The 144,179-nt window shown below is 38.6% G+C and overlaps 1 protein-coding gene and 1 long non-coding RNA gene across 3 annotated transcripts; one reads left to right on the top strand and one right to left on the bottom strand.

Annotated features, from left to right (window-relative positions):
* The first annotated feature begins 36,357 nt into the window (after window positions 1–36,357).
* On the top strand, window positions 36,358–60,654 carry LOC125325002. The gene is made up of 4 exons (XR_007203167.1): window positions 36,358–36,369; window positions 47,301–47,306; window positions 57,041–57,047; window positions 60,578–60,654. It is a non-coding gene; the product is annotated as an uncharacterized LOC125325002 (long non-coding RNA).
* LRIG3 (leucine rich repeats and immunoglobulin like domains 3) lies at window positions 57,298–100,424 on the bottom strand. 2 transcript variants are annotated; one of them, XM_048301625.1, is made up of 19 exons: window positions 99,998–100,424; window positions 92,726–92,797; window positions 92,379–92,453; window positions 79,568–79,702; window positions 78,790–78,933; window positions 76,735–76,878; window positions 76,272–76,415; window positions 75,702–75,845; window positions 74,354–74,434; window positions 73,622–73,693; window positions 73,185–73,256; window positions 70,750–70,913; window positions 67,720–68,040; window positions 66,910–67,191; window positions 66,018–66,470; window positions 65,646–65,804; window positions 64,042–64,182; window positions 63,682–63,957; window positions 57,298–61,203 (listed from the first exon to the last, which is right to left on the bottom strand). In XM_048301625.1, exons 1-19 carry the CDS (start codon window positions 100,180–100,182, stop codon window positions 60,959–60,961), a joined length of 3,309 nt encoding a protein of 1,102 aa, XP_048157582.1. In that variant the 5' UTR covers window positions 100,183–100,424; the 3' UTR covers window positions 57,298–60,958. The 2 variants fall into 2 exon arrangements, with proteins under 2 accessions (XP_048157582.1, XP_048157583.1); XM_048301626.1 differs by having other exon boundaries at window positions 65,712–65,804.
* Between the last annotated feature and the right edge of the window lie 43,755 nt (window positions 100,425–144,179).

Raw genomic sequence — 144,179 nt, 5'->3', positions numbered from 1 at the left:
ATTTGGGACCATTACTCACCCTTAGACCTAGCCTTATTTAGATTAGACCAGATATGACTTTGAGGCCACTTGGGAAAACACTGAGACAAATTTTAAAAACAAGGTGTCACAGCCTTAAAGTGAAAATAAACAGATAAAAGATGAGGCTATTTGTGAGGGAAGAAAAGATTTGTACACATCACTTAGTCTGGCTGTTAGCACCACCAGTTTAGATCAATAAAATCTATTCTCTCATTGCATCTGTGGCTAGCCTTACATCTTCCCTTTCCAGAGGGAAAAAAATGTGCCATCCTTTATACTACATGTCAGCACTCTATCAGTCCCTAGTCTGGCTTCCTTGGCTTGTAGATGTCTGAAGAGAGATGGTTGCAGTCTTTGGTCACTCATACATCATAGCCAGCACTTTCCTGTGATGTTGTCTGGGTCTGTGGTTCTTCCACAGCCGTCTCTTCCTGTCTGCTTCTGGAGGAAGCTCAGGATGTCTATTAATTTTCTTCAGGCATTTTTTTGATCTAAATCAATTTGTAACTTGTTATTTTTCTTTGTTAGTTTAGTTTTCCAATTGGATGAAGGCCAGGTCAAGCACTACAACAGTGGAAGGAGTGCAGATCAGTGAAGAACAGGGGAGGGAAGAAAGATTAGGAAGGATGGGAGCTGGGAAATACAAACAGGACATCCCCATTTTGGTAGTATTATGTCTATGCTGTGTTTTGAAATCACATTTTTAGGTTCAAATGAGGACTGCTAGTCCTTGCCTATGAGGTTATTCTGCATTTCTAAGGATCCTTTTGAAAATTCCAACACCTTTTTTACATAATACCAAAAGACTTTCAGTGTCTTACGCTAATATAATATGAATAAATCACACACTCTTTTGCAACAGTTAAACCAGTGTAAATCTAATTGTAATCCTTTACCTGTCATTATGATATCATGGATGTCATATCTAATAAATACAAATCTTGTGAGATTACCTGTCATTTTCTGTGATAATGTTCCTTGATGTCAGAAGGCAAAAACGGTATGCAGTTTTTTCACCAGGGTATGAAAATAAATGTGCCTAGTCCTGGACAGGAGAATAAGTATTATTAAACTTACCTACTCACATTATACTGGACCAGTAATTTTTTTGCAATTCCATTCACATTCTTTGACAACACTTTATGCTTTTAGCTTGTAATTATTTGCAGGGCATATTTTGTTTTCATGGGAATTTTTCTTTTCCTTGCTATTTCTTAATTTCTTTTGTTTTAAATTCTACTTTTCTTTTTGTTTTCATGGACTCCTACATACCATCTGTTTTAGGGACTCCTTACCTCATTATATCTCTAATTTAGACATTTTCACCCAAACTGGCCCTCTAGAACCCATTTATAGTTAATGGAGAGAAGCAGACATATCTTTTAATATAAGACCAGGTATTCTTATAACTGAAGTGCCACTAGCCATAGCACAAGTAATCAAAATTTCAGTTATTTTCCAGTTTGTATCCCAGCTAATAATATATCTGTCGGCTATTCTTCCAAGTAGTTTTACTTCTTTTGCAAGTTTGTTTCTTTCTTTCTTTCTTTCTTCAGCTCTGTCCAAAGGCTGGAGATGCTTAGTTTGTGTTTTTTTTCACAACTTCTGCTTTCTTACATGTTGCCTCACTTTGTAGTCTTCTCCTTTGTTTTGTTCATGGTTGCTGTGATTTTGGTCTTTGGCAACACAGCTGTATCACATGATCTGTCCTGATTCTGCTCTATAGTCTGGCAAACTCTCACAGGTTTTTATACTTTAATTTCATGAGTTTCTAACAGAATTTTTTCAGTTGCTGACCCTCATTATACCTGATGTCAGATTCCACAAGACTCTACAGACTGTACACTTGGCTTTACAGACTGATGTAGGTTATAAATGGACTCAGAGTTGCTTCATCAATTCATTTTTTTCACACAAAACAAAAAGCTTTCAAAAGTTCACTGTGTAAGTGTACTTTGGATATTATGCCATTTAGTGCCACCCTAGATAGCTATTTAGTATGCTTTAATATTAAAGATGTCTGAAGTCTCTACATCGTCAGTATTGAAATAAAAATCCCCTGGCAGCATTCACTTCCATAAAGAGACAGAACTCTACTCCAAGCATGTTCCAGTTTTGTAGAAGAAGGAGTTTTGTTCTTGATACCAGGTGTTCTTGTAACTGGTTAAAGAAAGCTCTGGATTGGCATTAAAACTCTGAGGTATTTTTCTTACAATTGAGGAGAGCAGAGCAGCAATGAAGGGGACAGAAGCAGGGAGAGTGACCTCTGTGCCGTTTAACAACTACCAACCCAAACTGCAGCTGCTTCAAACCAATATGTTTCATTTCCCTAAGAGATTCTAGCCAGGATATCTTTATCATAGTGCCACTTCCTGCATCAGTTTGGCTACTGTGTGCAATGAGGAATAAACAGATACAAGCTCTATCATATCTCCAGACCAATCTTCAAATTGCAGTAGTTTTGAAATATTTGCCTGAGCCAGAATTCAGCCAGTCACTTTCCTGGAGACACTGCCTTCTTGCCTGAGCATTGTGACTTCATCATGGTCCTAAATCCCAGTATTGTGAACAGAGTGTATGCACATCACCAAAAACTCACTGTTTTGGGAATGAATAAAAAATTTTAGAGCCCTGGCCAGGATCCACCTGAGCAGGTCACCACCTCCTTTATTTGCAACAAAAAGCAATTGCAACTTGAATGGACTGGTTGACTTAGCTGAAGGTTAGATATTTGAGGGGAGCTACAAGTAGTGAGGGTCTTGTCACCTAACACCACATATTAAGTCTCTCCTACCTGCTCCTGATTACTTGAATAATTCAGCTGTTTTCAGTTTTGAAATGCCATCAGAAGTGTAGCCCCTCAAAGGGCCCAGTTGCACACAGTGTATCATAGTATGCAGTAAATTAAATATATTCACTCAATTTGTGTCCTTTCTGTGCTACAGTGTCCCTGTCTGCTGTGCTGTCCTTGGAATGCAATGTGAAATTAGCTCTTGATAGTGCAGCGTGGCAGAAATCAATAACAGAATTATGTCAGCACATAGGATGGGCTGCTAAACCCTGGCATTCCCAGCAACATCTTAATGCATGCCATGATGAACACTGAAAAAGAGTAGGTGTCTCTCATTAACTACTGTGGTTCTGGCTGATATGTTCCAGAATGGCTGAGATGTTGGAAAAGTACTGAAATGCATCACCTAGTGATTTTTAGCTTTTACAAGCACATTTCCTGATTATGCAGTCAAATTTTAGCTCACCGAGAATACAAGCCTCTGCTTTCTTACTACACTGAAAATTATCAGATAAAAGCTTCTAGAAATAAATATTTTGGAGTATGTTTTAGTGTACCTTCTGTCACAGGAGATGAAACTTCAATTATATTTGATGGCTTTTACATCAATTTACTAAGTAATCTGATTAAAGCCTCAAAGTCTTCTCACTACAATACTTAATGACTTGCCCTGAGAAGAATATAATACTGTCTAAAAAAATGTGATTAGGACTTCTGGTTCTTGCTGGCTTTAAAATCCTCGAGGTGCAAGAATAAAGATGAATTTTAGTGATATAGTTAATAGAAAATGAAATTATTTGATATTTATGTTTTACTGTAGCTACAGAGATACACAAAACTCAGACCAGGGTGTTTTCAGGGGAACTCTGTAAGAAGATCTAAATGTGTTAATCGTAATGTAGTGGGCCAAATTCTCTCCTGGCAAGAATCCTTTGAGACAGATCTCAGACCCTTTTCCAGAAATTTTGTGCCATAAAAACTCCACAAACCATTTTAACAGGTCTAGGAGTATTTTAAGCTACCACAGAGATTACAAAAGTAGATTGCAATTTTTAAACAAAATGTTTATTCACTGGAAAACATGAAGGAGCTAAATCCTAAATTGTGTAAAGGAAGGAATTGCTTTGGAAAAATTACTTCAATATATTTTCTGATGAGTATATGTTGCACAACTTGGATAACACATTTTTTTGGGCTACTCTTGTCTTCAGGAAAAGCAAGGCAGGTGCTTGCATTTTCTCTGTTGCTGGTTTCATTTGGGATTCCAGTTTGTTATTCAATACATTTATTTATTTATTTACTTGAGAACCACCTTGAGGGTATAGTAAAACATGAGAGTGCCTGCAGGAGCCTCATTTCTTGATGTGTTAAACAGCTGTGGTAGGAAGACAAAAAGGAGAGGCTTCCTTCTCCCATTGCCCCATCCCTTCTCTACCTTCTGTTCCGACACCCAGCTGCATCTCACTCCTTTAGCTGATTCAGCGTTCATCGTAATTCAGCTTCTAGGGGTAAAACACAAGAAAACAAGCAGAAACAGCAGGGAATGTCCCCAGGCAGGCAAGAGGCCACCTTGTCACCCTGATTTCAACAGCTGCCAGGTGCTGAGGACTTCCTCAAGTGACACGTCCTGTAAAAGTAAAAGATAAGAGCTACTTTGTTGTAGTCAGGCAATGGTGAGAAAGTGTGAGACTACCCTTACTTTATATTACCATATCAATTTTTTATTGCCTTCTCTACATACTGTCATGCTGAACTGAGCCCTCCAGAGCTACAGTCACCCTTTTAAATTTTCTCTCCCATTTTCCTTCTTCTTCCTGACCTGATTACCATGAGGCACCCTGAAAAAACTTCTGTTGGGTCTGTCTTCCCTGCTGACTCTTTGCTGCCGAGTTAGTCAGTGGGGAAGAAGTAGGAGATGAAAGGAGTCAACATTCCCATGCCTATGGCCCCACAGCACTGGGGCCAACCATGGCAGGAGCTCTGCTGGCCTCTGAGACCTGCATTTGCACACACACCTTCCCACAGAGTTCCAAAATGCTGCAATGCAGACCCGACGTCCCAGAGAGAAGGCAGGGATGCATCTCAGTTATCTCCTTCAGAAAATATCCGAGATGTTTAACTGCAGCAAATCAATTCTGATTACTGCCAGGTGGAGTTCAGATGGAAATTTGCTCAGCTTTCTGTCAGCCTATCCACCCAAGGCAACCCTGCCAGAAATTTCCATCTTCTGGGAAGCCTTCCAGGCACACAGCCAAAGTCCCTTTGACTCTGGCTTCCAGATTCTCCTGCTCTCCAATTCCCCAGACATTAAGGCTCCTGCACCGCCCACCAGGAAAGCTTCTAAATGGCACAAGGGATTCAGAGCCCTGTTGGTGGCCTGCCAGGGAGATGAAATTACTAAATATGGTTGGAATTGGTAATCTTAGAGGTCTTTTCCAACCTTAATGATTCTATGATCCTATGATTGCAATTTGCACATTTGAATTTTTTTTCCTTCTCCCCTCGATCTTTTTGATTGAATTTCAATTAAAATATAGTTGGAAAGGCAAATTTCCCAGGACTTGGAGACTGTAGATTTTTGCAAAGATTAACTTAAAAACTTAGTTTTAGGATGACACTTCAGGGTGCATATTAGGTTAGCTGAGGATTATTTTGGCAGATGGAACGATGTGAAATCCCCAACATTTTCCAGGGGAAGGTAATGCTGTAGAAAGACTAGAAAAACAGCCAAGAAAAACAGAGAGAACTAGAGACAGGAGTATGAGGTGTAGAAGACAGAGGAAAAGTTCAAGGTGGAATTTTTTTTTGAACCGTATTATGAACTACAAGTCTTTGGGTTTGTTTTTTTTCTTTTTCTACTATAAAAGTTGTTATTTTTTTCTGGTAGATAAAAGCAAATTTAAAAAGAAACTAGATATCTTTAAGACAGGTTTGCAAAAATTCTACTATATTGAATCAGTTCTAATTAATGTCCCAGAGTGAGTCTGCTTGAGCCAATAAAGTTTAAATTTAAAAAATTTAAAATTTAAAAGTAGAGCTGCTATTCAAAGACAATGGACTTGGTTGCTGTACTTTGTCTGCTGCTGGGAGAGATACAACAGTAGATTCACTTTGATCTAGCATGTTGAGTTTATATCCTGCCTCCTGGATTGGAACTGAGGAGAGAATCCTGACTTCTGATAATTTTGACTTTGCTCACCTAAATGAATCAAAGGAAAGAAAAGGCTTTTGAACAGACTTTATTTGTACTTGAAAATGAAGGTGTGAAAAATGAGGCAATGCTTTAAAAATCTGTCTTTGTGCAGTCTTGAGGCCAAATTACAAACTGATTTACATTCTCTCTTAACCCTGTCTCAGGAGATCACTTGTAATTTGTGCAACTCTTTTTTTCTCCCTGAAAAATTCCAAGTGCTGTCTCTGACGATGTCAACACAATCCCAATTCTTCAGCTGCAGAGTTCCAGGCAGAAAAAAGCAGATTCAAAACAAGCAGAGAAAAATAGAGTTGGAGCTTCCTTCATTCATCAAAAATCAAGGTAGAGTTAGGATGGAAGGGTCAGCAGATGCAAGTATAAACTTTTCTTCTCTTTGAATATCTTTTAAATGTTTTTATTAATTTTTTTCTGGTATGTGCTATCTAAATACTTTCAAAGTTTCTACTTCTCAGTACGCAGTTAAGCATTTCATTCCCAGTAGTGCAAAATAGGAAATGAATGTAGTCAGCTCATTTTAAGGTATTTGCAGCTCTTTGATATACATTTGGAAACCTGAAAGTTGTCCAGATCCCGAGTTCAACTATTTAAAGGAAGTTTCACTGATTTCAGCAGAGCTGCACACATTTACACCAAATGAAGATTTGACCTATACTTCCTAATATGTTTTCTGAAAAGCACTGCAAAGGAAAGTCTGGATTTCTCAAAGTAACTGTTCCCTTTTCTTGGCTTAATATTGCACACATGTTTTCTCACTTAAACTTTGCCTCATTTGGCTTTGGGTTTTTATGTAGCCTTTGAAACCATTTCTAATGGAAAAATGCAGCTGTTAGCAAGATTTCCTAAAATGTACATGGAACTAATTTTCCAGGCATTTCTCTCAAGGACTCTGATGTATCAACAGAAGACATTTGGCCAAAAGGATTTTTAATGCAACTATATGATGAAAGAGAAAGAAAGAGTAGAGAGAAAACATCCACTTGTAAGGATAGGAGGGAAAATTTGACTTTTAGTAGTTCATATTTATGTACTTGCTTTAAAGTAAATCTTGAAGCTCTTTCATTACGAATATTATTTTGCAGAAGATCAGTGAATTTTTAGTGTGAATTAAAATAATCAGAGATAAAAGGATGCAATAATGTGAAGACATCTAGAATTGTAAAAATATCTTCACCATGGAGTCTGATTTTGAACATTGTCTCTCTACATTATATTTTCAAAGGCACAAATGACCAAGACTACAGTCATAAACCTGACTCATTAAGAGTAAACAAGCACACCATAAAGTGCCATTCTCTCAGCCTGGATGGCAGGGCAAGGCAAGGGGAGGCAAAGAAGTTGGTGGGGAAGGAGGGGCTCTCAAGATAAGAGGAAGCAAAATTCAACTCGTGTCCTTTTTGTCAGTTTCTTCTCTGGGACACCAGTGCTACAAATTCACCTATGTCCATCTCCACACAAATTGCAATATGAACCTCAGTAATCACAGATTATGTAAAATAACCAAATAATTAGGGGAAATAGATTTATTTTTAAACAATCCTACTGGACAAAATCATAGAGAATCATAATTTAATTTCTCTATTAATCCCATCAGTAAAATATATTTTCGATACTGTCTACTGGCCCCTGTAACTGATAAACACATCATGGATTTTAATGTTTTTCCTTATAACAACACAGAAAGGAATGTGTTATTATTGCCATTTTATCAATGAGTAATTGAGGGCATAGTTTAATGTCAGTGGAAAACTGATTTGATGTTAAGTTGCTGACAGAAGCGGTGGTGTCATTTCACCTTCTGTGTTTGCTGTTTCTGCTTCTTTTACACAAGTGTTAGTGTATAAGTCCTTTATGCAGCTAAAGCCACAAGAAGCTTACCCAGCAAGGCAGGAAGACTGAAGAAATTGTCCTTTCAGCATCATCCTGTCAGTATGTCAATTTAGCACCACCCTAAATGCATGTCATCCACTGCCAAGAATCTGTTTCAAAATTAAGGAGCCAATTTCAGCTTATCTCAAAAGGAGCGGGACATTTGTGACAGAGCAAAAAATTAAACCTGAGCTCTCACCTCCCATGCCACTATTCTAATGACTTGATGGATCTCCTTTAGGAATGATGCAATGGGTCTAAAAGGAAGACAAAACATGACAATGAAAATCAGAATTATAAAGGTTGCAAGCAGGAGTAATTCCACTTGTCTCAGGACTTAGACTGAGATCATAGTTCCAGGATACTGACACTCAAATAGATGAGACCAGTTGATGGATTCTGTGCCTCCTCCCTGCCTCTGGTGGGCTCCATTCAATAACTATTTAATATTCTGTTTTACCACTGCAACTATTTGAGGGGTCAAGCTGCAAATAAAATCCATGGAATGATCCAGGTTGAAGAAAGACCTTTTCTCTGTTTTGGAGGTCAGGAAAAGGTTCCTTTTAAATTACTGCATTTACTGCATAGTCCACAGTCATCTGTGTCAAAATAACCTGGAGGGAGGGAGGAACACTGATCAGGTTAGGAGCTGGAAGGCGGTGGATGTAAACTAAGTCATATTTCCATTAAAGCCAGAATATTTTCAAATGATGGCTTTATACTATTGGGTAAGAGCATTTTCCTTTGGACTATTTTAGATGACTGAAGGCCTAAATATCAACTCAAGGTTAAATGTACAGTATGTCCGAGTGCATATAGTAATAAATCTGAATGATTTTTAGCAATAATGGTTATTTTCAGAATATAAAAGTAAAATGTAGGGAGAATGCCTAAGACAGTATTGAACACATAAAAATGACACAATTAGCTAACATTGCAGACAGAGCAAAAAAATATTTGCTGTGAGGTGGCGACTGTGTGCTCATAGTGGCTTCCCAGTTATACACTTACCATTCTCCGTACAGTCTTTCTAAACTACAGCATCTGCAGAGCTCCCTAAATACAACAGAGAACAAGTCATAACGTGCCACTGGTTTTGGAGCATATAGAGGGAGTTCAGGTGGTTAAATTATCAGTTAGTGTTATGCATGTTTAAGAGGAAAAGTGTAGTAATTTTTATTTTTACTAGTTAAAGATAGATGACTATCACAAAGTAATGATCCAAGGTTATGGAAATAAAATCAATTAAAACATACTAGAGCACAAGCAATCACATTCAGTGGTAATTCATACTTTTCTGACTGAACAATGAAAAGTTTCAAGACACTCTATATAGTGAATATTTGGCATATGTTTTTACTATGATTAGCACAAGCTTAAGCAAAAGAAAGCACCTGTTTAAGGACCCCTCCATTCCATAAGACAGGGGTTAGAAACATTTCATGGCTATGTCAGGTCTATAAATTATGTTACCTCATGTTATCTCAAAAAGAAATATAGAGTGTATGGTGTGGCTGGGAGCAAGTACTGGGTGTGGAAAGTAATGTACAGCTTGTTTCCAGAGAGCAAGCAGTTAATTACTACTCAACCTGAAGTTCTTCTCTGCATTGAGAAATCAGTGATAAAACACCTTTTCCTTTCATCTCCATGATTTTTTCATCCTGTTCTCAAATTCTTGTTAGTTGCTTTGCTCTAAAAAAATGCATTTATTTTAGGTGTACAAATTTAGCTTGTGTTCACTGCACAAAGAACTGCAGTGGCCTAAGACATCATTGCTGTCCAGCTGTTTGTTACTGCTCCACTGGCTGCCACTGCCCCATTAAGAACACCCTGAAGGGGAAAGCACACCTCTAGTGCTTAGGTTAATGGTCGGACACAAGGCTCATTCTTCTGCTCCTTTTCTGCTTAAAACTTCATTCAGCCTCTTTGCAATATTATAAATGTCCTATTCACCAAATGGCAGAGCATAAGGACATTTTAATTTTGTCAAATTAAAATAAAACCATAATGATTCTGAAGTAAATTACTTGGAAACAAATGTTTTGCTTTGGTTGCACTGTACAAAGGATTATTTATAAAATGAGCCAAGGTAATTTATGGCAGGTCTGAGAGGAGGCAGGCCTTCAGATTAGAAAAGTATGTCATTTGGAAAAGCATCATATTTATAGATATGTGTTCTTCTTGCTAGTGCAAATGTAGTGACAGAAATGGCAGGGCTCCTGATTTGGCTGTTTAAAACTTACACGTGTGAGTGCTTTGTCCATGGTGAAATAAACATTCTGCTCCCTGATTAGTTTTCACGAGGAGTTTGAAACAGAGATGGGTTCTAACTGCATAGTTTTCAACTGGTTAGACTAATAGAAAAGTGGATTTGTGAATGTTTTATATGAAAGCAATGACCTTTTTAGTGAGTCAGAACAAAATAAAGAATTAGATATTGACATGAATTACTATGTCAGGAATAAAGTATCAGCAATGGAAGTCTTTGAAGACACTGGATGGGAATATGGGACATGTAGATGTATTCTTCAAGCCTCTTTATTTGCAAGTAGTTTATCTGGAAAATAATTCCTCCATTCTATATGATCTCCAACTTTGTTACTTACTTTCCCTATGTCCTGTTTTTTTCTTGTGGTTTTGTGATTTTTTTTTAGTGGTATAGTTTAGAAAGTTGCAATATAGATGAAACTATCTGCTTTAGTAATTTATGAGTCTTTTGTAAAGAAAGGAGAAAAGATATACTCTTACATGTATGTCAGATGTCCACTTTAAGTGTAAAAGTAAGATAGATCCTATGAGATGCAGGTGTCTGCCTTTGGTCAGATCAATCCTACTCACTACCTCCAGGTGTTGACTTCAGCTTTCCTTAAGCATACACCAAAGTAGTTTCTGAATTCAGTTCAACATTAAGGGAAAAAAACAGAAGGAAATTATATAACGAGCAGATAAGCAAGTGAGTGAAAGCACTAAAAAAACTTTTAGAAAAAGATGAACGCCAGTGGAATTATGTCCATTTTAAAATATACACAGTGCACGATGCGAGACAAAAATCCCAGCAGTTCATGATCTCAAAACTCAAAGAGCTGGCAGCCATAGAGAAGATACATTTTTATGGCTAGGTGCCATAATGTTTACCTTGTAGGTTCCTATTTTTTGGATTTGAATAGAAAAAAACCTAATGTTAGTAAAACCTAATACCTCAAGACACTTATGCTTTCTGTCATCCTACACCGAATGGGAAGAATTTGGATAGGTTGAAAAAAAACTACATTTCAACAAGGCAAAAAAAATGCTAAATGGGGAATGTACCAAAAGACCCCATTTTCTAAAGAGCCCATAGACACAGATATGGATGCAAGAAGGTTTATTCATCTGTTTTGAATCCACACTTTAAGTCTTCTCCTCAAAAAAGGTGTCCGATTATTCTCGTCTTATTAAGACCCATCTAATTATCTTGTAAAGATATTGCTGGTGTCTATGGAATATATAGGGGTTTGGTCTCTCTTGCCGTAATTATTCCATTTTTTTAACCAATGACTCTTGTATGTACAATGACAGAATTTGCTAGGAGCAAAGGCAAGAGCGCTGGTTTATTCCTTCCTATATGAAAACACCAAAACACTGAATGACAAATTTAGACTTCCTTCATCAAAATCTCATTCTCCTTGTCTATGAGTATTACATTTCCTCCTATGCAGGGTTGCAGTGGAATAGAAGGAGATGGACTGAAACTTCTGAGGAAGTTACTGATCCTAGATGCCTTTTTCTAGGTCAATGCTCTAACAACTAGATTATTATTTAAAAAAAAAAGTTTTATCCTCTTAACTTCTCACTTAATAGAGGCATGCAGTTTGTGATCCTAGTCCTCCAGGCTCCTCTCCCTTCCTCCCTTCTCCCAGTCAAAAGAGAGAGGGGCATCACAAGACATATTGTCTTCTACATTAGAATATTTCTCGCTACAGATTAATGTTGCCAAATTTGGTGTCTCAGACACAAAATGCCTAAGTAAGGAAGGATAAAGATGGACCCACCCATACCTCAGCTTGGATGTGAAAATCGTTATTTATAGATCACACTATTTTTTTTTTGATCTAGCCCTCTCAAAATGGCTCAGTGGAGACTTGGTTTCAGGAAAGCTTCAGATGAACTTTCCTGTACCCTCTCTATTTCCTCCACAGCAAGAGAGTGCTGCCCATCTTTCTAAGGAATTGGTAGCATATGTTTCTTATCTTTTCTTCCCACCTTATTACTGCAGCTATTTGTTACCTACGCACAATCTTTTAGGCAGGAGAAGTAATAACAGTTTTCTGCCAATACTTTTCTCTCCTTTCTGCTAATTTGAAAAGTCCATATAGGGGAAGAAAATGTTACCTTTATCTCCTTACAGCTCTCTGCATGTGGCACTGTTCTGAGCATACTGTAGCTCATGCATATTTGCGGACACAAAAAGCTATGAGCATTTAGGTCTTTCTGTTTGGTGTGCTCTTGTTTCATAAAGCTTGTTACCAGGCTGTTCACAGCTCTCCAGCCGTGCACTGGATTCTCTTGAAGGAAAATTGTAAGGATCTCTCTTCTTTTTTTTAATGTCTGTCTAGAATTAAAGCACATTGGTGAACATTGACTGTTTTATTTTACGTTTTAAATTTAAACTGAGTCATATGTTAACCACATTTCCACACCTGGGACTTGTTTATCTTGGATTTAGTTTATATCTTTAATAAGTGCTAGAGCAAATGTGCTAAGGAAATACTTTCCAGTTTTACTATTTTTATCTTGTTATACTGAACTTAGTTTCAATTTTTGTTTTGAAGCCAGTTTTATTTTCTTAACAAGTTTCTTTGAAAATAAAAACTTCAATTCCAGTGCTGCACTCTTCTCTCCTCCAAGTTACCTCCTGCCCCCCACTTTCTTTTAAGTCTGGTAGTAATGAATGAATTCACACGCAGGTGAGCACAGAAGGTTAGCAGATCCCAAGGTTTATTTTTAATGTGGCTGGAATGGTGTTCCTTACACTCTCTTCTTTCCAGGCTGAGAGTGAAAGTGTTGGAGTGATCTCATCCACAAAAAGGTGTGTCTGCATACTCCCTTTCACAGGTGCAGCAATAGAAATCCAACCTGTGCAGTAACTGAAACCCTCATGTTTGCTCAGTATATTGCAGTCCCGCTTCTGCTCTTTGGGGAAGTGCTGGAATTGGTTCAAAGCCAATGTCAATTTATTATTATTACTTTTTAAGTTCAGAGACAGCCTGAAAATGCTGGGATCTTAATTCAATGTTTCATTTGACATAGCACAGAGGTTCCATGAAGATAACAAAGTCTTCCAAGTGACAATCTAATTTCTTCTTTATTTTTATGCAGTCTATAACTATGTAGTTCATGTTTGTGACATTTCAGGCTTACTCATAACTAAACAGTCAAGAAAATTATTGTGTCCAGTGTAATTTAAAATGCACCAAATACCTCCTCTAGAAGGTGCTTACAACGTGTAGATCCTACTCAGATGAAATATATATCTTCCTTACTTTAATTATATCTCGTATAGTTACAACTCTGTTAATGATAAATATTTCTTGTTCACCATTGGTATTTACACTCAGCAATTACATAGAGCCTTTTATATGACATATTAAAGTGCTATATCTGACATAAATTAGCTCACAGTTGTTAGGACTGGATAAGTAACAGGGGAAATATTCAAGAAATTATTTATACCTCTGTTTACATCCCATTCGTATAGCACATATTGCAAACATCAAGGCAAGCAAAGTTCTACTTGCATAAATGTGAATGGCAACAGAAATTATTTGGGAGTTTAGAGGCAAAACCCCTTTGAAGTGGTTGCAGTGGTCAGGTGGTGACCATACTGAGGCCTAGCTCAGTAAGCCTAGTGCAAAAGGAGGAGTGGGGAAGTCACAATCCCTGCACAGCAAACTGAACACAGCTCTTGTTCTTCAAGAGGACCAAATGTGCTCAAGTATGAGTGGGGACAGTGAGGGGACACCAGCGGTGGGGCTCAAGTTACTGAGTACTAACAGAATGGTAACACAGCCTCAAGTCTCAGAGTGAATCCAACCAGCTGATGGTCCACAGAGCAAGCACAGAGACTGCCATTCTCCCTGTGCTTTGGGGTCCCCTGTCTGCCTCACCTGGCAGGGAGAAGCTGAAAAGAGAATCTGCTAATTGAAACTTGCTCCTACAAGCAGTATGGACAGAATTCTCCCAAGGCCCCCACTGAGAACGTGGGCATGAGACCAGCTGTCAAAGGAGCGTGGATTCACTACCCACTTCCACAAAGGGCATATCAGTGGAAAGCCCTTGTCACTTACTGAACCTTGTCCAAACTGTTGTGGCCATGCACACAGGCACACAGGTAGCATTGGGATGGTTTACTTTCTTATTCATGAAGTCATGATGCAGCACACATACTCTTCCCATTTATCTAGAAAAAGTCAGGCTGGGAAACTTCCTTTCCAGTTTTACCTTCAGTCATGTACAAATCTGTTCCTAGTATCTTTGGAGAGTTCTCTGGTGAAAAACCAAGAGCAGAGCTGGGAGAGCCAAGTGGAGAAGCCAGAATCAATACTCAGGAGAGGCACAAACTTCACAACCCAGAAAGGCAGAATTATGTCTCTATAATCAAGGCTTCACTGTGCTTGCTAGCGCTCTCTCTTTCTCTAATCTCCAGCAAAGGTTTTCCCATTGGATTCCATTTCTGAATGCCAAATCGCTCTACCACCCCAGAACTGTAACTCTGAGACACAATATAGCACTTAACTAGTAGCACAGAGCCCAAAAGGTCAAAAGAGAATTGATATTAGTTTAACTTCAATTTTTATGCTCTTGCCCAAGGACAAAAGCAGTATGATTTTGGCAGAAAGCCAAATCTCAAATCTGCAAGCAAGCTGTAGGGAGAAAAGTCCTCAGCAAATACTGCCTGTTTACAGGAACAGGTAGGAGGGAATTAATCAAAGGTTATTGTGATCAACTGCTCTTTAATAAAACATCCACCTTGTATTTGCCTACTTGCCCACCTACCTCTTCAATGAAAAGTTGCCTGCTGGGAAGGGGGGAGAAGAGGAGGAGGGAAAGGAAGTGGACACAGAAATTATAAGATGGAAAATTTTTTCTGCATGAAATTTCGAGGCCAGAACACCTGCATGGTGAGCAGATCATCACTCCAGCACTACAGGGAGATTTATGAGACTTTTAAACACAACTTCGCTCCAGGCCCTTGATTAAGACACAGATCTGTCTGAAAATAGAACTAAAATCTAATTAAGCTTTGCATTTGAAAGGATTTTACATTAAAAGCACTGAGAAACTGCAAGTGCAATTTTATGTATTGCCCTTGCAGCAAACACAGCAAGTACATGATAAAGTAAGTGATGCAGACTCTGTTTTCTTTGTGTCATGCTACATAAGATTCCTGAAGTTCCCTCAGTATGTCTGTATTCTTGAAATGGGGGAAGGATAGATTAATCTAATCTTTAGTTTCAAACATGGCTCCTTATATCAACCTACTGTTTTATAACACTTCCCTGTCATGATTTGTTTTACTTAATCTATCTGAAATCTCACTTTCTACCTTAGTTTTGTCAGGATTCTGTTTATGGTCAATGAAAAGATGCAGGCCTGTAGGACAGTTCATCCCAGCTATATCAGATACCTCTTTTGGGACAACAGGAATCTTGCTATGAAGGTGCCAGTCTTCTATTCACTGCAGAATAAATTTGACACAACTGTCCTAGAATAGGTATTGCCTTTGTGATGATAAAGGTTAGTTGAGTTGAATCCCCAGGTATGAATTAAGCACATTCTTATGTTGGGATAATATGAGGAGATACACTATAATAAACAAGCTTTCACATTTTCAAGGTAAAAATTTTAATCCAGATCTTATTCTAGAGAGAGATAGCTCCATAGCTCATGGTTTTCCACTTGAATCCAGAAAAATCTCTGCCAGTTCTCTCTAAGAGATGGTGCTTGTGTTGTAAAGATTTTTATGGAAAAAATAGGAGATCTAGGTAGTAGGGTGGATACAAATGAAGGGCTGTGGTTTGGGGTGCTGGAATAAAAGTCTAAGAGGAAAGGAGAGAGAAAAACAAGCATCTCTGTATATTGATATATACCTGAGATTTTTGGTAATAAGTAGGTTTGAAATATGTAGGATGATGCTAGAGGGAGGGAAACAGCTTGATTTCTGCTGCTTAAAGATGTTAAAGGCATGGCAATGAAGTGCAGCTTATTTTAGGATAATGAAAATGCACATGGCACATCAGAAGAGGCAAGATCCAGCTGTTTTCTCTGGCCTTCTGGACACCTTTTTTTAGATGGTATAAATATTTTCAGTCATCTACTATAACTTATGCAAATAGTGGTCTGAATTTGCATCACAAAAAAAAAAAGCCACATACCTTAGCACCTGTGTAAGAGAGAAACGAATAATTTTTGTCCTTCTCATCTCCTTAGAGGGCAAAACAAGGAAGGACTGAGGAGAAGACAAGCTGAATACTGTCCATCAACATTGTTTTCATTTAAATCAGTGATGAAAGAAGGGGAGATCTTTGAGTCCTTGCTGCTGCTTGTAAGGTTGGTTGATTGGTTGCATGTCTAAAAATAAGTAAGAAGGAAATTTCAAAAGGAGATAATAGCAGTGTATGATCTTACTCTGATTCCAAAGACAGGAACAGACAATAATATGAAATAATGATACGAAGTAATAGTTCTCTAAATACTAGAATATCTACTTTTCAATATAAAACTGTACCCAAACTAATTTTTCAAGCTCCTGTGGAAACATACACATGCATTAGCAGAGAACATTTTCCATCCAAGGATAATTTTACTTGTAATTGAGAAGTACTTCTTGGAATTAGTTATTTGTTTGCAGCAGTGCACTTTCTGCAATAATAATAAAAATTTCCAGCCAAGGAAAAGAATTTTAATTACATTAAGTGTATGCAGTGATCATGGTGGTGAGGTGCACATTAGGACAAGTGAATTCTTCTGCCTGTGTTTAGGCACCTATAAGATGGATGTCCAATTTAAGCTACTTGTTTAGTCTCCAATTGCTCCATTTGCATTCTCTTACTCATCTATTCTCACTCTCTGTCCCTCTCTGTTGACTAGTGTTCACTCTGTTAACTGTGGAAATAACTAATTCAAAACTAGATATTTAGCTTATAGGCAGCTTAGATACATCTAGTGTGTTTCTGGGTCTGTGTTTTTCTCTAGCCAGCTGTAGACAAACTCACTGCATTAGAAATATCATCAATAAATAATAAGGACAAACATTAGCATATAATTGTCATATTCCTTTTCATGACTTTGTAGCTTTCTTTTTCCTCTGAATTTTTAAATCCTCCTAAATGTTCTACAGAGAACATAGAAGTCAGTGTTTTATTTTTTCAAGTAATATCTTTGTTTAGAAGTGCCATAAGAAAAGACCTTTTTTTCTGGTATCTTTCAAGATATCTTGTTACATTACATTTTACTTTAGAACAGAATAAAAAAAATGCCAGGCATCTTAATAAAATGTGACTGCCAAAAACGCTATTATTTTTCTTTTTAAAAGCAGGTAATTCTTTGCATTGCTTCTTAAATTTCTGGTGAAAAATGGTTAAATTGGTTTGCCCTGCAAAAAAAATCCAGTGATGAGTTTTATTGAGAGTCATACATCCTCCCAAAATGTGTGTGCTTTGCTGAAACAGATATCCTTCATCAAGGACACATTTTTTAATTCCAACCAGATCTATCTATAAACAAGCGGGCAGGAAATGTGCTTTATCCAAATAGAATTTGACAAGGAAAAGGCAGCAGCTAAAGATATGGATGATTTTAATTAAATTGCCGAAAGTAAGAGGCTTGTGTATCTTTATATAAAGTCCCTAGACCAGATCCATAACAGCATTCATTTGGTATTCCATGAAATAGAAAAGTTCAAAATTTTGATTTAAAAGTTCTCTGATGATTTAGGTACTTTTGGAAATGCTTGTGAAACAACAGGAAGATGGGATGCTACCATGTGCTGACAACCTTTCATTAGTTTAGACAGACTAAAACTGGTTGCAGTAAGAAAGCACAAGCTTCTGCACATGAAAACAATCTAAATACCTGTCCTAGCCCTGGAGACCGTGTTCTCTAATTATAAGCTCATTTAAAAACTGCGTTGTCCCAGCTCAACTCCTCTCACTCTCTGACCTAATTAAATGCAACTTTCACTAAATAGCAACACACCTTCATGGTAAATATATCCCAAATCTTCAGCCTTGGGAAAACATTTCCTATCTGTGCATCCAAGAGCCTGCATCCGCAGTGTGGTGCAGTGAGCCTGAAAGTGCTGACAGCGGTGAAGTTGGGGCTTTCAGCAAGACTACGATAAGGGAAAGGTCTGGAACCCATAAGCTGGAGGACATCATAGATAATACCTGCCCTTCCTCTCTGTCCCTTTTGGCTTAATGCTAATTCAGATTGCATCTTTCAACGCTAATGCAGAAGCACAGGGCATGGTTTTGATCAGAGTGATAATATCTGCCTTCCTTGGCTTTATTTCCCTAGTGCATACTATCTTCCTCTTGGCAACACACATGTCCTTTCTACCCAGGAGGACCAAATGAACATTAGCACCTGATTCCCAGTTTTACAGCTGCGGGCCTAAAACTCTCCTGGCCGGGATCTTCACTCTGCAAGCTGCATCACACACCTCCAGTGGGTCCAGTTCTCCCCATCAGCATGATGGCCAGGACACAAAGGCCCCCAGGATGGGATCTTGCACTGCAGGAAGTAGTCAGCTGAACACAAGCTGATCGTGGGTCTCAGGAAGCAGACCATGAAGTATTCCCTTTAGGAGGTGCTCATGTAAATTAGGAAATGGTAGCACCAGCCTGAATGGAATAAAATATATGAAACTGCTTTCTTTACATTTTGGGTAAATGTCTCTGCATATTAGCTCATTGCAGGAATGTCTTTCATTGCTGTTTACCTCAGACTTACCACAGGGTCCAGGTATTCACACGCAGTTACAGGGGCCATTTGGTACCCAAACTTATCAGACTTGGTAACCTGTTTGTTTGCTATGTCTTTAGCATAACACCACGATGGAAATTTTTCTTGTTTCACATGTTTAATATTTATGTTGGATAGCTGCAAGATATAATGAAAATTCATTTTCACAGCTGGTTTGAACCTGTTTGTTTCTGCTTTTCTGAAAGGCAAGAATAGAGAGAGATGAGATATCTCACACAGAGAGGTAAAAGAGGAGGGCAAACAGAGAGAAAATAATGGAAATGTTCTGCAGATAAAAACAATATGAGAGAAAATAATGATTTTTTTCTCCTTCTCTGAAATAAGACCTACCTAAGGCATGCTCATTTATTTATCTAATGGCAGGGTAGGTCCCTTGATACTGCTCCTTTATATGTCACCAGTGCAACACTACAAGAACCTTCCAGCTTGATTAGAACTCATCAATTAGCTTCAAAAGCTTTGGATCAACCCCTTGCTTTTTATTGGCTTTATGTCTCCATCAGACCTGTGTAAAGAAGCCTCCTGCCAGCAGGGGGTGGATCTGGTCTGGAAACGGGGACAAAACAAAAATGCATCTTAAAGCACCAGGCAGCGCCCTGGTTTAATCGTTATATTTATTTATAACAGTATAATAGGGAAAGTGCCAAGACATTATCTAATACATGGATGGTGCCGCAACAGCTTTTCATCTTAGTCTGGGAGCCATTAGGACGTTTTGCTGCATAAATAACACAGTGAATTAAGTCTTCTTGTATCAGCACCATATGCTAATAGCAAACATATTTATAATGTTTATTTGAATAGCTTCAAAAGGGGATATTACCACAGATCAGTTGAACTGTAAACACTATTAAAGCACTTTTTAAACTTTGTGGCTAATGCCTCTTAGTAGATGTAGAAAAATATCAGTGAGAAATTTCAAAAGTGCGGGGAAAAACAAGATTTCCACACATGAAATTCTAAGTACATTTATTAGCTATGCAAATTCACTGGTCTCAGTAACTGGGAGGCTTACAATTCTATCTTATGTGAATAACAGCAAAAACTGGGTTGTGTAATTAGTCTGTGGTCTTCCATCAGTAAAAACTTCTATTACAGGGAGCTGCAGTGCTGACATTTATAAGTTTCTGGGTGATGTATTAGTTACCATAAATACAGCTGATAGTAGCAGTTGCTGTGGCCACAAATTAGGCTAGTAAATCAAATGTAAGTACTCACACGGCTCTTTTTTGCCTTTTTTTTTAAATAAAGAAAGCTGCAAATTAGCAGATTTTTCTATGCAAGTTCACATATCACAGAAAAATGTCAGTGAGTTCGGTCCAAGGGGCACTCTAGGTTTTTTTCATTCTCCTTTGTTTTTTAACAGTACTGGCATCAGCATTTTTTTTCCCTTTTTCGAAGACACTCACCCTTCATTTGTGAAAGCAGTATCAAACAGCAGGTCAGCTGCTTTTTCTGTGTGTATGCTGTTTCCTTTAAAGGCATTCTTGAGTGAACGCTGGTAGCTGTAAGGACAATGATGGGACTACTCAGTGGGAAAGAATATTTAGCCATCTGCAACACAAGGAGATGCTGATTTTTTTTGTATCTGTATCCAACCAGGTTAGTAAGCAGAAAATCTGTCTGCACAATGAAAACAGTTTCAAAGATTTCCACAATGAATTAAAAATTAATGCCAGAGGTTCATGCATCCTGAGTTAGTCCTTTAAAATTAAAAATCAGTGATGCCAAAATTTTGATTAAATGCAAGGAAAAAAGTAAAATATTACACTGGCTGGGATTCACTGGCTTAAACACAGTCATCTAGTGTCATTTAAAATGTGCAAAGATGTGACAGTTGTCTGTGGCCAGGGTATATCATATAGTATCTATACAGAAGCCTTCTTCTGTCTAGTCAGTCAGAAGGCTGACAGGATACCACAATGTATCTGAAATGGTGTGAACACTCCTATGGATTGGCCAAAGAATCCTGTCCACACTGAGAAAATCCCCAGTGGCCAGTAAGTAAATTTAAATGTCTGTGTACATTCAACAATTTCTTTCTCTTTCTGCTCCAGAGACTTGCCTCCCTCCTTGGCTATTTCCTGAAGTTTCAGTCAGTCTGAGAAACAGTTCTTTCTGAATAGTAAAAATCTCCCGACATATGTGACTTGTCTAATTATCTGTTCCAAATATGAGGGTCTAATTTTCTGATTGAGGACCCTTTCTGGCTACAGGACTCTAGTCTCAAATTGTAAAGGAATCCAGGAATGTAAAAGAGCCCAGTTATGGGTCAAGCACTCTCTTGTTTGTAGAAATGAACTCAATAAACAATGAATTTCACCATGCCTCACACAAGTTGCATATGTGAAGCTCCTTAAAACAGTTGAGCCCCTCTACTGCTTCTAATCCTCTGCAGTGAAGCTTGTGTATCAAAATGGACAGCCAGCACTGAAATACTTCATCTGGACTTGGCAATTTTGAGTATAGTTACACAAGTACGGTACTTTCCATCCAAATCCCTGAAATTTCATGACCTAGATATAGATGCTGACTGGCTATTTCAGCATGTGTGCATGGATCTAGGGCACTGTGTTGCATGGACCAGACTCAGTATCAGCAATATGGCTTCGAAGCCAAACTTTAAGTAACAAACTCAAAGTAACAGAAGAGACATTTTGGCATATGACTATTAAACACAAGCTGTCTGAAGAGCATTGAAAGAATATATTATTGCAGATCCAAATACAGAATCCAAGTGCAGAAGTTACAAAATATCAAAATCATGCAACCCTAATTTCTTTTTCTTCAGGTATATGTCTTCTAGTGTGGTATATAATTACATTCAAACCTGTCACAGAGCATGATCTATTTCAGGCACAGGACAGCATATGTTCTGAATAAGAGCAAAAGCACTAGACACCTACTTGTGCAGTAAGCACTCTCTCTCAGAGACTGGACAAGAAAGAGCAGTGTAAGGCTTTGTTTCAGTCTATCAGTTTGCTACATTCCCAGGCTATAGATTTTTAATATGTTATATGAGCTATGAAGGTGGGATGAAAATGAAGGTAATCACCAGCTGTAAACTGGATAAAGGGTCCCTAATCAATCCTTGTAACTTGGCCCCTAACAATCTCATTATTGTACTGTATGTGTACTCTCTTTTAATACCCGTAAAATGTCATCTCTGTGTTCTTTGTTGTAGGTAGTTTAAAATTGAAATTTGTTGAATTAATTCCTTGGTAGCATAGTTTCAGTGTGTGACAAGAAAAGCTAATTCAAAATATTGTGATTACTATTGCAATTCAAGTGGACTTTAACCATATATTTCTCTTTTTGCAAATAGTTTGCTGCTTTAAGAATGGTTCATGTCTTGTATCTATAAACCAACAGCAGAATCCTTCTGATTATGCAAATGATGCCAAGCTGTGTGGTGAAGTTGATTCACTTGAAGGAAGGAATGACATCCAGAAGGACCTGGATGACTTTCAGTAGTGGGTCCATTTGAACCTCATGAAGAGCTACAAGGCCAAGCACAAGGTTCTGCACCTGAGTCAGGGCAATCCTTAATATCAGTACAGACTGGAAGATTAACTCATTGAGAGTGCTATGAAGAAGGACTTGGGCATGCTGGATGACAAAATGGCCATGACCCAACAATGTGCGCTCACAGCCCAGAAAGACACCTGTGTCCTGCTACATCAAAAGAAGTGTGACCAGCTGGTTGAGGAAGGTGATTATCTACCTCCACTCTGCTCTGGTTACAACCCACCTGGAGTGCTGGGTCCAGCTTGGGTGCTTGGAGAGGGTCCTGAACAAGGTCACAAAGATGGTCAGAAGGCTGGGACACCGCTCCTGTGAAGAAAAGCTGAGAGAGCTGGGGTTGCTCAGCATGGAGAAGAGAAGGCTGCTGGAGACCTGAGAGCAGCCTTAGTGTACCTAAAGAGTGCCTACAAGAAAGACAGTGAGAATTTTTTTTTTACCAAGACCTGAAGTGACAAGGAGTAATGGGTTTAAAAGTGTGTAGATTCAGATTAGATACTGGGGAGAAATTCTTCACTGTGAGGGTGGTGAGATATTGGAACAGGTTGCCAAAAGAACCTGTGGATGCCTCACCCCTGGAAATGTTCACAACCAGGCTGGATGGAGCTCTGAGCAACTTGGTCTTGTAGGAGGTGTCCCTGCCCATGACAGAGGGGTTAGATGACCATTAAAGGTGTCTACGACCCAAATCCTTCTGTGATTCTATGAATGTAGCAATGACTAAATTAGCCCCTGCTTTCTGACACTCCTTTCCACTTCCTCTTAGAGCAGCAGGAATACATTGGCAAACGTGAACCTTGCTTCAGGGGCACTCAACAGGTAGGTGCTTCAACCAAACCACAGTAAAATATTCATATTGGTTCACAATCCATGAGTCCACACACTGAGACTGAAGCTTCTGAGCTGTACTACTTACTTGTGACATCCACCTGAGAATTTTATAGTCCGGCTGCACTCTTGAAACATTGGAAAGATCAGGTCAAGCTGAGGGGTGTGCGTGAAGTGTGTGGGGGCGGGTGTCATTTCCTGAATTTGCCTCTTCCCACACGTTCTTGGACAGGAAGGAACATATGTTGTGACTACAAATGGGATTATTCACTGAGTATGGCAGAATCAAATTGCTGTTTTGAAATAATCTTTCCTGATGTTAACATCCAGGAAGAAATAGCTCATATGAGTACTCAGATCATCCTCCAAGATGCAGAAATGGCACCAGTTTTGACTTTTGTTATTTTCTCCATTCCTATAGCGTCTCATGACTTGTGGTCTGCTTACCAGAATCAAGTTCGAGAACTTTGGGAAAGGCCACAGGGTACATAGCCAATCTCTACAATGGCAGAGTGTATGCCAAATATAGCTCCTAAATATGATATTATTTAAATATTTTTTTCATTATATTGTTTGAAGTGGAGCCACTCAGTCTGCCTTGTGCCGTCTGCCAATTTTTAATCATGAACTGAAATTTGAAATGCTTATTTTATTAGGGCAAAAATGCCAACATTAAAAAATATTATTATTAATTTTTAAATAATGTTTTAGTTATTCTGCCTCCAAAATGGAGTCAAATTTTCTGTTCACAAATTTAGAAATGAATGTAACTTATTTATTTTCTCACTTCTCTAAGAACATAAGAAGTAGGTTTCTATAATAAAGTCTTTACATGATGGGAGACAGTGTATCCTGCAGACACATTATCCCCACAAACATGATGGATATATATACTGTTTAACCCAAACTAACCCATTATGTCAAAACATTTAACAGCTCTTTCTTTTTGTTCTTCATTTTAGTGGAAGTTCCACCTGGGAAAGTCTTTGCTGTGCAAACATTTTCCATTGCACACTTTTCTGATGTTGCTCTTTAAAAGGATTCTTTTTAGCAGTGCTTTTGGATATTTAATGATTGTCAAGCCATCAAATGTTCAAGTCTCCGAATGACCTCATTACTTAACTTTGGCTTCACTCTGATTCCATATTTGAGGTTAAAACAAAACACAATTGAGTAAAGAACTCAGGTCACTACACTATGGTTTGCCTTGACCTTGAAAGCCCTGCATTTCCCCTTCATGCCCACCACCTACACTTTTCATGCAAACAGACTGCTTTACTGACTTAGCTTGTTTGCTAAGTTTGTTGTTTGTTTGTTGACGAGGTCTATCTCATTATCACATCTTCTATCATATTTAGATCTACTGCTGTGACTCTATGGATCACATTTCTTCAGGAAAGCTCTAATGATCCTGGCAATTATATGGTACATTATACCACTGACAAGGCATATTCATTCAAACATCTTAAATATTTTAAGAAATCCCATAGAATTTTGCTAGTGCCTGAAAATCATCTCTTATCTAATGATACAGAGTATTTCTTTGCCTTATAAACACTTTGAATTTTGGCTTACCATGAGAATTTTTCACTGAGGACTAAATGCAACCCATTACACCAGTTTATTGCTATCTTTAACTCAGGAATGCCCTATGGAAGTCACAAAAGTGTTAACCCTTCTATTTTCTTACTAAGTTTTCTCTCAGTCCTTCCAGATTTTGAGAAAGAAAACCCAAACACACCAAATAGAAAAGTCAGGTGAACAGGTAGCATTTTGCAATTAATGAAGAAGAGAGAGAAAGATTAATTTTTAACAATATCTGCTTTCATGTGAAAGACACGCCTTTATGAAAAAGTGTGATGTTTTCAACTGGTTTCAACAGTTTCCCATGACCACGTATCTCTAGTTCCTAGAGGACTAGGTTTATACCACACAGAATACCCATACCAGGGCATCATTCTGTTCAGACTGTGTTGTGCGGGAGAGAAGGAAGCATATCAGAGTGGTTGGACAGCAACAAGAGCAAAGAAAGCATCCACCAATAAAAAGCAATAAGGAAAGCTGTGTGTAGATCTGCATCAGGATGTGTGTGTCAGTATTACTCTAGGACTTAGCTACAGTGGATGCACCTTGGGACCCACAGTGCAGCATCCCCTCTTGAGATAAGTCCTTAGGGGCTTCATCCCACAAAATTAAGCAGTGAGACCTCTTCTAATTGTTTTATGTAATAGCTTAATGAACATTAACATGGGATATTGGCAATGATTTTGTAAACCCCCTCACCAGCCTGGGGAGGTTCTGACTTAAGCACCACACCAGAGATGCTATTAGTATTCTGGTAAGTTGTATTCTTCTTCTACCAGTTAAACACCTGCTGCTGGGAGGAGAGGAACTTGAGAGCTATCGAGTTAAGAAGTAATGAGCAACAGAGTGCCCCTAGCTTTCCAAAAGGAAGGGTCTCGGTTCTTTTCCAGGCCAGGGTAAAACCAGTAATAATACTGATTCCATAGATGAGAAGCTAGATTTGTCACCTGCCAGCTCAATACTCTTAAGCAGTGTACTGGGAGAAGCAGAGTCATATTCCACTGTGTTCCGTTGCTTTGTTTACGTTGGCGCAGAACCACAGTCATTGGCTCCACAACCACACGTCACTGAGAGCAATGAAGGGCTTCCCTGTCTGGACTAGATTACAGCTTGGTGGTAGGGGCATTGCCTGGGAGTAAAGGGAGGGAAATTCATCTGACAGGGAGCTGAATCCAGACATCCAGCATGGAGTAACAATAACATTCGGTGCCAAAGGGGTGTGGCTCCTTGTGTTTTAGGACCGACCTTCCATTTGTGTTCCATAAAAACTCTTTTAGAAAGTATAAGCCCATATCAAATGATTGTCACTGACAAAAAAAAAGAAAAAAAACCCTTCATGTTCTGAATTCTGAGTGGAGAGAAGACACAGATCTGTGCCTGACAGTTCTTACGGACTAAGTCTAAACAAGCCTTCCTTTTGGGTGGAGGCTTTCTGGTTCTTTGAAGTGTCTCATTTCCTCCTATCAGGTATGCAAGTTATCAAGGTACTTAAACTGTTTTAATTGCCTTGACAGGCCCCCTACATTTAAGGCTTTGCAACATTTTTGCACAGAGAACAAAACCTCAGGGTAAGGTACCAACATCAGTGAAAATTTTACAGTAACTAATACTGTTTGGAAATTTAACCAGCTGAATACATCTGCTATAGAGCTATGTGTGACCTGAGGGGCAAAATCACTTCCAAAGTGCATATAGTTTATGGAGCTTGCAATAAAAATTATTTGCAATTATAATTCCACTTTTAACAAACAGACAAGAATAACTTGCCAAAAATATTTCAAAAGGCCTTTGCATGATCTTCTTATGTCTATTATCATATTCTTGACAACTGAAAGTTATAAGCTATTTAGGTAGACATGGAAATTCAATTAGATATTAAGAAGTTAGATATTAAGAATTTAGAAGTCCAATCACAATTCTCTTTTGAGGGAGAAATTAAACATAAACCGGCTGTACCCACAGGTTTTGATTGATTTAAAAAAACCCATTCAGAATAAGTGTCCTTGCATGATTGATCCAATTGCGTATTATTGATTATTCCTTATTTTCTCAAAGAACTTTTTCTTCATGAATCATGAATGCTCAGCATTCCTGAGTTGTGCTATAGGCAGTTCATTCTCATGTAGTAAACTGAGCTGCTAATATCCATTACCAGTGTGCCTTGTTCCATTTCTGCTGCTTCCTAACCTGGGAACCCAAGAATCCCGCCTTTACTGCAGTAGCAGCTCCTCATTCCACAGTGTGATTAGGTTCAAATGCAGAACCACATCCCTCAAGAGAATTTGGGTAATTCTTGCTGCTTCCTCTCTTGGAGCCATACCTTGACACCAGTTCTTGTCAGGAACAGGCTAGTATTCAAAGGTCAGCATGCTCCTGACTTCTTTTTGCTTTGATTTCCCATATTTATAATTAAAATAAAAATAAAAACTAAAAAAGAACTCTAAAAAAACCTCAAAACAACTTTTTCCTTGGTTTGTATGGTGCAGGCCTTTTAAGAAAGGTTTTGTTAAGATAGTTAAGAATGAGTAAGTGTTGAACTCTTCTAGGGCATCTTTCTACCTTCCTACCTTTCTACCTTTCTACCTTCCTGAAGTTTGTAATGAGCAATAATTCAAGCACCTTGTAGTGCTCAGTCCTTGGAATGATGTAAACAGCATTTTACATCTGGAATGAGAAACAATGAGCCTACTGTTTTACCTCCTATAATGTGGGCAAAGTCCAAAATCCATGTCTAGTGATATCAAGAATAAACTATATGTCTATCACTCCAAATTTGTTACTAGTCATGATTATGATGTCATGCAAATAAACCAGATGGTTCATTGTCATTTGTGTAATTGTGAACCGACATTGCTGTAACACATTGAAAATCTTTAGAAGTTTTCATTTTTGTTCAGATAATAAATCAAGATCAGAAAACCAGAAAATAGTAATGTGTGATAATATAAGAAAAACAATAAATCAAGATACTTTACTTGGAAAAGGCAATCTCTAGCTGCTGAAGAAACTCCTAAATTGATGTCTGCATAATGACTTAAGTTTTTTATTGAAAGAATTTTAAGAAGTAATTTTCCCTACTTCACTCTTTTGAGACAGGTTGGGTCATTTTCACAGATATTCCAGATGAAAAAATTGTGATATTTCAGATTCCATCAGAAGGAAGTTGTCACCAGGCTGCAGAAGTCCCTAGACACAGTTAACCCACTCTGACAACAGAGCAGAAAAATTTCATCCAAAAATAAAGCACAAGACAAACAGTATAGGAGAAAAAATGGAGCCTGTGTCAGACTGGAAAGGTAACAAGGTAAATTCTGCAACTTAAATCTGTATGAGGAAAGCCTTGGGCATCAATTGAAAAGTGAGCTTCATCCTAGAGAGGACAATAAACTAAATATGTTCCTCTAGATGAAGTTCTCAACTTGACTAAAACCTACATGCTTCAACTTCCTCTCTTCCATGTTTTTAATGCTTCAGACAGGTGTTTCAGCTGGGAAGACAATGTGAAGTTTTAGTTTTGTCCCAGTTTTAAAAATTTTATAACTTGATTTAAATTCTATTCCTTGCAACTAAATTACATATTTATTTGGAACAAATAAATAAATTAATACCTAAATTTCTCTAGTGACTTGTGGTCCCAATAAAGATGCTACACAATTTCCTTAACTGAATTTTTTCTTTTGTGACAGGACAGTTCCCTTTCATACTGGTGGAGTCCTTCAATAAGATTATCAGTTGAAATGGTCAAATTCAGACACAAACTCCCAACAAAATCCAAACACAAAAAGGAAACACACAGAGGGTGAAATCAAGGTTGGATAACCTGGGAGGAATACAGAGACATTGTCCAGTGATCTAGGGTTGAAGTTAAGAAAGCTACAGCCCAAATGGAATTGAACCTGCTAATGGATGTCAAAGACAACAAGAAAGGCTTCATAAGTATGTGAGTGACAAAAAAAAAGTGACATGTGGAAAATGGGGGCCCATTGCTGAATCAGAGGATCTGATTACACAGGATATGGCTGAAGTACTGAAAGCCTTCTTTGCTTCAGTCTTTACTAGCAAGACTTTTCTTCAGGAATTATTGTCACCTGTCTTCCCAGAACAGCAGAATAATCTGGAGCAAGGAAGATGTACCCTTGGGGGAAGAGGATCAGGCTGAGGGATACTCAAGCACACCAGAAACATGTAAGTTCATGGGCTCTGATAGAACATACACACAAATGCTGACAGAGTAAAAGTGCTGCTGGCCATTGATTTGACATTAGAGCCATAATTAAAGTCAGGCAGTAAGAATGACACCCATATAGACTTCAGTAAGCATGGACAAGAGGAGAGAAAATGCAAAAAATTATGAGCATATTTCTCCCACTTGCCAGGGAGGATGCTATAGCACAGTGATTTGGTGACTTTCTTTTCAACCTTATTTTCTACTAAGAACCTTCTCTCTCGAGCACTGTCCTAATCAAGTATTCTAACACAGAGCTTCTAACTTTATTTCTCTACAGCACAGCATCTTGCACTATTTTGCTTTTAAGTGGTGGCAGATGCCAGGGCAGACCAAGCCCTGGAGATGTGCAGAGGCCAGTCCAGGCAGGTGCAGAGCAGGTCCTGGGCCATGGGTTGGGTGAAGGTAGAGCCTAGTAAAGGGTCAGGGTCAGGGCTGGCTGTGCACAAAATTGATGAAGTTAAATGTCACATCTAGTAAATGAGCTCACCAGTAACACACCAGAAACACACACACTTCCACACCTCTAAAAAGCCAAGGTCAGGATCCATAAAGGCACACTCAGCACGTATCAAAGGCTCCTACAATAGCAGTGCTATCTCAGGACTCGTAAACAACTTTTGCAGTGCTGCAGTGACTGGAGCAAACTGGGTTTTGCTGAGCAAGCCGAAGGAGAGTCAGTCCTTCATGCTGGTGGGTGTGCTGGGAAATCAGCATGTCGTGCTCGTCAGAGCACTGCTGTGACAGAGATCTCTTCCTCTGATGCTGCCTCTGCAGATGCAGTAAATCATTCTCCCCGGTTACTGTTTGTGAGAATGAAGCCAAGGGAAAACTCTAAGTTGTTACAGGGGTGACAATTCCTGGCAAAAATGAGTTATAGTAGAGTAAAAAGAGCCAAGGAGCTGGTTCATGTGTCATTCTGTACAGTGATGGATATTCTGAACTGTCATGTTTAAGAGCTGAAGAGAAGAAAGCATAAGAAAGCATTTGCTGTTTCCTCCTCTTATTCCTTCCTCTTTTGAAAGTCTCTCCAAATTAAAATACATGTATAACATGCATGAGGTATGTATAGCACTGTATTATGTTGTACTGCAGAGAAAATTTTACTTTATATGTATATTTCTTCCACTAGTATTTATCGAACTGTTTTTTCTACATTAGCATTTTTTATTGTCAGACTTATTTCAAGCTTCAAATATTCATGTAAGTATCAGAAAAAGATTTGCACATTTTATCAATGCATTACACTTGCATTAGTAGAGAGGTCCTAGAGACACAAAACAACAGCGTACCTACCTTTACCACACAGATAAGAGTGGGCTGGAAGTCCCTTTTTGGCTAGATCTGCCTGTTATGATTCACTTTCTTAAGCCAGTAGTCTACTTTACCCATGCTAATCACAACAAACTGTACTCCCTTAGATATAAAAATCCCCCTTTCCACTTCGTGCTGTGGAACTGTTTGTAGGTCATCAGTTTGAAATTGGAGCCATAATTAAAGTCAGGCAGTAAGAATGACACCCAAACACAGGCAAGTGGAGAGAAAATGCAAAAACCTACCAGCATATTTCTCCCACTTGGCAGGAGGAAGCTAAAGCACAGTGATTTGGTGACTATTTTCAGCCATATTTTCTACTAAGCACCTTCTCTCTCAAGGACCATCCAAAACAAGCATTCTAACAAAGAGCTTCTAACTTTATTTCTCTACAGCACAGCACCTTCCACTATTTTATTTAACTGTAAAATGGTAAAATGCACTTGAATTCTTGGTTACTTGAAATTTAATGATGCAAAATCATTCCTTATTTGAAACATATTCTTGTTACCTGAATACAGCATGGATCTACTAAATCTTTGTTTACCTGAAGGTATGAAAATAGACTTAATTCTAAGTCTACCATTAGAAAAACCTAGTAAAACTTAGACTATCAGTCATAAAAATATCTAGTTAGCTTTTTCCCTAACCCTCTGAAGCAAAGTCATGGGACTGTGCTACAGCTAACTCCATACTCTGTCTCTCACCCACGCACTGTTTGATATGCTTTTTGAAAAATTAATTGCTCATATTTTAAAGCTCCTTTCTGGATGGTTATTTTGGTGCTACCCACTTTACTTTGTACTTAACATCAAGATAAGGGAGTGGACTTAAAAATTTATTTAGCGGGGAGGGAAAAATGTGAGGAAAAGTCTTCTAGAGACTCCAACTTCTTAAAGTAATTTACCTGTCCTTGAACAAACTGACTGTAAGTCCTCACTTAGAAATTACATTACACAGATAAATTACCTTACATCATATGCACCCAGGCTTTTTGTCTGGTATATGTTTGTGTATTGGTTTTTCTTTTTTAATAAAATCAATCATATCTACCTGATTTCAGAAAGTTGTAACAACCCACCTGATTTAAAGACACAGAGAGAAAAAAATGATCAGACAATGTTTTAAGCTACATGCTGGCTCACTTTATTAATATTGATACAAAGAAAAGCATGTTAGTTTGTCACAAAAATCACAACTTTCTCAAGAAGGGTAGTCTGTGCTCTTTCATGAGCCTTAAGGAGAAAAAGTACACAGGAAAATAAGGGCCACAGCAACAATTATTCCCCAAAACAACTGCCAAAATTTGGGCTGCAAACATGGATTTGAATTTTGTAGCACAGGGCTATTTCCCATATTAAATAATATTATTTAATAATATTTAAATAATTATTATTTCTGTTTTGGAATGTTTTAAATTTTCCTAGTCATCTTCTGTGTTGTGTGATTTGGTATACTACCTCTTTGGAACTTGTTTAGCACAACTTCCTTAGCAGTAGTAGCTAAATTTGCTGAAAGTTTGTACCACCAGATCTAACTTTCAGCCAGTCAAGGAAAAGTAGCACCCAGAGGCAGCTCAAGCCAGAAAATAAGAAAGCTACATGCATTAACAGAAGGGCAGCCTTAGAGAGAGAAAGGAAATGGCTCACCTAGAGACTGTGGAAGGACCCAGTGATGGGAAGATCCCAAACCACAATATTACGACTGGTCTGAACTGCCCCATGACAGGTAGGGAATTCAGGTTATAATGGTAGAATTGCCCAGGGCTTTCTGTGTTCAAAGTCCCTCTTCAGAAGCACCCAGGTCAAGCTGTAGTGTTATTAATAAAAATTACTTTATAGAAGAATCTCTTTTTGGCTTATTAATTCAGCAGAAATTTAGAGCTGAACCCTGTTATGGTGGCAGGTATGTGTAATTCCTATCATAACTGTAAGTTAGGCATTGGCCATTGGTTTTCTTTACCATATTGCCTTAATTTTAAAGCTCATTAAGTTGGTTTCTAGCTTTCCAACTTACTTGAATTGAACCTTTCCTAAATGTAAAACCATGGAGTCAGTGAAGGAAAAGAAGTGGGTGGATTTGTGTGCTCTTTTTTTTTTTAATTTCACTTTCTTGATATTCTGATGGAACTTCCATCTCTTGGGAATATGCCTCACAAATATCAGAAAAATAATATACCTTTTTCTTTCCCCTCAAACTCTCAAGAAATTGAATCAGCAAGCCCCAAATATTTAATAGTTTTTTGATATCTTTTCCAATCATTTTTAAAAATCCTCACTTGTCACTGACAGCTTTGCAGCTCCTGTCAAAAAGGCAGACTTGACTAACAATTATTTTTTTAATCTTTATACAAAGATAATTTTTTCTTTCAATTTCTTTCTCAGTCTGAGTTGAACAAACTTTCACCATTTGGGTAGAGAACTCTCAGAGATGATTATTTGATTACTTCTTACCCTCTAGCAAAATGTCTTTACATGTCTTTATATTTGTATCATCAGTAAGATTATTTTGAGAATATGGAATGAGTGGCATGACAAGAACTCATGAAACAGAGAAGATTTTTGCGACCAAAAGTGCCTGTGTCTTGCTCAGTCAATAGAAAGCCATTAGAAGCAAAAAGAACAGTATCACTCTCAAATATTATTTTAATATTTAGTTATATTCTTAAAAATAATCTAGAAAAATAAGAAAAATAAACTAGTTAATGGGGAAAATCAGGCAGTCACAGAATTTAGTTGGTTTAATTGGTTTCAAATGTATTTATTTTGATTTGCTGACTCATGCTTTAGAGGGGCTTATAAGAGAGAAAGCCAGACTCACATAAGTTTAGAAAAGCAGATACGTTGTTTTCAGAGGGTTAAGTGCAGATGAAATGGACTCTACCTGTTTGATCCGAGCAACCCATCAATGTTTTTTCCTTGCATCCAGAATCACTATAGGGCCAGTCATTATATGTAGAGGCAGGTAGGCAGGTCGGTCTTTTCTTTCTATGTTGCCAGTACCATTTTCAACTATTTTTATCTGTTGAATTTTCTCTCACAGCAGTCACCTAGCACACAGTTTACATCACCTATCCCTCTTTATGGCTCGCATTTGAAACTTTTGTTATGGCGTTGTTTCAAAATGTCTACAAATGCAGGGCCCTGAGGGCATAAGTTTTCATTTCAAGTCTAAAAATTTTAAATTTATGGGATTTTAGGGGTTATTGAGTATTGTAAAAAGGAAAATGTTACAGATCATTCTTTAGGGACCAAATAAGCTGTCAACCAAACCAATTTATATGCAGAAAATACAAATTAAGCCAGGGCTTGATCTCATTATCTTACCAAAAGTGAGTTTTCATAGATTTTTTTTTTTCCCCACTGGGGAAGAAAGAAAAGAGAGAAAAAACAAAGCAAGGAAGATAACAACTTTATGATGTATTATTGCCACTGTAAGTGGTCATGGTGAAAGAATAGAGACCACAAGAAAAGTAGGATTGTAAAGAGCATTAGAGGTTGCCTATGGTGAGAGGAAACCTTGAGAAAGAATCAAAGTAGAAAAAAGCACCTAGAGATGACAAAACTTCGACAAACAATATAAAACTGTATGCACGTTCTTTAGAAATTAGTTGGTGGCTGTTATCAAGTCCAGAACTAAACAAGTGGTTGCAGTGGACTTGTGAAGTACGTAGAAAACACTGAGCTTAGACACTTTATGTGTGGTGAATCAGAAGAATTTAGCAACTGTCAGAATGTGGGAATGCCCGACTCAATCACTGGCTTGAATAGACCTAGTACAACTGCTGGGGATTGCAGGATTGCAGCCACAATCACAGGTTTCACCATCAGAATTACAGTCTAGAAACTGCTTCTCCAAATTAGTCTTGCATTTTTGTGGTCATGTTTGTTTTGGCACGGCAATATTCAAACAGTGTACTATATATTGCTTCCTTTAAGTCTTTTTAACAAATACATTATTTGTGGGGTTTCTGAAATATTATTCTAGTTGAGTTTAATTCTTTGTTAAACTGCACAGTTCTTTATTAGAAGGATATCTAGCTCTGTAATTTACACATGCTATAACTGCGCTAATGAGTTGTAAAAGACAATGAAATTCTCATCTTGAAATATTATATTTATTAATATTTTCATAGCTCCTGCATTTCATATTGATGTTCTGAGATTAGTAAAATTGTTGCAGTTTAGAATTCTTACTATATTAAATCATATTTCTTGTTGTTTTATTGTGACTGGCAATAAAAAAAAGCATTGGTCCTTCTACTTACAGCTAATGACCAAAAAAAAAAGGTAGTTAAATACAGAAGTTTAGGTCACAACCTGGCGTTCATCTTTAGTCTAATGTGTAGTTGATAAATAATGGTTCAGAATCTATTAGAAATGCAAAGTATGTATTAAAACCTGCTATCACGTTCTTATTTCGTTGGTTGTATTTTTTTTATTTATAGTGTCTAAACCACATATAACAGCTTATTTCCAAGTAGAATAGCTCTCATCTGCTTTTCCATATCTTCACCTTTTCTCCTGCCATCTTCAGGGACCCTTATAGTTCCCTGCCTTTGCTCATCACCTTGGAATCTTGTTCTGGGCAATATCTTGCCCTTTCATTTAGCTGAATTGACCCCCACAGAAGCCAGGAGAGAAGCAGAAATAGCTCATGTAACCAACAGATGAAATTCAACAAGAAAGGAGTAGGTGATAGCAACCATTTAGTCAAGGTTTGACCAATTTCTCTTCAACTGCAGTGTGAAAGCATGGCCAGACTGCCTTGATCTTCTTCTTCCTGGTTTCATAGTGAACATTCCTCAGGATCTTCTTTGCCAATAATAAAATATTTTAAAAGCCGGAACATATTTGGGCAAGGCATCATTTTGTCAGGAGAGATCTGGTAAAGGATGTCTGGTTTCAGTCAATGTTAACTAATGCATTCAAAATTATTTGGGCAAGAATTTATACTGAGAGACCTCTAGCTGGTATTATAAATAATGCTAGAACCAGTACCTTAGGAGGCTTAGTTATGTCTCCTCTTTTGTGCCATCCAAGCTAAGTGTCTTAACCACAGATAACTTTCTTTTCAAATATGTCATAATATTGAAAGTTTTTCCTATTAGGGGAGGAGAATGGAACAAAAAGATCAGAAAGATCTAGTGAAAAAGATAAGAGAAACCCACACTATTTTTCTTTGTTAATAACACCTACACTACTCATAGTTAGTGCCTCAGCATCCCAGGTCTTTGGGTAAGGTTTTCAAGAGCATTCATACATTCATGAACTATGACTTAAGCACTACAAAAGTCAAGAATCCTAATAGCTGACTGAAAGGGTCTTTAAGCTGTTACTGCTATTGTCAGTAACTCTAGAAACACTGGAACAATTTCAGAAACTGGAAGAAATTTAATGCTGTACCAGTATGTAAATGTGATAAATGATGACCTGTCTGAATATAGTCTATCAAGCTGACCTTGACCCTAAACAAAATAGTAGAACAGATACATTACATCAATAAATAATAAAATATTATGAATGCCATTCAAATTAGTCTTCTGCAAAACAGGTTCCCTCAAGGTAACATGATTTTTTTTCAGATGGGATTACAAGTTGAGCTGACAAAGGAAGGTACGCCAATGTATATAATCAAAGCTCAGTCAAAACTTTGACTGCATATCACAGGAAAATTTGATTAAAAAATCTAAAATCCTACAAATTTAACACAGTGAACACTATGCATATTTTCCATTAAGTAAGTGACAGACGTCAGAGAAATCATCACCAAGCAGGTGTGCTTTTAGTGTGGTCCCATAGGCAATGCTTAATAATACTTTTTAATGAGTTTTTATCAATGACCTGGAAGATAACATAAGAATATCATAAAGTTTGCAGTTACCAGGAAGAATTAGAGTTTGGCAAATAATAAAGAAGAAATGTTATTGACAAAGGGCAGTCTTGATTGCCTGATAAGCTATAAGCTTGCAAACAGTATGTGTTTTGATTTGAACAAGCAGAGAGAGACTAAAGAAGAAAGGACATAGATGATACCAACAGAGGAGGAGATGCTAACACGTGAAGGAGTAATTCTGGGAAGAACAGTTGGGATGGTCCTGCTTTAAACTGATCTGAGCTTCACACGAGAGTCTGTGTTTTGAAAGGCTAACAAGACCCTTGAATTTAGTAAAAAGGGAAAACTGACCAAGTGTAAAGAGTGAATAACATTTATGTATTTCTCCCAAAGTAAACTTTATTGGAATACTCAAGTAAATTCCTTTGCCTGCAGTACAAGAAGGATTGATATTTGGAAAGAGTTCAGAGAAGATTTGTGAGAATAATTAGATTATAAGAAAACATGACTCATAGCAAAAAAAATCCAGGCACTTTATCTTTTGAAGTTATGAGGTGATCTTGGCTTGCTTATACCTATGTGAGGAAAAAAAATTTAAAAGGTTGTTCCAGAGGTCATGATTTAGCTCCAGTAAAATCTAAGCTGGGCTAGCCTGATGTCCTGTGTCACAGCTCAAGGTAGTTAACCACACTGGGTCATTTTTGAACATGTAACCTATGACTCATGCAATACTACTTATTTCAAACCAAACAGAATTACAAATTGAATTTGAGTAATTCGAAGTAAGGTTATAGATGGTTACACATTTGAGACAGGCTTCTGTGAGACATCATATTTTGAAGGGTTTGTCTTGACTGGAGAGGATCTGCTGAGCAGGAATGAAAACTGAAAGGTTTGTTAGACTATAAGAATAATGAGGCTTAGTTATGGATGGCATACCTCAAAAAAAATACATATATAAAAAAGGACTAATTTTTTTAGGAAGCAGAATAGAAAAAGATGAAAAAGATAGTGTTCTTTTCTGATTCTTAAGCAAACTGATTTTTTTCCCAGTTATTTCCAACACTTAATTCTTTGGGATAATGAGGAATGAGAAAAACAGTTTGGTTAGAACATGAAATAAACCAACCCTGTCCCAGATTCCAATCTAATGTGGATGACCGTGTAAAAAATGAAGTCAAGGCAGATGATCACTTAGTTTAAAGAGAATAAAGAATTCATATTCTTAGCTCTGTTCTGAAAAAATTGAGTAAAAATAACAGTCACAGCTGTTGCCTGAACTACAAACGCAGCTTCATGTGGATGCACAGAGGCAGCTTCAGAAAGAAATGCAGCATCACATCTGCAACAAGAGGCAAATGGTAGTCATGCCACTCAATAAGCTGCAATCATTGAGCCCAAAAGGATACCTACTGATGTTCAAAATATTTCAATGCACAAATGGGAACACAGGAGGAAGGGCAATATCACTGTCAACTCTTGCTCAGTTATAGGATGTTGCTTAATATCTTGCCTGTCTTAGGGTCTTTGCTTTATGATTAGAAAAGCTAAATCCAGTTCTTTCAACTTTCTGACCTGTATGGGTGGAGAACCAGTCAGAGATGTCTGCAGAAGGAAGTGACACATCCATGAGGAGCTGATGATGAATCTGGGCTCTTGTTTAGATAGGGAGAGGCAAAAGGAAGAAATAGCTGATAAACATTCAAACTTTTGAATGTCTTATCCAAGCCTCTCTGGTCTGGAAGCAAGACTGGAAATAACTCAAATAGGATTTCTTGAAGGATTTCCAGAAGCATTTGGTTTTGGCTGAGTCAGGAGTACAGCAAGAATAGACTTCCTGGGATATTTCAGCATTGCTGTTTCCCATCTCAGACACAAACAGAACATTTGTTTTTTATCTCCCCTCCCCTCCTATCCCTTCCCTTCCCCTCCCCTCCCTCTTTGTCTCTCTCTCTGTCTCTCTCTCTCTCCTTCCCTCCCCACCCTTCTAGCATTTCCAAACAGCTCAGGCTGTGGTTCAGCTAGAGATTAGGACAAAAGCTTTGCTTTGGTTGAAACAGCGTCACCAAATTACCTACATGGTTTGCCAAAGTACACTGCTATACACCAGAATCCACGAATCTAAAAGCAAATAGTAACATTTGGTACAGAAAGGAAATGGGAAGCTAATGAATATTATAATTCAGGGAAGTTACATTTCTCTTTCTCCTTAAAACTGTTGATTATACAGAAGCTCAAACGTGTACACACAGAGCCAGATCCTATCCCCAGCTATGCACACACTGTTCCCATTGAAGCACGGAAGCCACACACATGCATCTGAGGGCAAAATGGGGACCCAACAGCTGGACCTTTTAATACAGCCACATTAATTACAGAGCTCAATGACCACTGCATACCACTGAATCTCTGACCACACTGAGCAGATCAGCCTTGTAGTGCCACTTTTGGCTCGTGGACAGCAGACAGCGATGCCTGAGGGAAGAGAAACACACTTTTGAACACCTGTTCATTCTCTCCTTGCACACTAGCATTGGCACCCATCCTTCCATCACCAAGGACTGATTGTTACATACGTGGCCACACACAAAGCCTGCCTGGCAGACAAAGAACTCATAAACCAAACACTGTAATCTACTTTGCTGGCAGCACTCAATGCTATGGATGCAATTGGGATAGTGGTCTTGCTGACTTGCAAGGGTTTCTTTAGCTGCTTCTGTTAACATTTCAAGATTTGGCTGCCACCAGGCCTTCCCAGCTGCCTTCTTTCACTGGCTTAGTTCAAAGGCCCGAGTGAACTGAGTGTATATAGACTGGTTCAACTTTGTTCCACTACATATATACACACATGCAATTAGCTGCATTTATTGAGTTGAAAGTGGTCTCCTATTGACAGTCGAGAAACTGAACATAAATTTTGAACTTGCAATTAAAAAAAAAATTAAACCAATAAAAAAGTAATTTATATTGTTAAATATTGGGCAAAAAGGATGTAATGTAAAATGTGAGACATAAAATTAATACATAGGAAGTGTTCTGTATTCTGAGTGTTGTATGAGGCCTTAAGAAATGCTCACCTGAAAAAGCATAATGTGCTTTTTTTACATAGAAGTGAATCTGACATTATACGTTGGATTCTAGCCTCGCTTTTGGTGTCTTTGACAAAAAAATGTGCATGTTGGCCTGAAACTCCAGTGGAATTACAGCAGGCTGAATTTTGCTCTTTGTGATTCATTAAATGCTTGTTTACCTCTGCCTTTGTTTGAATGGGCAACAACAACAAAACATTCTTTTTTTGGGAAATCCCTTGCTTAAAAATAGAGGAAATTAAAATTACTCTTCCCCAAGAACTTGCACCACTGAACAGCAGTGGAAGAGTTACTTTCTAACAGTGCATCATCAATTTTGCTTCATTTGCCCAGTGTGGAATACACCTTTGAAAAGTGGAGGACAAGGTGAAAGTGCCTTTAGAATACAAATAATTAGCTTGGCTTGGTTTTTTTTTTTTTTAATGAGACGATTCAAAGTCAGAAAGACTGATTACATTTTACCAACTGGAAATCCTATCCTACAAAGTCAGAAGGCTATTAGCATCAAGAGGAATGACACAACGTGGGAAGGCATTGTCACCACAAAAGCATATTACGTCAGAGGACATTAGCAGCTGATAACAGTTTTGGGGGGTAGTTTGTTCAATTTTGTACTAGTTGATTTTGATTTTTTTTTTCTCCCTGAAACTATTTTACATATATTTATATTTTAAATATTTTTTTCTTCTGCATCAGAGATTTCAAATGGTTTTGATTTATTGACTCTAAGAAATACCCAGATTCCACTACAGGAGATCCTGTGTCCCTAGGTTGAAAATCTTGCTCTATCTTTTAAATTAAAAATAAATTATAGTTTTATAATGTGCTATGAAATCTAAAAAATGGCATCACAAAAACAGTTGTATTTCTTTAAGGAAGGATACTGTGGTTTTCACAGCAAGGAACAGTTCCCAGCACAATTAAAGTAACAAAGTAAATAATAAAATAATGGAGGATGGCTATAAAACACTTGCACCTGAGGTATTTCCATTTGCTTGATGTAGACCACTTATTGCAGATGCTGGCTGAGTCCTCACCCTCCGTCTCTGATCCTTTATGAGTGTGATTCATTCATTCATTCTGTTCTCTACACCGTTAATGGAATCGTCATCCCTTGAACCTGTCTTTGTGTAACCAAGGTTCTCTATTTTCTTTTGCCCTCTTAAAATAACGTTCAGACAGTGATGAGTACATCTAGATTCTTCATCTCTTCACACCTCCTCCACTGTTCTTTACAAAAAGTATTGGTACTTGTTGCTTTGAAAAGACTATGAAAAGGAAAAAAGAGAAAAAAAGGAACAGAATATGCTAACCAAATAGATTTCCTAAATCACTTTCTTTTTGCCGATTCAATATATTATAAATATAATATAGATTCTTAATATATACTCATATATAATTATAAATATAATACAGATTTTATTAAATAATGTTCCTTTTAAAGATTCATTTCTTGTGTATATCACAGCACAGATCCACTAAGTACACATTCCTCGAAATGATAATTTCTGTGATGTGGGAACCTTTGTTCTGAGGCTGTAATCTTTAGTATTAAAAACTTGATAATGAAGTAATGTTTGGTCCCTGATATACGTCTGAATAAAAAAAAATTAGTTTCTGGTATTTTAGCAAAACATTTATAAATATTTAAATGTTGGCTTTTTTTAAAGGAAATTATATTTTGAAATATTCTACACAATTACTGAATGTACATAAAAACAGTGAGAAAATTAATTTTTAAAATAACATCATCAAGCTTTTTAATTTTAGTAGAGGAAATCAGGTTAAAAAGAGCAAAATATTTATAGTCAAATTCTTTTTCTTTTCTCTTTGCCTGACTTTTCTCCATGGAATATATTTCTGATGCAGTAATTTCACATGTATAAAAACATCCTCTGCTGTAGTTTGGACAAGTCTGCTGAAGGCGTGGCTATGTGTGGGTGGGGCAAAGCCATGTAAAAATATTTATGTTATCTTTAAATGAGCTATTCTAGAAACTTGGTTCAAAAGAGTTTCTTTAGTGGGATCAAACACTATGGGAAAAAACGCACATCACTGTTTTCCAGTACACATTTTAACTCATTTAGGACTGGTTCCTATAGCTTAGTTAGGCACTGCCTACTCTGAGTTAACATTTAGTGAGTTTAATGCTTCAATGGACAACTCTTGTAGGATAATGTCCTATGGCTCAGTCCAAGTCTACTCTGATGAATTTTGCTTCAGAATGTGTGAAGTTTGGACTGCATCAAATACCTTGACGCAGAAGAGAGCACATGGCACTTTTAATGGCACAAAAGGGAGGATATTGCCTGCCTTGCAACCTGGTCAAGAAACTGAAGGAGCAGATGGCAAAGAAATTTACTGTGCTGACTCTCTGCTCTAATCTCCCTCCACAGCAGTGATGGGTTCATATTACACTGCTTTATGATTTCTCTCCTCAACTGCTCCCTGTAACTCGAATTCTACAGCTAGACAGGTATAGGGATTTTCAGTTCAAGATTTTTCATACCATTATTTAAAATAAGTGAATTTTAATTCAGGAGCAATGTAGCCAACCCCTTGATATTTTCGAGCAATTGCAATGGTCTCACCACCTGCGGGGTCACAGATGCAAGTCTCTGTCTAAGATATAGCCACAAGGGTACATAGATACCTTAACTACTAATTTTAACTTCATAAGAAAACAGTATTTTTTCTTCTAAGTAATTGTTGTGTATCATGCTAACTTTATTCTTAAACTGTATTGATCCACTTGCATAAATATTTGATGATCATACTCAAGCATATGATTAAATCTCATGTCTGTATTGAAGCATACTGATAAATATTTGATTCTTGTTCACTGCAGAATTGTTAAGGATCCTCAATAAGCAACATAACATTTTCATCATGAAAGGATGTTATCCACTGTCATGAGGCATGCCATGCTTTGGAACACAACTCAATATCAAAAAACAGTGCAAGATTTCAAATTCCATAAAATTGTAAGTGGCATTCATCTCAACAAACTTTTAAGCACTAATGCAGAAGGCAGGTACATCTGGGTTATTCAGCTAGATTCTTTTTATTGGAGAGGGCATTTAAGTGGCATTAATGACACATTTGAATGGAATTACTAAATCTTACATTTATTACGATATTTTAAGTCTGTTAGTCAGGATGAGGTGAGGTGCTTTCTAGGAGTAGCTGTTTCTCATAGCAGTCTGAAAAAGGAATACCATTAGATATAGATTTCTACAACACAGATGCCTATGCTAGAGACATTTTGAAAGCTACCATTGTTGTCTGACTGCAAAGGCATCTTCTGAAACACAGCCAGAGAGAGCTATACTGGGCTCTTATGTACATAAGATTGTTAAGTTTAATTATCTATTTACGCTGTGATTTACTTCAGTTCACCCAACCTACCTCTTGGCCATATTTTTTTCCGTATGAATAATGCAAATCATATCACTCTTTCCTCTCCTCATGAAAAAAAAAAAAACAAAACAAACCAAAAAAACCCAAGGCGGTTATATTTCTGTATGCAAGAACTGAGGAGAAGAAACTAAATACAATCTATTCTGTGTAGCATACATGTTCTATTAATATGTGTAGGATAAATAGCAAGATACACAGGTGAATGAACTTCTTGTATCCATTATCTTTCTCTGGTTGCAATATGTTGCTAGTATAGCATTAACTTGTGATAAGAATGTCTGCTGCTCCAAGTAAGATAGGAGTTGAAAAAGAAAATAAATGAATTTGATTTGGATTCTCAAGGCCAGTATCCAGCCCAAAATGCATTATGCCCGTAGCCAATGGTATGTTAATTCAACAGAAACTTAGTCCAAAGACCTTTGCCTGTATCTTTTCCAAGCTGCATTACTAAACCATTCAGAACAAAATAAATAGGAGAATAGGTCATAAAGGAATTACAGTCCCAAAGGTAGTTGACTGAAGCTCAGATGCTCTTGGCAGCATGACAAATGATGTGCATATGATCAACAAAAAGCATGGAAAAAAAGCAAAGGATAATGACATATTTTGCTATTGTGTTTGTTTTTCTTCCATTTTGTTCATTATATAGAAAATTAGAGGTAGAAGCCACAGCCAGAAATCAACAGCTCAACACAAAGTAAAACAGAACGCCTACCCAAATAGCTGGATTAAATAAACTGGGAACAACACCAGGAGCAGCAACAACACAGAAGAGTGAGTCAGGAGAGAAAAAAAACAGACCCAACAAACAAACAACAAAACAAAATATACAAAACCATCATCTTTATACCTTTTCAGTGATGAAAAGATTGTGAAAATAATAATAAACCAAAAATTAAATCATGATCAATGGTTAGTTTTCACATCTGCTTCAAGACAAATTCCTATCAGAAATCTCAGCAGGAATACTGCACCTTCCCTGGAGACCTGCGAGTTCCCACCTTTGCTTGATGGCCTCAGCCACCCTTGCTGTGTCATCTTCATCACTACCTGCTGCACACAATGAAGTTGTTGGGAAAAAGGAATTTTCTTCCTTAACAACAAACCTGATATGAATCCTACAAAATTCTCTATGTTTACAGAAAAGATATATGTAAAAGTGGAAAAAATATAAAATATCAGAGCTCCTGACAAAAAAAAAAAAAAAAAAACCTAAAGTTTGTTAAAAGACATTCCATGCCAAAGAAAATTTTAAACAAAAAATATGCCACTAGTTCCAACTTAACGTTTAACGTTTTCATGTTCATTTAAACCTGCCTTTACAAGAATATTTTGTGCTCTTTAAATTCACCCAACCTATTCTGTGGGCTGTGCAGGAGGATTTAGTAAGTACAGGAGCCTTATGCAAACATGTTCATGTCAGTAAGCTTTTGTGTTTTGATCCCGAGGCAGTATCTTGGCAGCTGTACTTGTGAGAGAATGTCCCTGAAATCTGCATTTTGCACAAATGAATTAATAAAAACACAAACAACATTTTGCCTTGTTCTTCTGAACCCCTGCAATGTAACAGCTTCAGAAAGAATTATTCAGGTGAGCCTGTGGAATAGATGGCAGGGTAAGAACTCAACTACATTTCACTATCTATCCTTCCATTTTGTGTTCCAAGATTCTGTCTTTATTTCAAAGCTTCCCTGTGAGAGCAATATGGGAGATTAAACAGAGACTGAAAGCAGTGCAATCATGTTATGTTTTTCTTCCTTTTGCATTTTAAAAGATTGGGGTTTATCCATCTTTGTGTTCTTCACTCCCTCAGCTAAACTAGACACCTCTGAAATTTTGTGTTGCCCTCTGGGTTAAAATCCATCCTGGACTTAAATCCATATATATATATCTCCATATCTATCTATATTGTCTATCTTTCTCTCTCTATATATGTGCATGTGTAGATATATATATATATATATATATATATACATATTTAAATATAAAGTTGGTTTCTTTGGCTCTGACTTTCCACAAGACCTTGAGCAAACCAGTTTGCAGTTGTCTGATCCAGTTTCCTCACCTGGATAATTTTTAAAGGCTACTTTACTTTCTCTTATGCATTGACATTACAAGCCGAAATTACATTATCGCCAGAAAGCCTATCACAGGAGTTTAGGAAGCAAACAGCAATGGATGAGAGACTGAATCCCTCTGAAAATCTCTTTAAATAGCATTGGTGGCTCTTCCAATTTAGGAAAGGTTACACTACTATTGCTCGTGGCATCCCTGTTGTGCATGTAAGGAGAGAAAATTGCTCTCTAGAACTGACAAAACCACAAGCTAGAGATTCACTACATAAACAGATAAAATGTTAAAACATGTTTCTCCTTTCTCTGTGTGGGTTGCACTTGTAGATTTGGTTTATCAGCTCTGCACTCTCCACACACACATTCAAAATTCAGGTGATTGTTAAAGACTTACAGGTTAAAACCATAAATAAGCTATAGTCCATCAATATAATGTGCCCCATCTTTTTCTTTTATCAGCCAAGTGAGAAACACAGGCATAGCCATTGAACACTGGTTTAATTGAATCACAGTTGCTTAAGTGCTCTCAAGAGGTGATAAATTAAAAAGTGTTTTATCGATGAAAGAAATGGGTTTCTGCAAGTTGAAGAAGCAATATGGCATGAATCTAGTAATAAATTGTTGGTTATCTACTAACACCAAATTGCTACCAATAAAAATTATCTGTGAGCTTTTTTTAACAAGGAAGGAACAATAAACAGAAGATTCTAGCCCAGACATTACCTTGTTTTGCTTTTTTTGGTCAAATTAATGTCAAGTTAAATGGAGAGCTGATCAAATTATTTCTTGAAGCCAATTATTTCAGTTAATCTGATTTATTTTGCCCTGACTAAATGTTCCCCAAGGAATGCTGATTAGATGATTTTATGTCTCTTTTCCGAATTTTGAAACTATGACCTTTTCTGCAAATTTCTTTTTCTGAAAAGTTCTTATTAACTTTTAAAAGAATTTGCTTTCCCAACTCATATTCTACTGGTTATGTAAAGTCACTGAATAGGGTTTACCTGCAAAAATCTTTTCTATATTTTAATAAAAGTTTTTTTTTTTTCCTTAGAAGTTGCTAGGTAAAATCCTGACTTGTCTAAAGCTAGTTGATTTTAGCAAGGACAAGAAGCCATATTGCATGTCTTGAAAGTAACTAAAAATGCAATTGAATAAAACAGAAAAGGCATTTAAAACTAAGTAAAAAAGAATGGCATTAGGTAAATATTAAAAATATTCCCCAGTTATGATCTCTGCCTTTTCCTCCTGCACTGGTTTTCACTGGGACACAGTTAACTTTCTATATAGTTGTAGTTGTATAGTACCTTGAATAGAGCAATATGTTTTGGATTTGTGACTGAAACAGTGTTGGTAACACACTGACAAATTAGCTATTGCTGAGCAGTGCTTTCACATCATCTTGGCCTTTTCTTCATCAGTGCTGGGGGTGCACAGGCATTCAGAGGGGACAAAGCTGGGACAGCCTCCCTTTTTTTTTTTTCCCTAAAGATCCCTCCCTCCCTCCCTCCCTCCCTTCCTCCCTTCCTTCCTTCCGAATTCCTTCCTTCCTTCCTTCCGAATTCCTTCCTTCCGAATTCCTTCCTTCCGAATTCCTTCCTTCCTTCCTTCCTTCCTTCCTTCCTTCCTTCCTTCCTTCCTCCCTTCCCTCCCTCCCTTCCTTCCTTCCTTCCTAATTCCTTCCTTCCCTCCCTCCCTCCCTTCCTTCCTTCCTTCCTTCCTTCCTTCCTTCCTTCCTTCCTTCCTTCCTTCCTCCCTTCCTCCCTTCCTCCCTTCCTTCCGAATTCCTTCCGAATTCCTTCCTTCCGAATTCCTTCCTTCCAAATTCCTTCCTTCCGAATTCCTTCCTTCCTTCCTTCCTTCCTCCCTTCCTCCCTTCCTCCCTTCCGAATTCCTTCCGAATTCCTTCCTTCCTTCCGAATTCCTTCCTTCCTTCCTTCCTTCCTTCCTTCCTTCCTTCCTTCCTTCCTTCCTTCCTTCCTTCCTTCCTTCCGAATTCCTTCCTTCCGAATTCCTTCCAAATTCCTTCCGTCCGATTTCCTTCCGAATTCCTTCCTTCCTTCCTTCCGAATTCCTTCCTTCCTTCCGAATTCCTTCCGAATTCCTTCCTTCCGAATTCCTTCCTTCCTTCCGAATTCCTTCCGAATTCCTTCCTTCCGAATTCCTTCCTTCCTTCCTTCCGAATTCCTTCCGAATTCCTTCCTTCCTTCCGAATTCCTTCTGAATTCCTTCCTTCCGAATTCCTTCCTTCCTTCCTTCCTTCCTTCCTTCCTTCCTTCCTCCTTCCTTCCTTCCTCCCTCCCTTCCTTTCCCTTTCCCTCTTTTTCTCCCCTCCCTCCTTTTTTTTCAACATATAATATTCTGAAATTATGTAAGGACTGTGTTACAGCCTATGAAATGCTTCGGAAGCCCTGATTTGAAGGCATGTGAGAAGGCTCTGCAGGGGGACCACTGCTACTGCTTCCCCAGCTGACCACTGGGAACAGCCTCAAAGAGAGTTGTCCCCAGAAACACATCTGAATTTGATCACAGAAGGATCTGCTTGATTCACTCCAAAAAAAGATAAGACCTGAACAGGGAAACAGAGATGTTAAGACACTGAAGATATTCTCATCCTTCTGCAGGATCCCAATCAGGAAATCTCATTTTGCTGTGCAAGTTTATGGATACAAAGAGAGAATCTTTCTGATATAAGAAAGGCAGGCCTTTGATGTATCCCAATATCAGATATTTCTGGTTCATCAGACAAACCGATAAAGATATTTGGACTTTTCTGAAAACTTGAGGACACTGCTTGGGAAGTCCCTTGGAATTTCCCTGGAGGAAACCAAAATTGAAAGATTCAAATTTAGAAAAAAGAAAACAAAATAAAATAATTTTTTTCAGTCTACAGTTATTTTAGAATGTCAACAATTTTTTTCAGGATTTTATCAATATGGAACAATATTTTTGTTGGAAAAAAATTGTTAATCTCTTTTTCTGTTCTGTGTCTTCAGAAACAATATCTTTTATTTATTTATCTTGCTGGTAGTATAAAGTTATAAGAGTTTTTCAGCAGCAAAATATAATTTTCCCATTCAAACTTACAAAATAAATATCTACCTAGTGGATAATTTTATAATAAAACAGTAAATGAAATACAATACTGTTTCATGTTCTATGGCCTTACCTCTCAGGGTTCAGAATAAGACTGAATATATTATGTCTTTTGGGAGTGTGTGATAAAAATTATCCCTGTTTGCACATTTGTGTGCTTAAAGAAAGTCTTTACAGTTCCACCCAGGTTAGTAATGAAATCCTAGCTGTTAGAACCTCGTACATGAATATGTTTCTGAATGGATGTTAGTGAAAAAGTAGTCTCTCCATCATGTGTGAGAAGAGCAACACAAAGCAAAAGCCCAGGAGTGATTCTTGCTAACCGAGATGTTTCCCTAGGTCTCTGCCACAAGTACATTTCACTGTCATTAGAGAAACACAGGCACTTCCAAAGGGCTGTCTAGAGCATGGGCTCAGCCAGTCTCTGCAAGGCGTGGATGAATGTGGTATTCTTAAAGCACTCTTGCTAAGTGCTTCAGGAATGATAGGATGCATTAAAAAAATAAAAAGAGTTACATTTTCTTTTTTCATTTGTATATTTTCTTGTATCTTTAGGTTGTTTTACGCTCAGCTGGTGAGGGTTTTGATCAACTGTTTCCATTAAGGAAGTATTAATAGGGGACTAAACAATCTGTTGCAAGAAAACTAATTCCCTTTAGATAATGCTGGCTGCACGAAAGGGCAAAACCCTTCAGCAAATACACAAAAGCAAAAGACAAACCAAAGCCAAAATTAGAAGTAAGCATGTTCTGAGCCAATGCAGATTCATCCTGCAGCTGCAGAGGAAAGTCACCTGCTCGATTTGTGAAATCATGAAGAGTGTGAAGAATCACAGAAAAAAAAGAAGCATTTGGTGCCCAAAGCTGGGCTTGAGGGGTGACAAAAGCTGGAACTGGGGAACGCTCTGCAGCCAGCTGTGAGACTGTCTCTGCTTCCCAGAGGAATGACCCTTTCAAAGCACAACCTGCTTTTCCTGCTTGGCCTTTGCCCCATGTCAGGACACAGACAGAAACAGAGACATGTCATAAATGCCTAAGCATAGCAGCATGGTAGCTGTTCCCACAGGAAGCTTATATTCGAGCAATTATAAATTCAGAGGAAAGGCCATATTTCTTTCACAGTGCATCTCAGTTGAAAGCAAAAAGGAGATAAGAAAAAAACCCAAGACCACTAAGTTTTGAAGGGAGTCACAACAACGCTGAATGCATAGGCAGTCTGAATATGACTTCATTTGCTTAGTTAGTTACTTGCTCAGGAAAGTTAAGGCTTTGCGTTTTTTCTTTCACTGCCTTCTCTGTATTTAATTTCAGGTTTAAACCTAGAATGATACATTGGTACAGTGTAGTTAAAATTATTCAAGTGCTTTAAACAACTATCATTCAGTGCAATCAGAATGGGGATTAGACGAGCTAAAGTGTCGGAGTATGTTCTTGCTTTTCATTAAAATTCAGGTTTCTGAGAAGTGGCACATTTTGAATTTTGATCAAATTGATTTATTTCCATTAGTCGTAAGTGACAATTAATTGTTTGTTGCACTAATGAGAGATTAGATCATTTTAATAGAAAGATCCAAACCCAGTGCTCCCTTTCACTGTAACCAGCCCCTTCAGTCATCCTATTCTTAACAGTTAGAACACTAATAAAATCCTAATTTAAATAGGAATATCACCATTGACTTCAAACAAGGCCAACTTGCACCCAGTGTAACTCATCCCATTTTAGAACAAGACAGAACCTTCTTGTGATTCTGTTCAACAGAAATTGTTTTCTTCCTTCCTGGAGCTAAATTAGTCAATATTTAACTCAAAGTTTTGAATAAAGCTAATTTTTCAGAGGATTGCCATTGTTGATTTACAGTGATGCTTTGTTGAATTTATAAATTTAGAGGAAAGAGATGCGCAAAATATTAAGGAAAAGGCAAGTGATATTCAAAGAAAAGTACAGAACTATGGCTTCTCTACACCAGAAAGGTAGAGAAGGAATATGCTTGGTCTTTACGAAAACGTTGGAATCTACATATTGGATACTGTTCCATCCACTTTCAGCAACAGAAAGCTGTTATTCCAAAGAGCAAATATCTGTCCTGGGTAAATTTGGGCTGAAAATCTAAGAGATTCCTACATTTGTGAGCAAGCGGGTTTTAGCAGACCTTTCTAAGTGGATTGAAGGAGGAAACAGATGGTTTTACAAAGGAACATTTTCTACAGTCATTTGTTTGTCATAGTATTGTCAAAATAGACCCAACCCCATTCCTATTGTGAGCATTTAAAGTCAGCAAAAAAGATCATGCTAATGATCTCAGCTTCATCGTCAGAATGCAACACATTACAACTAAATATCTGGGGTGTTTTTTGTTGGCAGCTTCTATAAACCTATTTGGGGCTTTCTGAAGTCAGCTAAACTGTGCTCTTTTTTCTCATTTCTAGTGAGTAACAAATATTGTTATAGCACAAGATTTACTGACCTATCCCTATCTGACCAGAAGTTAAGCTTTTAGTTTGATCTGTTTTCTAAGGTTGTCAGCAGAGGTGTGGGCAGCCTTGAACATCAGTGCAGCTCCTTCTCAGATGGGTTTCCAAGACATGGGGACAAGCATCTCCTGAGATGCTTATCACATATCCACTGAGCCCAGAGGAAACCAAGACAGTTACCTGAGCCTACAGGCCTAACCTTCCATTAGCTAAAAGGATTCAGGAAGAACCCAAACCCTACCTACCACCTGTATCTGCTTGTATGAGTTAAAACTTCCTTTTGAAGACTTTACAGAAATCTTTTCATGGTGCACCTGAAGATGTGAATTATCTTTCCCGTGTGTGGTTTGAGTGGTGCTAATACAAGACAGTGAAATTATTTTTTGTACTGATCTCTGGCAGAACAGACATTTAAATTTGTTCAGAATAGCTCATACTGTGCAGAGCAGATCCTCTTTGTGGCACATTCAACTTTCTCCTCTCCTTCGTCCCAACCCAACCTCCAGCCTACAGACACAGCTGCAGGGAGGAGTCAGTCAGACCCTTTCTGCTGATTTGTTTGGATTTTCTCAGAGTTTTTAGGTAGTTGATCATCCCTATTCATGCATATCTCTATGTTCCACTCTGTGTATCTCTCCATCCCACAATTCTCCCTAGTCACTCTCTTTTTCTGCCTTTGATCCCCTCCACATCTATTGAGTTTTTCCACCCTAAGCTCCTGATAAAACCATCACAACATCACATCCTTATTTTAGCCCTTGCCTTCTCTGTGAAAGCTTGAGGTCCGAGGCAGGAGTCTCACCACTGGGAGCCAGTCTTGTGTGGCTTCTCATCACTGACATAAAAGAAAGACCAGGCAGTAGTAACAAGTAGCCACCACTTTATCACTTGAGGGAAATGACACTATTTTGGGTCACCTTTTGGATCAACTGGTTTTAAATTATACAGGATCTAGAAGAATGCTAATGTGCAACATGCAGGGTAATAATAATTTTTAAAAGTAGGCTGATTTTGAGATTAGAATTATAAATTTTTCATAAAATCAAATACTTTGATGGACGAAAGCACCTGGGTTTAAACATGCTCTTTTCAGGAAATACTGATATAAACACTAATAATCATAAACCAGAAAAAAAAATAGAATACTCACTGGTTAGTCTTCCAAGTAAGCTATTTGATTTATTCCACAAGTTTTAAATTCTAATAATCCTTGTCTGTTGAAAATTGTATTGCATTTAGTGGGTGGACTGTATTTGAAATATAAGAAGTGAAAACACAGTATACAGACTACTTTACTAGATGTAGAAAACTGCTTGTTTCCAAGCAGCTAAAGATAGATACTGCATGAAGACTTTGACAAAGCCAAATACTCATTTTTACCTTTAAAAACACCTGATTTTAAAGTCTGTAACTGTGAGAATAAATATTCTTTTAGCACTAGTTCTGTGTGCAGCTTGATGTTCGTCACTGTATCCATGCTCTACAAATATTATTATGTAGTGTAAGTTGGAATTCTGTTCTAAATTATGTTTCTGTAGTGATGATTGAAATAATAGCTAAGAAAGAGGTTTCTAGGGTGAGCTTTAGTTGTTAAGCAATTATTCTTTTTACCATTCATTGTAAGAAGAGGCGATATTTCTAAAATTAGTGTTCCCAGAATTTCTGCCTGGCTTTCCTCCCAGGTAGTTCAGCAGAAGCAGCTCATCAAATTCTAAGATTCCTCCAAATGTTTTGCTCTTAGCTGTTGTGTAACAACTCCTGAGTAGTCTTATACTCATGTAATCAAAGGGAACAGCCAGAAAATACTAATTTTCGGAGAAAGGATGGTCTAATTCCTTGACTGGCTCAGCATGTGTTCAGATGAAAAGCAAGTTCTCATCAGGGAGGCAGAATGATTGGCACAGCCAGGAAGGCTGGATGGGGGCTGCCTTGTTAGCATGGACCATTCAGTAGGATTAGCTGCATTCCCAAACATATCCAAACATCTCGCCTCTCAGAACTGATCACACAAGGAAACAGGAAAAGCAAAAGATCTCGGGGCGATGCACATTCCCATCCCTGCCCAGTGCTGTGAACTACCAGCACAGTGTTCCAGCTCACTGCTGAATTCTCCTGAGCAGCTCGGCTCAGCCCTCTCAGAAGCAGAAACTCATGGTGGGTACCTGAAATGGCTCTTTTGTCATTGTCTGAGGGGCTGCTGTGAAGCTTGTCACGGTTGACCAGGGCCAGCTCCTACCTTCAGCTGCTACAACCTCCTGCTTCAACTTGCGGGCACACATTCTCTCTCTAAAACCTTGTTAGGAAGAAAATTTCGAGTTTAATGAGAGTATTTATTTTTCTAATTTGCTTCGAGTAGCTGAAATAAGTAATGGAAGTGGTGTACCACCTAGAGGACTCCTTAGAGTGAATAAGTACAGGCAACCTCTACGCCCCAACCTCCATGCACACATGTGCACACAGGCGCACACACACACGTGCATACATTATTTGTGACTATCTTTCCACCTGTGCTGACATGGATGGGAATTTACAACTGCATTGAAAAAGTTACAAGCAGTACCTCAGAAATTCCACATTTTACTGAGCTGTGTTATTATGGCACATTTGTCAGGCAACCAAATGCTATGTCAGCCCCATAACCGATTTAGAGCAACATCTGTAAGAATATTTGAGGAGAGGAGGAAACTAATGTTCAGTTTTCATTCCAGCGTTGCAAAGAAACTAATGGCCATAAGAGATTCACAAATAGAAAACACAGAAATAAATAGCATATCTAAAAGTTTATGTGCTAAATGTTACAAAAAGGAAGGGGAAAAATAACAAATAAATGCAGTACTTTTCAGACAGGAAAACAACCACAGCCTTTCCAGGCATGTTTTAACTCAGCCATATAAAACACCTGGCCCTAAAAAAGCAGACCCTTTTTCTTTCTTTCCTGACAAATACATGAAGCTTGAGCAGGAAGTCCACATAAGCTAAAAACTCCTTTGTGAAAGACCTCATTAAAAAAAAAAGAAGAAAAACCCCACCAAAATTTATTAAATAGTTTCTTTGTAATTGCTATGAACTACAAGAGCAAATTCCTGCTTTTCCATTTAAGAATGTTTTGTGAAGAGTAAAGAGGTCCAACACTACTGAACAGCTGGAAAGCTTTGAGTGGAGGAAAGAGGTAGGAAAGCCTTTCCCAGATGACTCTCCTCAGCCCCTGCACCTGACCAATGATCAGATGCTACAGACTCTAAGAAGTTTCCTCAGCTGCCTTGTCTGAGAGATCAACTGAAGTGCAAATAAAAGGCCACATCAGGTAGTTAACAGAAGAGATGATTTGGGCATTGCTCACACAGCTCCTGAATCTGAGGTGCTGTTTGAGATCTGCTGCAGCAGATCTCCCCAGGGGGGGAGTTGTGGAGAGCAAGGCTGCCCCTGTGGCTCCCCTGCCAACAGCACACACAGCAACGCTGAGAGGCCACTTGGAGCTTGCTCAGAACCCATCCTGGGTTACACAGGAGGTGCAGGGACCAGCCTCCTACAGCTCTCAAAGCGCACAGGGAGCAGAACATTTCTAATCACACAGAAAGATCTCAAGCCTGACTCTTTATGATTATAGAAATTTGTTGAATCAGTACTTCTAAGAAGAAATCAAGGAGAGAAACATACTCTGGTAGGAAGGAGAATCAATCCCCGAGGACCTGCCAAACTTAGATCAAATGGATTTGGGAAGAAGGATGTGCAGCAGGGAAAGAACAAACAACAGCTCTACACACTCCAGCTGTGTGCCTGGTCTGTGTTGCCCTGATAACCCAAGGGGCTCTGCACTTTATATTCCAGTTCTGAATGGAAAAGGAAGAATTCAAAAACAAAAATGAAAATAATTTTGAGACAAGTAATTTCAAAGTGAAAAATCAAAACATTTCTATTTTTTCAGTCTTTTTTCATGTTCTGATTTAAGACAGTAAAACAAGTTCAGTGACTCAGTGTCACAGAATTGCTTTTTGATTTCATCCTCTTCTCTTTTTTTTTCAAAGAACCCCCATACTTTGAATGTAAATGCTGTTTCAGACAAAACTGCTAGATTGTGCTGGTAGGTGAAATAAAACAGATGTTATAAGCTACAGAACAATAAACAAACACATTTTTTAAATAAGGCACTTAAGAACCTCAGTTTATATTAAAGGACAATTTTATTCATTAACTTAATGCAGTTTTCTGATTAGTCATATTTTCCATCATCACCACCATTTTACTACTTTACCTACTGTGTGGTCACATTTATGTGAACTTTAATTCATTCTAAGAATATTTTTACACGTGGGCTTTTGTGCCCTTGCCAAAATCTGAGAGCAGATTAACTTTTCCCTGCTAACAGCAAATACCTACGAGGCTGCTGCAAGCACCCCTGACACTTTCCATTCTTTAGCTTACATGGAAGGCTGTTCAAGCTAATTACAATGGAGGCCATGTTTCCCCTTTCCTGAGGGAAGGTTAATAGAGAAAGAACTTTACACTAATAAAGAATCCGATCACTCTGTGGCAGAGGCCAGGCTACGGGCAGCTGTCTGCTGTAGCACTAATGCTTTCTTAATGCTGCTGGTGTACAGACCTGCAGCAGGTAGCAGTACAAATACAGTTTATTTTAAGCCAGGAGAGTGGCTAGTTTCAGTTATGAGTTGGCTTAATTATGTATGTCTCCTACCACTTACTCAAACAGCAGCTTCTTCGTTGCTATGCTAGTCAGCCACAGCTATTAAAAAAAACGCAGAACAAAAGTCTCATTTGGAGATGTGTTAACAATTATTATGTGGTACCAGTGAATGAATTTTTTGTGGTGTGAACTCTCTGGTTAGTCAATAGACTGCTAAATTTTTCTGCATGCAGTAAGGCAGATCATGAGGGACCTCCATATGCCAAATGAAGGACCAAATCTTTCTGCTCACTTCTAAGAGTCTAGAATCACAATGACATCAAAAAGCAGTTCCAAAAACTCCATCGTACTGTCCTGCAGAAAATGCACACCTTCCCCATTCAAGGGCTAATAAAGTGGCAGCTCTAACTCTTTGATAAGCTTATTGAATTATGGGGACTAAACGTTAAAACCTGCACAAGTTACTCCCTTAGAACAAGAGAACTATTCAAAACCCCTCTGTGGAGGGAAACTACAGCCTTCCTCTCCTGAATCCCCTCTAAGGTATCTCTGTAGCTCTGCCTTACAGTAGCTCTGACTACTTCCCTAACATGAAGCATGCCAGCACAGGACAGAACTAGATACGGCTGTCAAGTGCTGGCACATCTATGAAAATCAGGATGAAAGTAGTCTACTATTTGTTGATGAACAGAGGCTGAATGGAGTCCTGAATTCTTCATGTTACAGCAAAACAAAATGCAAGCATTTTGCAAGCAACCAAAGGACATCAATGTCTATTCCTCCATGACAGTATTTTTTCAGTGATTTCTAAAATAAGTAGGCTGAACACCAGGAAGAGTACCAAAGGGCATTTCTTTAATTGGATAGGAACTGATGTGGCCTTGCATCATTTTGCCATAAAAGAAGCTGAGGCCTCACTCTCCAAGATGTTATTTCACACATCTCTATAACCAATACCTGAATTTTGATAATCCAGCAGCAGACCCAAATCATAAGCCATAGCTTCTCCATGCACACCTACAAAGGAAGTGCTGAAAATAAGTAGGTCACACATTGCTATGGCAAATGAGTGTGTCTTTAGACAATGTTGTATACCAGCCTTTCAAAGTAGGGGCCTACAAAATCCCAAAGCCTGTCTTATATCCAGGGGATCTTACTACCTCTGTCAAGTAAGTTGGATCTTCATTTCCAATGCCATATTTGAAATTCACATGCCTTAAAATTAGTCACCATTAATTTCAGAACAGAGTACATACAGGTACTCACTCACACTGCAAATTCCTGCACTGAAACTGCTGCTCAACAGCCCATGGTCAAGAGCCAAACTGAATAGGAATAACACCAATACCCTTGTTGATGGCTGAGGCAGAGGGATCATGCAGAAGTGCTATTCAGTATTCCCTAACCTAGATTAATTTATGGTTCCGTTCTCTGTTGTGTGGGGGAAAAACAAATTCTGAAGTCACAAAGCCTGAATTTGTTTTATGAGCAGCGAACTTAGAATCACTACCAACTTCACTGTCAGGTCCTGCTGTCCCATGGCATTCTTGAGCCACATTGATCACATGCATTCTGACACAGTGGACCCCACAGACCACATGACTCTGGGAAACTATGCACCACATCAGCAGTATTTAGTCTTGAACACAAATACAGAATAACAAATGGATCTTGTTTCTTGCCTACCAGAAAAGGAGATTTTTGATGCAGTAAGAGGTCACTCTCCAGATGATGTGCTCTTCAGTGCATTGCTGCTTTGGCATTTGAAAGCACGGAGGATGAGAAGAATTAAACACGCAAGAAGTATTGTAAAGCTTGTAAAGTACAGAAATGCTCTTTATTATGCTCATATTATTGTATTATAAATATTTTATCCCTGTCCCCTGAATTACGCATTTTCTGCACATTCATACCGAGTTCTTCCTAAAGCTGTAGCTAGCCTGTCTCTCTCCCAACACTTTCCCTCCTCTCTTCCAGCACACAATCACTTACTGTCTGCAATTGCACTGTGCTCTGTACACTGAGTCCATTTGTCCCAGCCTGTCACCACAGTGACATGGCAAGCAGAGAAACTGGAAACAGAGGAGTGTAGGTTACCAGAGAGGGTCCCCTGAGGACATGGGAGCACTATTGAGCCATGAGAAAAAGATCAGCAGGGGAAACAGGAGAGGCCACCTGTGCCTTTGGTAAGAGGTCAGGTGTGCACATATTTATTTCAGGGGAACGACGACCTTTATACTTAAGCACAACAACCAAGAGAAGCACTTTTTGCCACACATTAATGAGTCAAGACATTGTTGCTTTTATTCCTTCCTGTAACACTTCCCTGAAACATAAAAAAGGAAGGTATCTGGTAAGTTCTTAATCGGAGTACAATGGTATGAACACAAACTGCATCTTGTTACACACGGTTTTTTTCCCTTCATTAAACAGGCTGAGGCTCCCCTCTCTCATTTTCTTAACGAAATAATTTCACAAGGCTGTGAACTAACATCCAAGTAGTCAAGACACATTCTCTATGACAAAGCAATACACAAAGTGAACAAAAAAAGATAGACGTCACTGAGAAAGTATAATTCTCTGAGACGTGTCATACCTGCAACAAGAAATCTTGCAAATAGCTAACAGAATTTCTGCTTATGTTTATATTCAAGAAGGAACACAGTCCCCAATTATAGTCCTGGTTTGTAAGACAGGCAGAACATAAATGTTTGCAGTGCAAATCTAAAGTCTTAGTTTTAAGCTTCTTTGAAGTGGCTCAAGGAATAAAGCTTTCGTGTTCAAGAGATCCCCGAGACTGAAATAAGAAATGTTTGGTGAAACTAATGAGCCCTCAGTTGGAGAAAACTTTGCACCTAACTTTACCATTTGTCAAGATCCTCTTACAGTTAAGAATTCTAAATTAAAGCACTTGCTGCTGCATTACAGTAGTACTCCATAACGTTTTTTGTGTTTGAAATTCTAACAGCCTTCAGTAAATGCAGGTATCCCTAGTGTCATCTCATACACACCATTTCGATTACTCGTTAAGAAAATGCTTGCTCCAGAGAGATTCTGGTAAATGAGTAACTCCACTCATCTGTCTAAAACTATTAAAATTATTATTTAGGGCTTGCAGAAACTATACCTCAGCAACTGCTTATGTGAGTTCAACAGATAATGCTTTACATAACAAAATGTTTTAAGTGGATACTACCCTTAAAGAACATTCTACAAGTTTTAAGTGAGCCCATGGCAAGATTCCAGCGGCTGCTGGTCATTAAACCACAAAATGTCTGTTTTGTCATACAGCAACACAACACTTGTTTCTAACTCTTGAGATGCAGTGTAAGCTTTACTCAGGGTTGGCTGCGATTTATTTTCCCATCGCATCAATTTACGATTTAGCTTTCAGCTGGGTCAATATCCCCAACTACCAACTCACTAACATCTGCATCTTTAGAGGGGAGAAGAAAAACAGAAAGAATGAAGGCAAGCAAACTTGCAAGCCTTTAAAACAGATGTTTGGTTACATCAGTGGTCTTAAAAAGAACTACTAAGATATTTGCAACTATCTTGCAAATTTCAGATTGCCACTGTATTTAAGCACAATCCATTTATTAAACACAAAAACTCAAGCTAGCAGAAAAGAGGACTTTGGAGCGCTCATTTCCATTTCTGGGCATTTAAGGCATGAAATAAAAATTTAAGGCATCCTATGTCTAGATTGCTAAATGAAACTTGATGGAAAGCATTTAAAACTCAAGTCATTGACCCTGAACATTTATTTAGGTACAGACATCCAAGCCTTTGGAAGATTAGTATCTCTGCAAGGGAAAAGATGAAAAAGGAATAAAATTACATTGCCACTGTTCTCAACCTTCACCCACTACAGAAAATAAATTTAAAGCTTGTTTTTCATGATGGACCTTTAACATAGAGTTCTTAAGGATAAACACTAAATCTGGAGTTACTGTTTTTAACTTCAGTATTTTTTAATATGTCAAAAAAGCAATGTCTGGTTATAAACAGGAGCTATCATAGCCCCGGGCTCTCCTCTCCCTAAAAACAGGGTCATTGGGGAGGCGGGTGCAGGGCAGAAAAAGGAGAGATATATTAGTGAATCAAATTTTAGACTGCTTGCCTTATTGACCTACAGGTTTGTGCTTAACTGAGGAAAAATTAATCTCTTTCAAATGCACTTAATTATAATCAAATACCCATACCCATGTCTGTCACCACATCAGCGCATCTGGCAGCAATGAAGACAAATTAACAGTAAGTCAAAAAAATCTGGCAATATGATCAACTGAAACACGCAAAATCCATTCTGTAGACTTAAGACCACCAGTGCCTAAGGATGGATTAACTTCCTGTCTCTAATACTGGTGTCTAAATTAATGGGAAATTGCATTGCAATCTGGGTACCAGGTTTCTGGCTACAGACAACTAAAAGCCCTTAGTTCAGGCAACAAAATCTTTGCTCTCGCTTTAGCCCTGATGCCTGTGATGGCCTATTCTAACAGCTGCTTTTAATTTAGTTTAAAAGAAGCTATTTGGCAACCATGTAAGTTTACACCTTCAAAGCAGGCAGATTTAAAAAGCCAATGTCCTGTAGAATTAACCATTTTGAAGTCTCGCTGTTTTAGAGCAGTGATGACAACAGGATTCACGGCTTTTTTAAAAAGAAGGCATCTGTACATAGAAAAACAAAATAGTGTTTTCACTCAGTTTTAACTACAATTTTATAGTAAGCAATCCTCTTTCTCTGACTTTGTATAGTTAAAGATATTGGGTTCATTACTACAAATATAATCCAGCAAGAGTTTACAATTGCTCAACTTGACTGAGCAATTAAATGCAGCACAGATCTCATCTATAACCAGAGAAGGGCAGCCAAGTAAGGAACAGAAGCATGAATTAAACCAAAGAAAACATTATCTTGTTCTTGGATTACCTCGTGTTGAGCAGGGAGTGGTTGCAGAAGCAAAAAAGAGGGAGAAAGGGTATGGGAAAGCAAAGACTCAGGCACGCACTGTGTACTTGGCAAACACTTGACACTGAGCAACTCGGAGAAGAGTGAGGTTACCAGGCAGATATCCAGTGCCTTTTTTCTTCTTTTACTTAATAGCTTGATATGAATTTGTGCATCTACTGCATATATCCCTCCACCAGATGCAGGCACACTAACAAAGGCACGGGCAAACTGCTGGTACTACAGCCCTGCGGGCATGAAAACCAAGTGTGTGCGCGCACACATTTGATATGGGGAATTCACACACTGGAAAATTTACAGCCTTGTTTTGGTTCAAATAGCTTCAACCCACCTTACCAGTAGCTGTGGCGGGACCACACCCACTCTTCGAAGATGAACACATTTTACATAGTAAATCTAAAGGTACATGTTTAAGTCAAATAAAGGTGCAAACATGCATCAGAAGGCACCTACATTTGCAACACTGTCTACAAACATAATTCACACTTTTCATTCTTCGTACACTAATGTGGGTCAGAGACCACACAGCAGCATATTTTATTAAAGTAATGTGCAAATAAGATGCATGATACCTGCAAACAGCACAGGTAAAAAGGTACAAGTAACAGTACAAAATTAGAATGCTTACTACTCATTTCAGGAAAATTAAGTCTGACATAGAAATACATATGCTGTATTATTTACACCATTAATTTACAAAACATATTATCTGCATTAAAAAAAAGTTATAAAATAATTACAAATATAGTATTTTTATAAGGAATGTTTTCCCTGTATAACCAATGTAGAGCATCTTGGAAATTATGCTTTATTGGAAAAAAATTTTTTTTTTCTTCTGATTTCACAGCATCACGTGGTTTCTTTCTTCCCTTCTTCTCCTTCTTCCCTTTTTAAATAAAGTTCCATACTGAGGTAGTAGTATGTCAAATTATTTCTTTGGTTCCAGAAATCATTAAGTCCAAAAGGAGCTATGTATCCAAACCACAGGATTGGAAAGTAGAAGTCCTAAAGTTTTCAAAGGACTGTTTGCAAGTATAAAAGCTGTTTTCTCCTTTTGAAACTGTCCTTTCCTTTCCCTCTTCATCTGCCTCTGCATCGAAGTCCAGTGAGACACGATGACCATTACGGGAGGTTTTTGGTTGGCAACTTGCTGGCTGTCTACAGCTTGTAAGAGAGTCCAGCTGAGGCCTCCATAAAGGCTTTCCAAATGTTCCTGAAAGACAGTGAAAGAGTGAGCACAGAAATACTAATGCTAAAAGCTTTGTGTTTCACCCTAGTGTCCATAAGTGACACTGGAATGCAAGCCAAGGATTAACAAAAGTTCATCAAAGTGAGAGTTTACTTAACCGTTGTTTTACCGTTTAACCTCCATGCAATCACAAGCATAAGGCAAGATTCTGCCACCAGAGACATTAAAAACATTTCCAAGTAGTTGTATAGCCACCCACAACTTCATTTCTTTTGTTTTCATGACTACTTCCATACCCATTTTTCTTTGGGGTGAGTGGTGAGGGGGGAACGTGAGAACACAAACCAAACTGCAAATGCATCACAGGACACTTTCAAATGTGAAAGTCACAGCAGCCTCCCTGTTTTGTTCTTCAATAAATGAATGACACATGCAACCTGCCATGCAGTTCAGAAAAAATAAAAGGAATTAAAAAAAAATGTAACCCTGCAACCTCTGTCAGGTTATACAACATTGTCCCACAGTACAATCTGAATGCTAAAGCAATCTTCTTATGGCTAGCATCAATAAAGGTGCAGATAGCCACATGCTCCCTTCACCACTCATCATCCACAGCCAGTTGCGGGCAAGGAGAACTGTAGCAACCCAAAGACGATTCCACATTTCAGTTCAATTTTTATTAATAATTATCTGGATTTACCAGTCAGAAACAATCAGTGTGTGTCACTTTTCACCACTGGGAAGCTGCTAGGATCAACACCTCTACAAGAAGGGCCTTCTCTTTTTTCACTGAACAAAGATACAGCTGTCAAAAGTCATAGTGTCTGTAAGGACTTATTTTCAGAGGACAATGTGCCACAGGCTGACTTTGAAGAACTCGAGTTTTTATTAATAATTTAACACTACAATCTTTAATAAATTTTGGACCTGAATGCAACACTTCTGCTTTTGCTTAGTTGCTAGAAGCAAGGGTTTCAAGTAAAACTGTGATCTGTGAAGTTAATAAAAAAGGAATTCAACAAAATCTCTATTTGCATCAATGACTTGTAGAGCAATTTTGACCTAACACAATATGAAAGGATGTTCCTCACAGCACCAAGCTACAAATGAATTCTGTCTTAAAACCAAAAATCCTACGAACTTTCTGGCTCATGCATCAACAGTGATGCTAATGCCAGCTGTCTTCTTCACTGTGATTGCACAGGCAAAAGGGGGCTTGAATTTGACAACCATTTTGAGGAAGCAAATCCACAACTAAAGACAAGAAATATATCACAGGTTCTTATACAGCCACCACCTCCAAGATCTAACCATAGGCTCTTTGAGGGAAGAGTGCTAATGATTATGAAGCATCCAAGGCAATGACAATGCAACTTAAGTGGGGTAGTACGCTCAGAGAACTGATGAAAGAAGTAACTCTTCATAGATTTTTAGGGCAGAAAGAGGACTATGTACCCTTGAGGTGACATTAACTCCTGGATATACGAACATACAGTTGAACTACTTTCTGCAGGAGACATGCTAAAACCCTATCTGCACAATCCCACCACAGTAATAGTGGCAGGCAGCCAGGAGGCCAGCCATGTGCAGTCCCAGGGTCTCTGCCAGATGTCCTGGCATCTGCAACATTTTACAATTCAAACATCTGGCTTTTGAAGGGGGAAAACGTCAGAGCTTGTGCCTCCCTTCCCACCTCTCGAGAACAAAGAGCCCAGTGGTGAACATTCCCCCAGGTCCCCTTCAGAGCCAGCAGACCCAGACCTCGATCAGCCAGTGCTGACACGCCAGCTGGGAGACAATCCATGGTACCAGGGCTGTGCTTGGCGCTAAGATATCACAAGGATGAAAGCAGTATGTGGTTTTATATGCGTTTTAAACCAAGCAGCCAAACCAACATCCAAAATTTAATGAGTTTCAAGGAGAAAGCAATGTTTTTCTCCTTCCCCCACTTCTCCCTGCAATGTGGATTAAAATTGTAAACCCTAAACTAAGCTTTGGGAATTCTTTTGTCACGCACATCATGAGAAAATGACAAAGGAGGGATAGAGAGGGCATTTTTACATAGTGCCTTATTTTGAAGGGTAAATAGTTCTGGTTGACTATGTTACACAATACGTACGCATACAAGTTCAAGTCTCTCCACCTGCCCTGAGCCCTCCTTGCATACCTTTTGCCTGTCAGGCAAAACTTCTGGTATGCCTGAAGTTTGTTAAGGTATATTTAAGTTACGTATTCTAACACTCACAGAAATCTGCCAGCTATATTAAGACGGAAGGTAAGAATTGCATCACTGATGAGATTTTTACGTAAGTGTGAGCTATTAAGATCTGGTAATCGAAATATTCTCATTACACAGTTTTACTGTAGTCACTTTCCTGTTCCTTAGCTTCAAACATTTGGGAAAGAAAAAGCTGAAAAATTAGTTTTGCTTAGTGTCGTAGGTAGGAAACAAGACAGGAATGACAATGGCAGTTTGAATAAAAAACAATAGCTAGAACATACCCATGAAAGTGCTGTTACTTGTAATAGATGAAGGTTCCAAACTTCTGCTTAAATCAAATACGTCTGAGTTGACACTTTTGCTTTTCAGTCCAGTTCCTTCATTTTGAGTATAAGTAGAGTTCATCAATCTGCTACTTGCAGCCTGTGTCCCAATAATTCTGACACACTGGTCAAAGGGATCTTCCTGTGGAGGTGAGTATTGACAGCATTCCTTTTTTTTTAAATATCCAGACTCATAAAGGCCTAAGCCTGCTGTTCTTTGGTCAGGGCTGCAACCTAAAGGAAATGAAAAATTTATTTTATATAGATTCATCATAACAAAGATCGAATTAGGACTAAAACTTCCACCCAACAACTTACTTGTACTGTATGCTTCGAATGCATCAGAACTGTAAGTGTTTCCTTTTAAATACAAAGTCCCCGAAGTCCCATAGTGGCATAGGAATGGATCTGCAACTCCCTCCAAGTCTGTTTCACTGCTGTTATCTAGATGGCAAATGCCTTAAAAATAAAAATGATGTGTCAGCATACAGTCTTTTCTGAGTCTTCAGCTTAGAGTTTCTTGAGTAAGTTTTAAGAACCCCATGTATTCAACTACATTTCATAGTGTAGTTTAGAGTTTGCTTAACTTAACCTTTGGATGAGAATTCTAATTCCAGCAGCTGATCAATTAATTAGCTTGACAGAGCATATGTCACAGTTTGCTTCACTATACAATCCCTGAATAACAAAACAAAACCAAACCAATCACAGGGATCAGAACCAGGGACTCCCTTCTTCTAAAGTACAGAAGACAAATCCATGATCTGTCTGACAGACACCTTTTGGAGCACAGTGTCAAAGTCAAAGTCCCAACTGGAAGAATCTGAGGGAGTCACTGGCTGCTTGAACAGCTATACAGATTTTCAGTTCAATGGTTCCTGAAAGCTGTGGACACAGTCTGTTGTGGGGAGAGATAAGACAGAATTGGGTTACAGGCTGTGGGATGTGCCTGCAGAACACTATGGCAGCATGGAGAAGCTTGTCTCTGCCTGACCTTAGTGGAAGGAGATGCCACACAGCACAGCCCTAGAGAGGAGCCTGCCAGAAGCTGACAGACACCTGAACAGTGCGCGATCAGCCCACAGAAGGACATTAAGAAAGTGCACTGCTGACGCAGCAATGTGTGACAGGTCGCTTAGTGAAAAATACCATATATGGAAATACTGCGTCTTGAAGAAGTGTATAAAAACCAGCTCGTTTCTTTGAATAAGTGATTTCAGATTCCCTGCTGGTCTGGGTCCGTGTCTCGGTCACTCACAGTCTGTGGTTCTTGATCCACAAAGAGGCTGTTCCTCTCACTATCCTACAACTGCAAAACTATCTCACCATCACTCCATTCCCATCTGTCCCAGCTCCTGATTGTATCTCAACCCCAAGCCCTTTCCCAGCAAGGTGCCTTTTCCTCCCTAGACCAGGTATGTATGGGATTCTTAGGGGTCATATGTATAAAGGTCAAGTACTGCAGCTTTTAACTTGCAGTCACCACAAATCCTTTACTGACTCTGACCCTAATGATTTTTAACAGACAACTTTAAACGGTTATACTGAAGTTCCACTGGTATTACCACACATGCCTACATTCCACTAAAAACACCCTTTTCAAGCTGTAAGAGAGGAAGTCATGCTGACACAATTTCTTTTGGACACTCTTGTTTTGCAAATATCATCTTAATTTCAAATTTACCCTTGAGACTAGAAAAAAAAACTTCCTGATTTAATAAACACCATAATGTCATTTGGATGAACAGAACCAAGTTTCAGTTATTATCTTGTTGAAAAAATCCCAAGCAATAAATTTCACATCCTCTATTAAACATCAGTAAAGATGCTTCTTAACTGTTATTTCTATTAATTAGAAAGACAATAGCCAAACTGGAGCTCCTCAAGCCACATGAAAAATCTGCTTGGCATTTTCTACCTACCATTACTGTCCCTCTGCTGCAAGAAATACCCTCCCACAGAAAATGTGAGGAACTGATGGTGACTACCATTTTCAGATGAGCCATATCCATCCTGCCTTTCAGCCAGTGTCCCCTGGGATGACAGGTAACTTGGAATGTCAGTAGGCAAATTTGTTTCATCTGTGGGGAAGCAAAACACACATAAAACCAAGCCATCAGCATACTTCAGTTTGTAGAAACATTTTAAACTTGTCAGCAAAGCATTGAAAGTAACAAATAACTCACCTTTCTGCCTCTGAGTCAAAGCACACAAATGTTCCTACAATAAAGTCACTGCAAAGCAACCACAAGCATTTTTCTTTCCTTTCCAAGGCAAACCTTCAGTTTACACACCTGTATTTGTGATGCTGCAATCTTCATTTCTTCTTCTGGTCTGGTAGATGATGACCACCCACACCAAGGAAGTGCCCACCACACAGCAAACCACAGCTATGATCACAATGCCAACTGTGGCCCATCCATCATCATCAAGTGATGGGGCAATATTTTGAGGAGAGTCACAGGTGGGAGTAGGAATTACATTAAGATGGATGTTGCCTCGTTCCGTTCCAAGCGTATTAGACATTTCACAAGTATATTTCCCAGCATCTTCTACATCTGTATCCACAATAATTAGTAACTGATTGCCTGCAGCAAAGAAGTGTCTTTCTGTTACCACGAGTGGGCTGTCATCTTTAGTCCAGTTCAGCCGGGGTGGAGGGCTACCACCAGCAATGCACTGCAAAACTGCGGTTTCACCTTTTGTTACAGTTCGATCCAGCAAAGGCCGCAAAAATGATGGTGTTTCTGAAAAGAAAGCATAAGCCTTATATTCTAAATGATCTTGCAAGAGTAAGAAGTGTCCCTTTCCTTCATAGCTCAAAAGCAAAAGCTAATTTAAATGCCTTAGTAAGGCCTAATGAAGCTTACTCTAAGAAGAAACTAAAGGATTTGTACTTAAAGCCTACAATTTGTCAATTGATCTGATTGAGATACTCTACTACCTTACAAGGTAAAAAGGCCAAATTATATATGCTTAAGATTTCAGAGAATTACAATAAAAATGGTTAACAAAATGTCAAGAAATCAAAAGTTAAACCAATCTACTGTCTCTAAATGAAAATAGAAGCCCCTTCTTCCCTCCACCCTATGCATACCAGATGTGTATACACTGAGAAATGTAAATAACTTTTATTATTTTGCATCATAATAGTGATTGTGCTGTTAAGGTTTGCCAGTACCTTACCTAGTACTGTTAATGTTGCGTTAGCTGAAATGCTTCCAGCAGTGTTTTGAGCTGTACAGCTGTAAACACCTGTGTCCTCGATCTTTACATCAACAATAAAGAATACATCATCTTCAGGCATGACATGCATGCGTCTCTTGCGTGCTGCAGGAAAATCTGTTCCACCATCTTTCTGCCAAGCAATCTGTGGGATAGGATGCCCAACTGCAGCACATTCCAAACGTGCTGTTGCCCCGGCTCGAACGGTTAAGTCCATGGGGATTTTTGTAAATGAAGGAAGCACTAAAGAAAAGTCGGTGATACCAAAATCAATACATGAAACATACTTTTCCTTTTTTGTACAGCATTTTCTTGAACACCCTTCATGGGCCTAAAAACCCTAAAGAAAAATACAACCTAAACTGATCAGTAGCTAGCAGAAAGGGAGGGAACTGTGAAGTATGTGAGACCACCTAGATCAAAATCTCATTTTTGCTAACAGCCTCCTACATGACCTTTCCATAGCATCTTGAAACAGAGCACACGCTTACCTCCTGTGAGGAAAAGATAATATTTTTCCATCTTGTAACATTGATTTTGCCAGATTTACTATTAATTGGGTATGTTATTTGTTTTTTTCTATACTATGCTTCAGCACACTGGGACCAGAGGTAAAACGGAATGGTGACCTTGGAAGTGAATACATTTTTAAGAAATAATCTCATATTAAAGGATCTTCTAAAAGATGCAGATGATGAGAATGGAAAATCTATGATTACTTATCTTGATTAAAATCATTCTAAGTCCACAAGCAAAACACAACACACTTACTGTTTACTGTAAGTTTGGCTTTGACAGAGTAGGATGAACCAAAATGATTTGAAATAACACACTGGTATTTCCCTTCACTGCTGAACTCGACATTGCGCAGTCGAAGGATGGTGGTGTACTCCATCACTTCTCCGCCCTGGGCCCGGAGGTGCGCGTAATTCTCCATTTCAGCATCTTGCAGTAATTCGTTGTCTTTCTTCCATGCAAAAGTCATTGGGGAATCACTGCTGCTGGCTGCCGAACACACAAAACTTAAATTGGAGCCTTTAATTGCTGACTGGGTTTCTGGCTGGACAGTTATCTGTGGTTTAGGAAAATCATCTGCACAGAGGGAAAAGAAAAAATAATGTGATGCCTGAGGATTCTTTCCAGAGAGTTTGTAAGCCTTGTTTTATAGGTTTGAGAGAAGAGTCAGATAAGTATTTATTAAAGGGATCCACAATGCTTTTGTTTTAAATTTTGTTAGCCTTAGGGGCATTTAAAGATGCCGTATTTATGAGTTTATTGTGCCAAGCCATCTCTTATTGAAGAGAAAGCACACTTAAAAGCAAACTGTGTGCATAGTTTATTCAATAGGAGCACTAAAGACAGAAGAGTTACCTCCTGACATCCATAGGAACTATTCTGAACACCAGTCGTGAAGCCTACCTCTCATCTTTACGACACCTCAGTCTGCTGTGAGTTTTTCTTTATTGAAAGCATAGCTCTTCTGCTATCAGAAACTGCAAGTTACAGTTGAGGGTTTTACCCAAACCCACCAAAAAAATCATGTACAAGTCAGTGTTCCAGTGATCTGCATCTGTTTGGGCCAAAGGGGATGGAAGGTCCCTTAAGCAGGGCAGAACACAAGAATTTCAAGAATTCCTGGAGGTCCCATTACAATAGGAAAGTTACCTTCAAAGTGCCATTTTGGGAGTTTACAGAATTAGTTGACTTCTGAATTATTTATTCAACTGTGTGTACACTGCATGGTACAAAAGCAATGGGCAAGTAAATGCTTGGTCACCCAAAAGCAAAAGCCTTTAGCATATTCCAAACTTTCAAGATGCCTCCAATCTGTGGACAAACTTCACAGGAACTGCAGGGAAAGCCCTGTGCCCCAAAAATTCCTCCCTACAGACCCTGCTGTTTTTCCTAGCCCCTTTGTCTCATCACATCTCAACTGTGTGGGAAACAGATGGGGTCAAAGTGTTATTTCTTTGAAGAACCTCCACGCTGTTTGCTACAGAAGAAATGAGATGTGCAGAGATAGCCTAACCTTGAACTGTCTGCAAAACTCCTGCAGGCATGAAGCTGTGCTCCAGTGACAGGGGCAACATGGATCTGGGACTCTAGACATGGGCTTTAAGAACCTCCCAGGCCATTTGCTTTTCATGCTTCATACCCACGTCTTAAATCCTCCATGACAAAATATACCATTTGCAAATTGAGTTAATACATTCACTGACTTTGCACAGGGATAACTAAATACAACACTCTAAATACTTAAATTAGCCTTGTGAAAGGACAAGAGAACTACTTCAATCTTAATTATTTGAGAGGGAGGGGTGATAAAAAGGTCACTCAAATAAGCATACAGTACAGAATACAGAAAAACACACTAAGATAAGACTAGCATTGGAGACTTTAGCTATTGCATGGCAATTGCGTTAAGTATTAAGTGCAACAACTGACGCAGTACATTTCTTTTTACTAATACATCTTAAACAGTTTGAAATTAATGACTTAAAAATAGCATTCAGAAGCTAAAAGAAAGAACACAATTCCCCCTGATTTAATGAATGAAAGATACATATTTAAATCCCCAGTTTAATTTTTTGACAGAATGCATTTCTCATAAATCAGGACGTCTATTTCATATATACTCCTTTAGCCACTGAGTAATCTGTAATTCCCTGTATTATGTCAACCTCTCCTTCTCACCAGTAGCTAGAATCTGCTCATTATTTAATTTATTAAATATTTGACCACTAATAGGAAGGGGAAAGGCAACATTTTGGTACACTATTTTATATTCTGCACCTGCTTTCACACTGAAAAAAGGCTATGAGTAGCAACAGTAAAAATTAACCAGTTATATTTGCTATGAGAGGAAGTTATTGAGAAAACACTTATTGTTTTGTCTCCAAAGAATAAAAAGTTTGAATTTTCTTTAGTAAGAAAAATAAAATGTATTCAGCAAAAATACATGAAATGCAGTTAGCTTTTAAATTTCCTGGTATTTTCAAAATTCCCACTTTACATATCAGAGTACTCAAATATATGTCTTTACTCTGAATGCTTAGCTTCACTTTGCTTTAAATAGAGAACATAACATAGGTGATAATGAATGCTACTAAACACATAGAAAAATTTCATTTTTAAGGCAGATGCTATCACCTTAAATTCTCAGGTCTTAAAGTAAAAATATTTTACTAGCATTTACTATCTGGTGAACTGAAATAAAAAAACATCAGTATTGTAACTGTGGTAATCAGGTATTTTTTTTAACAGTTTATATAAAGGCAGTAATTTACATACTACAAATACTTTTTGAAGCAGACAACAAGCACACATAAAAAATGTCAGAATTGAGGCTGGTATGGCTTTACTTCCAAATTTTATCAGCCCTGGAATAACCTCAAGACTAATGGAGTATGAAAAAAAATTTCATATACTCAAATCCAAAAACTGCATCCTAATTTTGCCAAAATATGCCTCGTTTAAAAACCACAGTTATCTAAGCAATCTTTTAAATCTAGAGGCACATTCATTTACCCTCACAAGCTGATGAGCTTTCACTTGCATGCTATGCTATGTTCTATGTAAGCTGTACTTGAAATAAAAGTCAGAATACCATCACTCCCTGTGTTACACAAAGCCACAAGCTTTGAGCATCTACATCACAGTCTGAGAACAGAAGAAAATGTTAATAAGTATCACATCCTCTCCATTTTGTTGCAGAAATCACAACACATCAAGGAACCACAAAAAACCCCAAGCACACAGCAAAACTTGGTTTATGGAATGAGAAATTGAGGCTACACTCACCACAGACAAACCCATCCAGGCTAACAGCAAAAATACTCCTCCCTTTTAGCAGCTGAGGATGGGCACAACTGGCATTTACAAAGTTCTGGAAGTTATTCTCTGACATCCACTGTGGTAGCCATTTTAACTGGCAGTCACACAAGAGACTTGATGTGTTGAAGTGCCTAAGAAAAAGCAATTAAAATCAAAGCCTGGTTTTTTCTGTTTGCAATACAGATCTGCATGAGCAAACTTTTGTAACAAAACTAAGTTTTCAGGTTGAATACAGATATTGAAAGAGAAAGACAGCAATATTGTTCAGCTCTAATTAGTGACACCCATTGTCATGACTCCTACATGCCACAGAGCAGACATGTTATCCTCAACTCCCAGCTTCAGCTATGAGTTCAGGCAAACAAGCATGTTTGTAGTGTCTCTCAATACAAAACTACAGTCTGCAGTCACACACACAGAATGGGCATGCAGGAGAGCAGTCCAGAAGGCAGGTACTCTGAAAGTCAACATCTGAGACAAATTCATTCTCTAATTTCCTTTTCAGCCAGAATTTATCTTGGCGAAGATATTTAAAAAGATGAGTGAAAAGAAAAAGAATAGTAATGTGTTGAAATAACAAGTGCCGAACTAGTTATTAGTTTACATAACCTGTAAGAGTATCTCCATTCACAGAGGGAAAAAATAAGAAAGCTAAGGAATATTCTGGTAAACATCTAGAATCAGAAGTTTAAGCAAGAGAAGTTCCCAGTTTTGGCTGAAAACTCAAATCACCCTTAAAAAACATATTAAAAACCCACACTCAGTAATAAAATACCATTCCTTCAAATCTTACTTGTTCTTGAAAAAAAAAAGCAAAAATAATTCACACAGATCCACAGAATATGCTGAGTTGGAAGGGACTCACAAGGATCATCAAAAGTCCCACTCCTGGCCTTGCACAGAACCATTCCCAAGAATCACACCATATACCCAAGAGCATTGTCCAAATCCTTCAGCAATGTCAGGCTTGGTGCTGTGAACTTCCCCTGGGGAGCCTGTTCCAGTGCCCAACTACCCTCCAGTGAAGACCCTTTTTCTAGGATTCAACCTAAATCTCCCTTGACACAACTTCAGGCCATTCTCTCTGTCCTGTCACTGGTCCCCACAGAGCAGAGATCAGTGTCTGCCCCTCATCTTCCCCTCATGAGGAAGTTGCAGACTGCAATGAGGTCTCCCCTCAGTCTTGTTGACCCCAGGCTTAACAGTCCAAATGACCTCAGCTGCTCCTCACATGGCTCTGCCTCAAGGCCCTTCACCATCTTTGCTGCCCTCCTTTGGACACACTAAGAGTTTAATATATTTTCTTGTACTGTGGCTCCCAAAACTGCACACAGTGCTCGAGGTGAGGCCGCCCCAGTGCAGAGCAGAGCGGGACCATCCCCTCCTTTCCCTGGCTGGCGATGCTGTGCCTGCTGCACCCCAGCACAAGGGTGGCCCTCCTGGCTGCCAGGGTACTGGTGACTCACATTCAACTTTCCCTCGACCAGGACACCACGTCCCTTTCCAGGGCTCTGCTTTCCAGCACCTCATTACCCAGCCTGTACCTACATTCAGGGCTGCCCTACCCCAGGTGCAAAACCCAGCACTTTCTCTTGCTGAACTTCACACAGCTGGTGATCACTCAGCCCTCTCACTTGTTGAGGTCTCTCTGTGGGGCCTCCCTGACTTCGAGGGAGTCAACAGCTCCTCCCAGTTTTGTATTGCCTGTGAACTTGCTCAGTATCCCTTCCAGTCCTGCGTCCAAGTCTTTTATGTAGAGCACAGGGCCAAGGATGGAGCCCTGCTGAACCCCACTAGTGACAGGTTGTCAGTTTGATGTCACCCCTTTCGGTATAACCCTCTGCACTCAATCCCTGAGCCAGTGCTGTTCTGCATTGATCAATCGAAAAAAGGGGTAAAAGGACAAAAACCCATCCTCACTAGAACACATTCTTCGCAGTGACCGCTTCATGACTTCTCTGAAGATCTGTCTCTCTGCTACTACAGGAGAGAAGGAGCCAATTACAAGCACTGACAACCAGGTCTTTACAAAAGAATTACAGCACTGCATTTCACTGGTCCAGCAAGCTTTAGCTCAGTGATAGCACTGCTGATCTTAGAGCACATTACATCAACGTCTCTCTTATCTAAAACCTGTTAGAGTTCACCCAATTTAAAATAAGAAGACAACAAACGCAGGAGAAAGTGAAATGCCTCCTATCCTACACTTTCTCATTTAAATACCCCCATCATATAAAAAATAAAAAAACCCCAAAACACTGACATAAACTTTTGATGTTACTTCAGAGAGATTACAGCAGGAGTCTATCACTGCATCAGGTGACGTCTTACAAGGCTCTTATTTATATATTTATCAGGATACAAATACTTAATAGAGATCATGTCTTTTGATAGAAACTTACAATTCTTTGAGTTTCTTCATTTGTGAAAATGCATTCCCTTGAACTGACATAATTGCATTGTTACTTAGATCTCTAGGGAAAAAAAAGAAAAACAGAATGATTACAGTAATTTATTAAACTGAATGGATTTAAGACTCAAGCAATAGTTTGCTATTTTATTGATATACAAAGAACTCTCCAGCTCAAAAGTGAAAGAGACACAAATAAGGAGTTTCATAGCATGCTTAATATGTAAGAATTTCTGCATTAATTCCAAAATTCATACTCAGTGTAACTCCAAAACAGAAAAATCTTCTGAAGATCACAGCAGCAACGTGATCGTAAGTGTATTGCATCCCAAGTCATAAGCAAAGCTTGTTAGTCCTACTTTAATTTCAGTTAGTATCAAAGTTCATTTTATTCCAATTTTGCATTAAATGTGACTTTCTACTACTTACAAGTGTTCAAGTGCATCCAAACCAGAAAATGCTTTCTTTGTAATGGATCTAATCCTGTTCCCTTGGAGTACCCTGAGAAATTTAAGCACAAGATGCAAAAGAGATGTAATTAAATGGGAGAATTTTTGAGCTGAATAATTACATTTTTGGCATTTGTTTTTGAACTGTGACTCGTATTCACCACTAACCCATCTCCAATGGAGCCAAATGTCTCACATGTAAAAAATACTCATTTATTCCCCTTGAATAAGTATCTAGATTACAATGATTTTAGAAGACATTTAAGATGTCCAGTTAAGTGACATGGATTATTCTAAATGTAAAACTATAAACACCTTTTAATTTCATAAATATGCATTTGAAAATTTCAATGCAATGGAGCCACTTCCACTGGATGCTGTTTTATCTTATTGAAGACTATCCCTATCACTATGCCTTTGTCATATGATACACTTATTACTCCTTGCTATGGAAAACCTCACTCTTTGATAAATATGTCCATAAATATTAATAATACTTAAAATATTTCAGATTAGTTTGACTTGGAAAATCTGGAATTTCTTTTACTGAAAAGGAACAGGTTATAGAGAATAAAGTGGTAAGGAAGAAAAAAATCATCTCTGCTGTGGAAAATTTAATATCCTTAAGTGTTGGGCTTGTCCCTTGAAAGACACATAATAAGCTAATTTTTTTAAGGCATGATGATAATACAAATATTGCAGCAATACTCACAGCTTCCTAAGTTTATCTAAGCCAGAGAAAGCACCATTCATATCTTCAATAGTCCATGATATTTCATTGTTTTTCAGATCCCTGTTTAAGAGGGGAGGGGAAATCAAACCACAAAAACTATTAAAAAGAACAAGGTACATACTTCTTCAACAGCATGTATTATTTTAAAAAAAATTCTAAAACAGCTTTCTGTTAGGTTGGATTTTTGTTTAGATGGTTTTTGTGGGTTTTTTAAGAAAAGCTTTTCCTGATTAACTTTATAATTTCAATTTTTTCCGAGAGACTCTGAAGATTATTAGTACTTTTTGATAATTAAAAAGATCACAAACTCAATAATTTTTAGAACTGTGAGCAAATAAACCCACATACCCCTTCAAAGGTATTCAGATACAGGACTATCTTAAGAGAAGGTGCATCGCAGGAAGAGAAAGGATCAACTGTCATCCCTTTGAAATGAAACACCGTCATGTCTTTTTACGTCCATAATATTAACACCCAGAGAATCATTTTAATATCCCCAAATACCTGCTTAATTATCTGTGAAGCATAAAGAGATTAGAGATTTGTGTACATAATGGTCTGTCAGCAAAGAATCAACAGGGTAGGGCTGGAGGAGAAAGAAAAATCTATGAGGAAAAGCCTAACACTTAATTCCTAAACACCTTGCAATTTTCTAACTTCCTCTCTTTATGATCTCCAACTCTCTGTATTCTTAAAAAACATAGTGTACACCCCTCTAATCTGCATCTTTCCTGGATGCCCTAAGTGTGAGTATGTGAGCAAACCCCTGAAAATAAAGCCTAGAGGGAAAGGCAATCGTTGTGCTCATCTGGCTGACAGATGGGTCAGTGGTATGCAGTGGGAAGGAAGGTTTTAATGAAGTGAAATATATTTAGATTAGTTTACTTTGTTCTTTCCCTTCCTTTAAGAAACACTATTTCAAAACATTCTCAAATGCTTAAAGCAATTGTCCAGTCATGACAATGAGTTTCGTCTTCTTACTTCTACCATGAGGGAAAATGATTTAATTAGGACACAACTATGATCCAGATCCCCAAAACTGTGGGTAGCAGTGCTCTGCTTGCTGCCTTCAAGCAGAGATATGCCTCTCCCACAATAATGCTACTGAAAGTTTGTATCACAGTTACCATCAACACTGTGCACAGCCTTAACAAAAGAGTCCCTTCCCCAACTATTCTGAAAAGAAATCCTACTGTACCAAAATCATACACTGATCAGGGGAAGTTAACAGAACATTCTTGTCTATTTCAAAAGGAAAAAAAAGAACCTATAAACACAGGATTTTTCTTAAGGTTTTTTACGTTACAAATTGAGTTTGTCAACTTACAGAATCTGTAGACCGGAAAGTCCCTTGAAGGCACAATCAGCAATGTAATTTACTTTGTTGTTTCCAATGTACAGTCCAACCAGCACGCTTAAACCAATGAAGCTTGAATCATCTAACCTTGCTAATTGATTGAATGTCAAATCTCTGCAAATTTAAGGGGGGGAAAAAAGCATTTTAATGTTCATGCTGAAGTGCTAATTTAACTCAGTTCAACCCACATAAATTTTCAGGGGGGAGCACAATTTTTCCCCTTGTGATTATCACACAAACCTACTACATCATTTCTGACCACACAGCATTTTGCACTGTTTCGAACAATTCACAAATTACTGCAGAAATAATTTCCTTCATTTGAAAATGACTGTGTTACAGCTTTAGTACAACTGCTACAGTGAAATAAAGCCATCACAGTTAACTTCAACTTCTTTCAACAAGACATAACTGTCTAATACAGTAAAGTTGTTGTCACCTTGGAAACTTTGCTATGAAAAATTCACAAATCAGTGGTCAGAAACTCATGTTTTGGCATGTGCCCGGCTTTTGAAACTGGAAGAGAATAAAGGTACTCACAGCTCACTGAGTTTTTGGCAAAACTCCCAGGCATCAGGGCTGATCCTGCTGATGGCATTTTGGCTGAGATGGAGTTGATGCAGCATCAGTAAGCCATAAAGCCAGCCTTTGGTTACCTCTGTTAAGTTGTTATGGTCCAGCTGCCTACAAACACATTCAAACAGAAAAAGACATAAGGTTCAGAAACTCAGCAGCATGCATTGCTATGCCACAGGTCCACATCTGGACAACACACATCTCACAATACTGCTAGCTAGCTGGAGCCTCTATTTAAATTTAGAACTGTATGCATTTAAAATGTGCTGCTCTACACATTCACTAATGACTGCTTGCTGCTTTTCAGACCACACCACAACATTTTAATTCAAAAACGCCTTAAAATTTTACCAAGCAATTCTATTAATTTTGTGCAAATCTACTTAATATGTTATCAGCAGAACCTACCAGCAAGTTTGATACTTACAAGACTTCCATGTTGGTCAAACCCCAGAAAGCACCATCCATGAGCCTCATAACCCCATTTCTCTGCAGTTTTAATGATTTCAAAGCAGGAAGTCCTTGGAAAGTAAGTCCATCTATTTTTTTGATTTTGTTGCGATTCAGCTCCCTGCATCAATAAAATTTACAGTTACAGCACAGTAATTTTACCTATGTGCCAACAACCTTTCTTCCCTCTCTGGAAAAAACTATTTAAACACTTTTCTTGCACATAAAACAGAGACAAAAAGTAATAAAAATCAAACATTTTATTTTAACACATTATGTTCAACCATGTTAATACCTTTGTGCCTTTCTGATACTGAGGACAAGTACTTGGTAGTTCCTTGACTTTCAGTCTTAAAAGAATCCCTGCAGACCTAGAATGTCATGGTTAATCCTGTTCGCTAATTCAAAACTGAAAGCAAGTTCCTGGTGTTTATCCAGCAGTAGAGCTGTTAAGGTTGGACTGTAATTGCAATCAATAATCAGTCAAGAAAAAGTTAAAATTTTAGTTGTGATAACTAGACAAAATTGAGTATCCTGGGTGACCTCTTCCTGTACCTGTAGCCAAGCACTCATTACATGTATCTCTCCCTCCTCCACAACCAGTTACACATAGTGCCTTCCCTCTTTTCTCAAGTGGTCCTGGCACACACCCTTCTGCCACTACACTCACCCTCTGCAGTCAGAAACTGGGAGCAATGTGTATCCTGTGAGGGAGCTGGAGGGCAAGACGCAGTGACAGGATTAGACAATACTACCAAAAGATGAGTGATCATCTGCCCCCTCAAGGAAGTCTTAGATCTACCAAACTAAGAGGAATCCTCTCCTTCCAAAACTTACTGCCCCATGCAAAGTAAAGGTCTAAATAATCCTTTCCCCATAGTTATACCATCATTATTTTTCAGGGTGTCAGTCCCGAAAGAACTCACCTTTCCTCTATGGCAGTCTGACACAAAACCTACCTGATAACAGACCTGAGGGAGAACCCTACTTCTCATCGTGTGTTTAAATATGAATAAAAAGTGAAGAACATTCAATAAGAACAGGCTTTATTTCTTCCCCACTCCTCTCTGAATACTTTCAGGTGATAACACAAATTTTTTGCCTTTCTTGCAAATGAACTACCTAACATAACTCAGTCAGCATACCAACTATGAACAAAGGGAACATTTTTAGGCAAGAATATAACCAACATCCAAAATTTAAGGTGAATTTAAGATCAGAAAGTCTACCAAGATCATTAACAAATCCCGAGCTCTGCAGGACTGTTCTCATACTCTTCTACTGAGGCCTGATTAAACCCTTCCTGCATTTGTATACAGAAGAAACACAATCACTGTTTCCAGAAGTGTCAAGAACCCTAACATTTTGGTGTTCTTATAACCTATCACTTTCAAGGTTAACCTAAGAGACTCTGTCATTTTTAACTCCTGACTATCTGATATGGAAAATAATTATCCAGGATTTGACAAAGTGCAATCCATTCTCTTGTCCATTTTCTGCACTTTCTAAGCTTTCCAACAACAACAAAAAAATCCCACAGTCTCTTTCATATAACTTTATTATTTATTCAGTAAAACCTTTATGGACAGCACTCCATCGGTAAAGCTGAAGGTCCATTTATTCAAGCATATTGCTTATTGTCATGCCATGTGAAAGCAAATTAATTTCCTTCACTTCACTGTGAAAGCACAAAGTAAGTAAATGACTGCTGCAGTGAACTATATAGGTTTACTTTACTTACTATTTTCCTGATGCTTTTTTACAGAAATATTGCTACTACCCCTTTTCCAGCCTTTTTTTCTTTTTAAACTTTTAAAAGGCGAACACAATTTTAAACACAAAGACTGTTCACATCTCACCAACATATAAGACTAGTTTTGTTCAGTACAACGCTGCAGTTAGTAAGGGTTGTAGTAATATGTTTTCTCTGTCTGTCTCACTCTGCCTCTGGTTAAATTAAAGGCTAAAGTTCAAGCACTGCCAGTGCTTTGGAAAACCTGAAAACAATTAGTCAATTGTAGGTTACACTTACAGGTGCTGCAGATGGGACAGTTTAAACATCTTTTGAGGAATTGCTGAAATTTTGTTCCTGTTCAGTTTCAGTACTTTAAGTGTGGTAGACAAATTGTCAAAGGTACCAGGCTCCATAGAGGTTATTCGGTTACTGTTAATATACCTGTTGAAACAATGTCTAGAAGGTCAAATTTACAGCTATTTAATAAATTCTTAACAACAAGTAGTGAAACACAAAGCTCTTGTGGTGCTTACTCATCTATAAATGGAATTTTATATTAATTAGAGCTCTTGACAGCTAATTCTATAGTCAAATAGTATTTCACCCCCACCATTTTACTCTATTCTGCCAGAGTGCGATAATGGAAGAAGATAATGTGGCAATCCTGTTACTGTTTTATCAGTGAGTATATCTGGCATTGCAATATTCCTGAACAAGAACTGAAGTGTATTCACAAGAAGTCTACCAAACTCCATATAACTACAAACTAGCCTATCCATGGGGAACTTAAATTCATTTTATTGCATAATTATTTCTCTCAAGAGACACGTCTATTTGTTTCATCTCAAAATAATGGCCTTAGCCTTTTTTAATGAATTAAAACATCTCATTGTAACAACTCATGTATTCAAGTTAGCAGCTTATCTTAAACTAGACAGGTGAAAGTAGGCATATTTAATGTCATTCTAACTAAAAGAAGATTTAGTACCTTAATAAACAGCTGCGAATCTAAATTATCAAAGAAGATTTTTCAAAGTAACCTGAAAGAAGGAAAAAAAAATTAATTTTTACTTACAGATACTTGAGCTGTAATGGTGGAAATGATGACATTTTTAGCTCAGATATATTGTTGTTGCTCAAGTCCAAAGTTTCCAGACTCTGAAATGGCTTCAGATGTTCAGACAAAATGCTGGCGATCTTGTTACTGGTCCTGAAATTTAAGGGCAGTAGGGAAAAGACTGTCATTTCCAGAGTAAGCACATCTTAACTACACAACTCTGGCAAAAGTTAGTTCCTAATTCCCCTACTTGAAAATAACTTTGAGTTACAGAAAACCAATAAAGTATGTTCTTTATGCATAACATTAAAAATTTCCAAAATCACAAATTGGAATAGTTTAAATAAACGTTCATTAGTATTTCTTAAAATATAATCCCAGGAAACTATGAAAAAAATGCAATATGATAAAATTACTGCACTTCATGACTGTTAAAAAGAGATGTAAACCTCTATAATCATCTGTTTCTGAACAGTAGAAATATCTGGTACTTGCACGGAACAGTATGTCACAGTATTGCAATGAAATAAGGTTAGAGCTGTTTCCTATTTTAAGCAAATTAATATCATAGCAGCTAAATACAGTGTTTTGGGTTTTTTTGAAAACTCCCTTGGCATGAAAGTCCAACTGAGTTTCCAGGAAAAAAAATAGAGCTGGATTATAAAACATGGATGACAGTGCACCCCCTCTGAAAAACATTCTCTAATTGTGGAATTAGACCTAGTATTTCAACCTACAGATTCTTCTACTGAGTTGGCAAAGAACAAAAATTCTGCATATTAGAGGTCATTACAGGAGTTTTGGACTTCATGTCTGGTCAAACTTCAGCTCAGCATCACACCCAATTCCACAACAAAACGCAACAATCTGAAGACGTGGGTATCATAGTCTGCTATAAGGAACACCTCTTTTTTCACTTTCAAGGACATGAACTTTTTCCAGAGACTCTATTTCATGTTCATACCCAGCAACCTAGAAGTTTTTCCCATCTCAGCAGCAAAATGTACAGAATCATACATGAACATCAGCAACATTAATAGGGTTATTCGTTTGGGGCTACCAGTACATAGGTGAAAGCAGATCATGACCAATTAAATGTAACCTGAAATTATTCTTGTTACCTTGGTAAGTTCAAGTCAGTTCTAGCTGTGGTACATTCTGTACCTTGTCTAATGAATTACCAAAATTTAGGAGCTTTCCCCAGATCCTAGAGATTGGAGGCAAATGCAATTTTAGTAAAACTATCAACAAGAATATTAATTCTGGAAGGTGTTTACCTTTACTGGAAGTATTTGCTCTGGATCAAACAGTAAGCCAAACATTAGGGTAGCATGGACAACCCTCATGTATTCAAGGGATGTGGGGGAACTACTGCTCTAGACAAAAATGTCCCAACTCACAAACTGAACCAGAAGTGAGATTAATCGGCTTTCTGACCACGTGTGGGAATGGGTAAGTGATCCTGCAGCCTCTCCAACGCTGAGCTTGTATCATGTTTCATTCCTTAGGCTGTCTGGTAGAGGTACACTGCATTTTTTAACTCTTAGCTAAAAGTATTTATAACAAATGGAAACAAATTACTTTAATAAAAAACAACAACAAACACCACCACCATGCATCAATTCCACCAGCCAAATAATAATGTGAGTTAGATAACAGGTCATAGAGCCTTGCATTTATGCATTACTTTGTTTATAAGGTAATTACTAACAAGGTATTAAAACTGCCAATTACTTGAGTGACGAATAAAATTTTCCTTGCAGTAAAAGTGTGCTCCAGCACAAGCCAGCAATTTCCTGAACTGCACGCCTCCTAAATTGCAGTGTGAAAGTGTTCAGTTATAAGACGGCTTGCACAGTACTGTCTTTGTGTCAGCACTGCTCCATAAAACAGAAATTCCTCACAACTGGCAGGATAATAGCCCCTGTATTACAAAGTTTAGTTGGACCTAATGGAACCAAATAAAACTCTTACACAGTCTTCAGAGTAGCACTTAAACCAGCTGGCAAATTACCTGACACAGACCAGGTTACAACAACAACAACAACAACAAAAAAAAAAACCCCCAAACAAACAAAAAACCCAGAGCTTGTTTGTTTCAGGAACATTTTTCTTTTTTTGGAGATGGTAAGGCCATATTGAGGAGTGATGAACAACTTCTTTTGCTCACTGAAACTGCACTACACATTGCAGTCCTAGTCCATCTCACAATCAAAAACCAGCCCTCACTGCACCTTCCTGCTTAATCATATTTGTAGAAGTTACTCAGCTGCAGAACAGCTGAACGGTTCACTCCCTATTGCTCCAACACCCTAGTCCAGTTTCTTTTCAAAAGAATGTAAGCGTAGTAATTCACACCTGGAAGATTACTCAGCACTGAAGATATCCAAACAGTTTAAGACCCAACTTTATTTAAAATGAGAAAGTTCAACTCTAATTTGGTATTTCTTCATCACTTAAGCAAATTGGAAAAAACAATGTATCATCTTTCTCATAACTGCCAAATCACCATCAAAATTAGTCAAGAAGGACATGCTTGAAAACACAAGCCTATCTTAATTGTCAAGACAGAACCAAACAGTATGTGTGTGGGTACAATGACATGAAAGTTTTTTCACTGAGAGGAGGGTGGGGGTAAGAAAACCCAAAAGAAAACCTTTCCTGTGAGATGCTGCTACAGACAAAAGGAGCTGCATACACCCCATTGGTTTACTTTCACAAACCTTCAAGGGGAGATGAGAGAAATAGAGATCCCATGCAACAAGAAAACCAGCACATCAAGCTCTCCCAGAAACAAATCTGCAGCAATTTGATAACAATTTCTTCATGTGGAAGGAACAGCAACATGCTGCAGCTTCCTTACAACTTCTCCTGTTACAGCTAAAGCAGCAGGAACACCAAGGAATGCAGATAAAACCACCAAAAATATCTACGTGAATTTGAACATGCCTTTTGCAATTTGAGTGCCTACACCCTGACTTGCAGCAAAAAACCCCACAAACCAATGACCATGAATGCATACAGCCTGATTTAATTACTTTTACATAAGCCTGTGTGAATACCAGCTTAACAGAGAATACCAGTTTTTCATTATGTGTATGAGAAACCTTAGCCTTCCCTTTCAACATTCATGACTTTAAACACACCAGGTAGGCCAGAAATCCTGTAACAGCCCTATCAATCCTGATCTTAAGCTTCATTCCATGTAAACAGCTACCATACATCTGACATACTGACTTGTCCTTTCCTTACTCTGGGGAAATACAAAGCAGCACAGAAACTTCTGCATCCATTTTGCTGAGGGTCTAATTAACACCTTTCAGATGTAAAAGCTCTTAAGTGCTCAAACATTGCCCCCACACCAGTTTTTAAAGATCTGAGATAGTCATACTGTCTCTTGATAAAGATTGTCAGTATGAAATGTTTTCTACCGAAGAAAAATATCCATGTAAGCTTCATGGTCCTGATGAGTTGGAACTCATCAAGCACACTGTAACATGGAAAATCCAAGGCAAGAACAGATTAAAACCTGAATTCCTATCTTTTGTTTCTCTTTGAAAGCTCAGCACAAAAAAAAAAAAGACTCCTGCACTTTCAGCATAACTTTTTCTTCCAGCTATATCCTGATGAGCAGTGTTTTGAAAACTTCTTAGTTGGATCTCACCCTACTATCCTGACAAGGAGTATGTGTAGGAGCCTGGAGGTGGAGCAACCTGGTAAAAAACAAGTAAAAGTAAAGTAAAAAAAAAAAAACAAGTAAAAACCAAGTAAAAAAAAAAAAGTAAAAGACAATTTTGGAGAACAGTCCATGCAGCCTGTTCTGCATACCTGTCAGATGTAAAGTAACTATCTTAACATATGTGTGTATGTGAACTAATACAGTACCTCCTGTTCCTCAACTAAGCCCTGAGAGGCAGAATAATCTGAATCACAAACAGGCAAATTAAACCATAGTGGAATCTCCTGATGGAAAATAAGTGGATACATGAAGAGAAAAAAACCACATTTTGCTAGGACTAGATGTACCTTTCTAACCAGTGCTGAGGCTGAGACATGGAAATTGATGGATGCCTGGTCTGACCATCTTGTGTTTGCACGGATTCCAGATTAGAGCTCTCTTGGAGGCAGCCGTATCAGAGTCCTTGCAAAACCAACATGACTGTCCACATCTGGGCATGTTCTGGGTGGTCTCCACTGCGTGCCACTACAACTCACAGCCTCCTTTTAAATTTTTCTGGGTTTTTCACCTGTTCTTGCTGTCACTCACCAGCTGGCATCATATTCATATAGCTGGCATATTCTTTCTTGCACTCCCCCTCCTCCCCTCCCAAACTCCTTTGGGAACAATGATGTAAACATGCTATGTGGAAGAAAACTGAAGCAAAAAGAAAAAACACATTATACTACATACAAAGGATCAAGACTGTAATTGGAAGTGCTGGAAGATACATACCTTGTGGCTTTTAGGATAAAGCTAGACAACTTTAAGGAATACTTATCAGAAGAGCCTCAGTAACTACTACTTCCAGAACATCAAAAATGTCCTTTTTTTCTTCAATTTCTACTCATTTGACTACTGAAACATATTGCAATGAACAATTACATCATTTAAAATACTGAAATTGTGGTTTTAAGCTGAACACTACCCTGAAAAAAAAAAGCAGTCTCTGATGTGAATGGGACTACATGCTCTTCTCACCATTAAGACACCCAACTGGACTGAATTAAGGAAGTCTGGGGGTTTTTTAAAATATTTGCAAGTGTTAGTCACAGAAATATTACAAGTGAAACTGTTTGTCTCCAAGACAAAGTTAGCAGAAATGGAGCCCAGATTCTGGCTCACTTCCAGTTCTACTGGTAGGTTTACAAGTCTGATGACTCTTTAACACACAAGCTTCTTGTGTTCCTTGCGGCAAGCAGCTGTTCTTTCTTTTGAAGGTCTCCTTCATTCCATGATCCATGCCTTCATTCCTCTTTCAAGCCAGATGTCAGAAAGACTCTGCTTTTATATTTTGTGTTTTTTATGGTATATAGGCATCAAATAGAAAATGAAAACTCAGAACTCTGTAGGCTACTGATACCCTGTCCAAAACTTGAAACCAAAGCTTTATTGATTCCCAAATCAAACATAAACTGGCAAAGGGGGAAGAGAAAGATACAGACTGAAACAACTCAGTGATCAGATATGTCTTCATCATCAAAAAGAAAGAGGCAAATCCAAACTTTCAAACACATGATACTTCCATAACAATTCTCTTCTGATTCCAGTCACAGTACCAATATGCAACTAATTAAGCTTTCCTTCCAAACTCACTTCTTAATACCCTGATGTCTGTTTCCAATTCAGTTTTCTGGCTTTTCCAAAATAATCACAAGTTACTTAGCATGTGATAGACAAGTGAATGTGTAAGTTCATCCCTTTATTTTAACAACTGTAAACAAAAGCAATGCAGGCATAACTATTTCGGCAAGAGCTGACTGCAGGAATAATAGCCCAGTGCAGACTTGGTGTGCTCTGTGACAGTTAATGCTAAAATCTTGGAAAACTTTAAATATGACTTAGATTAAACCCACCATAGTGCCCTCCAGTACTATAAATCATTTTTCTAATCTAATGTATAGAGTTCCTAGGTAAAAACACCTATCCTTTATTGTTACAGAGCAGCCGCTCCTTTTAGAGGGTGCAGACCAAAGTCCAGCCAGTTTAGACTGCACACCCTTTTAGATGTATCCCTAACTTCAATACAAGGTGAGGAATGTTCTCCCATCCACTTCTTTCACTGAAGGCCCCAGTGATTTCACTGCTCTACTGCAATCACCACCACCAATTCTCTAAAACATAATCCAAACGCTTTTGCCTGACCTCTTAATTTCATTCTCACTTCTCTTCCATATCGTATGCCCTACTCCTCTGTAAAATTCCTACCACTCTTCCATTCTGTCACATCAGAACAGTGTTCTCTGTTTTTGTAGTCCATTACTACTTTTTTTAATTCACCTTTTCCTTTACCACTGTGATCAGAAAATCATGACAGATTTATCCACTGCAAATAGATCAAAGTTTGCATTCTTTTCCACTCTCATTGCAAAAGCATTAATCTAGGCTCTCACTCTTTAAATTTTTGCTACAAGAAACTCTGGGTTTCTACATACTTCTCTTTCCCATCATTCAGCCTAAATTGCTGCCATAAAAACTGAGTTTCCATGTCTGCAAGTCTGAGTAAGTCAGGTTCCTTTTCAGATTCTTTCATTTATTTCCTCTTAAGTCTCCACACCAAATGTGAAAGACTGCAAGAACTAATTCCAGTAAGTTCCTCGCTCTAGCTTTTTGCTCACAACTTCAGACCAAGTCACACATGGTTTACCACCACTCTCATTTTTGGGACATTCTCCAAGTAGCCTTATGCCTGAAGCCCAGTCTGGCCTTCCTCTATCCTTTCTTTCACTCCTTCTTCAAAACAAACTCTTCCAGGCAGCATCCAAATCTTAATCCTTCCCATAATAAAGTGGTAGCTGAAGAGATGACAAGGATGTAAAATATTTGACCAGCGTTTTCTTAATACTGGGATCCAGACTTCAGTTTAGCATGCTAGCTTTATAAACAAACAATACCACTTTCTCTGGCAAGCACAGGAGGGAAAGGCATCCACTCCTACTGAATGTAAGCTTTCATTTTCAGGAGTTTCATCTAAACATCTTTCTAAATGCATACCGAGACAGTGTTCTCCTGGATTTTACACACAGATTTCACTCCCAGACCCCTGTGAGATGACAAGGAGGCAAATTTCTCATACCTACCCCTATTCCAAACAATCTTGAACACATGGATTACGAAAAAAAAAAACCCTTCTGTCTTTACTGAAGGCCCTTCACAGGGGTTTAAGTTACTGCCACGAAGTGCAAACTATCACTCTTATTTACAAACTGTCAGCTGGGACAAATACGTAATTTATTTTGCATGTTTGCTTCAATTAGTTGGATTTTATTTCTCAGTACGACTATCTGAACCCTGATCTGGGATGCCCATTATCACACAACATACATAAATACACTTTTCCACATTTTAAACAGAAAGGGACACACAATACTAAAAAAAAAAAAAATCCCTTCTCAGTAGTAGAAGGGATTAATTGCCACTTTTCTGCTGTAACTATGTTTGTGCAAAAAGATAAGTAATCACACTAATTTTGTGGCGGCTGATCAGAAAGCTACACATAAGGTTGAAACAGTTTTTTGTACTAGAAAAACTTGTGACCTGTGCAGTCACCTAGGACTGGCTACTTGACAGTTTTTTTGTCCTGTTTTTATCTTCTGACCTTCTCTGCTAATACTTTTTGCTCATTTTAAACATCCAGGATACAAGACATGTATTCAACGTCAGTGAATTTATATTCAGCACATATTGACAGAAAGACATTACAAACCAAAGGCTGTAGAAAACCTTCAGAAAAGTGGCTTGTGGATTCTGTTCATCATCTAACAAACACGTGGACACATTCCAAAAAACTGCCTGAATTTTGGCAGCACTTTTAGCTATCTCAGAATTCAAAAGTGAATGGTCACTGCCTTAAATGCTTCCTGGACAGAGCTGGAGGGTTCCCCCAGCAGAGCAGAGAAAAACCTCTACTACCTTACATTTTCATTATGCCTCTTATAAACAGAAGATTTCGCATTCTAAAAAAAAAGTGAAGCAGGAACCTAATATAAAGCACACATTAATGTAAGACTTGAAAAACATTCCTGAACTGTGAACCATCCATACTCCCTTTAACTTCCACACCACGACTTTTGCATTTTCATCTCTGGCTTTACTAAGAACAAATATTTTGTTTGTGTTTTAGACTAACATGATCAGTCCTTACAACATAATTTAAATCACCTACACCATATACACAAGTGCCTTTAAATAAAATATCTCCTATTCAATAAAATGTAAAATTACAAGTTTATTTAAAACACTCCATTGTTGAAAACTACTCTAATGTTAGAATTTCATTATACCCACTGAAGACTTGGGCATGTACAGCTTTTCTCGTCCCTACTAACTGCAAGTGGATTACTACATTACATATCCGGGATGTGGGTAATGAGAAACATGGGGGTTTCAATATTAGCTCTACACGTATGTGTTGATAAGAACAAAAAATTCTAGCTGGAAAAGCAGGGTACTTTAATACTCAAAGCTGTTCCATCTCTTCATAGTTGCTGCTACCTTCCATTTTCCACAGTACTCAAGGATACGGTGTACTGATGATGTTGGATGGTGTCTACAATTATGTATTTTTAAAAATTCTGCAAGTAAAAGTAGCATGGGTTTCTTATCTAAACTGCATATCCTTAAACAAAATTTTAAATAACATCGCTGAATTTGCAAATCACTGTCTCCTTACAAAGCACTAGTAACATTAAAAGTAGTTAACATTTTCCGAAGAATTTTAAAGTAAAACCTCTATGCAAATAGTAGTTGGTAGTTAACCAAGCAGGACTTCTATACAAGGCTATCATACTTACATTATTTAGTTTCGATCTATTTCTGGATTTTTACCCTAGATCCAAAACTACAACTGTGATAGACCAAAAAGGCAGTATTAGTTTTCCTCTCATGTGTCAAGATCACTGGTTCAGGCAGATTTTTAGGATGAACAGGACAGAACTGGTACATTGTTGATAAGCAATGTCATTAGAATGGAAACAATACTCAGAACTTTTGCTTGTTGCCATGGAATGAGGGCACTAGTACTCATCTTTGCACCTGGCACAAAAGCAATCCACCTATCTTTGAACAGTAAAAAGTAATTTTTTTTTTCTCCAAGAAATGAAGAATGTACTACAACCATTTAAAGCAATTCTACATTAACTTAACTGTTTTTACATTTATTTCAGGAATGCAAACTAGAAAACATCTAACCTATTTTCCTTCTAGGGATAGACAAATACACCTACATTACTGTGTGTGGTGTCTGCACATTATATATCTGTGGTAATCAGTTGTTAAATACAGTATTCTCCTCAAAAGCTTATGTTGCCAGCACATGGGGGACCTGGCCTCCTGGCTAGAGCTATTGTGCTGACAGTCTCCAGCAAATACCTGAACTTCCCTCTTCATGCCTTCTCTCATACAAGGTATAAAAGTGCTTGGTGGCTGTGCAAAAAGAACACCCTGCAATATAATTTTCAAAAACTTGACCTAAGCCTCCTGACCAGATACAGCCCAAACTATCACCCATGTAGCTCACAGTAGTATCCAGATTCCCAGGAGGCTCACATGCTCTCCTGTGACATGTAACAAGATACATACTCATCACATGAATAAAATCACAGATATCTCCAGCCGTGTAATAAAGAGTGTGCCTGAATATCCTTATATACTCACTCCTTCACACCGACACACCTTCCCAGGGTGGTGGTGAGGGGGTGTGCCTGCCTGATACTTTTCACTCCCACGATGTTCAACCCTCAACAGGCATCAGTAAAAACAAAATGTTAGCATCACTGTTTCATGTTACAGACAGACTGGGACCATCTCCTGCTCTGGGTATGTTTATCCTGAATAATTCATTAGTATGTAAATATCTCATTTAGATAAAATATCAATTAGATAGCTAGAAATGAGGTAGCTCCAGAAATGGAAACTGGACTAACATGATAATCCACCCATGCTTGTTTATATTGTTCAAAAGAATTCAGACACACATGGCTGTGTGGACTAACCTGCACTGTTATGGAGACACACCAGCAGTGTATTTTCCTCTGCAGGGCAAGAGGATTCTTGCGGAACATGTAAAATTCTAAGGCTACCCAGCTCAGTGAGAGTTCTTAAATGAAAGAAAAAAATCTTGGAAGAGAGCTTCTTCAGCAATGAAGATACTGGCAAGAAAAGAGGGTACTACTTCTACAGCATTCCTTGAAGATTCCTTGGAAAAAACCAGCTGGCTTTTCAACTGACAGTAATGAACCAACATATATGTATCTCGTAAAAAGTGTAATCAAATCAAGTTTCAGAAGACTATCACCCTCTTTTATGCTATTATTTGAATGCCAGAACAAAGACTCAACATGGAAACTGGTTTGCTTTGGAAAGGCTCCACAAGCTCCTTTCTTATAAAAGTTTAAAATCCTGGAGAAAGTCATCAGATATTTCTCTGAAGAGTGGTTCTAAAACTTAAACTCTACTTGTTCCGTATGTGCTCTCTTTGCATGACTTAGATATATTAACTCAGTTCAATTCAACCCCTTCAAATAACATCCACCACAGAAAAAACAAATGCACATAATTTTTTCACTTCTAGAAAAAAAACCTGTTAAGATTTTTTGTCTGTTTAGGCTACCACAATTCTATATATATTTTTATGCTAAACAGCTGTATGTTTATTTCTCTTTATTTATACTATTTTCTATAAAATTAAATTTAATATCTTTACATAAATATCATCCAACTAATAAGAACAGGAGGCTCAGGGGAGACCTTATCACTCTCACAACTACCTGAAAAGGGGGGGGGGGGGGGGGGGGGGGGGGTGTCAGTCTCTTTTCTGAAGTAACAAGCAACAGGACAGAAGAAAATGGCCTCAAATTGTGCCATGGAAAGTTCAGACTGATATTACGAAAAATTTCATCACGGTAAAAGGTTGTCAAGCATTGTAACAGGCTGCCCAGGGAAGGGATTAAGCCACCATCTCTGGAGGTATTTACAAGATGTGCAGATGTGGCTTTTAGGGAAATGGTTTAGTGATGGCCTTGATGGCCTTGACAGTGCAGGGTTAATGGCTGGACTTGATGAACTTAATGGTCTTTTTCAACTTAAACAATTCTATGACTCTACTCTAAGTTTTAAAGAAAACCGGTGCAAAAGAAACAAGATACTTTATTTTTGAACAATACAATACCACCCTAATTTTATATTCGGTGTTCATCTGTTTTGATACAGAACAAACCATTATCTTAACTATTGTAGACTGGTATTCACAAGTTAACACAAACCATTAAAATAATTATTTCTGCCATATTAATCTCAAGCAATCTCTGCTGTAGTCATAGAATAGGTATTAAGTCTCAGCTGAAGAACAGTTATATTCAGTAATCTCCTCCTCCACACATAGAATTACAACGAAAACAAGCTAACACCCAACCAGAGCAACTTTAACTGCATCAGTAGTGTGATAACAGCTTTTAAAAAATACTTTTTTTTCTTTCATGTGTTAGCATATACAGTGCATAGCACAGATCTAACAAAGATTTCTCCATGTTTGACCACCTAAGTAAATGCACCAAGCCAGGGACCTAAGGATATGAAACAAACAATTCAACAGTGACTGACAGTCATTTATTCTCTCAAAGGAATACCAAAATTTTTGCACAGCTGCAAAAGAATGATTTTAGGTTCCTCTAAACTTGTTAAGTTTCCATGAGAAGGAGAGATGCTAAGAATTCAGAAGTAAAGCAAGATAATATAAACCACCTTACTATTATGTTAGTACTTTTAGCCTTGTGGTAAAAAAGACCTTAGCAAGGTGGTAATATGAAATATAATGTTTAGATCAATTAGATGCTTAAACTACAGAATGCCATGCCACTGTAAAGGTAACGGCAATGGTACTGCAAAATAAAAGATATGCTGAAATTCAGCAGTTATTTGTCAGACACCATCTGCTTTTTCTTTCATTCTCTTCTGATTTTGATCTGTAAGAAACCACATCAGTATCAAATGTCACTTAGTTCTTATTCAAACAGAGCAGTCCAGACACAGCGGCTGCACCAGCTGACTTAGCTGACCTAGGCCTAGAGTAAAAACAAACCCCTATAAATCACCAGATGTAAGCAATTGAATAGTGATCAATTTAATTAACTGAATAGCTTTCCAAAGTTTATTGTATTGTTTCAACCCTTCAGGATTCTTCAAGAAAGGTAACTTGCAACTTGTATTCAAGGACAGGATTTGGCCAGAGGGCTACATATTAATAGCTTTTTTAGATTCCCATTGATAAAACACAAACCCCACACATGAAAACCAGGTCTTCTCTTTTTTCCTAACTAATAGTATGATAGTAACTACTTTTCTACACCTGCCTTCAACAGTTTATTGAAACTAAATCACAGAAAAAAACCCCAACTGACTTATCTTTAAAACATCAGGACTAAATTTTCCTTTAAAATCAACTTTTTCTGTTATTGGCCCTACATGCCTTTTACAACTTTATACTAATATTACAAATGAACACCAAGTAACCTACTCATTTCTTTCATGCAAAGCAATGAACATAGACACAATCATGTATTACAATTTTATGTATTAACTGCAGTCATAAAAAAATGTGGCACCCATTAAAATGGGCTCAAAAAGAATTTTTCAAGACATTGGCAAAACATCTTCTAACCTAGCTACTTGTTCTGAAGCTACATCTCAAGGGGATTTCCCTGTACTGTCCAGTGAAATTAATAGAATTCTGCCATGATTTAACACATCAGGATCTCAGCCAAGATGCATAACGACAGTGTATAAGTCTTGTTTTAAAGACAGCACTATACAAGTTTGTGTAACATTTACTGATGTTTGTACAGTGCCTAGCAAAATAGGACTGAGGCTTCTGGGCACTATTACAACATAAATTAATTCTAATGCAGTCTTTGTATCTGGGAAGCACAAAAACTACAAGGATTAAGCTCAATTATACACATTTTAAAGAACTACTAAATAACATGACATAATCAACTTCCTAACCACAAGCTGCTCTATTTCCAATTATTTCACTTTAATCTTGGTAATGCACCCATTTCCATGAACCCTGTAGAGTTAGTTCCACTAACAGGGACAAGAGTAAGATTCACTTACAAAGACAGAAGAGTTATATTTGCCGAGACTGGTCCCAGATCTGGAATGATCTCCAGTTCATTGTTGTTCAACTTCCTATTAATATTACAAAAGGGAGAGTTAGCTTTGATGTTAATCAGAAGTATGTACATTGGACTTGCTAAACTGCTGAACTGTGTCACCTCAAAATTAAAAAATAATTCCAGTTTCACTTAATGTAAAATATCAGAACAGCAAGTATCTTTGTTGTTCAAGCAACTATCCCTAGAGAAATAACTATACAATTAGCATACACAAACACCAGGTTGGGTATTTTTGGTTGAGGTTTATGTTTTGGTATGGTTTTTAATTAAGACAAATTAACTTACACTTCCTGAAGACTATGAAGGTGATCCAAGATACTGGTCTTGATTGAAGATAATTTGTTGTGACTTAAGTCCCTATGAGGTTACAAAAACAAACACCCTGTCAGTTTTGCCATACAATATCAGGTAAAGCAGTACAATTTCAATCCAAATTATGTTCTCACTTGTCTCCAAGTACATAAAAAGATTTTTTTCTATTAGTAAAATTAGAATAGAAACTCATTTGCTTATACAAGGTATAAATATACAAATTCAAATGCAAATACCTTGATCACTGCTAGCAGTGTCAAAGAAATTCCTGTACCTCTGAACAATGTAGAACTGTTCATTGGAATGTGCATAAGACCCATGGAAAACATCTTAAGATTTTGACTCAGATACACCAACAACCCCTCTCCCACATCCCCTCACAATGAAAGATATGGCTAAAACAACCTTCTAGTTATTTTAACAACAAAAATTCAAAAACCAGTAGTCATTGCAGTCTCATTCCTTAGGTTAATCATAATATTTCTACCATTTACTCTTCTCACTAATGTCTCTAAAGCAATGCATAGCTCACGAATACACAATGAGGACTGTCCATAAATTGAAATTGTATTTTCATGCTTTCACAAAAGTTCAGGACACCATTTCCACATAACCAAATTTAATGGAGATCTTAAGAAATAGCAGAAGAAAACAGACATAGCAAGGGCTAATTCTGAGTTTTAAGATGTCTGTACACTAGTAATATTAATACCACACTTAATTACACTTGAAGAAGTAGCTCGAACACTTAGCTTGTCCCATGCTGTACTGAAGATCCCCAGCATATATTGATGCAGTTAATATGCAATCTTGTTAATACCTTTGTAGCATTTGCTGTGAAACAAGCCAGGTACTAAAAATGCAACACTTTTTGTCGACCACAAGAAATACTTTTCCTTACAGTGCCATGTATCTTTACCCTCTCAAACATTTATGCCCTCTCAAACACTTGACACCATACAAGAGTCCTAATAAATTTTTGCTGTAGCCTCAGAAGTACTGGAAACGTAACAGAAATAAGAGTGACCATGAAGTAAAAGACAGAAAAGCTAGTTGCAGGAATTCAAATCTGCACATCTCCAAACCTCTGCAGAAGTGGTACAGACTCACAACTCATCTTGTAACCGTGACTAGATCTGTTGAAGGCCTCCTCCTTCTCAGTCACTCATCCACCAAAATGTGCACTTTTCTGTTCCCCTACTACAGACTATCACTACCTCACCAGTATCAATCCAGCCATCTGCAAGCATTTGTTACAAGTTAAAACACTACATTTATCCAAGCCAGCGAACAAAAACTGTATTTTTAAAAATTAGTTCTTAAATTCACTCCAGTGAGTGTTTGTAATGCAGACATATAAAGAAATTAATCAGCACACCTCAGCAGTGAGCAGCTGCAGCATCAGGTAAATGTTGCTTTAAAAAGCACGCTTTTGAAAAAATACTGCACACACTTCATGATACTTTTCCCCATGCTAACTAAGCACTAAAGAGTCATCCACCACACCTGGGGTCCTCATCAAGCCACACAGGCACAAAGTGTTATTTCAAGTTGAATCTATGAGGAAACTACATGATTCCTCACTTTTTCTGGGTAAGATGACTCAGTACAGTCATCTGTGCTGAGCACGCCAAACAGAGGCCTCACTGCCACGGATGTGTATACTCTCCATCTACAGTTCCAGAAGTGAAGAAACCTGATGAACAGCATATCCCTGCTGCACACAGACCAGAACTGGCTTAAATGAAGCCAAGTTCAGTGTCCGTGCTAGGCATTCTGCTCCGTGACTAAGCCCTGAAAAACCACAGATGCAGAGAACTCCAGTTTCCCCGCACCCATGACTCCACATCCTCAGACACAGGTGTAATGCTGCAACCCAGCCAGGCACCTAGGTTTCCTCAGCAGAACATGTGGATAGTAAAACTGTATTTTAGATTCTCCCAGCTGACTTGTTCAATGTTGCCAGGACAGTTTCACTGTCACTTTTGTCCTCGCCTGCAGCTAGCAGTTAAAAAAAAAAAAAAAAAAAAAAAACAGTAACAAGAAAAATTAAGTTTAAAAAATAATCCCAGGCACATATGGGTATTATGAGGGGTACCACCAGTACTTGGCTGCAAGGTGTGCTCTGAGCCAGCCAACTGGACCAGGCCCAGTGGGCTGCTGAGCTGTGGTACCAGCGCCTGGCTCAGGGCCACAGGCAGGGAAAAGAGATGTTCTGTGTTTCCCAAGCCAGGGCTGCACAAGAGAGCGCACACAGCAGACCCACCGGTGTGAATGGCATTTTCCAGAACAAAAGAAGGGGGGTGAGTGTGGGGGGAGAGCCACCTAGAGAAGGGGAACACACTCCACCACCTTCAGGTGGCCTGAAGGGATCTTTTCAGAGACTCAACTCTGGACTCCTCCTCTTAATGATGGAAAACCAATTCAGTGTCAATGTTTTCAAAAGTCCACTAATGTTAGTTTCACCATTATGATTTTGAGTTCTCCTGTATATTAATTAGGTTAACCACACTTAAGTTAGAGGACTGCATCTTTCACTACCTAAAAATCTAGTGCAAACATTCTCCTGGCAATACACTGGAGAAAAATCCCTTTGTTTAACATCTGAAGGCATCAGCTGCACAGATTCAAAATTCTCACACTGCATTCTTAAGTGTAAATACTGAAAAAGTATGCTGCTACAAAAATCTACATGGCAATCTAACTTCGTCCTTTAAAGCAGAGTAGAGACAGTTTTTGCCCTTAAACTTAATTCAGTATTTGGCTTTAGTCTGTAGGGATTATAAGAACTATGCAAATAAACAGCCAAAATTCAGTTAAGTTATGGCTGTTAGTGCCTAACATGTTACTGTTGTTCACGCTTCAGACAAGACTTAGGAATCAGTAATTATTTCAACAAAGAGCTTTCAACATTAGTGCTAAAAACCTGCATTTCTTCATTTCACCTAAAAACTCTGCAAAAGGTTTATTTAAAGCATGTTTGCCTAAAGGACCTACCAGACAGTAACAGACGTGAGTAGATTTGTTCTGCTGGAGTTATAACATGTTAAAAAAAAAAAAAAAAGTCTGGCAGAGTCCTTAAACTATAAAAATCCTGCAATTACAACCACTGCTGTGCATGATCACCACACTGGAGCCAGACACTTTCACTCATAGCTCAAGCTCACATCCATCTGGAGTCTATCAAGGCAACTGTGAGCGTAACTTACATACACTAGGTTTCAAACTAATTTTTTTTGTTTGTTTTTTAACACTAAAGATACATTCACAGTTTCCAAGTAGCACCTACTTTAAAAAATATGTACATAAAAATTTCTTATGCCTAGTTTACTTACAGCAGGTTGTCAAATACAGGTTGGAAAAAAAAAATCCCAAAGCAAAAGAACAACAAAAAACCCCCAACCCTCCAGACAATACTGAATTGCCTGTTTCATACAGTACACATGCTTGTCTACCAATAGTTGCATAAAACATGTTTACAAATATTTTATTAAACTTTATTTCAGTACTACTGGCATAAGAAACTTCATGAAAATTCAGGGAAAAAAGCCTTGCAAGTTACATTTTAAGTTCAAACAGAGTGGTTGGAAGTGAACCAAGAGTTAAAATATTTGCCTTTTACTAATAATCTAACTGAAGCTTAAGCCTGTAGAAGTTTCTCAAATTTATAAGCACTGGATCAGCAAAACTTTTAAAATATAAAAGTCTATCATCCCAGTTGCAAAGCTACAAGCACATTTCAGTCAACTGCATTTCTCGACACACCTTATAACTAGTATAAAGAAAAAGTTGGAAAATTAAATTCTATTTTTCCTTCACAGAAATGGAACTGACAATGTTCAAACATAAAGATTATTACTATGTGCCTTCCATTTCTGAATTTTCCTTGTATTTTAAAACCACATTACAAGGGGGGAGAAAATTCCCTCTGTGATCACTTTTGCTACTAGAATTTTGAGTCATAGAAGATAGAACACACTGAAACATCAGAAATCAGATGCATATTACGAAATTCTTTATAGCAATAATAAGCATATAGCTGTTCTTCACCTCACAAATAGAAGTGATCGGACATTTAAGTAGAATTGCCTCCACTTGAAAAAGCATGCCATAGTTTTTGCCCTCTAAGAACCTGTTCTACGAAAGAAACTATTTTCTATGTTCCATTATGTTTGTATGACCATCTTTTATAACTCACAAGTCTCAGCATTAGCTGAAACTTAACTCCGAACATCAATGTTTGTGTGATGAAAAACTCAAAAGAAGCCTAATGCATAGAGGGAGAGGGCAAGTGCTTCTTCACACATTTTATAGATATAACTTTTAGACTCTAACTTAATTTACAACACTTAGTCACAATTATCATCATCTTCCTTTACAGAACTCAGAAACCTGAGCCCCAAGTCAAATTTTAAAATGCAAATCCAGCAACAGTTCCTTAATCAGTCCCACTGGGGCCTATACAGCTGCTAATTCAGCAGAAATCAGCAGAGCTGAAAAACAAAAAGCCAGGCTGTAGCTGTTTTAAGACACTGATCCAAAGTGACTCATAAATCAGCTTGCTATGTTCAAGCTTTAGTCTGGAAAATATTGAAAAACAGCTGTGAAAACCATACAGCTTTTTTTTCGGGCAATTCTGATAGAGAACTAGAGGATTTATAAAATGTAAATACTAAAGATGTAATACAAACACAAGTGAAAACCATTTTTCAGACTTTCCCTCCTGCCCCACCGACAGTTCTAGCATTCCTGAGTGAACCTGGTGAAGGGTTCAGCCGTGCCAGTGGGAGTTCGCACACATGGAGGACACTGGCCAATGCTCAACACTCTTCCTCCAGTTCTGCTATACCAGCTCTAACAATGCCACATTCCTGCAGTATCAGGAATCCTGGACTGGATTTAATTTCCTGGAATTAAATGGAAATCTAACTTCAAAACTATCTGTACACAAAGCCATTATAAATGTTTATCAATGTTCGGCACACTGTTACCTCTCATGAAGGCAAGGTAATAGAAGGTGTTTTTGGCTAAAATCGCACTGAAGTTGGCAATTACAGCCTGTTGACACTCCACTTTGTGAAGTCACTTCCATACAAAGCAGTAGACTCCCACCTGGCACCAAGAAGGGGACATAACTCAGGCTCATTTTTTTACCCCTCCTTGTCCATTCTGAGGTCACACTCATTTTACTTCAGCAGGGAATTTGAACAAAAAAGGCATGAAAGAATGCAACAAGAGCTTCAAAAACCCACTCTCCATCTGGGCGAGTGCAGGTGGGCAAAGGAAAGTGTAAAACCTAACGTGGGCCTAGACCTTCTCAGGCAGAAGAGCTTTGACTCTCCTGCTCGGGGGAGCTTGCCTGCATATGCTGAGAACGCAGTAAAAAAAAAAAAAAACCTGTTGCTTTCTCAAGAGGACAGGAAAGCCTACAATTAAACTACTAGCCTTTGGCTATAACCACTATAGACTTCCATGGAAAACATGGTAGACATATAGCAATAAAATTCATCAACAGTCTTTTACAATTTGTAATGTGCAGTTTGTTGCAACAATAATCCAGACTAGTCAAACCTTTTTTGCGTATGTAAAGCTGAACGCATTAATTATCTTACAGATTGCACAATCCCAGGTCCAAGTACCGGAGTAGCTGGAGGTAACAGACAACGCCACACTCTTCCTTGTTCTTATTAAGAGAGGAAAGAAGAAAGAGCTGGGTACTTCTAAGGCATTTGTCACAAACAAAAGAAATATTTACACAAAAGTGGCCAGACCACATGGTTTGGTGACACCTACAAAGATGTACTTCTGTGAGCTTAAAAGCAAGTGACACAGCTGTCCAATGAGTAATCACAGCAGGGTTTCTTACAACAGACCAAAGCTTATTTATACAAGCGGAACTTATTTTCTCACACTTTTAAAGGAATGTGAACTTACATAAGGGCAATTTACACTACCAAGGGAATTCTAATTAGAAAAATGTCCCTTGTGCTAACAAAAAGCCCTGCAATGTGCTTTATTGTCTCTTCGGGAACATAAGTGGAAAAGACAAATTTGGATTACTGCTAAGGAAAAATGCTTTTTAAAGCATCTCTAAAAAATTAAAAGTTCTGTGATTTCTCCCCTTGTGTTTTTATTCACCGCATCTGAATTTTAACAGCACTGATGTATGCAAAGCTAAGAAACTAGACTATAAAGCCTACCTTAATAAATTAAAAAAAATCCTTACTTTTTGTAAGAAAAATTAACAGGGCATACTAAAACAGTTCAAAAGAATAAGAGGCATGAATATAACAGAAAGCAAAACCAGTTGTTGAATGTAAAGCAGATCCAGCGTTAGATCTGTATGTTTCAATCACATACACAAAAAAAAAAAAGTTTCTTTCCCTTCACACTTTCCTATACCAGTCCTATTCAACTCCCAGAGCCATGCCTGTATTCAGTTCCATATGGTGTCAATACAGCCATCCACATTTCATGAGTAAAGCAGCATGACCTCCAGACGAGGCAATTGAACAGAATTAGCCACAGCTAATTGAAAGTCTTCCTGTTTACTTTAAAGCCCTTATCTCGATCTGCTTTGAAAATGTAACAGAAAATTAATACGAGTAATATAGAAGATCTTTCCATGGCAAGCGATTAAAAACAAATGTGAGGAGTCCCTCGGCCATTTTCAAGATTTTAGAAAGCTGACCTAATTTATGCTTGCTTTGTAGAAGTTTGTCACTGGAAGTAACTTTTCCTCAGCTGGCACTTGGCTTCGCGCTGCCAGGGGTTCGGCCACCGTGCGGCACCGGGCCGAGCGGGCCCGCACCATCGCCAGCCCCAAAACTACCCAAGGAATGAAGAGCTGCGCGAAGAAAACCGATAGCACCTTTCCCGACACACAGATCAGCGTTAAAGCGATGATTACTGCACGTTGTCCAAAAAACTCAACAGAACTTTTTCCTCGCCCTCTCCGACACTGAGCAGCGCTCCCGGGCCCGTTTCAGCCCGGCGCTTATCGCCACCACCGCTCGGGGCCGCAGCCCGCCCCAAGGGACGCCGTCCCGCTGCGGCCGCCGCCGCCCTCGCCGCGCCCGCTGACAGCTCGGCCGCGACCCCGGCGCTGCCCGCTCCCGCACCTCGCTGCCGCCACCACACCCGCGCTCCCCTCAAAGCCCGCCCGTCCGCGGCCCCCAGGGGCAGAAGATGGCGGGCGGGCCGGCGCCCCCGGCCCGCCACGGTGCCCGCAGCCCCGATACTCACAGCTGCACCGCCCCCCGCGGCAGCCGCTCGGGCAGCCGGCTCAACTCCAGGCGGCTGCAGACGACGAAGTGCCCAGCGCAGCGGCAGGGCGCGGGGCAGCGGGCGGCAGCGGGGCGGCCGCCCAGCAGCAGGAGCAGGAGCAGGGCCGGGAGAGCGGCGGGCGCCGTGCGGGGCTGGCGGAGCATGGCGGGCTTGGAGCCGCTGCCCGCGCTCCCGTCCCTGGCGTTCCCCACTGACAGAGCCGGGCGCGACACGACGTCCTACTTCTTAGCGCGGGTGGCGGCTGCCGCTCATGCCCCGGAGCGGCTGCTGGGGGGGGAAGGCGGTGGGAGACGGGGGCGTAGAAAAAAGTAAAGACAAGAAAGCGGGAAGGGACCGCAGCACCGCCAACGCCGTCAACCACTCCGCAAACTTTCCGCCGCCTCAGCCCGCCTCCGCGCGGCCGGGGGAGCCCCGAGCGCGGCCCGCCCCGCCGCAGCCCCCTCCCCCTGCCATGTGACAGCCGTGACCGGGCCCCGCGGGCCCGGGGGTGCGAGATGACGGGCCGGGGTGCGGGTGGGCGGGCGTCGTGTCCCGCTGCTGCCAGGCCTCGGCGGTGGCACCCCCGGGCCCCCGTCCCGCCCGGGGCCGGAGCACATGGCCGGCCTCGCAGCACGGCGGGCGCTACTGTGGGATCCTGCTGCCGTCCTCGGCCTCTCCATGGGCGGGCGGGAGTGGGCAGTGGGTCCTGCGTGCCCTGAGCGTCCCACGCCCGGGCCGAGGTGGGAAGGCACGGGCACCATGGCCCTGCTCGCGCGGAGTTTCCCTTTGCCATCGCACCAAGTAGCGCGTGTCGTGGTAATCCAGAAGCTGCTCCAGAGGCCCCAAGGGGTTCCCCGCCAAGCCTGGGGTCACTGGCATGTAAAAGGTGAGGTGAGGTTAACTCCTGCCTTCCGGGTCCTACATGGCTAGTCCAGACACCGTAATTAAGCCCATTATGTTCCCCACAGGATCCCAGCTCCAAAGGTTCAGGGAAGTGGGCAGGGCGTACAGATTCCACATCTCTGAGGTAATCTATGTAATTTAAGTAAATACCTATTGTTCAAGTTCCATATGTAAGCCCGGACCTTGCAACGGATTCAATTACTGAAGGCTTAACACCTCCGTACTCTGCAGCAGCAACCATAAAATTGCTCACGAACACTGCTTTCCCTCCCACCTTTATATGTTCACCTGAAAGATTATAGACATCTTAGACACTGTGAACCTGGGGCCTCTAAAAGTTTGACAGCTCCAGTATCAAGATATGTAAGGTTGAAACTTTGTCCCGGTTTTTATCTTTTCCATCTGTATCTCATAAAACAGGGATTTTTGTTAAAGAAACGAAACTACATTTTAGTCAGGAATCGTGAATTTGCAAGCCAGACTGACGAGTCCTAAGTAACTACAAACATTCACGTGCCACTGTCAACATGACTGTTTCAGGTGCTTAGGGTGTGCAGAGCTGTGCAATGTTTTGTCAGCTTGTGCTCCATTGACCACTGGTGTTCGTTAAGGAAATTACCATGGGAAAACAAACAAACGCTGCAGGAACATGCTTTTTTCTCCATAGAAAAGCAAGCAAGCAAGCAAACAAAATACAGGATAGAAATTACTTAGTATGTCTTTACAAGTTATTCTTTTTTATTTAAAGTGAATGAAAACTGTCCCAGTACCATTGGCATGTCAGTATTGTAGTTTCTTTAGTAGTCTATACCTGTTCCTGTCGAAGTCAGTGGGAGAGCTTCCTTTTTCAAGTGCCAGCATTTGTTCCAGCTGTCCAGTTGTTTCACACCGTAATGCCAAGATACAGAGACACTTGAACATGTTGTGTTCCTATATAGGTAAGATATGCTATACTTGCTAATTTTGCAAAGTAATCAAAAATTCAAAAGAAAGATCTTTATGTTGCTCCAGGTGATTATTGAACAACCTACTAAAATTAAAACAGATTTAAAGGAACTAAACCTTGTATTATGGTTCCCAGAGTGCACAGCAAAGGGCCTCACTTTTCTGGGAAAAGTGAGCTTCTCTTATCTTGAGTGTTGGTAAGGGTGGTGATTCAGTAGTAGGTGGCAAGAGAGTCATTAAGCTGTCAGTTTTAACATTCAAGGAAAAGAAAAATTAGAAACAAAGCATTTTGAGTTTATTTTATCACAGCAGTCAATAATATATACGGTGCATATATGAACTATGGAACAAGAGAAAATCTGAGAAACAAAAGCAGAAAAAACAAGATGAAAAGGACAGGAACTTCTGGTTTTGTAATTTTGAAAACCACTCATGCAGTGAGGGAATATTGTGTCTTTAGAAAAACCTAATGCATATTTAGTGTTAGTAATATATGAAGCTATTTTAAATTAAGCAAGGTAAATCAATTCAGAAAATTAGCTCATTTGTCTTTGCAGCTTCTTTTCTCAAAATAATCGATATTATGAATCCTACAGTGCTTATATGCTGTACTTCAGAGTCCATGACACAAAGTCTTTCTTCCCACAGGGAGATCTGCTCTCTTCAGAAGTCTCAGGGACCGATTCTGCATTTCATATGAGTACTGCAAGCTCTGGCAACCCTCAGTTCCAGGCGTCTCTTCGTCATTGGTTTTAGGTTGAGAGTGCACTGTGACTGTACATAAGCAAATACAAGTCCCTCTTTCACGGGTTTGGCTGGACTATATCTTATCAGCTTAAAAGTAAGCTTATATCAAAAAAGAGGTCTCCCGTTCCTCTACCCTGTTATCTCCACATGTAGCAAGGAACTTCTGGTGACCATTGTTTGGCACTGGCATTAGTGTAACTGCAGATTCACCGGGATTAGGGGACTTATTTGACTGAAATCCCTTAAAAATAATAACACTACGCACACACGCAGAGACACACTTTAATTCTGAGTTGGAATAATTTCCTTACCCAGTTTTCTGTGTAGCTGCACAAGGAAGAGACCTTGCTTGTGGTGGTAATGCAAAGTCAGGCCCTTTCCATGACAGCCGGACTACAGGTCAGCCTGAGGGGATGATGTTGAGGAGGGGGAAGCATGGCTGCAGAGAAAAATTCTTGTAAAACTAGACCCTCAAGCTCTCTCTTTGCCTAATGAGATTAGTTTCCTCCACAACACTACCAAGCATAGTCCTGTGGATGAGTTGGGAGTGGAGGATAGGGGGTTGTGTAGTGAGCTATAGCCCATTGTTTGGGATGTTATGGCTTGATTCTAATGGTGTCATTTTCAGTCTCTGATTTTAAATCAGATAAACACAGGTTTACAGCTTCAAGTCCAAACATATGTTGTTTAAAATATGTATTCACTTCAGGCAAAAGACACACCCAGAAGCTAAGTATGATTTTTTTGCATATCATTAATGCACTGAAATCAGGCACTGCTTTCAAATAACCTACTTCCAGAAAAACCAGTGGGTTTATTAAAAATAATTTACCTATTGTTAAATTAAGCACAACCAAATTAAGATGATATACATTTTCTGTTCTGAGTTCAAATTAGAACATCTTTTATAACATTAGTAAGAATTCAGTTAATCTAATTACAGGTTTTTTTATTCATTTTGCGAAGGAATCTCAAGTCATCACATCAGACTATTACGTATAGTTGTATATAGATACCTGTAGTTAAATCTGCAGCATTAGTATCAGAAGGTCAAAAGGACCGAACATCTACTAAAAACTAAATGATTTTGTCCACTAAGGCCACCTCAGGAATTAAAAGTCTTCCCATGTACTCCTGGATCACCTTGTAATCCAAATCTGTGTCTGGTATTCATCTCAGGTTTTCTGCTTTTCATGGGTAAATGAAGTGATGTGGGTAGTGTTCAGCAGCAAAAAGCAGAAGCAAATCAGGACAACATTGCTTACACTCTGACACATCTCAGTTCGGATAGTGAGATAGAAACCAATGGCCTATCTACTTGCTTTCCTGTCAGTAAATGACACTGTAGGAGCATTGGCAGAATTAATGTCCTGTCTATTTATTCCTAAACTTTCACAGTTCAGTTTTATTTATTGTCAAAGAAGATGTTTAGGGTTATGTGGGAGAAGGAAATGAAGAGTTCATGCTCTCAAGATCATTACTCCCTGCTGGAGATTCACCACTTTAGTCCATTAAAAAGAATAATTTAAAGGCTAACAAAACTTTTTTTTCTAAAACCACAGCTGGAGGGAGAGATGAACCAGGGAGACCCATCCTGCTTATAAAACAAAAGTGGAGCATGACATGCTTTTTTGTGGAGGCTGCTTGCCTACATTAATACCTTGCAATAGGCGAGAGAAAGTTTTGCCTCAGGCACCTGTCTGGAAGTTACTAAAGAGTCCCACAAAAACTCCATATTGTGTGCAGAAGAGCCTTTTCACTTCTTTGTGTGTAAACAATAATCACATCCAATATAATGGAATCTTTTTCATGAAAATTACTCTAAATGCAGGGCTTTGCCACCCTCCTTTGCTTCTGCCCATTTGGTATAGCAATTGATACTACTTTTAGATTATTGTAACACTAAGACTTTATGACTATTTATTTCAAACTCTGTGATTAACCATAGTAATTTTATTTGCATTTGAGGAAAATAATAAAATATTCTTTAAAAATTTCCTAGTAATTGTGAATCTTCTTCTAGTGTGTCATAACTTCATGGTGAATATTCCAAGGTGCATACAGAAATTTATTTTTGGTAGTAATTTTAATTGACTTTATGTTATCCAACACTGAAACCATGAAAACCAAATTATGCATAATTTGAATGCACTGATTACAACCAGAAAAACCATATGAGGTCTTTCTGAAAACTTTGCCTAGGGCAGAAAATGTTCAGCTTTTATAGAATTCATCCCAACAGTGAGTGTTTGTCTCCTTTACAAATAAACTTGAAACATCCTTAGGCAATCCACATTAGTGACGATTGTTAATGTCTTCAAGTCATGTCCTGCATGGGGCTAAGTAGGAATTTGAGTGCTTGATTGGAAGGACAATTAAACAATCAACATCTACAATGATGTAACTTCAAAGTGGAAAAAGGAAGACTTAGTTTTATGTCATTAAGGAACACTCAAGTTGAAATGTTTCAATTTGAATAAAAATAAGTAGATGTAATTTCAGGATGGTGCTACTGTAATAAAACACCTGCCAAGTGTGTTCTACCTGTTGTTTTAGTTTATTGAGGGTTTTTAAATAATCTTTTAAAATAAGTAAACATTTTGTGGTAAGAAAGTTCAAGGAGTGGTCCAAAAGGGAATCTGAAAGAGTGCTCTGTTGAACCTAGCAGTGGCTCTTCCAGACAGTAATGTCTTTGGCTCTTCCCTCCTCCCCTTCCTTGGGGTGGGGGATTATGGTACCTGAAGCTCAAACATATGTTCCTTTCTTCAGTGGGGATGGAAACTTTTGCCACAGGAAAAAGGGCTTGAAGGCTGTATCTGCTTAGTCACAGGCTGAGTTGGTAAGATTTTTATCAGTGTTTTGCAGCCCCGATGTTAAGTATTCACTACCTTTAGGTGTGAAACTCTCACTGAAGTCAACTGCTTGAAGAATCTCACAGTGAGAAATGAATGGGAGTTAGGTCCTAAGCCTTTGAAGAATTTATGTCTGATTGTCTGTTCTAGGGGGAGAATGAGCTGCAGCTGGGACTCATCTTGTGTAATTTTAGCAATTTGGAAGTTTGGTATCTCTTCTAAAGCATTTGCATTGGCTTCTTCTGTAGTCAGTGGAAAAAGACACATCCGGGAAGTGATTACTACCTTTTTAAAATAGACAATCAAGGCATTTAGAGTGAGTCGGTCTCTGGAGATTTTCTCATTCTGCCTAAAAGGAGCCTTATGACTAGTTTAGTCTAGACCCTGTTTTTTCAGATGATTCTCAATGTGTGCCTTCAAACATACGCATTAAGTAGTTAAATAGAATAATATGGAAGCATATTTCTCAAACTTCTTTCTGTAATGGGGACCTGTGGCCTGGTTTTGGTAGTGGGGAGGCTACAGGGGTGGCTTCTGTGAGAAGCTGTTCTAAGCTTCTTCCATGTCCAGCAGAACCAATCCCTGGTGGCTCCCAAAATGGACATGCCACTGGCTAAGGCTGGGCCGATCAGAAATGGTAGTAATGCCTCTGTGCTAACATATTTAAGAAGAAAGATAAATAAAGTTGTGGCGTAGTTTTATTTCGGCCCGAGAAGCATGGAGTGAAAATATGTGAGAAGAACAACTCTGCAGACACCAAGGTCAGTGAAGAAGGAGAGGGAGGAGGTGCTCCAGGTGTGGGAGCTAAGATTCCCTTACAGGCCATGGTGCAGACCATGGTGAGGCAGCTGTGCCCGTAACAGTCCATGGAGGTCCATGGGGATTCAGAGATCTACCTGTAGCCTATAGAGAACTCCCACACCGGAGCGAGTGCATGCCTGAGAGAAGGCTGTGATCCTGTGGGAGACCCATGGAGAGAGGGGCCTCATGGGAGCAGCCTGTCCTTGAAGGACTGTGCCCCGTGAAAGAGTGACCCACGCCGCAGCAGTTTGGGGAGGACTGCTGCCCATGGGATGGACTCACGTTCAGCAGTTTGCAGGGAGCTGTTGCTTGTGAGATGGACTCACACTGGAGAAGTTCATGGAGAACTGTCTCCCATGGGAGGGACCCCACGGTGCCACCAGGGAATGACTCCTCTCCCTGAGCAGCGGGAGAAGCCTTGGGTGGTGAACTGACCATAAGCCCCATTCCCTGTCTCGAGCCACTGGAGTAGGAGGTAGAGCTCAAAGGAGGGAGGGGTGAGGGGAAGGTGTTTTTCAGGGTTTATTTTACTTCTCATTATCCTGCTCTGATTTTGTTAGTAATAAATTCACTTCATATCTCTAAGTTGAGCCTGTTTTGCCCATGATGGTATTTGGTGAGTGATCTTTCCTGGTTCTTATCTCAACCCATGAACCCTTTGTTATATTTTTTCTCCTCTGTCCAGCTACAGATGAGAGTGAGTGAGTGGCTTTGGTGAGTACCTGGCATCTGGCTAGCATCAGCCCATGACAGTACCTTAAATATCATTGTAACAATAGTAAGCAAAATTTATCACAAACATAAATTGTAGTTTTAAATTTTATTATACCTCTGTAATAGTTTACTTTGTTTCCTGCTGATGTAACAAGTTCTACTAAGGATTTATTAACAGGTTAAATCTTACAAGACTTAGTAAACCAAAGGGGATGTGCTATGCATAAGTGAGGTATTGTGTGCAAATACAAAATGAGGACCACATGGAAAAGAACTAGTAGTGCATCAAAAACTTGTGACACTAAGTATGTGTCAACAATAACAGTATAGGAAGCATTTTGAGATGTATCAGTTGGAGTTTTCTATGTGAGAGAAAGAAATAATATTCTGGTGAGGATTGAGATGAAGTACTATATCCCATTTGGAACTCACATATTAAAGGAGAGGAATGGAGGAGGCTACAAAAAGCTGGTAGCAAGGTCAGGAGGACAGAGTTTCCAGCTCTCACAAAATGAATACCCAGTGTCGCAGTGCAGCAAGTAGCACTTGAGATTTTGCACAAAGCTATCCCATTGCCATCATTGGAAAACCAGTGAGTCAGAGCAGACTGTAGTGTCGTCTGGACTTGCTCCCCCCCTTCTGCTGTCTGCTGCCTCTTGCTTTCCCAATTATTATATGAAACAAAATAAGCAAGCACTATCCTGGTAAGAAGTTGGCCAAACACACATTGCACCACTTCCACAGCTGTTCAAGTGGTTACTTGCAATAGCTGTTTGCCAGTAAAGTCTGACTTTCCAAGCTGGAGCATCAAAGAGTAGGCTGGATCCGACAGCAGCAAACAGCCTGCAGATCTGAATGGGCTGGGTGCCAGCTACATCCCAGCAAGGGTTGCAACCAACACCAGTCCTGTCCACCAGCTGGCCAGATTGGTGAACAATGGTCTGCAACACACTCTTTCTTTGATCTTGTTAATATGGAATCAGGAGAAACTGCAAGGGATCTTGCTATGAATCCTTTTGGGGAACCTTTTACAGGCAAAAGTTTCTGTGGCTTCTTGTACATCTCTTACATTCAGGCAACACGGTCTGGGAAGACTCTGAAATGGAGATGTCACCTTCCAAATACCCTGTTAGCTGCCAGTGAACACTGCCAGAGGTTTGTCCATTTCCTAATGATCATGGCACTTCTTTTGACTCTAATCAACTTTGTCAAGTGAGTTTTCTGCTAGGCTAAGCTAAGCTAACCCTCAGCATACATTTCTATAACGTTGTCAGTTGTGAAGTTTTTCCTTTGTTGTTTTCCCTCACAGGTTTGAAGCCTAGTCATCTCCTCTCAGTCATTTCTCCCTTTCACTAACCTCTCTACACTCTCCAATATATCAAAGAAAATATTTAGCAGGACAGAGAATTGCATGTGTTGATTCTTCATATACTTTCCTGGTAGTGAGCTGTAATCTCCAAAGAAAGAACTTCTGGTTGAGGAACTGTCCTCGCAGTTGTGTTCTCTATTGCTGTTCAGCTTATGGAGAGGAAATAAATAGGACAAAAGGGTGCAATACTTTAGCAGTGATACAAGACAAATAGTTTAGTGTACAGTTCTCCTCAGACTGTACTGACCTCAGCATTAGAAAAAGCAATCTTCTAGAAAGATACCAACAACACTGTCAGCATCCTACTGCATGTGAGATGTGAGGATCCAAGTCACAGTGTCACAGTGTGGGATATTATATACCTTGGCCCACATGTGCAGTGTCAAAGCAGTACTACCACACACGTGGTCAGGCTGGGCACAAGTCTGGCAGTGGTGATTAAGAAACCATGGCTTTCACTGAGTTGCAGACACTCAATAATTTAGTTATCCTTTGAGTGACTTATAATCACCAAAGTCTCTGTAAGGTTGGCTAAGCTACTGCTAGAGTATGAATTTCTGAATTTTGTGGGGGGTTTAAAAGAAAGAAGCTATAAACTAAAATAAACAGGAAGAGGTTTGCTGATCATTTTAAACTTTGGGAAAATTACATCTTATTTTAATCATAATGAAAAAAAAAATTCCACCACAAATACGCCATGTTACCACAGTAATAATTTTTGTTCTGAGTTTTTGTTAGAAAAAACTGCTAATGATAAACACAAAATTACTTTTCTAGAATTTTGATAAAATCATACACGCCCTTACCAAGTACCACATGTGAGTAATATTGCAGTTATCCCACTGATGTCACTGAGATGGAATTAAGAGTGCTGAAATTTTCAGTGATGGATATTTCACTGCAGCTGTGAGCAATGTGTTCCTCAGAAACTAATTCTCCTGGGGCAATGTTAAACCCTTGGACTTGCATCTTATTTGTAAAATAATACTATTTAAAAATAGGATCAAAAGAGGTCTACCCAAGAAACTTAGCCTTGTGTATATTTCAGTATATAAATTAATATCATAAATTATAAATAAACGTTATTTTTACACATATATATGACTGCATGTCATACAAAATAAACCATAAAGTATGTTAAAAGAAAATCATCAAGAAGAGAGCATTCAAAGTTAAAACTAAATGTGATTGTCTAAAAAATGGCAACAGCTAAATATAAAGTGGTAGAATTTTGTTAAAAATTTTGAGATATAGCTGCCTGACTTCTTGCATTTTAAATCTCTTGAATTTATTCTACTGCTTTCCAAATACTTCATTCTCTAATTTTCTTAAACAGATAAAATTAAGTGTATAATTAATTATAAAATATGTAAAAGCAATTCACACAAATGAATAATTCTACCAGAGAAGCTACTTTGCAGAAGCAAACAATCCGTTGTTGTCGTCTTTATTTAGGAGCATACACTTATCTCCAGATCTGGAATGGACTATTGAAAAATGATGATGATTCAAAGAGCACTCGAGCATGTATTTAAGAAGGGGGTTTGGACACAGAACTGTAAGCCCAGTAGGATGGATAGTGAGAACCCTTTCTGACCAGTTCCCCTTCATGAGGTAGATTTGAGTGTTAGACTTGTAAAAAAGCAGACCTGAATACAGTTGATGGGGAAAGTCATTACAGCTGCAAGCATGCTGAGCATGTTTCCCTAAACTGTCTCTGGCACTACTCCCTCAGCAGAGCGGGTGTATCCGAATAGCCTTTTGCCTGTGGCCTGAGGACCTTTCCATACCCATGGACATATTTTCAAGTTGGCAGGGTGAGGTAGCGGAGAGCAAACAGAGTAAGTATCCCTGCAAATGGTTCCCCACACCATTTTCTCAAGCAGCCATGGCTTCAGATTTTCCCATCCAGCACACTGCCTGCTCAGACCTGCCCCAACCACCCTTTCCATGGTGTGAGCACAGCTGTTTGTGGTGCCTTAGATGAAGCCAGATCATGACTTTTTTGTTAGAGTTATTTTTAACCTGGCTCTGTTCATTTGTTTAGCTTGTTATTTTGCCCCACAAATGATGCCAGCTGCCATAATATGAACCAATGGCAAGGGGTCCTGGATGCACCTTAAATGGTTGTTACCACTGAAAAGAGCATGTCAAATACAATGTGGCCTAAAGAGTATCATTTAGTGTGGTGGTAAATCCAGTCTTCATGCACAGTCTGAGTCTAGAAACATCACAGTCCCTTGAACTTAAAAAGCCTCAGTCTGCCTCTTCAAATGAATTAAATATTTTTTCCATAGCTGTCTAAAATGTTGTCTCCCCTGGTTTTACTTTATGCAAGATCAGAATGGATTGATCTGTAGCTCAAACAAAGCTGGTATAAGATCCTAAAAACAGCATTAAAAATCCTGCTGTCCAGTTTGGCAGAATGCAGTTGTGTATTCAAACCTGATCTGTCTCCAATGTGCACTTCCATTTACTCCAGTAATGCACAGGTGTGGTATTAATGATCATGGAACCTGCAGTACAAGAAAAACAAGCTCATTTTCATAAGCCTGGCAGACATTCATGATGCCAGTAAGTAATGTATAGGGACTCAAAATTTGAAAAATAGTTGAAAACAAACCTGACAACGTGCATCAGTGCTTGTACTTTAAATTCTTCCATTTCTAGTGCTGTCTAAAACTTGTCTAAAGCCGCAAAGTTTGCATGCATGCTACAGTTCTTTAATGCATGATTTTGTCCCGGTTTCACGATTTGAATGCTCAGATACCCATTTGTATACTGCACTTGTAAATTCATATATACACATAAATATATTTTATATGTACTTTAACTTTCTGTGCACATGATATTTAACTTCATGTACTGTATGTGTTTTTGTACAGTAGGTTCCAAGCACAGCTAGTGCAGCTTTCAACTGAGACAGTCTCTGTCAGCCTCAGGCTCAACAGCCTGGCAGGATAACCTGCAAATCCTGTTGCACACCATGGATCTGTGTGATTTGCAGTGTTGATAGAAACATCCTCTTTGCTGAGGCGTTAGAAGTTCCCAGCTGAGAAACCTTTGCTTCACTCTTCCAAACTCCCCAAATTGTTATACAACTGTAACTTTGATTCTCTATGATGCTAAACTTGGAATATGTGTTGTTGCCGCACATACAGTGTAAAAAAAAAAAAAACAAAAAAACAAAACCATGAAGTAAGGAGGATAACACTGCAGCTAATGGGTGTTTTATTGCATGGTTTAAAAGAGGCTAGCATTTCTCCACATGCAAGAAAAGGCTAGGCATGTCTCATCATCAGAAAGATGCTGTTCTGTCCCACAGTTAATACTGTTATCTCATACTGTCTACCAGTGACCTTAACACAGTCCTACAGCTGCTGTGGATTTGGTAAATTGTTTTGGGAATATATTTGGTCCATTCTGTTGGATTAAGTAGAGTGCTTGATAGACTGTATCACTAAATCTGATGTGGTGGTTTGATTTTTTTGGTTTTTTTTTGTAACTGATCTGTCAGAGATCAAATTTTCAGCTGAAAACTTCAGTAAAGACCAACAAAGGGTCTGGAGAGACACTGGTAAAAAATGTCCTGTAGGGTCATAGAATCAGAATATCATGAGCTGGAAGGTACCCACAAGGATCATCCAAGTCCAGCTTCTGATGCCAAGGCTTGTATTCCTTGTTTTAATTTGTGGCCTTAAAGAATGGGTAAAATAAGAGTTTTATATATATTTATTAGTAGTAAAGACTGTGAACACAACAGAGGACAGCAAATAATAAATGCAACTTGTAGATATTAGAGACAAGATGTAATTTAGGCCTGCATTCTGCAAACAATTAAAGAGCTGTTTAATTTTAAGAGTGTGAGTGGTCTTTTAATTCCAGCAGTCTACTCCTAAATCTAAAGTCACAAAAGACATGAGCATGGTGTTTTCTGGAGATTATTTATATGACACGTTAAATCCATATATATAGTGAAGTGTACTTTGAAAATTAGGTTGCAATAAAGGAGACTACTTAGAATGCAAGAAAATTGAGACAAAAATAGATGTACAAGTGACAGACCAGGGACGTGCCCTACTTTAGCTGACCACGAAGCACAGAGGAAAGATTGGACTCTGTTTCACCCAATGGGACATTTGACACTTTCATCATATTCATGTGAAAACATGGGTGTGACAAGCCACTTAAGAAGCCTTTGAAAATTATGTTTGCTTTTAAGAAAGAGGCAGAGCACTCCTATGTTACATTGAAAAATAGTTCTAACTGGGCTTTTATAAGGTATTTATCTGCTATTTATTTGCTTTTTGAGGTTGCCTTTGACTGAGAGGTCATAAGAAGCTTTCAGGAGCCCTTTCCATTGCATAGCAGTAATTAGACCTGCAAGAGCCACCTGATTAGCTCTTACTTCCCCAGGGGGGGCCATGGAGATTCCCGGGGCATTGGGAGCCAGCGGGGTTGCACGGTGCCAGCCCACTCGCGATCCGTGTGGTGTCCTCCGAGGGCAGAGGAGTCCGGCCGCATCCTCTCTAAAGTCCACGGGATGTTTGTTGCCTGTTACTGACAGAATAAGAAAACACTTAAATGAAATGTTCGGCCAGACAGAATAGGTAAGCAATAAAGGTGTCACCAAGCACTTTTTCCTTTCTGAAAATAATTCTGTTTGTACAGTTAAAAAAACTTCAGGTATTAACTACTTCTGATTTTTCAGATTCACTACTTAAAAGCTGATTAATCAGCATATTAAATGGCACTAATCCTTCCAGAAAGCCCCTTGGTAATTACTTTTTAAGAACATCGCTTCTAGATTCAAGTCTGTTTATTCCTCTGAACTCAGCACAGCAAAAAGCTTTTAGTATAGTGAAATGCTTGCACCTTTTCGTGTTGGCTAAAAGAGGTAATAAAGATGTGTTTTAACAAAACTAATGAGAGACCTGTTGTGAAGTCTCAAGATGTTTATTGCCTAAGAAAGGGGGAAATAAAACCCCTTTTAACACTTTTTAGGTGTTACTTAATTTTGAAATTAATTTAGGATGACTACAAAATATTGAAAGGAAAGAGAATGAGAGGATTAGACCCATAAAAATTTTGAAATCATTGGGATGTTTGTCACTGTTAGGATTTTTAAAAGCGGACAACTTCTATTTTTTTTTCCTTGAGGAATATAGCGAAATATAGTTAAAACAACTGTATTTACATACCTAAAGAAGCATGGTAAAACCAACTGCACTTGAGGACTGCTAGGGATCGGCCATGGCAGGTTTAAAGGGAACTTTTACTAAGAGTTATTGAGGGAAAAGATTATTATGGAAAACAATCATATTGCTGGTTGTGCTGGTGGGAAATTGCCAAGGAATATATTAATCAAATGTTTCACTTTCTTCCACTCTACCATTCAAAGGAAAGGACTTTATTTAGGGGAACAAGGTTTTGCATTTAAGTAATGAAAAAAAGAGCACACAAACTTTTGTTAAGAGAATCGTTTATACAAAAAAACCACAAACAAACCCACAACCACCTACCCCAAAAATAAAGCAAAGCAAAGCAAAAACCCCACCTCACCCCAACCAACCAACCAACCATAAAACCAAAACCCACAATGCAAATGCAACAATGGGTACCAATAAGGAACTTGCAGTGCTTGAGTTCTAACTAGTTTATTTCCTTGGTTTGTGACCAAGTATCCTCTCCATCAGACTGTGGACGATGCCTGTGAAACAAACAGAAAGCAGATCATAAACCAGCCCCTGTGCTTGGACTATGAATAGGCAGATGCCCGTTTACTTCACTCAGGTTTTGTGACTGCACAGACTTCTGAAAGGGTGGAATTCATGGAAGGACTAAGGCTTTAGAGTCTGATTTCATAGGAACATGTCAAGGCTGGACAAAACATGTCTTTTGCCATCTTAATGAAATAAGTGAGAAAAGTAACTTCCTTTGCTGTTTCTGAGTTGGAATTTGGTACCTGAGACACTAGGACATATTTTTTTTGAACTAACAAGACTCATTCCCATTGCCTACAGAATAAATGTGGTAATTTTCAAGAGAAGCCAAAGATATAAAACAGCTTAAAAAAGAGCTTTGCAGGTGGTCTATTGCCTCTCAAAAATAAACATGTAATAAAATAATAAGTAATGAATACGTATTAATTACCTCATGACTATGTATAGTAAATCAGGTCTTTCAGTGCAGTGACATGAGCTCTCTGGGAATCATATTGCCTGTGGAGGTGTGAGTTCTTTTTTGGAATAATGTTGTCAAATGTCAATAAAAATAGAAGGTTGTGCTTTGTGTCTAAACATAGGTAGGTATCTTGTGATTCTTTGATTCACAGGAATGAGGAAAGCTTGGGTCCAATTTAGACCCAATTCTTACTGGCTGCCACATAATAAGAAGGCCAGCAGCTCTGGTTTGGGGCCAGGTAGAGTGAAAATGAAGCTACTGTGCCTCAGGCTTTGAAGCAGGCATTAACTCTTCTTTGGATTTCCAGTTGCAAATATTAGGGGTCATCAGGGGAAGCTCTTGTTAGTAGCAGATGGACTCCCTCTCCTTCTGCTTTCCTTCTCCAAAACTGTGTTATACAAAGGCAGGAGCTTCAGCAGAGTGAAGAGACATAAGGTCATGGAAAGACTATAGATGTCTGTAGAAAAATCCTCAGTTTTCTCCCTTACATAAGCAGCAAGGACTGTCTTAGCATCAGGCAAAACGGATGTTACAAGTTGATCAAAATTTTATGTAGGGAAAAGTAAAATCTGTATTTGGCAAATGATTTGATGTCCTCCCCTTCCTTCCCTCCCTCTCTCTCCTAAAAAACCTAAAAGAACCTGAAAAGACCCCAAACAAACAAAAACAAAAAAGCCCCACATCTAAAGGTGATGTATAGAATGAAGTCACTCTCAGAAAAAAGACAAAGAGAGTTTAATTCTGCTTTAAGATAATCAAGGACAGTGTTAACATGGTAAATTCAGCTTCCATTCAGTCACGGAAGAATAGCCTCAGCACAGAACTCTAGCATATAAGTCAAAATTCACTTTCCACTCTCTTCAAATATATTGCTGAGTAAGTGACTTAGGCCCACAGAAGCAGTCAGGTACCTTAAATTGTTCCTAATCCCAAGACTACTGTTACCAAAGTCCTGCCTGAGTTTAGGTTGCTGGAGATCCCTAGTGCACGTTTCACACTGCCTGGAGCAACATGCTAAGAATAGTTACTTACTTTGCAAGCAGTTAATTCACCAAGGAAGGATTCAGAGATTCTTAAAGAGTATAGTTACTTGTAGACAAACATGTGCAGCCAACATTTGGGAAACTTGTAGTGGCTTTCTTAGCTATCTCCCTTTATCTCTCAGTACTCCCTTCACTGATTTCCTCATTTAGTTACTGTAAATCTGCTTCAGTGTTACGTAAACTCTAATACATATATAATAACTTACTCTGTCTTAATATGGAATGCTTTCACACTACTTGCTTTCACTTCTGGATGAAGAAGGAAAAGCACTAGCTGCTTCCAATATGACCATCAGAACAGTCTTGTGGATTATTGACAGACAAGAAGTCTGGATGGGAGATGTTTCCAGGATGATGGTTTTGGAGAATGCACAATTTAATAATTTTTTCAGAAAATAAAAACAGTCTTCATTGCATATTGTTTCTAATTTCTCTCCACTGAGACAGTATGAGCTCAGCATGCACTTAATGAATAGCTTTGTTGTAAGGGAACTTCTGTTCATGCCTTAGGAAGCAACTAATTAACAGTTCCAAGTCATATCCCTTGATTTGAGTTGTGTATACAGGTTCCTTTAGTAACTATTTTGTGTTTTCTGTGAAAACCTTCTTGACCTGCTGGAGCCAGACTTCAATAGTGTGCAGATTTTCCAGGAGTCCATCCTCTCCCTTCACATCATCATGGTTGTGCTAGTCTTCTCTATGTGATTGTTTGGGTTTTTTTTAATGTAATCTCTGGATTCCTGTTGATGCTGTTTGCTATTATGTGATGTTTGCAAATCTTGCAGAAAAATCAGAAGCACTGGGTGTCACTGACCAATGAGATTCTTGTTAAATTCAGATCCTGGCATATACATGACATAACTGCGTATGACAAGGTCACTGATAACTCTTCATTGCTTGCCTTGCCTATTGCTTCTTTCCTTCTGTCATTCATTCTTCGGCTAGTGTGAAACAAAAACATTGTTCTTTGATGCATTATTTTCTGAGGTCTTTCACTGTGTGCTTGGTAACTACTGTGACACTCTAGGATGTCTTGGGACTCTGTCTTCATTTGTTTACAAAGCACCTATTAGATGGTAATTTGTGCTTAAGTTCCCAATTGACACTGACTGATTTGTGTTCTACCGTGGGGCATGGAGGCCTGTTGTCTCAGCAAGTCAGGTCTGTTACACATCTTTCAAGATCAGAAGAGTCTCTACCTGAATTTGTAAATGAAACTCAGTGCACACAAGTAGAAATGATGTTAGGGAAGTGCCAAGAAGAAATAAGAAACACTCGGTCAGTGTGTGTTAGGTCACAACACAACCAGGGCAACCAGTTGATAGGCTTTATATGCAATACAGACATCTTTGCCTGTAACCTTAGTTTTGCCCTCCATTCAGTGCCCTTCGTAGAAAATTGAGTATTAATCTGTTGCTATCTTGTAATTCCTGTAACTTTTAATAATTAAAAGATATATTACAGATCTCCTAGTTCTGTTGATTGCTTGACTAGGAATATTTTTTTCATAAATCTCTGTATGCTACTGATTTAGCGTTTCTGCTTGTGATGGGCCTCAGCTTATCTCAAACGTGTGATGCAAGCTTTTGTGCTAACTTCCAAGTCCTATGGAGCTACTGCTTTATCCTGCCTTTTTAAACAAAACTCTATCTTATGGCTTTATCCATAATAGGGACTAACTTCCTGAGGTGTTTTCTTCTGAGATAGGGCTACCTCTGGAGTATGAACTTTTCTACACTCTGCCATTCTCAGCACTTTCAATAGATAAACAAAGTATTTTATTTTGCAGATATTTTCTTCTTTATAGAGCTGTAAGAATGCTTGTCTCCAGAAGGCATGCTTTGGTGTGTATCTCTGTCATTAGTAATGCTGTTAGTGAGTTGCTCCTTATCCTTGCAGTAGCATCTTAGTAACGTGAATTGCAGCTTGTGGTGGTTTCTTTGTGATGGTTAATGATGATGAGACCATGCATCCCAGTAACCCATCCCTTTCCAGAGAACATGAAATTGGGTCTTCATGCAGTGCTAATACTGCTCCAGAAAGTGCAATTCTAGGTGCCCTGTACATTGGGAACATTTTCCCTCTCATTAAAGATCTGAAATTGTATGATATTTTCTGAAAATAATCTAAAAATCCTAAAGATATAAAAATCCTGGATTAAGTCTATCTTCATCACTGGATGCATTGCTGCGTTGTAAGTCCTTAATATGACATTAAGATATAAATGGAGTTCTGGTTTTCATACTTTTAATATAGGTAATTGTTTTAATGTCTTTGTTTTGCATTCCACAGTATGGAGTCGTACCATCCTAGCCAAGACATTTGCAGTCAGTCTGTCTCTGTCTTGAGTTTCTTTATCCTTGCTTCTTCTCTAGGAATAACTTCAAATTGGAATTCGAGGAAGGAAAGCTGGATCCCTGATTGAAAAAATTTATTTTATTTTCTTAGATAGATTAAGAAACCATCTCATTTCAAACCAGTAATATTTGTTAATGACATCACTTCCAGACTGGTCCATATGACTTTATTCTTACATAAATGATGTATTTATAACAAATACTTTATAATCTTCTAGAATATGAACTGCTTCTGACAGAAAGTCAGGAATACCAAATACAGTGAAACTTTTGAATCATGGAGTAAAATATTTTCCAGTTCCAGAGGAAGGCAACAGAAGTGCCATTACAGAGGCATATGAAGCTGTCACATACAGCAGTAACAATTCCATTTTCCATGTGGGTTATGCTTCCAGGACTTTACTCTCTTGATGCTGGCTGTGGTTTCCAGATGGAACTTTTTTTCTTTTTAATTATTATTATTATTATTTAATATATGTTTCTGGTTTTGTTGTTTCACTTAATGTAAAATTACTTATTCCAGAAAAGAAAATATGTCTCTTTTTCTCTATGGAAAACATAACAGTTCACATTTTCTTTACGTTTGGAAACACTGAGCTGTTACTTGAACTTGTTTAATAAAGGTGAATTTCTGATATTGGCAGAGAGTAACTATGAGGAAATGTCTTTCTCTCTGCAATAAGGATTTAAATTGTCCAAGATACTCAACACTTTGAAAGTACCATTAGCGTTTCACTTTTTAGATTTCCATTTGTGCGAATATGAGAAAATGAAGGAATGCCTTTTTCTGGTTGGTTCCTCCAAAGAATTTCAATGTCTCTCTGCTTCAGCTTGTTCTTTTAGCTGTGTTTGCCCTTGTAACTTAAAACCAAAAGGGAAGTGAATGGTTTGAAAGAAAGATATTTGCTTAACAGCTTGTGGCTCCAGCTAAAAATTCTGCAGCATCCCATTGCTCTCACATGCTGAGTCAGGCAGCCCAAAGTTTGATTGCAAAGCTTATAAAGGATTGTGTATTTCTTACTTTACGTAGATCCTTTTTTTGAGACTTCTGCGGTGATTTTGGTAATGTTTGGGTGCTTTTTTCTACATTTTTCTAAGAAAATGAAGTTTAGAGGATTGAGCAGTTACTCCTGGTTTTGTCTGCCAGATCATCAAGGGTTACGGTTGTCCTGTGCAGGGCCGGGAGTTTGACTCAATGATCTTTGTGCATCACTTCCAAGTCAGATACTCTGTGATCCTCTCCTATCATTTTGAGCCTACTATCAGTTTTAACCAAGACATGGGTATTCAGTGTGTAGAATTAGAGCAGAAGTAGTCCAAAATGAATACCTCTAAAGTATGTACACCATCAGTTGTCTTTTACTCATCCACAACACTTGCTCATGTAGTGTGAATGTAAACTACAGGTTTTTCTTTAATAAATGGCTGCAAAAATATCCTTTTGGGGCTCACTTTGTGGCTAAATCAAATCAATTTATGAGCAATGTTTAATAGGGTTCTTCTGTGTTCATTCTACCTAGCATCAGGCAAACCAGTTGTAGTTAAACTTTCAGGTTTTGGGTGTTTTCCCATTTTTTATAACTCCACTGCAGTTGCTATAGGAACAGAGAGTATGTTAATGTAGTCCAATTAAAAATATTTTTACCAGTTTCTTTTTTCTGAATTATTTTTATGGTAATAAATTTCAGGTCCATTTGTTATAAGTCTTTTATTACTGCTACCATAAAAGAATAAATCTGAATTATTCTAGTGTCAACAGTCTTCGCATATGTTGTCTGAGAAAAAGTCTGAGATTTATAATTTTTTCATCCAAAAGACACCCCCAGGGGTGGGGTTTAGAGCAGCTTTTTGACTGAAGTATCTAGTTTGGGTGTGATTCAAAGCTAATACACTCTGAAAGTAGAAGCCTAACTTTGTTACAGTTAATGTAACATCATTAAAAGGTTATTCAAATCACCTGCAGTAGCCTCCATTCTTACACAAGGAACATACCCATACAGCGTAAAATTCTCCACCCCAGGAGAGGTACCTGGGCATTCGCACCTATACCTGAATGTATCTTAACCCATTGAACTTTGTGTTTTGTGGGCTTCCCCCACCCCTCCGACTGACCAAGACTGTGACCATCGCTTTGACCAGCAAACATCAGAATTGCAACAACCAGCTTTTGCTGCTGGACCCATGGGTGGTGACTATATACCTTTCTACTCTTACCCTTTCTTTCTCTTTCTTCCTTTTCTCTTAAACATTTTCTTAATTGTGATTTTTATGCTTTTATATTGCTGCAGTTCTAACCAAAATGGCTACATTTTGAAATTTGCCAAGTACCTTATTCTACCTTAATGCTCTAAAGTTCGCAAGTAAAAGTTTGTTACTGAACCTCCTAAGAATTTTGTTGTTTCTCTAGTGCATCACCCAGAGTGAACCCAATAATATTCCCCCAAACTCACTGAGCAGACTGGGCCATAACAGTGTGCTACCTTCAGCATGTGTGATCACGTCCAAACAATAGCATTGTTTTGAGCTGGGCAGTGGGGGAAACGCTACTTCTGGGTTTTTGGGTGCAAGTTTCTGTTGATTCTGCACATTTCAAAAGAGGAAAAGAGTTGCCCATATGCTCTAGAGCAAAATCTGGTTCTTTGCTCCTGGAGTAATAACAGAATGGCTCGTGTTTATAAACTGTTGTTCAGAAAAGTCTGTTGCTATAAAGATTAAGCCACATGCAGTGTGAGTAATGTTCTGCGCATACTAAACCACCCCATGGGCTAGTTAAGGAAAACTGGTCAGCAATTCAAGGAACACATTATTTTGATGTAGAAGATTCACTGGTAGGAATGAAAAAGAGGTAAATAGTTACCCAATTGATTTACTTAATCATAGATTTTTTTACATTTCTCCTGATTAAAATGGAGAGAGTTAATCTTAGGCCTCGAAAAGTAATTAGAATACAGAATCGTAAAGAATTTAAGGAAAAATGATAGAAAGGAATTATTTCTATTATCTCTTCTGAAATCTTCATCTATTTCTCTGTTATATTCCAGTTTTCATTACTTATTTTTTTTCTGGAATAAATTCACTTGACTGTGTATCTTTATATTCTCCTCACTGATATAATAAAACTCAGAAATATTGGAGACCAAATTCATCACTCACTTGCCCAGTCCATTTATGTGGCAATCTCACCACATTGTGTGGTTACAGGTAAGCAAACAAGCTCATCTCTAGATAAAAACGTATGTTCAATTAAGCTTGTGTTTCAAAATAAATGATGTGTAAATCTTTTTATGGCTTCTTAATTTAATGTGAGTTTGGTTAGTTAATAGCTTCAATAGTAAAAAAGAGCTAAATGTATATAGCAAAACTGGTTAATGTGTATTCATGTACACTTTTGGAAAGCAGCTTTGGAAATATGGAGTGTATTAAAGCTAAAATCATGTCACATCATTTTCTCTGAAAATGAAAATCTTAAAAAACCTCAAAGCATAGTAATTCCATCTCCCTGAATAAGATAGGTTTAATCTTTATCTCTGAACATCCTTTATTTGCTATAACCCTAAGGAATGGTCTGTGGAGCTTTTCCTGTATTCTTCATCTCGGGAGCAGTACAGTTGTGATGAGATACAGTCAGCTCTGTCATTGAAACTGTCTGGACCCTGCATTGTGGACTGGAGTAAAGGACTTAAACCATTGAAAAAAATGTTGACATGGTAGAATAAGGAGACCTCTCCTTACATTCTGTACTGATTTTCCATCTTAATTTCTGGTCTATAACCTACCATATTTCTCCTGCATTTGTCTTTCCCAACATCCATCTCCTGATGCCAGCATGACCCTATCTTTCTGCTTGTTATTACTAAGCTTCTTTGCTTATCTGCTATCAAGAAAATAACATTGTGGTTAGCTTCTGAATGGTAGAACCTCTTAAGACATCCTCTGTACGCATTTCATTCTGGATGATGCTTGCGGGCCCCCCTGCATTCTTTTTGATTTCAGCTACTGTACTGTTTTCTTTCAGAATATTGAAAGATAATGTGTGACTGCAGCCCTCTTCACTTGGGGAAGATTTCAGTTCATGGACTTTCCTAGTTATTCCAGATCAAATGTCAGAGAAACATTGAAGTCACAAACTCTTCAAGACCCAATTTGCAGACAGATAATGGAGAAACAAGTGAGAGTAAACCAAGCTGGATTTATCCTTCTGATTAGTGTGCACTGACTGTCAACTGGAATGAAAGACCATTCACTCTATCAAATGGATTTTCACAACACCTAGCAGTCATCATTACAACAGGTACAAAAGTACCTGGACTTCTAAAGTTTTCCCACCTGTCAAAGACCTTACTGTCAATAATGAGAGTGGGTATCTGAACTATCTTGATAGCTTCCTCTCTTTCTTTCAGACCCTTAAGATTTTGAAAATCTGAATTCGGATATTCCAGTAAAGCATGTTTATCTACTTGCTTATTAGCTTATATTCTTGTAAACTGGCAAAAATATTTTAAATATTATTTGCAGCACTTTGAAGGGAAATAGGATGTGTATAGAGTTGTTTCAACTTTCAGTGTTTTCAGTGTTTGGAATTATTTTCAGGACCAAAAAGACATACGCAGAGGTGCTACCCCAGATATATATCTGCGCCTAAACTCCATGTCAAATATTCTGAGTACCTGGAGAATATTGAAAAGACTCTCTTGTTCTTTGAAGTACTATAAATTTACGTTTCTTTCCCATGTAATGCAACAATGGTATTTTAGAGGAAGAACAATCAGAGATTCACTGATACTCAAAATGAACATGAAAAATGAACTGACAAAGTCTGTTAAACAGATGATAGAACAACGATATATTTTACTTAAATACTGTCACTGTATGTACTAGACTTCTGTGTTTAATTCATGGAAACATTAATTACAGTGCTAAACCTCTCCTGACAGGCAAAGTATAACAAGTCTTCAAATAATAAAACACACCTAATTTCATCTCAACCCCTTTTCTATAAGCAAATGCATGAGTGTGTCTCCAGAAAAACACAATCTCATCTACATGGAAACCTAAATATTTAAAATTACTATCACTATGGAGGGAGGGACGAAGGACTTACTACGGAGGGACTTGATCTACAGCTGCTGTTTAATACAAGCCAACTTAAATCTCATGCCAAAAATGTCTGGTGTTTGTTTTCTTTTGTGAAGAAGCAGATGATTGTCCAGATGATATCCAGATGATTAAAAGGAAGCTGAATCTGTATCCTATCAAAGCTCATCTGAAGCTCATCCATAATTTGTCCTCTCTCCCACTGTACATACTTTCATGTGCAAAAAGCGTCAGACAAACCAGAGGCTATTGATTAAACAAAAGAAATACAGTAGTGTACCAAAACTGAATTTCTACAGTAAATTGCTATGTGATCAATATCCAAGACATTAAATATCTTTCTTGCAACGAAAATTACCCTGTCTCCTATCCTACTTCATAAATTACCCGAAAGAGTGGCTGATATAAAAACCTTTGTGGTCTACGCCAACTTTTGTGGTATTTCCCCATGAACCAAATAATAGTATATTTGTAGTAAATTTGTTTGCCAGGGACTGTTTTTAAAGATTGAAACCTCCAAATCTTATTATGTCAAAGACATGAGATTTCTGCTGTTGAGAAAAGATTTTTTAAAAATAATTTGAATGTTATTTTTAGGGACCATGGTATTACTTTAGCACCTTAGAATACCCCCTGCATATCTTCTGTGCAGAATAAGCATGTTGGTTATATTTTTAGTTCATGTTGTAACAAATTCTACTTTAGAGGTCTATGTAACCTACAAGATACAGTTTTGTCCAAGTTTATTCTCCTTCAGTGTGAAGAACTGCACTATTTCCTTCTTTACTGAAGCAGGGAATTTTAGAGCATAGTTCATCTCACCTCTTTTAGACTGTTACTTTAAGGTGGGATGAATCACTTTTTAGACTCTATTGATCATATACACAAGATTTCAAGTTATTATAAAGAGACACAGTTCAATATAATCAAACAGTAGATCCTAATGCACATTGCATCCTGTCTTCTACCACCTGACCTCACAGGAGAAGGAATATATACATTTTTCTTCAAAGAATTTTACAAGCATCTCTCATATGGATAAAGGCCAAGACAGCTGGGACTGTTCAGCCTGGAGAGGAGGGAGGGGAGTGTCTCATTAATGTGTATAAATATCTGAAGGGAAGGTACAAAGAAGAAGGAGTCTGTCTCTTTTCAGTGGTGCTGAGTGACAGGACCAGAGGCAACAGACACAAACTGAAACTCAGGAGGATCCCTCTGAACTTCAGCACTTTTTACTGTGGGGGTGACAGAGCAGTGGCAGAAGTTGCCCAGGAAAGTTGTGTACAACCAACTCTAGGCAGTCCTGCTTGAGCAGAAGGGTTGGACCAGATGATCTTCATAGGTCACTTCCAACCTCAACCATTTTGTGATATTGCACCTAGATTCTATTAATGATATTTACGTAAGGACATCACTGATTGTAGACTATTTAAATAATATGTAGGATCCTTGAGGGTGGAATTTTGCTTTACAGAAAGACCGATTACCTCTCAATTTATGTTCCTTCTGCTCCTCTTATGAAAGAGGAGCAGCACACTTTCTCTTCCTCTTTCAAAGTCATTGATGGTTTAATTGACTTGAGTGAGTTGTCTGACTCTTAAATGAACTGAGTTCAGCTTTCTGGATTATCAGCATGCTAAACCCATGGAGGGAAAAAAGAAATTTTTCTTCCTGTTTAGCTTCTTAAATCTGCTCACATGCACCATATGCATCAGTGGTATAAGGGAATTCACAGCCAATGGCAAAAAGTAGTTTCTCCTTCCTTTTGTTATTGTCTGCCATGTCAGACTTCATCCTAAGAAAAGGAACAGCTTAAGGAGCAACTGTTTAATTTTTCTACTTATTCAGCTAGATTCTGTGGTCAACAGTGCTGATGGCAGCATATGCATCAGCAATTTACTGCACCCACTTGCGAAAGAGCTTGATCTTCTGAGCAGTACTGTCTTGGCTTAACATCTCAGTCTGGACCTATGTACTCCAAATCTCAGCCTAGGTTGTCTGGAATCTTCTTAGAAAAGTCATTTGTGAACTTCACTCATTACCTTCTCTAAAAATAAAGCGTCTGGTTTTGCATGATTTCAGAATGAAACCAAGTGAAACTCAATGGTAGGGATTTTGGTTTGCCTAGATCTCCTGGGTGCATGTGGATCTGTAGGGGGGAGCTGGGCCGGCAGCGCAGGGAGCCACACAGAGCTGAGCAGGACCGAATGGAACAAGCCAATGAACCAAATAGGCAGCTCAAGTCTCGCAAAGTGAAACTGCAACTTCACAGGCAATTTAGTTCGTACAACTTATTCTAATTTATTACAGTAAACTACATATTAGCAAATGTTAACAGATCAGGGCAGATTTATGTCAGAAAAGGCTACTGTGCTAATGAATGGCCCCCTCATTAGCATTGCCTGGAGCAGCACATGCTCTCTCTCAGCCTCTCCTTAGCACATTTTACCATTACCATCACAGCAGAAACAAGTCTCTCTCATCCTGTAATCTCTGACCAGGTGGAGCTTTGTTTAGAAGGTAAAGAAGGAAACTGGCAGATGTCTGTTTGTATGAACTGCAGCTCCAGTCGTTGTTATTGGGCATTTACTTGAAGAAGCACAGGAATTCCTGGGTACTGAGCACCTCTCAAAATCCATATCCCAGTCGTGGTTGCTGCTAGTGGTTGTTTGGTAGTTTGTACATGTTGCATTGCTGTTAACTGACTGTGACTATCAACTTTTCTACTCTTTTTCTTTTTCCTCTGTGTACAAAATAGGATTCCTAACACTTTTCACAAAAAAAAGATTTTTTTCATTATCGTGCATTTTTTTTTTTCATTAGTACATATAGAGTATTTGCACTTTCAGAATTATAGTATCTGGCTTAAAGAGGGAGAAATATTCTGTAGGTTTTGCTGATTAACTACTACAAAGCATTTGAGATCTTGGATTGGTGTGTGCTGTCAAAGCATAAAATATGATCAACATGCCTTTAAATCAATGAAAGACCTAGAGTATCACAATTCAGAGAGCAAACAAACCTAATTGTTTACTCTCCATTCTGCTGCAGTCTGTAAGTGCAGACTCAAAATTTATGTAGCATACTTTAGCCACCCAGCTAAAACCCACAAAAATCCATATAAAACGCCTTCCAAATTCCTCAATGCCAGATTGTACTAGTTTAAGAAAAGTCTTTCTGTGATACCTTTCCTTCTTTTAAATGTTTGGATTTTTATTAAATACCAATTAAATAGGAATTTGAAAGGATTGGAGTGATATTTTCACATGTTCATAATGCAACTGTTGATAAAACTATTCCTAAATGTCTCTAATGGTAGAGTCTGCATTTCCCCCACTCTCTTGCCAGAGAGCTCTAAAGAAAACTTCATGTACTGACTATTAGCAATTTGTCTGAAGACAACACTGTGATTTTTTTTTCTTTTGTAACCCATGAGTACATTATTAAGTCCTGGTTTGTAGCAATCATTAACTTATTGTTGGTCCTTTTGCTAGGCAGTCTGGATTTCACTCTCTGGGCGTGTGCAAAGTTCCTAATTTGTTTTTTCTCTTCAAGACAATTTGCATTTGCCATATAACACTTCATTGAAGACAGGGAAAAGGAGAGAAATGCAGATGCCCAGATTTTCCAAACTGCTCTAGCCACTTTGAATCACCCCATAAAACTTCCTTTTCCCTGGGGAAAAGTGCAGGTGGTAGTGGGCTGCAGGAGTTGCTCCTAAGCTAAGCTCCTGTAAGCCACCAGCAGAGAGGGTGCAGATGGGAGGGAGAAGGGCTGTGGGTGTCTGGCTGCTACCCTGTGTGAGTTTTGGCAGCTGGTGAGAGTCAGGGCTGCTCAGAGCGAGCTGGGGGGAAGCAGCCAGGGCCTGGAGACTGGAGACCTTCGTTTTTCTAGAACTACTCTGTAACATTTTCAAAAATGAGGAATTCCTGAGAATAACAGAGAGAGAAGGGTGTGGGAGAAAGAGGACTAGAAATGGAGTGAAATCCCTGAGCATCATTCATTCACTGGTGAAAGGGAGGGGGAAAGGGAAAAGACAGGAAGGCAAAGTTTTAAACAGTTGAAATGTGGTATTTTCAGTTTGGAAAACCTTGAATTATCTAAAAAATTGTTGAGATTTGCTTTGCAATTTTCTTGTAAAAATAGTAACTAGAAAATTAATTACTATTCCTTGTGCAGTCCACTGATTCTCTCAGATTGGATAAAGCCTTGTGAGGGTATTTTTTTTTCCCCTATACATAAATTAATATATTTTAAGACCAGAAGGGACTGATCATCTGACCTCATACATAACAAAGGCAACTCGTTTGCTGTATATTAATTACTGCTTCAAGTCTGATTCAACTGCAGCATACCACAAAGAAATCTTCCCACTTCAAACCATTATCCCCCTGTCTATATGTCAATGAGCTCTATTGTCCTTTTTTTGCAATCATCAATCCCTTTCTGGAAGTCTAACTCGCCAGGGGCTCAGGTCCAGTCGAAGTCCCCTCCTCTTGGTTCCCCTCCTCTAGCCCTGGGAGAACAGTGGGTTAGTCTTTCTGATTAAGTACATGACTTAACTTTTGATCGTGACAAAATCATATCATTACCTAAGCAAATGACATAAAACAATGCCAACAAAGCAGCGTTTTGGTTTTTTTCACCATTCCTCTCACAAATGTGCCAAAAGCAAACTGTAATGAGATCTGAGTTGGGTTTTTATCTCATTTAATTAGTTAATTAAAATATATTTAAATTAGGGTCAAAGATTGTCCCTGTGGGACTTCACTCAAAAATTACTCTGTGTTTATAGTTGCATTTCAAGAGCTGCTGGTTTCTAATCTGTGCTGTGTGCTCTGTTGAATTTACAACATTCTAGTTTACTGCTCATACCATTGTGTGGTGTCCTGTCAAATAATATTTGATTTATTTACATTGTTACCTTTATCAAATCTGTAATTTCACTCGCTATTAGATACTTCATTGCTGTTGTAGACAAATTCCCTCTTGGCATTTTTTTCTGTAGAGAGAAGGGAAGGCAGAGGTGACAGGCTGGAGCTGTGACAAGGCAAGAACCTGGGAAGGATACAAAGAAAAGGATCTGACTGAGGGCAGTGTGGGCAATGAAAGGCTTTAACAGGACCAGTTGAAGCAGAGCCCCAAGTTAACAGTGTGACTCTCTGGGAAGCACAAGAGAGGAAGCACTGTGGTCCTGGTAGGAGTGCGGAGGCAGGAACTCCACCTGACAGTCAGGGCTGAACACCTCAGGCACTGGCAGATGTGAATAATTCCAGTGGATGTAAAAGAGATATCTACGTGATTCCTCATCTTTCTCTCCTGTGTTCAGTCTGGCTTCCTCTAATGACACTACAAGAAGTGTATTACAGAAGAACCATAAGATTTCTCCCTTTTCTTATTTCCTGTACATTATCACATGTACCATGAGGTGGGATTATATAGTAGTTATTTTCTACATGTACAGGATATTCAGGTAATAGACTCAATTTCTGCTCTTGGAACAGCAGATGTATTAGTTTCTCCAGTAAGACGTTTCTCTTCCAGCCTAGAAAGACATAAGAAATCAGGAATGACAGTTATGTTGTATTACAATCAACACCCCTAATTTAATGAACTTTTGATAATAGTCTCAATAAGATGGTCTGCTGCTTTGTTGAAAATTACATCTTGCAAAATCCCTACTAACAGCAACTAAACAGAGATCATCCACACAAATACTTTCATTAAGTGGAAACTCTGTTATAAATCTTTTGTATTTAACCACTAACCTCAAATGAATACAGCACACTGGAAACAAATCTAAGTATTTTCTTTGAGTGGGTTGCTTCAACTGGCTTCGCTAATGCCTTCAATATATATTCTCTGCTCAGTTTACCAACAAGAAACTTTTAGTGGAGGTTTTGGTTTGTTGTTTTTTCTTTTTTCTGTGAATGCAAGAGTGATCAGAAGCCAAAGAAGCGGGGCACTGAAGTTTTTCTCACTTTGATTTGCTTCATCTAGAAGGGAAGAGATCCAGTAGTGTGCCAGCCTAAGGCACTTTCCAAGTTGTGCACATTAAAAACTAGTACTGGAGTAATGCACTGGCCTCTCAAACAAGAAGATATATCCTAGGATGTGTTTGGGAGAGAAAGAGGAGGAAAAATGTGAGGGAGATGAGCTATTATCCTACAACTGTAGGAAGCCTGATGAGAAAATAAAGGGATTTTCCTAACAAATGGACTAAAACTCCAAAGCATTTAAAAAAAGACAGCTACAAAGAATAAGGAACAAGCACATTCATTCTACCAGTGCGCAGTCAATATTAAAAGGTTTATAATTCTGAAAATGTGGTTGTGTTTTTTTTATTTTTTCCACCCAACTCCCTCTTTTAAAAAGAGGAAAAGGGTATTGTTCTTGCAAAGTAGAATTAGTGAAATAGCACTTTTCCCCACACATATACATGAGCATGAAGGGCAAATCATGCAGATATTTCACAGGATGCCCTCCAAGTGGTAACTACTGTGGGCAAATGCCTGGGCTGCTATTCTGAGAAGATCCTCAGAATTTGCTTGTGGTTGGTCCAGTGCTAGACATGCTGTGTCAGGCAGTCATGACATCCTCACACGGCAAGACCAGTTCCTTGGACCTTCTCTGGCTGTAGGCAGTGGCTGTGAGTGTGTGCACCAGGTGTATGCTAAGTGGAATCTCACTGAGTGCACATATTCACAAAAGACATTGCTGGCATCCTTAAGCTCCTTTAGGTTTTATAATTAATTTCTGCTTTGCTTACACTGTTGTATATCCTTTTCATTCCCTTGGTGGGTAAATACGATTTTGCTTTCATGATAATTCTTACAGAGCCTCTGCTTTACCAGGTGACTGAGCAGTACAAATAGGATATGGATTAGTTATGTGCAAACAATCACATTTATGCTGAATTACCCAGAGCACACAACAAACAAAGAGTGTTGACTTTATGCTTCTATCCAGACTTTCTGGCAGTTGTAGGTGCTGCAAAATGCTACCTGATCTGGCACAAAGTTAGAGTGGAGTGACAAAAAATACCTGATTCTGCATAAAGCCTCACAGCATAACAAGAACCCCAGCTTTGGTTTGGTTTTGTTTTAACAAATTTGCAGTAGATTAAGTTCAGGCTATGTTAGAGGGGTTTTTTATTCTGTAGCCAAGATATTTTTAGAGTGTGGTGCTAAAACCCTTAATGTGGATTTACTATATCATCAAACAACAACTTGAGTTTAATGGGAAGAATAGTTGTTGAGAACATGATTCTCTTATTGGTTTGTCTGCTTTGACAAATTGCTCTAAAGACTCAGCTGAAAGAGCAGAAAATTGTTGATTCTGGCTTTCTGATTCAAAAATCAGATTACTATTTATTCAGCATTCTTGAAAGCTATCTGCTTTTAATATAAGCTGTTCACAAACATATCCCAACTATGACTTTATACCTACAAATCAGAGTCTGTGGCATATTCTGCTTCCTTGAATTAACCTCTGCATTGGTGGGCATTACATGGAAAATGGCACTGACAGTTCATGTCATCTGGCTTAATCTTCTCCCTCCCTATCTCTCACAAAATGAAAATTTGGCAAACTACTTTATGTTAATTGCCATGAATTATAATCTGATCTCTGTTTTAATTCTCTAAAATATCACGGTTTGATATTTTCAAATACATCACTGTGCTTGATATACTCTAAAAGAGGACAGTACTCTTGAAGAAAGTACGCAGTTATTTATAAATGAGGCACTAAAGCTCTTAACTGTTTTGCATCCAAAGTGTAGAATGAAATCCAAAAGTTTCAGCTAATTTCCCCTGACAGGCCTGGGGAAACAGATACTTCACATGGAACCCCAGATCCCTGTACTGCGCAGAGACCTGCTCAGGGTCACTAGAGAAGTCAGACTTATATATTAAGCTGACATACACTGAGGGGCTCAATGAATGTCTGCCAAAAAGTGCTTCTGTCTCTTTGAGATCTGCCACTTGCTCCCCCTCCCCCTGCAGTGGAAACTTGAAACCATTCCCTTAAGTAATTGAGCAGGATTCAGCTTTTCTTGTGAAAGTTATAGACTGGACAAGGACCTTTTTACATAAAAGCCTGGGGATTATAGCAGTTGCAAAGGAAGCACTTAATTAATTTTCCTTCTCACCCTGAAAGAATTCATATGCATATCTGCCACCTCCCTCCCAGGAAAATGTGAACCCCCCAAGCCACATACCAACAGAGGATGAAGAGCAGAGAAGCAAGAAAGCACACAAAGTGCTCACAGACCCTTCTTGTGGAGCTGGAGTATGCAATTTCACAAGCCAGTGATCCATACAAACCTGGCTTTAGAGTCTGGTGGTTAGTCAGTCATATGGAAAGAGGTATCCTGGGTTTTGACTCATCTATTTTATACTAAATAACAAGATTTAGACTGTCTGTATGAGGATTTGTGCATCCACCTCTGTCTCCCCACTTTCCAGCCACAGTGCTGACGACTGCAATGTTCACAGCTTAGTTCCAGCACCAATGCTGCAGCTTCATTTCAACTGCAGGTATGTATGCTTGTTGCGTGGAGTCCAGCATCAACACAGGACCTAAACTTAGGCTTCCCTGGACTGCAGCTAAATTTATGCTTCCCCAGACCTTCAAGGAGCCAGCTGCAAATGAGTTTCATCTAGAGTATCACTTTTGCTCTGTCCTGTGATCAAGGATACTCATCTTGTGAATGTCCTCCCTCAAGTACATCAGTCACCTGACTTCTATAGAGGATGCTTCTGCAGCAGGTTCTGGGATACAGAACCTTGGATTTACATGCTCTCACCAAGTATTTTATGTGCTTGAATCTAGATCTGAAAAACAGTCTCTATGAAATTCAGAGCTAATCACTGAGTGTAGGATTATTCATATTTATAATAAATAGAAAATATCAAAGCAGGTAACAGGATTCCTTTTTTTTTTTTTTTTGCCATTTACATAGCACAGAAGATACCTGTGACACAGTACAAAAAAATCAAAGTTATGCTGCTCCCTCTGTAAGGAGAAGTCTAAGGTGGACAAAGAAGTCTAAGGTGGTCTTACAGACCTTGCATTAGTGGAACAATATGGCTGCAGTCAGACATGATAGATAAAACAAAAGAAATGGGATTGTGATGACATTGGTGTTTCAGGATTAATCAAACCTTTGCAAAAGCATCCTGCCCATATTTCAAGCATGTGGCCTCTAGCAAATTCAGGATTTTTTTTTTTTTACATTTTAGAAATATTACTGTAATGGTCTCAGTTTTGTGTGTCATTTTTATTGATCACAGTTTTGCATAAGCGGAGTTATGTCTCAGAAGTATGACTGGTTTGTCTGTGTATAAATCCTGCCAACAGTTTATCTATTCTAATCTCACATTTGCCATTAATTTATGTTGTGGATCTGAGTTCATAATTTAAGTTTGTTTACTGATCTCACTTGAATTGGACCTCTGCCACTGAATTTAATGGAGATAACTTAGGCCTTTATCCATTTCATCTCTTGTTTCTATATTAGCAAGGACAGATGAAAAATTATTGTTCTGGATGCTAAGACAGTGGTCAGGTCAGAGCAGGTATTATGCAGCTGAATCTTGAAATGCACAGGTGTTTTATATTCAACTGTCACTGTCTAGTGAGCAAAATTGGCAGTGGGAGTTGAGGATAGAAGCCTAGCCCTGCCCCTCCAAACCAAGGGTCCAGCTTCAAACATGGGCTGCAGCAGGGACATCTCCAATCTATTCTCCTTCTAGCCTTGTCACTCCTGCCTGCACATCCCAGAGGATGTGATCTTCTCCAACTTACCCTGTTGCTTGGTATCTTCCACTGGTGTGCTGGAGATGCTCACTTACTCCTTTGGGATAACTCAAAAATAAATTTCAGTTCTCTCACTTCTTGAGAGAACTTCCTGGTGAATATTCTAGCAACTAAGCAATTATTCACTCTATGCTACCATAGGACCACATGGGGTTAGTTGTAGTCCTGGCCACAATTAACATTTGAGCCTTCTCCAGGGACTTTAACTGAGTTTGAGTACAAATCCAACTCACCCATTAAATGAGAGGAATAGGTGAGAGATAAGCATCCGTTTTCCACTTCCGAGTGTACATGGAGACTGAAAGTAAATACCTCAGAAATTTTTAAGCTAAAAGCGTGTCACCTAATGAATTTATGTCATTTAAAGGAGACAACCCTGAAAATTAGGTCAGACTGTACTTTTCTCTGAGACTGTGGCAAGATTTGGACATCCATTTCACATTTTAGATGGAACTTGTTCTGACTAAATATGTCGAAGAGAACTGGTGGAAAAAATTAACAATATTATATTTTTTCCTCCAAGATTTACGAATGTATGTTACCTGTGATATTATAATATCTTAATATTGTTACTTCAGATTTCTGCTGGGCTTTACATCTTTGTACATCTATGGATTTAATTCACTGGCTGCATCCTTACAAAAGAGCAGATAGTAATGGGTAGTGAGACAGGAACTCTCATCCAATTCTCCTCAGCCTTTAAGTGTTTCTATACTACCTATATTAAATAGTGATAACTTGTTTCAGATTGAGGTCTTGGAAACTGAAAACTTCCAAAACTAATATACTGAGATGTATGCTAGAACATCAGCAAATGCAAAAAAAAACCCCAAACAAACAAAACCCTCACAAAACTCAATGCCCCCATCTGCCCCCAAAAAGGTTCTCTTTCCAACACTGTTCTATGTATTATATTCCCAGATCACTGGAGTGAGAGTTTAATGCAAATTCCTCAGACAGGTAAACAAGTCTGGGAAAACACCACCCTCTGGGAAAGGCGCCCAGGTTCATAAAGCCAGATAAACACAGAAATTTTTTAATGAGATAGGCGGGAGACAGGACCCCAGCCTGAAGCGGAATGGAGAGGACAGGCAAAGAGACTAGAGCAGTTTAATGAACTTGTGTTTACAGCTACTGACACACCTAACAGTAAACTGAAGATATGTGCAACTGGCTCTCTCATGGCTTGTTTTCCTGTTTCTCTTTGTCCTAAAATTAGAGATGCTCTCCAGCATGAAAGCTGTATGGTGGCCAATCCGCTATGTCAAGGTCTCTGGGAAAGAACAGGAGTGATTCTACTGAACTTGGTCAGAAGTATCAGATGATGAACACAAACAGTGAGAATCTGGTCTGAACAGAAACAGCCATTTTACGATGCAGTGGAGGAGTGGAGAGGACTGGCAGGAGCCACAATGTAACCAGCTGCAGCGAGAACTGGTAGAAGCTGCCCTTTGATACAAGTCTACTCTTTCTGTTTGCCCTTCTGTAATGCATGCAGCTTTTGGATATCTGCTAGCTTATGTAATACACAGAATTCATAGTGTGGCCTATCCGAAGGAATAATATTTGAAAAATTCTAATCTGAATTCCCCATTACTTTTGCCAAATGAGAGTTACTGTCTTAGCTGAGCATTCCTCAGTGCCTTCTAAATCACCATGCCTTTGTATAATATGTATGATTAAGTATTTTGTAAACAGCTTTATGTTTAATAAGATGCTACAAAAAGGAGTTTTGATGAATTAGATTTCTTTTCTAGGATCATAAAGTATTTTCCTACCTAGTTTGGAATACATTTTGTTTCATATGATGCATTCAGTTGAAGCATTGCTATCTCTATAGAGAAGTATTGTGAAGTTAAGAGGTAGTGGCTGCATTCATTGTACAGTAATATAAGCTGCTGCCGTCCAATTCACATGGCCTTTGCAACTTTGCCTAATTCTCTCTCTTATGTGAAAGACCTAATTAAAGTCCATCAAATTTGTAACCATGGATCAGTATAGTATATTGTTATTAAATCTTTATCATGAGAATATAAGTTAAGTCACAGGGAGTATTGTGACAACGCTAGCCAGTCCTCTTTTTTTTTTTTCTAACGGGGTATAAATGACTTTACAATATTTTCCAAAATCCTGACAAAGTTTCTTCTGTGAACTTAAAGGATCAGCTCCTTGAACATCACTCATGAAGTCCTTACAGCAATACCTTGGTTAAGAGACACCAACTAAACTTACTGATTTCAGCTGATTCAGATGTTGCTGTGTGCAGTGCTTTACTGATTGGGACACAAGATTCCAGAGTGCAAAAATAAGTCTTTCATAGCAGCAGTGGTCTCACGCAGTGCTAGGAAAAGTTCAGTCCGCTGTGGGCACTGAGTCAAAGAGCTTGGATATAAGGCTATGTTGAGACTTTTCTCCACAGCTGTCAACATGAAAGGTAGTAGCTGGTCCCAAGGAGTAGGAATCTATCACTCAAATGATAGGAAAGGAAGTTTCCTTTAGCATGGTTGCTCTTTGTTATTCAGTCTTGGCTATGTAGGTAGTAGAACAGAGGTCATCTAGTATAAACTCTTCAAGTCTGATTCCTGTAGCATAATGCTAACACTGCAATACTGTGGTCTCCTCACCTATTGAGAGGCTTCATGAGAATGCCTCCAAGTGAGGTGTCCTCTTCACAGATCTGGTAAATTTGTTGGCAGGACTGAAGCACTAGTTCCAGTAAACCTCCTGCTTAAATGTTACCCTTTGATTAATAAGAGCAGTGTGCAGAATGTGCTCAGTGGAGTAATCAGCTCACTAACCAGTGGCAAAGCTCCCAGATAAGAAAAAGAGCGATGCTAATTTTTTGTGGGAAAGCATCATGCTGCTTGAGACACACTGTAGTTCTGCCTGCACTTAGTAATAAGAAAGCAATGTAGTAAAATGTTATGATAATAGGTTCTCAGAACTAGCAATGAAGTATAAACACCTGCATTTCCCAGTTCCCTGACTTTAAATCAATTGTCAAAAAGTCAATCCCTTCCTAATGAGTTGACAGTGTTTGAACCCACAGGAATTAATGAGAATTTTGTCTCTGACTTGTAAAAGGCTCCAGGGAGGGCCTTCTCTATTCAGTATTATTTAAAATACTGTGGACATATGTGTGAAAAAAATGCTAGAGGGAGAATTATGCACTGGAATCACTAGAAGTATTCCATTTCTTCAGTGGAAAGAAATTTATCTGAATGTGGCCTGGAAAAGAAGTTCAAGAAAAATGTTCGAACTTGAGGTATTTCTTGTGATTTCAAAATTTTTTTTTATTGTCATAAGGAAATATTTTTTTATGTGATTCCCATAGAAGCTCAGATATTTGGCATGATATAATTAGGCACATAATATTAGAACAACCAATAGTGGGTCAGAGTGAAGCACCTTGTCTCTCTCCCTGAGGAGAGCAGTTCATGCTGTGGGAAAAGGCACTGTGACATGATACTTCACCTGCCTGTTTTTTTCCAGCCTTCTGCTGTCCATAGATTTCCTGAAATCACACCTGTATCTTTGTAATTTAGGGCCATGGATACATTATTTTACTATATACCTTTTATATTACTTTTAAACCAGTGCATATTTTGGCTTCTCTACTATTCTTTACAGTGAATTCTATGACTTAAGTAGTTACATACAGTGCATGCACACCTCTTTCTTTTTCCTTGCACACTAGTGCTTGATAACTTCGTTTGTTGCCCCTTAGTTTTGTCTATAAACATCTGAATAACTACATTCTGTTAATCTTCTCTGACTTATGATTTTCGCCAGTGACTTCTAGCATAATCTACTGAGTCTTCTCTCTTCCAAGTCTGCAAGTGCTAGTCAACCTAACCTGTGCTGATATGGAAGGAAATCTGTACTTATAATTGTTTCCTTTGTACCTGTTCTTATGCCACTATATTCTTTTGACATGAATAAGGAAATAATAATCAAAATGGCAACCTGTCAGATTTATAATAATCACATAGTAATAATTTTGCTTTTGTACTTTATTGTAAGACTTTAGAATAAAGTCTTAATAAGAATCTTTCTGTAGTAGTAATATTTAGTTTTCAGCCCACCACTTTATAGATCTCATTAGAACTGGTTTTGTTTATGATCCTGCATTTATAAGCACTGCATTTCCCCTGACAGTTCATTACCCAACCAGCAAATAATATGAATATTCATTTTTAAAACCTTGAATTAACAGGAACTGTAAAATCATCTTCCTTTTCTAAATAATTTATTATTATACTGAACAATGCAAGCCTTAGCACAGATCCTGGGCATCTCCTTTTCTTGTAAAATCAGCTGGTTTTTTCTACGCTCTGCTTGTATGATTGGATCAGATCTGAATTTTTAAGGGGATCTTACATGCTATGATTCCAGCTTTTTTTCTTGGAGATGAATGCTGTAAAACTGTTTTAAAACCTGCACTTACTACATAACCTGTATTTCCCACATCTGACTGCTCTTGAGCAGCTTTAAAAAACAGTGGTAAATTTGGGAGGTACAACTTTCTTCTGCAACACTACTGTCCATTTTTCTTTATCATAAAATATTTATCACTTTTTGATTGATGACTGGATATTTTATGAGGGCTTCTACTAGTTTTTCTAATATGAATGTAAGATTTCATAGTCTGCAGTTCCTTAATCCTTTTTGGAAGGTTTTTTAAAATCCTTGTCACAATGACTACTTCTCATTATTCTGTTGTTGAGATCATTTCAAGTGTTAGCTATTCCCATTTGATAAAGAAATTCCAACTCCCATTCTGAAAACACAGACCTGTCATTAATTGTGCTGTGTAGTTAAAAATGGATGCAGCTTTCTAGATCTCCTCTGTGGAGTAAAAGCAATCACAAAATTTTGCTTTACTTAGAACAGTTACCTTGTGCCACTGAACAGCCTCTGAGCAGCTTTTCCTTCACAGAAGAAACAAGCAGGTATTAGTAATGCAGTTAGTCATTACAGTCACATCCTTGCAATCTGCGGACCAAGGCAAGCTCAGAACGCAGCTGAATCAATGACTTCACCTCTGTTTACTTCAGTGGACAGGAATTAAGGACTTACTTAATTGTACTGGGAGTTGGATACCTGTATACTCACAGAATGTGCTCAGAAGGATTGAAATTCAGCCTTCAGGCAGGAAAGATTTTTATTTGCTACATTTATTGCCACCGATTTCTGTTTCATCTCTGAGTAAGACCTGGAGAGGTTTCGTTCACTGATTTTCATGAAAAGCAAACCAATTTCAGGATCACAGTGTTAGGATTATTCATTGGATTTATAGGACCTGAAGCCTTGGGCATCTCTGTCCAAAATTCTATATATGTCTACAGCTTGGGGATTTTTTTGTGGCTGTGTTTTCATGTTTGACTGTTCCCCCTCCACACTGTTTTGATTTTAGAAAGCACTAGTCCCTGTGGCCAGTAATCTTCTGCCTTATTGAAGTGTGCATGTTCCCATCAGCTTCTTAGGAAAATTTAACTTCATAAGTAGATTTCTCTGGCCAAGGCAGCTCTGAAAGTCTAACAGTGTAGAGCACTGCCATCAGGAAAACAGGGTTTGGAACCAAAAAAGTTTTTGCTGGGCTGATGGAAACTTGGCACACTGTATGATAACTTAATGAATGCTGGTGGAAAACAGACCCTAAAACTCCTGGCAGCAGAAAGTAAGCTGGGACTGGAGGTTTAGTAAACAAGCTGCTCATGCACAACTCCCAAAGGGTGGGACTGCTGTTGGTCACTGCAATTTCAAGTGCTGGCTGTTAAGGGGCAAAGGACTTAGGCAGAGAGGAGCTGCACCAGCAAGATTTCCCAGGTCTCTCCCTACTCCCACCCTTCCTGAAACCATATGCCAGAGGATAGCTGTCATACAAGCACTGTCCTCTAAGGTGGTGAGACCCTGCTTTAGGCTATTGTATCATTGGGGTAGAAAACAGATTGTGTGGCTTTTGTGTTTGCAAAGTCTAAGATACGTAGCCTCAAAGGGCCTCCTTGGCTGTCACTTAACTCTGCAGAGGTTGTTTATTATAGGAATTGAAGTTTTTATCAGTTGAATTTCTTCCATGTCTAAGTTTGCAACTGCTCATACATTAGAGTTGCCAAAACATCATCACGTGACTGCCTTTAGCTTAGGTTTCAAACATATTTGAGGTATATAAATCAGACATCGTTCTGCCTGGCTGGCTGGCAGGGCCTAAACCAGCCAGCAGACTCGGATCAAATCTTAATTTCTGCTCTTCATTTAAAGTGAGACCAGATGACATAATACCCCTTTTACTTTTGTGGTTACAGCATTACAGCATTATCCTGCAGTTAATTTCCTTCTCTGCTTGAGTGCTTATCTCAGCAAGTGGATGATGAGGTGCTCATTCTGATGGAGAGCTGTGTCAAGCAACTGCTGTCTGGGGCATGTTTTGAGACAGCAGGAAGCAGCTTGTTTTCAAATTAAACAGGGAACGTTCACTGGGGAGGTGGGGAGAGCCTGGGCTCTTGATCTTTCCTATCCTGGGTGAGCAACCTTTAGATGACAAGAATTAGATGATGGTGAGGGGTTTTGTATCCTGCTTTAGATTTCACTGCAGAGGGAAGGACAAATTATCATGCTCTGAAATGCTCAGTAATCTGAAAACTGGACATCCAAAACATGCAGATGGCACATTACAATGTGCGGGAAAAGCGTTAAAACTCTGTCTCCCAGTCTGAGGTGAGCGATTTAATCATTACACTGTAGAATAAGAGGGGTAACACACTGCTCCTCCTGTGTTTTGTGAGAAAGGGGTTGTTTAGGGACCTGCAATCAAGGACAGATGCTTTCTGCTGGGTCCAGGGGTGCCAGTTCTGGCTCACCACAGCTGCCCATCCTTACCCTCTTCAGGCTGTCAGCACAAACAAACTAATTTGCTTCAGGCACAATAAAAGAGATCAGCTCTAACACTGCAGATTGTTGACATCAACTTGGCTCAATTTCCATAGGGTGAGGTAGGGAGTTGCCCCACACACTGAGTCAGTCACAGGTGGCCTGGGGCAGGAATCTCCAGCTGAGGAAAGGAGAAAATGTCTGCTCCTGCCCTAATTTTAGGAGGGAGTTCAAAGCTAAAAATACCATAGGTGGGAAGTTCCTCTATTTATTTCAGAACTCCATGCTGAAATCTCTGGCAAAATGGGTTTAAAGGCTCTGGGTGCACTTAAATCTCTCTTTGAAACAGTCCACTACCTAATCATGTCTTTCTTCAAGTAAGCTCTGTTTCTCTCTCACTTGGAGTCCAGTTCTGGTCTCCTTGAAACTATGGCCAAAATGGTCCTCAGTGTGGCAGGAGGAAGATTAAGGAATGCAGAGACAAGTGCTCTGCAGTTTGTTACCTCTGCTATCCTGAATGCCTGCAGGCAGGTTGAGAAGGTCCCTGTATCCAGCAACCTCTGCTATTCCCAGAATCTGGCTTCCTCCTTAAACCTCTCCTCTCCTTCACGTTTCTTCTTCAGTACTTCTTCTTGTCACCTCCTTTTTACCAGATTTGAACTTTGGCTAATCTTCCATGGGGCTTTTTTTCTGCAGATTTAGAAGCTTCAGCAAATTCTGCCAGGGCCAGGGGAGCCCAGGGAAGGGAGAATGGAGGAATTGGGATGGGTTGGTGTGTATCAGGAGTGCAGCAGCCAGCTTAGGTCCATTGTCACAACTGCTTCTGCAATTGCTCATTAACCCATTCAGCCACACAGACATCAGTTTTAGCAGGTTAAATGCAAAATAACTTGGACCTTTTTGACCAAAAAGGGTTAGAAATTAAGTACATTAGCACTTTATCTTGTTGGATATGATGGGTCTAATGGAATGAGAAGGTGGAGCTTGGGGTAAAATGAGCAATAGGTGTCTATAAAATTATGTCCATTCTTAACTTTGCATAGAAGAGAAAATGCCATGTCAGTTCTGTGTGCCAGCAAGGTCGTTGCTGACATGAGACTGAATCTCACTAGCACTAAGCAATTTCAGAAGAAGGCATCATCCTGTAGTAAATTCTAAGGGTCTGTTTTTGGGTTTCTAATTTCCAGGTTACAGAATTCTTGATAAAAAACTTTTAGTATGTTTACTAGGGGGTCACCTGATATATACATTTTGTTTTAGATATAAAGCAACTTTTACAGATTCCTAGTCATTTCAGCTTTCATATATTTTTCTCTACTTTGTGCTAAGAAGGAAAAACTTTACCAATATGAATAGTATAAAAGTCAGAGGGAGAGAGATAAAAGAAAATTATTCACAAAATTTTATTATCGATGCCAACAATAAGAAAGTAAAAGTGGAGTTTTTAATGTGGTCTTATAATGTCACAAATTGTGATTTTCCCAGATAGTAAAATTAGCATCTATATTGTTAGGACAAAGCTCCAGATTATCTCTGTTAAGAAGACAAAGGGAAAGGTAAATAGGAGCTTTAAATATGGGTATGCTTATTTCCTTTCAGACTTGAGTCATCAAGTAAATTTAATTTCATTTGAGAGGTTAGACCAATTACTGTGTGGCAGAAGAGAACTCTAATGCATGCTTTAGACTTTAGTTTCATTTGACTGGAAAGTGACTGCACAGTGATGTGAGCAGTTTTAAGCCATTTAATGTCTTTTGTATTCTGAATAAGCAGAAGTTGGCAAAAAGACAGCTTCCATCTTCATATCAGCAGCAGAAGTGAAAATGTATTTATCACATCAATGGGGTTAATTTCTTAAAAGATTTAAAGAAGACAGTATTGTATGTCTACCTCTAAAAGCCTTCTGGTAGGGTACAGATAATATTAATTCCCAAATTAAAGAAATAATCTTACTGGTAAACCCATGACATTTTCTTTAACTTGGTATTTTTTAAACGTTAGTTTGATTAAGTTTGTTTAAATCTTGAGTTTGAGTGCAAGTTTTATAGTATTATACATCAAATATATTGTAGCTTAAAATATATATTACTTATGAATATCACAGTGAGGTTTAATTTGGGTTTTGCCTTGCATCTGTGCAACAAAAATTGAAATACCTTGTATTTTCATCTATAACTTTATAGTTAATGCGCTACTAAGGATGAAGCAGGCTTCGTGTAATTTAAAGTTATCTTTTATTCTAATTGTTTGTAATATTATTTTTTGTAGAGGTAGATTTGTATTCCACTAATCATCATCATTATGTCATCAGCCTCTGACATGCAATATTGTTAATCTTCTGTATCCCTTAATTCGCCACAGTTCATTGGCAGGATTATTGATATTGATGGCTTTATTTTTTCTAGACATTAAGTGAGCAATTCATCAAGAGAACAACAAAGATTGGAATAGAAAGATAAAACATCCTGGTCAGTAACTCATTGAGTGTCTCACACCTAAAAATGTTCTGGAACACACAAAAGCCATGAGCTGATTTGATACATGGACATGCCAGGATGAGTAACAGGGGGAGAGTCAGTGTGTATAAGGGTGCAGGTGCTCGCTGTGAATCCAAACACTCACCTTATTATATATTTCAGTAATAAAAGGACTTCTGGCAAAGATCTGAGGAATAAAAAAAAGAACAAAAGACCCATTAACCAATAATAGATGGTTTCCAAATTCACTTTTATGTAATACATTTCTAAATACATTTACAGATTTTCAAACTAGCATTCAGAGACTGACAAGTATTCCACCATCTAAAGATGCAGACAAGTACTAGGAGAGACTTGAAGAACTAACTTGGGCCCAGACTTCCCAGCATTTTTACATCAAACAATGGTCTTGAAATTAGTTCAGGCCCTTTTTACAAATAGAAGTCTATCAAGATTGTGTGAGGTGTCCCAGCTCATGATACAGTCAATGGAGAGTATTAGCTAGACCACAGAGAGCTCTCTTTCCATTGGCTGTAAAATGCCCCTATATGCATTTTTAGTATCCACTTCCTGGAGCAAACTGATGGGAAAAGGGTTTAGCACTGAAAATCCCATTATGTATGCTCACCCCACACTTTTCAATTACTAAATCCAAATGTAAGTCCACCTCTAAGTACAGCGCTGCTGGTTTTATAACTGAAAAGTTTGTGACTAAAAATGCTGTTCTTCCAATAAGACCACCAAGAATGAGAATGAAGTTGGAATTGTTTCAAAAGCTTCTATGCACAAGAAAACAACCACACAAACTTAATTAACATAACTGGAAATCAGATGAAAGAATCCTGAAATGAGGGAATAATATCTTGTTGATGTTTGAGATAAGAGGATGAATACCTGCCATGGTATTTTGATCCTGATTATTAATAATTTGCCTTGCTATTACACTGGACTAGCTAGTAGCCAAGCCACTTCACAGAAGCATAAAATTCAAACTCTAATCTAATCTCTAGACTATATTTTATGTATTTGCCCTTTTATATCTTTAAACATGAAAAAACCCTAAATCCTAAATTTATCAGTATTCCCCATTATCAGCTGATGTAAAAGTTTGAACAGCTCAGCGAGAGCATTAGTGAACTTAGGCTTGAGCTCACTTTCCACTTTTCCAGTTATTTCCTTTGTGGTTTTTGATCATCTCCTATTACTGTGACACCAGTTTGATTTCTTAAAAATGTAAGTGCAGACCACTAGGTAAGACAGGAGATATGTTTTTTAGCATTTTGCCACATTAGCAATGCCTTTCTCAATGTAATTGCATGTCCAATTTACTGCATGTCATGATTTCTTCAATGTGCATTTTTTTCCCCAAATCCTCTCTGTTAAAAAACATAAGCGATGCTTGAGATGGGTTTTGTTCCTTTTCAGGTCAGGCCAATGTAGCAGTAACCAGGCCAAGGATGGTGAATTGCAATTATTCTCTAATCAGGTTTTCCCCACTACTAAGCTATCACTTAGGAATTTGGCTGCTTTTATTGTTTTTTATCTTTTCAGAAGAAATTTGACTTACTGAAAAGATATAGCTTCCCAAAGGATATGCTCTGCCCTTGGATGAATGTAAATGTGTGTAACTGTCGGTAGATTTTTTTTTCTGCAAGAAGCTTTAAATTTTGCCTAGTCATTTTAACAAAAGACAAATGTCTTGTTCTGTTTTCTGTAGGATTATCAGGCCCATGCCAAAAAAACCCCAAACAAAACAACAAAACACAAAAAAACCCAGAAACCTAAACCCAAGAAACCCCAACACCAACTCTGAAGATATTTATTTCATTTAAACCTAAAAACATTACTTTTGCAAGCTGTGTGCCTGAATTGAGACCCTTTAGCTTGGATAACTTCAGAAAGCCTAATTCTCCTTGGAAAAAGAAATGGGCTGTTCCACCTACTAACTGGATTGCTTTGGGAAAAAAAAAACAAACCCTGAGCA

Source organism: Corvus hawaiiensis, chromosome 4 (genome assembly GCF_020740725.1).
Source record: "Corvus hawaiiensis isolate bCorHaw1 chromosome 4, bCorHaw1.pri.cur, whole genome shotgun sequence".
Lineage (NCBI taxonomy): Eukaryota > Metazoa > Chordata > Aves > Passeriformes > Corvidae > Corvus > Corvus hawaiiensis.
The sequence above is the reverse complement of the archived record's forward strand: the minus strand, read 5'-3'. Positions and strand labels throughout refer to the sequence as shown.

What these genes read in the sequence shown, in the direction of transcription:
- LRIG3 (XM_048301625.1), bottom strand. Translation starts at nt 100,182, where the DNA reads ATGCTCCGCCAGCCCCGCACGGCGCCCGCCGCTCTCCCGGCCCTGCTC. An exon ending in CCATTACAGCTCAAGTATCT is followed by an intron (nt 78,934 to 79,567) that starts GTAAGTAAAAAT and finishes TTGTTTCAACAG; the next exon opens with GTATATTAACAGTAACCGAA. An exon ending in TTGGATGCACTTGAACACTT is followed by an intron (nt 73,257 to 73,621) that starts GTAAGTAGTAGA and finishes TTTTTTCCCTAG; the next exon opens with AGATCTAAGTAACAATGCAA.